Raw genomic sequence first — 144,179 nt, 5'->3', positions numbered from 1 at the left:
TTAAGGTCTTAGAGCAATAAGACATAAGAAAGAACAAAGATTAACCTGCCTTTAAGAGAACAGTGTAAGCCAGGTGGTGGTGGCGCACACCTTTAATCCCAGCACTTGGGAGGCAGGCAGATTTCTGTGAGTTCAAGGCCAGCCTGGGCTACAGAGTGAGTTCTAGGACAGCCAAGGCTACAGAAAGAAATCCTGTCTTGAAAAACCAAAAGGGGGATGGGGGGGGGGACAACAATGTAAAAACCAGCCTTACATGCCTTGCATTTCCTATGTAATCAGCTTCTACAACCTAAGCTAATGTATAACTTTAATTATAAGTTATTTACTCTTCCATGCCCTGGAAGAAAGAAAGAGAGAGAGGGAGGGAGGGAGGGAGGGAGGGAGGGAGGGAGGGAGGAAGGGAGGGAGGGAGGGAGGAAGAGAAAGAGAGAAAGAAAGAGAAAAAACAAAGAGATACAAATAGGACAGGAAGAAGTCAAATTATCACTATTTGTAGGCTACATGATCTGTACTTAAAAGACCCTAATCGCACCAGAAAGCTCTTAGGTAAATGCTTTGAGCAAAAAATACGATAGGAAATCAACATAGAGAAAGTTGTAGCTTTTATTTATATTTTTTCACTTGCATGTATGGGTAGTATATTCATGTGAGTGGGTATGCATGTCCATGCATGTATGTATGGAAACTAGAGGCCAATGCTGGTGTCTTCTTCAATTGCTCTCTACCTCATTTTTTCAGACAGGGTTTCTCATTGAACCTGTAGTTCATCAACCGGCTAGACTGGCTGACCAGTGAGCCCCACAACTGTGTCACCTCTCCTTCCCAGTGCTCATATGACACGCACATGCCACCATATCTATCTTTTCTCATGGGTGCTGGGGACCCCACCTTAGGGCCTTACGTTTTTTTCACAGTAAGCACTGCACCTATTCACTAAGGTATCACCTAAGCTCTTAAAAATCAGTGACTTTTTATATGTCAATAATAAACTTGCTGAGAAATTGGCGTGGGAAAGGGGGTCACATTCACTAACACTTAAAACAAACCTAGGAATAATCTAACCAAAATAGTGAGAAGATTGTTGTGGATATCTCTGTATAAATAAAATGCTGATTGGCCAGTAGCCAGGCAGGAAGTATAGGCAGGACAAGCAGAGAAGAGAATTCTGGAAAGTGGAAGGCTAAGGCAGGGAGACGCTACCAGCCTCTGCCATGAGTACCAATACATAAGATACTGGTAAGCCACGAGCCATGTGGCAAGGTATAGATTTATAGAAATGGGTTAATTTTTTTTTTTTTTTTTTTTGGGGTTTTTGGAGACAGGGTTTCTCTGTGTAGCTTTGCGCCTTTCCTGGGACTCACTTCGTAGCCCAGGCTGGTCTCGAACTCATAGAGATCCGCCTGCCTCTGCCTCCCGAGTGCTGGGATTAAAGGCGTGCGCCACCACCGCCCGGTTAGAAATGGGTTAATTTAAGATATAAGACCTAGATACCTAGAAGCCTGCCACGGCCATACAGTTTATAAATAATATAAGCATCTGTGTGTCAGTGAAAACTTTAGAACACTGAAAAAATTGAAAAAGGAACTAGGTGGAAAGATCTCCTATGTTCATAGCTAGACCAAATCACTATGGTGGAAATGTCTGTATTACTGAAAGCAATTACTGAAAGGTTCAATGCAATCTCCATCAAAATTCCAATGAGAAAAGCTGGGCAGTGGTGGCACACGCCTTTAATCCCAGCACTTGGGAGGCAGAGCCAGGCCTGTGAGTTCAAGGCCAGCCTGGTCTACAGAGTGAGATCCAAGACAGACACCAAAACTACACAGAGAAACTCTGTCTCAAAAAAAAAAAAAAAAAAAATTTTTTTCAATGAGATTCTTCATACAACTAGAGAAAGCAATCCTAAAATTTATGTAAAAGTACAAGTCCTCAAATAACGAATGCAACCTTAAACAGAAAGAACAATGCTGGAGGTATTACAATATCTAATCTCAAATTATATTACAGAGTCACAAGAACAAAAATAGCATGGTACCGGCACACACAACACACAAAAAAACAAAAACAAAAACCAGATGCATAGACCAATGGAATAAATGGATGCAGAAATAAACTACATTGGTATAGCCGCCTAACTGTCGACTACACTGACAAAAACCTACATAGGAAAAAAGCCAACCTCTTCACCAAATGCTGGGGAGACTGAACTCTCACATGCAGAGGGACACGTGGTCCACATTTTTCTCTCCCTGCACAAAATTAAAAACAGAGCAAAGTTCTCAACTTAAGACATAAAACCCTAAAGTGCTGAAAAGAAAACATGGGGAAAATAGTGCAATGTATAGGGAAAGATTTTCTGAACAGGAATCCAATATCACAGAAAATCTGGAAAACTGACAAATGGGGTTATGAGAAATTAAGAGTGTCTGACAACAAAGGAAATAAACACTAGTGTGAAGAGACAACTACAGAATGGGAAGAAGGATTTTACAAAAAAAAAAAAGAAAGAAAATGTATGTATAGACAAGGGATTAATTAATTAAATATGTAAATATAATTAATATATTTCCAAGATATATAAAGAACAACACAAATTAATCATCCCTCTCCTCAAATCATTCAATCACAAACAAGGTAATGAACAGAAAAGAACAAAAACAAAACAGCAATGGGAAGGGCACTTCCCACTAAACTTGTTTTCCCCCAGGACTCACATGGCGAAGAGAATCAGCTCCTGTAAGTTATCCTCTGACCTCCAGATGTGTGCCCACAAACACACAAAATGGATACATGGGAGGGGGGATAGTCACAAAAATACAAATGGCCAATAAAGCTTGAAAAAGTATTCCACAACCTCAGCTTTCAGGGAAACTTGTGCAGCAGCTGTGGAGATCAGTGTGCAGCTTCCTCAAAAGAGGGAAACAGAACCAGGATTAGACCCAGCCACACCACTCCTCGGTATATACCCAAAGGTATATGATAGCCAGGGAATGGAAGCAGCCTAGATATCATTTTGAGTTTGTTTGTTTGTTTGTTTGTTTGTTTGTTACAATTTGTGGGTCTTAAATTACTTAGTTTCCCTTTTTAATCTTAAAGTCCACTACATGCTATCTCTCCAAGTCTACTGTCACCATCCAGTTTCTCTCCTTGTGGGCAGGGCAGCCAGCATCACTAGATTTGTTTGCAAGCTTCCAGAAACCTTTTATATATATGCAATGACTTTAATGTATCAATTCCTGTCGTTTGACATAACATGCACGAATTCTCGCAGCTTGCTTTAAAAAAATCTACCAGTTTTTCTCGGAAACCACTTCATAATATTGTATAAAGAGGTTCTTTTTGCTTAATTAAGAAGTGGACAGTGATCCATTGCATTGGCGTTATTATAATTTATTCAAGCAGTTCCTTATTAATGAACATTTAGGTTTTTTTCTTTTTTCTAATACCAAACCATGGAATTGAATTGAATAGATAAGTTTCTATATGTTCCTTTAGGTGAAATACCAAAGAAAAAGTCCAAATGTGTGCACATTTACAAGTTTGCAATTGCCACTCACAGACACTGAATCAATTTATAACCCTATAGACAATATATGTGAGTGAGTGTCTAGTGCCTGGTGCCTCACACTGACCACCCACACAATGTTAATGAAATATTTTTATCCTTGATAATTGGTGAAAATGGTTTACTAATGTAGTTTTAATTCATCATTGGTGAGGTAAACTATCTTAACTATGATGATCACTTGCATACTACTTTTGTCTTTTTGTGGTCTACATACTTATCTTACATTCCACACAGTCTCATTATTGTTGTTGCTATTTGTTTGTGCTGCTGTTGTTCTGAGATGGGAATCTCAGTGTATTCCAGTTGTCCTGGAATGGTAGGGCCCAGGCGGACCTCAGACTGGTTAAGAGTTGTTTTAATTTTATGTGTTTGCCTACATGTTTATTGTGTGCACCCCATGTCTGCAGTGCTCACGGAGGTCAGAAGAGGCTATTGAATCTCCTAGGACTGGAGTTATAGACAGTTGTGAACAACCATGTACGCACCAGTCAGCTTCTAGCATCCACACTGGGGAGCTCACAAACACCTGTTAACTCCTGTTGTGGAGACTCTGCTGCCCTCTTCTGGCCTTCATAGACACTTTCACACACAGGGCAAACACATTAAAAAGCTGGGTGTGGCAATGTACACCTTTAATTCAAGCACCTGGGAGGCAGAGGCAGGCAAATCTCTTGAGTCCGAGGCCATCTTGACCTACATAGTGAGTTCCAACTGTTTCAAGATGGTCGCTTTCTGGGAGTATACATGGCTTTTCATGAACTTGTCATGTCCTAAATCAATAATTGTTGCATGAATCTTAAAGAGTCTTGTTAATAAAATCAAACCTGATGCCAGTTATTGGGGTGAATGCTGAAAGATCAGAGAAGCAGAACAGGCCACAGCCACCTCACCTCGCCAGTTCCTCAGCTGATCCTGTTTCCTCAGACTGGAAGCTTCTGAGTCCTCATCCAGATGGATCTCAGTTGAGTTGTGCTGTTCAAAGCCTAAAAGCTTAACCAGCCAAATGCTTCTAGTTTCTGGTCTTCACGCCTTATATATCTTTCTGCCATCACTCCCTGGGATTAAAGGCGTGTGTCACCATGCCTGGCTGTTTCCAATGTGGCCTCGAACACACACAGATCCAGAGGGATTTCTACCTCTGGAATGATAGGATTAAAGGCATGTGTTACCACTGCCTAACCTCTATGTTTAATTTTGTGGCTGTTCTGTCTCTGACCCCAGATAAGTTTATTAGGGTGCACAATATTTTGGGGAACACAATACCACCACAATTGATCCCACTGCTGTGCTTTCTTCCTGCCCTCCAAACACATCTGTTCTCTACCTCATTCAAGACTTTCCCTAGTCCCAAGCACAGATCACATGTTCGTCCTACAAAATTTGTAGGTTTTATTGGTTCTTTTTTAAATTTCTGATTATAAAGGCTTACAGTGTGTGTGTGTGTGTGTGTGTGTGTGTGACTGGAGAGACGGCTCAGATTGTTTTTCTAGAGCACCTGGCTTTCTTTCCTGTCAGCGATAGGACAGCTCATAACCATCCGTAACACCAGTCCCAGGGGTTTCAACGCCTTCTTCTGGCCTCTGAGAGCTCCAGATACCCACATGGTGCAATGGTGCAGACACACATGCAAGCAAAGCACCCATACACATAAAATAAAAATCTTTAAAAAAAATAAAAAATAAATTTAGAAAATAAAAGCATATAAAAGATGATAAAATGACACAAAATCACCTATCCCTAAAATTTGCTAACGTTGGATATGTATTCCCAAGTTTATGACTAATATTGATTTATGCCTTGCTCTCTTAAAATTATCCTAATAATTTTTTCAAGTGAGTACAAATGGATTTAAGGCTTTGCTGCCTTTATTATCATATTAAAATTATCAATCTTACCACTCTACCATATAATAGTCATTTTCATGTAAAGGATGAACTTTTCTGCTTACTACTTGAAAGTTCAAAATCTACAGCACCAAATGCAATTAGTTACTTTAGAAAAAAAAATCTTATTTCCAAGGGATGAATTCTTATTCATCAAGAGCATAAACGAGGCTGCCGGGCAGTAGAGGCACACACTTTTAATCCCAGTACTCGGGAGGCAGATCTCTGTGAGTTCAGGCCTGCCTACTCTACGGACTGAGTTCCAGGCCAGCCTAGGCTGTGAAGACAGAGAAAATCAAAACCAAAACCAAAACAAATGAGCACAAATGCCTTAAATTCTTTGGCAGGGGTGGTAAGACAATGAGCAACCAAATTGTGACACAGTGCTATGTGACCAGCAGGTGTGTTTTTCTTGATCTGGTAAGGAGAGGAAGAGACACCTCCAGGCCCCAGCAAGTCGCATGCTGGTGCCCCAGGGCCTGAAACTCAGGGTTTAAACAGGACAAGGGTCATAGGCTACATGGCGGCGGTCCACGGGAAACGCTCTCCGACGCCCAGATCCTTAGTTCTCAGCTTTGTCTCGGCTTCTGCGAACTAGAGGATCGTAGCCACTGGGGAGGGCAACACCTAGTCCTGGAGGACAACCAGGGTGAGGACGGTGGCCGCAAAGCACGCTTTTTAAGTTGAACAAGCACGGAGCCCGCGACTGCCCTCCGCTGCCTGCCGCGCCTGCGCAGAGCCGCCAGCGGCAATGAAAGGCTCCGGGAAAAACCTCCGCACCGACACTCACCCGACCATGAAGTTACACGAGGAGGCTGGGCTACTCCGCTGGGACACCCAAACCCAAGCTTTCCTAAAAAACGAACCCCACCAGAGCTCAGCCTTCGACCTCTCCACATCGCGACAAGAATTCCACTCCTTTTCCGGTCCCTCCTCACAACAAACCCCCAACAGAATGGTTCCGATGCCCACACTCGCCATCTGCTGCCGGTTTTTGAATTTACAATACAGTTAATGTGAATTGTGGCCACTGTTGAATAATTCGAGCTCATCTACCGAATTATGTCAATGAAACAATAAAATCTTCCTTATAGTCTAAAAAGGCCATGAAGATCTTCTATTCCTACTTACCTCCCTACGTTTCACTGTTTGGATTTCATATTTACCAGGTATCTCCCCAGAGACGTGTGAATTCTTGAAAGACCCTACTCTAATACTCGAAATCACTTAAGTATGGACGCACTTCGTCCGAGAGCAGAACTCTCTCTTCCAAGGCACTCAAGTATCACAGACAATAAAAGTCCAAATTAAAGTACATTTTCTGAAACTGATCTAATATTCTGTACAGGATACATCATATGTAGCAGGAAACTTAACACTCAGTGTAGACAAAGATCAGTATATAACGTTTTAATTCTGACTGCACATGTTTGTCAACTTGACACTTTAGTCACCAGGGAATGTGGAGCCTCACTTGAACTGCCTTCATTAGAGTGGATGGTGGGTTTGTAAGTGGGAATATTGATTGATTTATGTGGGAGGGTCCAGCCCTCCGGCAAGTGGTCCTGGGTTGTATCAGAAAGCCGAATAAGCAAGACAGTAAGCAGCTTTAATTTATAGATCCTGCCCTGACTTCCCTCAATAATGGATTAAAATCTCTAAATGCTTTTCTCAAACTGCTTTTTTTTTTTTTTTTTAAGATTTACTTATTTATTATGTATACAGAAGAGGGCACCAGATCTCATTACAGAAGGTTGTGAGCCACCATGTGGGTGCTGGGAATTGAACTCAGGACCTCTGGAAGAGCAGTGGGTGTGTTTTATCATATCAACAGAAAGCAAACAAGGCAGTTTTTTTAAAAGAGCCTTTCCTCATAAAAGCATAGGAAATTTCTAAAATTTGGGGCATCATTCTACATTTTTGACACGCAGTGTCATTCTTTGAATCAGTGAGATTTACTAAGCTCTCATTTACATCTCCTGAGCTAAAATATTAGCCGAGGAAGAGCAGCTGCAGACTTTTCAGCTGCTGTACCATATTCAGAGTTCCTACGTTTGGAGATATATGACCATTTCTCCAAATGAAGGCAGAAAGTTCTATAGAAAAGTTAACATGTCTTATGTTTTTGTTGGATTGACAGATCCAAGGAAAGTCAATGGTGCAAACATGGTTAAAATTCTAAGGACTTTTAGTAAATTGATTGTACTTACATTAAATGTATACTACACAGCTCCACTGCCTTTCCAGTTTCATATCAACAAAGGCAAAAAGGTGATGTGCCTTAAATACTAGTAGGAAGCAAAGAGCTTTCTAGACCCCAGCACATCAACAAAAAGTTTTCTGCAAATTAACCCTGAACGGTGTCAGAAATAAAAGCATGACTGTAATGCAATATGTAGCCACTGTTGCAGAAATTTCCTAGAGTAACTCTGGTTTAACTTATGAACAAGCTGTAAACTAGCTTATACATGTTTTAGAAAACTCAACACCTATTTACATTCATAGTGTTTTCTACAGTTTTTCATCAAAAATGAATGTTTATAATGTCTGTAAAAGTTAGTGTCTATAAAAGTTTTATTCTTTGACTATATCCACTCAGCTGAATGAGTTTTTGTATTTACTCAAAAAGTCTATTACTTGGCAACTCTGAGAAACTCTATCCTGCCAAATTCTATTTAAAACTGAATTTAAAGGGAAACTGAAGAAATGGCTAAGGAGGATCCAAGTTCAGTTTTCAGCATCTACATTGTGACTCACAACCACCTCTAACTCCCTACCTAGAGCATCTAACATCATTTTCAGGCCTCTTTGGGCACCCTAACACAGAGAATACACATTCATTATAATTAGTTCAGTTTAGAAATTTCAATACATTAAATAGGTTTTTTAAGCCGGGCAGTTAGAGTGGCACATGCCTTTAATCCCAGCACTCAGGAGGCATATGCAGATGGGTCTCTGAGCTCAAGGCCAGCCTTGTCTACAGAGCAAGTTCCAAGACAGCCTGAGAAACCTGAGAAACACTGTCTTGAAAAACCAAAGAAAAAGTAGTCAACAAGACAGTCTACAAAGGCAGAAGACATACACATTAATGAAAAAATGCACAATATTTATGTGGGGCCTGAAAGAAATCTTCTAATTTCCTTTTCCAAATCACACTATCTTAATGGGGTGGGGCCCACCCCGTGGGGCCCACCCATATTCCACAAAAACACTTTAATTCCTACTCTAGAGAATGCTGAATCTTTTAAAAGGCTTTTTTCCCCCCACATTTACTGTGTATGTGCAGGCATGCACAAAGCAAGTGTGGGAGGGTTACAGAACAATATTATTTGTTTAACAATATTAATATTCAGAATGATATTATTAAAGTGAAAATAGTATTTCACTTGAAGATTGATCTTAAACACTTTAAGGTATGAAAAGGGGATGAAAGAACAGCTTTCAGAGTTGGTTCTCTCCTTCCACCATTTGGGTCTGAGGATTACTCAGGTCACCAGGATTTGCAGCAAGCACCCTTACTTGCTGAGGCAACTTAAAATAGCCCTGAAGACAATCAATCCACTGCTCACTCTAATCTATGCTTGTGTTTGTGTGTGTGTGTGTGTGTGTGTGTGTGTGTGTGTGTGTGTGTGTGTGTGTGTAATGTGTGGGCTAGAGAGTGTCTTACTCCCTGGGCCAGGAGTTAAAGCAGATTGTGAGCCACCTGGGAACTTGTGAGCTGGGGAGCAAACCTGGGTCCTCTTGAAGAGCTGCAGCAAGTGCTCTTAACCACTGAGGCATCTATCTAGATTTTCAAAAGAGAATCTCTTAAAAACAGTTCTCATTAACCAATTCAGACTGAATGTCCCAAATACTGGAGTTATTTATTTTTGGAAAGCATCATTTTTTAAAAGGATTTCATAACCAAAGTTTATATCTAATTAGCTTTCATGTATGATTTAGCATTCACACCCTAAATTATGCAAGCCCTATCCTAAAATTATTTTCCCACTCAGATAAACACTATGTCACATGTAAAATAAATAATAAACTTTCCATAAAAATATGACAGATGGAAATACAATCATAATACAGGTGTATCTACTAATAATCATGAATAGTTTGTTTTAAAAATTACAGATTTAATGATAAAAAGCATGCAATTTATTAAATAAAACTGGCAAATTCCTTTTGGCTCTCATTTGTATGTCTAAAAATGTATGTATCATAGCCAGCAGAATTTTTCAGTAGAATTTTATTTTGAAAATAATATTTCACTTGAAGATTGATCTAAAACACTTTAAGGTATGAAAATTTTATACAACTTATCTATTACAAATTAATCAGAATTCTTCAATTAGGTACACTGTGTTAGCTCACCTACATAAAAAATATTGCACATAGTTTGTCTCCAGGTGTTACTGATGAGTAAACTATATAGAACTCCAAACTATTTATTCTGTGAAATGGCAACTTTATAAATATTGGAACTAAATGCACTGTAAACAGCCATTTTGGTAAACATGCATTTATTCACAGATTTATTTCCTTTAGATAAATGCATAACTGCTCAAAATTAAGATGCTATGTCGAGGTACAAGCGCACACAAATCTATTTCTGTCTTCATTTCAAGGAAACACTGATCTTGGCAAAAATCCAGCATTATTTTTAAAATGAACTATTGTTGGTAAGAAAGCATAATACTTTAAAACTTCTCTGTGTTCTGCACTTGCACTTCTCTTTTTCAGTTAGAATTGAAAAGCATTGTTTCCAGAGATTCAACTACCGATGCGTAAGTGTATCATCTTAAAAACTCAGACCCTGAGGCAGCCGAGCACTTGTCAAAATGCCTACTACTCATGAAGCCGTGACTCACACTAGACCACTGGTCAGTTTTTGGAAACTGACAAAATCAGACCATTTCAATGTTATGTAATTGACACAATCCTGCATAACATAGTATTCCTCCATTAAGCTGAGGCCATATTATAGTTTAGAAATATAAATATATTGAATCCTAAGTCCTATTTCTATGGTAACCCCAAGGTGTTATGCATGTAAAACAGGAGTGACTATATAGTTCCAGACTTGACTATTAGTGTCAAATATTCATTACAAACAATTCTACTGGTGCAATGGCCTGATTGTTTGCAGCAATTTCATTTTACAGGAGTGAATCACATTTTATACACATAGAGAATATATTACTTGAAACCTAACCCACCCCCCCACCCCCCAGAAGTTTAGGAAGCTGATCAGATGCCTTCAAATGAAAAGTAAGGAGATTTTCTGGCCCTTTCCCACACCCTGAAAATTGGAATTTGACAAAAGTCCATGGGCATAATTTACAAACTTTGACAAACTATTATTAGGTTAAAACCATTTTCTTTGGGGAAGATGTGAGGAACCTTTAAAACCTGTGATACAAAACTTCAGCTGCCTTTTTATAAAAGTACGTTCCTTAGATTAAAATCATAAAATTAAGGTGCAAGAGTTTAACAAAAATGAACTGAAGAGCTTTATTGACATCACAGTACATTCAAGAATAATTTGAAGAACATTACAGCTGAAAGAGAATGGCATATTTATAGTCTTATTATGTACTATGTCTTGAAAAAATGTAATACAAAGAAATCCTATTAACTTGGAGCAGCATTTGGAAAAAGACATCTATTTACACAATTAAAAAAAAATCTGGTTTCACCTCCACAGCCACAATGTGCCTCTATAATGAGACAAGCCCTTAAAACTCATGGAATTTTTAAAAACAGCATCATGGCACTCTTGCCACATCATTCCTCAGCGCTTACGACGGGGAGGGGTTGTTGATCTGGAAAAAAAAAAGGGAAAAGACAAAATTTAAAAATAAAAATGTATTATACTTAAAATCTGCAATATAAATAAATACTGTTATACAGGATTTCTAATGTTAATTAAAAATATTTAACAAATACCAAACTGAGTTTATAAAAGAGAGAGAGAGAGAAAGGACACTTTCAATTTGAATAAATTCAAAAACTTTAAAAACAAATCAGACAAAATACTTTCAAAAGTATACTACCTTGATCGGGACTTAGACTTGTGTTTGCGGCTTGCCTTCTTACCAGACCTTTGAGATTTCTCCATGGAGCGCGACCGACTATGTTTAGGCTTCTTAGCCTTCTTTTCTTTGCTACTTCCAGGGGATTCAGAACTGCTCCTTCCACTAGAATCAGAACCTGAATGCTTTTTACTGTCTTTGGTAGCGTTTTTCTTACTGTCCTGTCTAGAGTCATGTCGTATGACTTTAACAGATATAGAACCACTCCTGCAGAACATTCTCTCACTCTCTCGCTTCCTTTTTAACCGATCATCCTGACTACTGAATTTAAAATCTTTTTCTTCCCTTTTCTGTTTCTCTTTTCTTTTGTCCTGTTCACGGTCCCTTTCTTTATCTTTCTTCCTCCTGTCTTTATCTACACTTCGACTCCTCTCCTTTTTCCTGTCTTGTTCTTTAGCCTCACCTTTATGCTTATGACTGCTCCCACTAAGATTTCCACGTGGATCCTCAATTTTACGCCTATCTCGACTCCTACTGCGACTGGAACGATTGGCTCGTCTATCCCTCGAGCGACTTCTGCTTCTACGTCTGTCTCGGGAAGGACTCCGGTTTCTTCGTCTTTCTCTTTCAAGGCTACTTCTATTAGATCTCCTCCTATCTCTTAGCTTCACCCTAGCCCTACTGCTGCTGTCTATTTTAACCCTGCGAGAGTAGCTCCTGCTCCTGCTCCGTCTAGCTTTCACTGTGGGAGACCTGCTCCTACTGTGTCTCTTTCTCCTTTTAGGAGAAGAGGAGCGGGAGGACGTGCAGCTGCTGCCTGAGCTGGAGCTGCACGAAGAACTGGAGACGGAGCTGCTGCTGCTGCTGCTGCTCCTGCTATTGCTACTGGAGCTGCCGCTGCTGCTGCTCCCTGACCTGCTCCTTCGCTCCTTCTCTTTCCCTGTATGTTCTCTCTTGGGCTCTAAAACTGGTGGAGCTTCATTTGGAGTTCTTTTCTTTTCATTAACCACATCACCGTCTGCTTCACTTGCTTCTAGCAGTGATAAACTATTTTGCTCTCTGTGAATAAATTCATTCATCTCTTTTGTAACCCTTTCTGTTTGTTGCTTTTCTTCTGAAACAGAAAAAGACAAAAAAAGACACAGAAAAGCTAAATTAAGAAATGAAATTTTAACACTATCAAATTATAAAAATAGTTTCATCTTTAATAGAATTAGAGTACAAACCACCTAAGTAATTAAAAGCTTTCTAACAGCTACATTAAAACCGTAAAACCGTAAAAGTAAAGTAGAATTAATTTCCATATTTCACTGAGTCAAAAAGAACCAAGACTTTTTTTCCCTATAGAAAATCTTTGAAGTTTAGCACTGTCTACCAGTGTCAACACTTCAGTTAAGGGCTAGCTACATTTCAAGTACTCAGCAGCCACGTGCAGTCAGCTACCTGCTATTCTAGACAGTCCAGTAAGGGGTACATATGACACAAGAAAAGATTTCCCCTTTGTCCAGTACTAGTAAAGAAGAGATAAGCAGTAGGGTGTGGTGGCACACGCCTTTAATCCAGTGCTTGGGAGGCAGAGGCAGGAGGATCTCTGTGAGAGGTCAGCCTAGTATGCAGTGAGCTCCAGGATAGGGAGGACTACATAAAGAGGCCAGGTCTCAAAAGACCAAAAACCAAAAACCAAAACAAAATAACCAAAAACCCAACATCAAAAGAATAGGAGAGAGAGACAAGCAGTGATTCTGTTAACAATGCTTAGTCATTTCCTAAGAGATATCCAAATAATATTTTTCAAAAATTAAATCCTAATACCCTTTCATTATTCTTAATATTATCACACATACTTAAAAACTGTACTTATGGAAGGAATTTTTTTTAAAAAAATAAAGTATTTCTAATCTTCTATTTTCCCTAAATATCTAGCTGTTGTCTCAGCAGTTTTATGAATACACTCACTCATTACAAAAGTCTACTTTCATTGCAACAATTTTAACATGATAGCCTGGTTAATGATCACGGGGATGAATGGCTCCTACACCAAACTGAAACAAAATAAAAAATACAACATGATCTTAATCTCAGCTGTTATCACATATTACTAACAATCGAGCCTCCAGTTCTATCCTACATATTTCTACAAAACTGTGGTGATACAATATTATGAAACTATCTCTTACATTCTAAGAGACTCGAACTTTTGTTGGACCTCACAGACAAAGTTAGTAACACACCTTGAGGTCATTTAAGACATAAGACTGCTATCCTAATGCGTACTCAGACTGTTTAACCTGCTTTTAAAAGGAAAATGTAACAATCAACTCATTTGTCTTGGATTTCCCATGCAATCAACTTTTACAACCTAAGCCAATGCAAAGCTGTAATCTTAAATTACTACTCTTCCATTCCCCTGACCCAGACTATACACGTGTATTATTTGCTGAATCACCTGCTGAAAGCAGCAAATACAGAGTTGAAAGCAACTTCCTAAAATTGACCACAAAGGTTGCAAACAACTAGTTATGGACATTAGATGATAAAGAGTGATGTCTGTGGGGTTGGGGATTTAGCTCAGTGGTACAACAGTTGCCAAACAAGTGAAAGGCCCCAGGTTTGGTCCTCAGCTGCCGGGGGGGGGGGGGGGGGGGGGGGGGGGGGGGGGGGGGCACACACGACTGGCGATTTTTGTTATCTGGGTCCATTGGGATCAGTTAGAACCAGTGACTTGATCCCTTGTAAAACTCAGTTAAAGATTTCTGCACAGTATCCCATTCTTTTCCGAGTGGCTATTTTATGTGTTGTTCAATAAATACAGAGTAAAGCCCTCTGCTAGGGAAAGAGATACACAGATAATCAGCCACCCAAGGAGAGACACAGGTACAGGGACAGGCAGATTTAGACTCACACAACAGAGACAGAAGACACCGTGAACATGAAGCAAAGAAATCAAATCTGAACTTGCTCTTGTTTAAATAACTCCAAGGGGAAGTGCTTTTATTTGCTTCCTTAACCAGATACTCACTTACTATTGGTGACTCAAAGTAAGTCACTAATGTGCATAACCCACACATAAAAGCACCTATGAAACTATACAAAAGCTACGCAAATCTAAGATTACCTTCCATCTGTTTGTCTTGTAATAGCTGCTGTTCTTTTTCTTTTCTCCAAAAAGCTTCCTGTTTTTGCCGGATTCTGTGCCGTAATTCTTCATCGTCAGTATCGGATGACTCAGAGCCTCGGTCACTCCTTTCATCCTCACTGTCTCCTGATCCATAACCACCCAGTCCACCTGTGTGCATAAAACTCAATCTATCACATGAAAACACTACACTAGCCACTAAAACTTTCAAAGGTCCGAGAAGAAATTTTATTTTGTTTTTCATTGCCTTTTCCTGGAAGAATATGCTTATTCCGGGTGGGGAGAGGCATAAATTCAAAGTTTACATTCTCAGAATCTTCAGACAATGGTGATACTAATATCATATTCTTTGTACTATTTCAAGTGTTTCTCACCACCAAGGAATCATAATATTAGCTTTCTTTTCTTGTCCACACAAATCAACAAAAGCATTTAACATGGCAATAATGAAGCCTTACTGAGGTTTAGCCAATCCAACTACTGTTATAAAGTTGAGGGTCATTCTGAAACTATTTCTAAAAATAATTATTTTATTGTTCAAACTTTCCTGGGTTCAGGTAGGATGCTAAGTAAATTTTCTCCAATCAATTAGAATACTGTAATTCTCACTCGTATAGAAATGATATGACCTGCTCCCCACTCAGAAACAGTATCAAAACTACATGGGCATTCTCTTGTTCCTTACATAAACTACCATGAAATGAAGATTTGGACAAGGCAAATTCAAGCTTTAGAGTCTTAATACCATGCAAATAGCAAATTATGAACACATCACTACTACTGTAAGATAGACCCATTTCCTCTAAGTTGAAACTTGATTTGCTCCAAAACAATTCCTGTAAATCATTAAATCCATTACTCTCTAAGTCAATTCCTCAGTATGTATTCTGTAATTTTGAAAGGGAGTATAGAAACTACCATGGTTAAACCACCACCTATTAAATACAAACTATGTGTATGTAATATATAACACATAAAATTATATATTATATATTACATACACACTGGAGCAATTAATGAGGAAATCCTGTATTCCACTCACCCAAATGAACTACATTAACTACTGCATTTATAATCATTCTACTATGAATGCTTTTGTCAGACAAAGTAGATAAAGCTTTCAGACTGTAGTACGCCTGACATCTAAGTTTCAGAACTAAGTAGGAACAGTGCATTTCCCACAGAACAAGTAGAAAGACAAGGTCAGTGAGTCTCCCTCTAGCCCTCTCACACGCACACAGAGACACTTACCGAGGCCAGTGAGGGAGGCCAGTGCACTGGACTGTGCCAGCTGTTTTGCAGGAGCTTTGTATCACATCAACAACAGGAACAACATGTTAACACAAATAGCCACGATTTCATAGTCATGAGAGTCTACGGTATTGTTAAATCTACTACTATCGCTGCTTTTTGGGGAGAGAAGAAACATTAAAAACATAACATTCATTTTAAACCAGTAGCATGTCTGGCTTTGAAATTACAATTCTGATGTGAGCTGAAATTTGCTTACGATGAGAAAAAAGGTTGGTAAGTATATCTGTATTTCTTTCTACGACAGATGGCACATAATTTATTTTCTGTATGTTTTTCAAGTGTTACTAAAATCATATGGGAAAATGGTTGCCACTTGTGTCATAAGAATTGTAACTGATAAAACTGAAAACTCTGAAGGTTTGATGTAATTCAAAATTCATTTAAAATGTATAGAAGTCATATATACATATCTATCTATCTATATCAATTATGGTATCTATTTTTAAAAAACAAAAAGAGCCTCAGGTGAAATCAACTGAACATGAGGAATTGTCCGTACTGTGTTTTACAGCACTACAGAATGAATGCTAGCTGTGCTTAGGTAGGCCAGACAAAACAAAGTACTTCTAGAGTTCCAACATGGTATCTACAAACTGAATCTTTCCCAAAGAGTTAACGCATGCAAGGAGAGAATATTTAAGTATCTGAAGGAAATCCAGAGGACAACAAAAAAGTCCAAAATAACCAATGAAATCAAAATTCCCCTACAAAACCAAAACTAAGAACACCCACAATGTACCTTTCGTTGCTTTCCGGTGTGCATCTTTGGCTACATAATAAATTTCTTCATCTGTGACGTCCAGAAGAATTTCAGTTAGAAGCATTTTTGTCAGCAACATCTAAAGAATATTTTATATAGTGTTTCCAATTTAATTTTAACACATTTGACTATTTTCACAATAATTAAAATGAAAAGCCTTTTTAATTAAGATATTTTAAGATCAGATCAATCATTACTAAGAATAAACAGAGTATCTTGAAGAACATTAAAACTTGAGAAAGAACTTCAAAGTCATAGGTATCAAAGATTGACTATCCACTTGTGCTTGGTGTACTGGGGCACACCTGTGATCTCAGCAGTAGAGACAAAAGCTGAGACAAAAGGATTGTGAGGCATGGCATGGGCCACACTACAAGACCTTTTTCTAAAGTAATCCTGATAATAAATATAGCTATAAACTTATCTGAATTCTTTTGCTAGAGACAAAAACTTAAAGTGTGTATTAAGGAAAATGTCTGTGGCTAGGAAGATGGCTCAGTGGATAGAGTACTTACTGTGGAAGCATGGGGCTTGAGTTTGGATCCCCAGCATCCACATAAAAAGCCAGGCACAGTAGCATGCACCTGTAATACTGGCTCCAAGAAGTAGAGACAAGAGGGGTCCTGGGGATTCACTGACCAAGAAGTCTAAACTACTGGTGCCAGGTTCAGTGAGAAAACTTGTCTCAAAAATAATTAACTAATAAATAATAAGACAGAGAGCATTAGGGACACATACCATAAACCTCTGGCTTCCACATATGCATGCATGGGCACCTGCATACACACATACACACACACCACTCCCCAAACACATGTGCATACATACACATGCACACACACACACACACAGACACAAATGTCCATAGGAGTTTTAAGTTGAAAGGAGTAGCCTTACAATATTGGTAAGATTTACAATACTAGTTTTTTAAATCCCATTTCAAGGTTAAATTAAAATTCTGTGGGGTAAGGTAAGAAAAAAACAAAAAACAAAACCAAAGAAAAATGGTACTCTACTTGGCCAGATGGAGTCCTTTCATTCTAATATACTCTTAAACTGTAACAATATCCCAACGTATTATAAAATAGAAAGCACAGTATATTTGAGTAAGAGATGGACTGTAGCTATGGTTTGACTATCAACAACTATTTCAAATGCAGACTCTTCAGTCCTCAGACTTTCTGTGCCCATGATCACTCACTTACAGAAATGAAAGTAGACTGAATTACCATGTTCCAGAGATCAGGGGAAAGTCCCAATCTTATCAAGTGATATGATAATACTTCAGAGATAAGAAAAGGCTTTAAGAATTCTCACCCACACACACAATAAGTTTTGACTTTGCTCAATCCCTGTGGTGGTTTAAATGAGAATGGCCCCCATAGATAGGCTCATATATTTGAATGCTTGGTACACAGTCAATGGGACTGTTTGGGAAGGAATATAAGGTGTGGCCTTTCTGGAGGAGGTGTGTCACTGGTGGGATGCATCTTAGAGGTTTCAAAAGTCCCCCGCTATCCCCAGTTAACTCTCTGCCTTGTGCTCATGGATCAAGATGTAAAAACTCAGTTACTGCTCCAGTGCCATGCCTGCCTGCCTGCCACCATACTCCCCGCCATAATGGACTCTAATCCTCTGAAACTGTATGTCCCCAATAAACTCTTTCTTTTTGTTGGCTTGGTCACGGTGTCTTACCACAGCAATAGAAAAGTAACTACGACAATTCCCTATTGCTTCCTAGACCATATATTCTTTTAATCATTCTCACCATTTCCATTAAAAAAAAAAAAAAAAAAAAAAAAAAAAAACTAGAAAAAAAAATCAATAAATGTTCTCAAGCCTCATATATACCAAATTATTTTTAAAATTATTTTATTTGTTATTGTGTGATTGTCTTAGGTGCTATGGGATGGTCTTTCTGTACACTGTGAATATGTGTTGCTCTTATTGGTTGATAAATAAAGCTGCTTTTGTCTATGGCAAGGCAAGATAGAGCCAGGTAGGAAATCCAAGCAGAGATACAGGGAGAAAGAAGAGCAGAGTGGGGAGACACCAGATAGCCACCAAGGAAGCAAGACATGTAAAAATTAAGATAACATGCCACCAACCACGTAGCTAAACATAGGTAAGAATTATGGGTTAAGTGTAAGAGCTAGTGTAAGAGCTAGTTAGCAATAAACCTGAGGAATAGGCCAAACGGTTTGTAATTAATATTAAGCCTCTGAGTGATTATTTTAAAAGCAGCTGTGGGACCGGGCAGGGCAGATAAACCTCCATTTACAGTAAGGTACACGTGCAGAGGTCAGAAGACAATTTTTGGAATCAGTTCTCTTCTTCGACCATGAGTTCTAAGGACTTGCATGACTGCATTTTTATCCACTGAGCCAACTTGTTGACCCCGTTAAGTATTATTTAATTATATTGCCATTATTAATATAGATTTGAAATAGACTTGATAATGGATAACCAATATCAAGGTTAGGGGGCTCTTCCCTGGGGAAGATCATTTTTCCTACTCTCCTCATTTCTTAGCTGCATGTAGTTCTTTGTCTAAGGTTGAGGTCCTTTGAGCTTTCCCATTTCCATGTCACCATGTCTACTGGTGTTATCCTTATTCAGGTCTTGCTTAGCTAGCCATGTTGACGAGACTTCATGGGTACAGCCTGCCTGACATTTCTAGAAAATACACTCTCACAGCAAACTTCCTGTGCTTCTGGCTCTTACAATCATTCTTTCCCCTTTTCCACAATGATTCCTGAGCCATAGGTGCAGGAACTGTGTTGCAGATCTATCAGTTGTGACTAAGCATCACACAACCTGTGTTTCTCTGCATTTTGTTAAGTTTTGGGCTCTATCTGTTGCAAAGAGAAGTTTCTTTGATTAGGGGTGAGAACTACACTTATCTGTGGGTGTACGGATAAATATTTAGAATGCTATTAGGGGTTATGTTGGTTTAGTAAAGTGGCACTTGTAGGTTCCTCCAAGATCCATGACTTCACTAGCCCCAGGTAGATGGCTAGGTTTCAGTACCAGGCATGTTTCCCTCTTGCTGAATGGGCCCGAAGACCAGTGAGGAGTTGGTTGCCACCAAGGTATATATGCCACCACTAAGCATTAGAATTTCTGTGTCTTGTCACTGTTGTCGTGTCATAGCTGGGTACAGCACTGGTGGCTTCCCTCCCTTGGAAGCTTGCATGGCCTTTTAGTACCATGAAAGTTAGTCCTCAGAAAGGAGGCTTTCAAGTCAGATCCAGTGCAGGTCCTCTGAGCATTGTTCAAATTGGTTATCCAATACCACGTGGTTAGCCCTGAGGTCATATACATACAGGTAACACTAATAGGACTAAGCTGTTGTATTATACACTTAGGAATGTATGTGTGTGTGTGTCTGTGTGTGTGTGTGTGTGTGTGTGTGTGTGTGACAACAATTAAGAAAAAAAGGCCATGAATTTGAGAGCAAAGGAAGTATACGTAGGAGGGACTGGAGGAAGGAAAGGGGGAAAGGATATGATTATAATTTCAAAAATACTTAGAAAAAAGACATAGTTAATACTACTTTATAGTCTGTGGTTTTATACTTCATGTATTACACAGATTTTTAGAGGGTAGGAGAGGTACTGGGGAGCATTATCAGCATTCCTTACACATCTATACCTGAATAAACACTTCACAACTGCTTCAGAGTTCTCAGTTTCAACAGCCACTCAACAGTTTAAAACAATTGTAAAGGAACGCTTGTGCATTAAGAAACATTAAGAAACACAGCACTTACCATCTGATACTCCTTCTCTTCTTCTGTCATCTCCGGCTCACTGTGCTCTTCTTGGGGAGCTGGAGATGGACTTCTGGTAACTTTTCCACTACTCACAGCCTCAGTGTTTTCAGCATCTTCATCTTCTTCATCACTATCCTATGGAAACAGCAGGGAGCACAGATTTTTCACCATAATAGAAAGTGAGGAAACAAGTATGAAGAGCAACTGCTTCCTAAATTAGTTTTTACTCTTCTTTTGGTGTTGGCTTCAAAGATGGTAAGCATGTAGTCTATTGCTAACCTTTACCTTCAACCTCTTTAAATTACATCAATTATTCTTATTATATATTTCAGACAATCTTTTCAACTTTTTTTTTCCTTAAGAAATCAGCTTCATTCAGACTCATGACCCAGCTTCATCCCCTGGGAATACTGAGACCACAGTATGTGCCACCGTACCAAGTTCTAATTTGTACTATTTCACTTAGTAATTGAAAGTGTAACCTAGGGAGTAAGATTATAAAAAGGTTAGGTTTGTTGCTATTGTTTTTTTCTAGACAGGGTGTCTCTGCATATCCCTGACTGTAGACCAGGCTGGCCTTGAACTCAGAGATCCGCCTGCCTCTACCAGCTGTGTGCTGGGATTAAAGATGTTTCCCAGCATGCTTAGCCATAAAAAGGTTTATGAAAAGCAGTTACTTTTTCATTTCAACTTTTTTCTCTATTACGAATTTTGATCTATTTTGTAAATAATAAGGAATGCATCATATGCAGAGATGATGAAACAAATGGCTGGTAGAACTTGGGATAAATGGACTACAGTTTAATTTTTACAGTATTATATACTTAACTAATTTTCTATTACTTAACATGATTTAATAATAATAAATCTCTGGCCATAACTAAAAATCTCAGCTTGCTGTGCCTGAAACTAAGTTTTCTCTTTATTACAAAAAAATTTTTTTAACCTTCATTTTTATTCTATGTGTATAGATGTTCTGTCTTATGCATCATATGTCCGTAGAGGCCAGAAGAAGGCATTGGATCTCCTGGGGTTGAAGTTATAGATGGTTAAGCTGTCATGTGAATCCAACTCAGGTTTCCTGGAAGAGCAACCAGTGCTCTTAACCACTAGTCACTACTCCAACCTCCCTAAATTACGTCTTTTTGACTACATACTGGACAGATAGATAAGAAACTAGGTCTGCCGGCGGTGGCGTACACCTTTAATCCCAGCACTCGGGAGGCAGAGCCAGGGGGATCTCTGAGAGTTTGAAGCCAGCCTGGTCCACAGAGCGAGATCCAGGATAGGCACCAAAACTATACAGAGAAACCCTGTCTCGAAAAACCAAAAGAAGCAGATGATCATCTAAATACTACCATGTATAGAATACTGGAACCAGGGAACAAATACATGCAACACAAACCCAACATGTTTAGGAAAATGGAAGAAAACACAATCTCTAAAACAGTGGTTCTGGACCTGTGGATAGCAACCCCGTTAGGGGTCAAGCAGGGGTCACCTAAATCCATTGGAAAACACAGATACTTACATTACGATTCATAACAGTAGCAAAATTACAGTTATGAAGTAGCAACAAAACTAATTTTATGGTTGGAGTCACCCCAACATGAGGAGTTATTAAAGGTCACAGCACTAGAAGGCTGAGAACCTCTACTCTAAACAAAAGCTTACGCTTAAATAATCAAACCAAAACTAACCAACCAACCGAGTACCCTAGAGGTCAATTATTTTTATACAGGGTTAATTTTCTCCCTTTCCTGATGTTTCTTGTTTTCATAACATACAGAACAAAAGCTTTGGCATGAGTCTTTTGAGAAAAATTAATTTTATGTTTATAAGCAAAACAAATGCAGAGCACAATGTACTCCTACTGTACTTAAGTCTTATTTCTGAGGCAGTTATCAGCCTTGAAATGACAGCTCATTTCCTAAGATATACAGTGATCACCGGCTTGGCTATCATACCAGGTAACATCACTACAAAACAGAAAAATTCCTAAACCACTCATGCCACATAACTGATGAATAAATATTAAAAGGATTTAAAGCCTTTTAACTGTCAATGCTTGTATCAAAAAGAATAAAAACTACTAAAGCCTCAGTTAAAAGTATGTATTTAGACCAGGATTGGTGGCACAGTCTTTAATCCCAACATGCACTCGGGAGGTGGAGGCAGAAGGATCTCTGTGAGTTCAGGGCCAGCCTAGTCTACAAAGCAAGTTCCAGTACAGCCAGAGAAATGCTGTCTTGAAAAATTAAAACAAAACCAAACAAAAAAGAAGTATGTATTAAATATCTACCTAAATCATCAGTTAAACATATGCATTAAATAGCTATTGAAAGGTAAATTCATTTCTCTATGCTACTTAACACTGTTTTGTTTTGTATGACCCGTTAGGGAGCTGGCTGCACCTTAATAAAAATATAGAGTTGTAGATTAACATAAAAACTAACCAGAATTATGGAGTATCTTTACAGGATAAACTTTTTTAAACTTATTGCCTCCTCCCTTTTTTCTTCCACCTACCCTCAATAACATATACATAAAAATATAAATCCCACTAGGCATAGTGGCACACACATATAATCCTTGCACTTGGAAAACTGAAGGACAGTGATTTCAACAGCAGCCCGACGAAGTGTTTGAGGCCAGCCTGGGCCAAATAACAAGATCCTATCTCAGTGAAACAAACACAAAACATCAACAACAAACCCCAAACCTCAATATACTTACCCCAAGGACTCTCAAGAAAATAAGTATTTTTCTGTAGGCCTCAAGCCACTTTTCACACAGACAAAATTATCAGTTTCACGTCAAGATCTACTTACAAATTTACTTCTCTGGGGTAAACGAGGGCCATCTCCCCCTTCGGCATCTTCTGTGGCCTTCTTTTCTTTTTTTGACAATTGTGAACGCTGCTGTTCCATTCTTTCTTTCTCTAATTTCTTCTGTTTTTCACGTTCCATTTTCTCAAGGCCTTCACGAATCCAGGCTGGAAGAGTCCTGCGTTTTACTGCATCTATTTCAAACAAGAGAAAAAAATTCACGGTCAGTTAAGTAAAAATCTTTATCATCAAAGTTTTGAGCTTCTATCACTGCCATGAGTAAAAGTCAAAATTCCTTTAGTGTTGTGCTTTAAAAGCCATTCCTTTGAACAGCAGGAGGGCACCAGAGTGCATTGAAGTGTCACCTCATTTAATGCGCACAAAGCCCTGAGATCACTACTATTGCTCAACCTCTTTCCTAGGTGAGGAAACTGAAGTTTAATGAAATAAAATGATGTGCTTGCTCAGGGTTAAAAAGCCAGTGATGTGGGCTAATTCAGACTCAAATTTAAGCTGCTTCCTTAAATATGACAACAGAGCAGAGTCAAACAAAAGCACAGTTCATTTTCTGTCTGCATGTATGACTGCTCGCCAGAAGAGGGCACTAGATCTCATTACAGATGGTTGTGAGCCACCATGCGGTTGCTGGGAATTGAACTCAGGACCTCTGGAAGAGCAGTCAGTGTTCTTAACCGCTGAGCCATCTCTCCAGCCCGCACAGTTCATTTTCATACTAAGAATTCATCTAGGGGCTAGAGAGATGGCTCAGCGGTTAAGAGCACTGGATGCTCTTCCAGAGGTCCTAAGTTCAATTCCCAGCAACCACATGGTGGCTCACAACCATCTATAATGTGATTTGATGCTCTCTGGTGACATGTAGGCATACATGCAGACAGAGCACTCATACATAAAAAAAAAAAAAGAAAGAAAGAAAGAGAGAGAGAGAGAGAGAGAGAGAAAGAAAGAAAGAAAGAAAGATACATAAATAAAATAAATTAAAAAAAAAAAGAATTCATCTAGTTAAAATAAAAAAGCAGTAAGTTAGAATCTTCCTAAGGTGCTAAAAGGTCTATATCCTAGCCCATTAAATGGTAGGTGATTTGAAACTTTCAAGATAAAATGTGGACTAAATATGTAACTTGTCATTACTAGCTTGAATAGCATTTAAAAATTGATTTGTTGCTGTTGTTAAGGTACTCATGGGAAGTAAATAATTAAAGGAAACCAATATGACAGAAGTGTATCCGTAACTAAGACTGGAAGGAGACCCATGGCAGAGAACACTGAACTATCAACACTGAAGATGCTATGGTTATCAAAAAATCTACATTTTATCACAAACTACTATTTCAGGCAAATAATAGGAAAAAAATGCAATACCTTTTACATTTAGATCAGTATCTCTCTCTTTTTGTTTAAGATTCGTGACTATAAAATGATAGGGTTTTAAAATATTATTATTTCTACCACATCAAAGAGATGCTAGAACACCTTAGGAAACCAAAACATGGTTTTTACAGTGATAAGAATATCATGCTAATGTGGTTCATGGAACATATTTAAATAGCTACCAATTTGTGGTGGCTCCTGCTTCACAGGAAGTGCAATTGGTGAACGCTGCCGGTCCCTGAATGATGGTGGCCGCTCTCTTCGATTCTGGGCAGGTGCTGGAGGTCCTGGAGGTCCTGGTTGCCAATAAGGAGGATGAAATCCACCTTGCGGTGGACCAAAAGCAGCCCCATGCTGAAAGAGTATTGCATTTTAATTTTCTTCAATTTAGTACATATACCCTCTGGGACACACGTGTGTTATGAAATGGGACAGTAGAAATCCATGTGTGCAGCAAATCCAATAATTCCATGGTTCTAACATCCAGCAGTATTTCTGTAGCCCAAGAACCTAGGCTTATTTTTCTGAAGAAAGATAAGGATTTTTCTGCCTAAGCAAATACAAATAGCATTCTATAACCCAGCTGATAGTTTATTTAACAACTATAGAAAGGCACATTCACATACATAGTTATATATGTATATGAACCTTTTCATACTAAATTCATTCATAAACCCTCACATTACGGAAGACATCAAAAATTCTCTCTCTCTGTCTCTCTCTCTCTCAAAGCTCTCGCTATATAGCCCTGGCTAGCTTTGAACTTGAACTTGCTGTGTCCAAGGCTAACCTGAAACTAAAGAGCCTCACAGGTGCTGGGGTGACAGGAGGTACCACCACACTTTTTATTTAGACAAAAGCTACATAGAACAATTCTGTTGTTGTCAGTTTTAACTTCCCACTGCTAGTGGGTTCTGAAGTGGTACAGGATTTATTTCTTTACAACCCCCAAAATCATACTGAATTAACTACTATGGTAAATGTTTGTTTTGAAAATCTGCTACTTTTAGAAGGCTTTTATGAGAAAGCTGCCAACAGGCTCTTTCCCTTATTCACATGGGCTTCATCGGACTAAGCTAGGGTGAGAATGGAGCTGCTTGTCATTACATCCCTTCATAACAGAGCAATAACTGTCACAGGTGAATTCCATGTGTGAGTCTAATAATCATCTAATCATGCATTAATGAGAGGACTACCATCTCAAGATGAACATATTATCAAATTCACCTTACAATTAATGCTTAAATATGCAATTTCGAAACATTTTAAATTATGATAGTTTAGTGCATAAAGACAACTATAATTAGTTTTTTCACAATGACATCTAGATATTTTGTTTGTTTTTTTGAGACAAGGTTTCTTTGTGTAGCCCTGGCTATCCTGGAACTAGTTCTGTAGACCAGGCTGGCCTTGAGTCACCTGCCTCTGCCTCCCAAGTGCTGGTATTAAAGGTGTACACCGCCACTTCCTGATGACATCTAGATTTTTAAGGGTAGACCCTAGCAAAGCAGATTAAGAAAATAAAGCCCATAAAATAACACTATTCTCCATAGAGTTCTATGTCCCTAGGAATGAGCTAAATGTCACAAAAAAAGGCATGAATAATTCCAATATGTTGTATAAGAATGAAAAAAAAAAAGAAAACACTGAAAAAAAAACAGTAATAATTCTCCATAGAAGGTATGGCAGTTAGGAATAGTCTACAGTCATTGTGTTTTTGTCTTATTCATAATCTATTATTAACATATAATGTATTCACCTATAACATTTAAACATATCACACTGAAACTGGAAAACAAGACATATTACTCTTTGCACTTATACATTTTTCACTTTATCTTAATTTTTTCCGTTTGTTTGTACCATTTTCCTAGTCAACTAAAAAATCTAATGATTTTAATAAATGTTGATAAATTTTCTGACACTGTTTATGTGCTTATCTGTACAATCCTGAAAATGACACACATCTTAGAAATTCTTGACGAGACATTTCCAAAAAATGAGTTACAGGCATGTCTATGATAGTAAAGTAACAAAATATCTTTCACCTGATAGTCAAACTGGTTCACCGGCCCCACTGCAAAATTATCAGGTGGTCCACCAAAGTTGTGATTGTTCTGGTTAAATATATGCCTGTTGTCAGGGGCAAATTCCCCACTGTCCTGACTGTTGCTGTCTTCAGAAGGAGGAACAATGTCCATTGGGCCTGGTGTTGGTGGCATCCATGGCTGATCTGGAGGGGGGTGTGGGGGCTGCTGATGCATTCCCCATTCTATTCAGGATTTAGGCATAAAGACATTCAACAGGGGTTATAACAAAATCAATACAATTTTTAAGATCTCAAGAAAGCTAGAGAAAGTTAAGACAGACTTTAAAAAGCAACTTATGACATTTTGGCCAAATTCCTTTTGTATTATCTTAAAAATAAGCAATAAATTAAACACTACCTCATACGTAATTCAAATAAGTTAACTCCATTCGTACTCACACACTAAAAAAATTCCCAAAGTTATTATTTTGTTTCGGTATTTTAAGACAAGAATCTTGCTATGCAGACCAAGCTAACCTGGAACTTTCTCCATAGAACTTTTCAACCATGAGCCCCTTCTGCCTCTGCCTCTCCAGTGCTGGGATTACAGGCATTCAAGAGAGACCACACTCAGGTCCAAAAAGTATTTTTAACAAATTTAACAAATTCCAAAGCAACTCTTGGATGAAGTGCTCCGTTACTTTTCAATGGCAACAACATAAAAATATCACTTTAAATTTATATTATTCCTTTTTCATGAATACATCATTTATCCTCACAACAACCCTGTGAGGTAGGGAGAAATTCTAGTATTCTGTTTCAGAAGGGGAAACTGAGGCACGCAGAGGTTAATAAGTTCCTTAGCGTCGTAAAACAAACAAAAAACCCAATAAGGTCAAACTAAATATAGCAGGAATGAAAGGAAAACCAGTGATACCAGGATGAGTAAACTTCAACTTGAGAACTAAAATATTTTCAAAACTGGGAAAATTTATCATTCTAGAAGAAAAAAAATCAACCATTTCACAATATCAAAAATGAGAATATTTGTTTCTCTTTTAAAAATATTGAAAATATATCCTATGTTTTCTATTCTCATCAATAATAACATAAATAATAAATAAAGGGCCAGTAGTTAAGAGCACTGGCTGTTCTTCCAGAGGACCTGGGCTCAATTCCAAGCACCCACACGGTAGCTCATAACTGTCTATAATTCCACTTTCAAGGGATCTAGAACCCTCATACAGACATACTTGCAGGCAAAACACCAATACACATAAAAAAATAAATAAATACATTTTAAAAATTAATAAATAATAGCAAACGGAGGCTATGACTTCCTCAGCAGGATATCCAAGTGTGAAATCTCTATAGATAGTGTGATGTGATTATTAAAAATATTAACGCAATCATAGAAAACTGAATTAGCATTAAGGAATCTAAATTATACTGTGAAGCTTAAAAAATAAATAAAAAACAAAACAGCCAAGAACGTATGGAAAAGCAGCCCTGTCTGAAAAAGGGGAGGAGAAAGGTGGATGGTGACAGGAGAACAGCATGTCTGACAGCTTGTTTGTCATACAGTGGCACAACTTGTCTTTACTTAGAGGCTAGACATGTTTTATTCTGCCAGTGCTGCTTCTGAAAAGGCCAGAGGTTGCAACAGAGAGACAAAGAGTGCTCTCTTTTCCCTAGATGCCAAGTGAGGGTTCCAGTGTTCCCAGCCCCTGTCAGCCTAGGAATGAAGAACCAAGAAAAAAATCAAACTGAGTGCCACAATGCTAGCAGATTGTGTACAAAATAATTTAACCACAAAAATACCAAAATCAAATCGAGACTGCCTATTTTTAAGGAGCATTAATTTCAAGAAGCTATAAAAGTAAACATGAAAAATAATATACTACTAATACTCATTTTATTTTAAGACATCCTAAAATTTGGGAAACATAAATAACAAACCTGGTTGCCACATTCTGTTAAAATTTGAATCCCCTTGAAAATTCCCATGATTATTTGGACCAGACTCCATTGGAGGCATATCCTGTCCATTTGGCATCATTCCTGGTGGTTGCTCTACGATGTTTTGCTGTCCTGAAGCTTCTCTTTGTGCGATCCAAGCTTGGGCCAAAGCAGCCCAGTCAATCTGGCCTGAAGTAAATTAACAGAATTTAGCAATAAGAATACAAGAGCCAAAGCAGCCCAGTCAATCTGGCCTGAAGTAAATTAACAGAATTTAGCAATAAGAATACAAGAGCTAAAAGAATAGCACTTCTCTATAAAACAAGCATCTCAATTATTCCATTATTTTTCTGCTTTCCAAGTATATGAGTAGGTGGTATACATGTATGTCTGTCTACATGTGTATGAGTGTATGTGCATTTGGAGGCCTGATGGTAGTAATCTCTTCCTTTATCTAATCCACACTATTCTTTGAGGAAGGGTCTCTCAATCAAACCCAGAGTTTCCTGATAAGGCTAGTCTCCATAGCTAGTTGCTCAGTGAGCCCTCTGCCTTCTGTGGCTGAATTTCAGGAGGACCATTACTCAACCAGCATTTAACATGGGTTCCAGTTATCTTGCTTGCATGGCAAGAGTTTAAACTCCTGAACCATCTTCTAGCTCCTTCCTTCTCACTTTCTTCTTCCCTCCCTTCTTCCCCTTTCTTTCTTCCTCATCTCTGTTCTTCACCTGCTGTGGAATAATCCTCTTGTACACTGTAAAGATTTGTCACTCAAGTTGGTTTAATAAAATGCTGATTAGCCAGTAGCCAGGAAAGAAGTATAGGCAGAGAGACCAAACTAAGGATGCTGGGATGAAGGAGGACAGAGTTGGGGGAGTTGCCAGCTAGACAGAGAATGAGTTAGACAAACAAAATGGGATAGAGGGAAAAGCCACAAGCTTAGGGGCAGCACATAGAAATGGGTTAAGTTGTAAGAGCTGGGTATCAACAAGCCTGAGCTATTAGCCAATCATTTATAATTTATATTAAATCTCCAAGTCAGTTATTTGGAAGCAGGTGGTCGGGACAGGACCTACACTCACCCTTCCCCTTTTTAATTATCCCTTATTTTGGATATTTAACTATTATACAAAGTTATGCCTACACGATGCTCAGAAAATAATTCATACTCAGACCAAAATCCATACAAGTTTCAAAAAAGGACTCTATAAAAACAACTCTTAGCCAGGTGAAATGGCACACACATCTTTAATCATAGCACTCCAGAGGTAGAGGCAGGAGGATCTCTGTGATTTCAAGACCAGCCTGGTCTACACAGGGAGCTCCAGGAGAGCCAGGATTACATAAAGCCTGTCTCAAAAAAAAAAAAAACAATAACCCATTCTTACTCTATTTTAATATTATCTCATAGAGAATTTATGACCCTCTACCCTAGTTTACAGAGTTTTTAAAAAAGAAACAAAGCCTTTTAAAACCAGTACAAAAATAACCAAACTCAATTATTTCTTCCTTCAGAATGTTCTATTCTTTCTAGGCTGCCATTGAGCCTACATATGATGAATTAGTATAACTTTCTATCCCTCTTCTTTCTCACATTTGTCCTTTTACACTCCTTGCTGTGGACAGAAATACCTCTTCAGCAACTTCAAAATTATCATTCCTACTATCTTTCAGGGTTTTTTTCCTCTCTAAAATCTATACTAAAATTCCAAGACCTATCATTACTAATAACAAAGTAGTTTAGTCAGGTTTCAATAAACATTCTCATACATTTTAATGAAACAGAAGACTGATGTAACCTGGATAGATGGAATTAGATAGAACTTGGCCGAGTATATCTTAAACTTCCCAACTCTATAACTGTGATCTAGCAAATCTAGCAGTTTTACTAAGAAAAGACTTTGACAACACAAGATTATGTTAACTGTTTTAAGCCTGGAAAGGTATAAACAAGAAAAAAATCCAGAAGTCTTGCTGTTGCTATCACTGTTGGTTCACATTAGAATAAAATCCTACATTAAAATGGTATGTAGCTATTAAAAAAAAAAAACAGGCTGGATGTGGTAGACTTGGGAGATGGAGACAGGACGAGTCTGAGGCTAGCCTGGGCTATACAGAACATTCTAGCCCAGTCTGTGCTAATTGTAAGACTGCCTCAAAAAAAGAAAAATAATCTCCCTAAGGACAGTGTAACGTCAAAAATAAATCACATGATGAAACAAAATTGGCCATAACTAAATTAAATGTTAAATGATGCTCCTGATGTTTTAATTTTTACATCTATATTCTTTTTCTTTTCTTTTTTTTTTTGTAAGGGGGAGAGGGAGATGAGGGGGTTAAGACAGGGTCTCACTATGTAGCTAAGGCTTTCCTGGAACTATACAGTCCAGGCTAGTCTCAAACTCTGAGAGAGATCTGCCTGCCTCTGCCTCCTGAGTGCTGAGATTAAAGGTGTGTGCCACCACCGACCAGCATAAGACACTATCAGTTTAAAAATGTAAAACTGTCACAAAATTTTCTATCCTTCAAGAAAGCATTTCCAAAGGGAATACATTCATTACTAAATAGAAGTGATTCAATCTGAATGCTATCATCTATAGCCTACTCATCTCCAGATGTCCACCCCTACCCGATTCCAAATGTAGTATGTTCCTTACTTGGATCCTGCTGGTGCTGAAATGACTGCATCCACTGTTGTTGGTTCAGGGGCCATTGCTGCCAAGGTTGTCCTCCTTGATCCCACATCCTTCACGTTTCTAATTTCAACAAATTAAACACAGTTAAAGCTGGGACTTCTTACATTTTCAAAACTTATATATCAGAAACTGCATGATGATATATTTTACATGATGAAAGAGCTATAATTCATTCAAAATGTTACCAGAGACAACTAGACTTAGGTTGAAATGCAAGAATAGAAAGCTTTAAGTTAATGCTGGTGTCAGAGTTTGGTTAAAAGTACAGTTCTAATCAGCTATGCTATGCTCAAAGAAGGCATACATATAATTATATAATGTGTATATACATAATTTTCCCAATATCTCTAGAGATCCAATTATTTTAATTATAAAAAGTGATTCATTCAATCACCAAACTCCTTTAAAAGAGTAGCAAATAGCTGTAGCAGATGAAGCTTGTTCTTATAATTACAGCCAATAATAATAAACACATAATAGCAAATCTAATATCTGATTAAGAAAACTATAAGTTTATGAGAAATCAGAAATTTAAAGTCTTCCAATGTCATTCATGCAAATATGATTCACAAGATCTAGTGTTATTTATATTCTCCAAAGCACTAAACAGTTTCACCACAAATGTTTAACTGAACTTCTAATACAAAAAAAGCTATAGGCATTAAAGAATGAAATAAATAGTATCAGAAATATTAATCAGACAAAGCTGGAAAGTAAGATAGTTTCTAAGATCTTTTTCTTAACATTTAAACAACATAAAAAAGAAGGTGGTGTACTCTAAGTTATGGATAAGGGGATGGTGGATCCTTATACCACTCACTTTTCTGTAAACAAGTCTGAAAACTCATAAAGCATATAAATACCTCATATATATCTAATATAATACTTTATCAATGTATAAGCCTGTTCAAGAACCAGGAACAAATTGAGCATGGTAGAACACACCGTTAATCCCAGCATTCAGGAGGCAGAGGAAGGATGATCTTTGTGAGTTCTAGGCCAGCCAGAGCCACACAGTGAGTTCCTGTCTCAAACCATGCCCCTGCACCCCACCATACACCACCCTGAAAAACACTAGTAATAAGGGCTTGAAATAGTTCAGCAGTTAAGAGTGCATACTGATTTTGCAGAGGGCCTGTGTTTGGTTCTAGCACCTACATGGAGTGGGCTCACAATCACCTTTTTACTCCAACTCCCGAGGCTCTAACACCTCTGGCCTCCAAGTGCAGCTGTGTGTGTGTGTGTGTGTGTGTGTGTGTGTGTGTGTGTGTGTGTGTGTATGTGTGTGTGCGTGTGCGTGTACCCACAAAAACACACACATATACACACACATACCCATTGACACATACCTAACACATAATTTAAAAAATCTTTAGGGGCTGGAGAGATGGCTCAGCAGCTAAAAGCACTTCTTGCTCTTTCAGAAACCTTGATTCTGATTCCCAGCGCCCACACAGTGGTTCACAACCATCCCTAATTTCAGTTCCAGGATTGAAGCCTTCTTCTGACTTCTGTGGGTACCAGACACACAGATGGTACACATATATACATGCGGGTAAAACATCCATACACATAAAATAAAATAAATACATCTTAAAAAATTAAATAAATCTTTACAAAAAGAACCAGTAAGAAAGGCCACCAAGATGGCTCTGTGGGTAAGGAGATATACTGCCAGGCCTGACCTCCTGAGTTGGATCCCAGGTACCTGCATAGTGGAAGGAATGAACTCCTGCAAACACACACACATGCAGTTTTCCAAAGCTTTCCTCCCCAAGTTTCAAGACTACTACCAGGAATGGTGTCTGACAGATTTAGATTGAGAAAAATAGATGTGAAATACGGGGTGGGAGAGCACAGATGACAATAAAAGTCCAAGTATCAAGAGCCACTAAAATATTTTTTTAATAATTTATTTTAATTTTGGTGTTTTGCCTACATGTATGTCTATGTGAGGGTGCCAGATCCCCTGGAACCCAAGTTACAGACAGCTGTGAGCTGCCATGTAGGTGCTGGGAATTGAATCTGGGTGCTCTGGAAGAGTAGTCAGTGCTCTTAACCTCCAAAGCAGCCATCCAGCCTCCCACTAAAATGTTATAACTAAACCAGAAGAATCCTGATTTAGCTGCTGATGACTACTGAATGAGGTAAAGACGGCCCACCAAATACCTGGGTCTTTTTGGAAGATCCCTTTCAGAGACCCCAACCATGGATGAATATATTCACAGGAAAACTATTTTAAAAAACCTTAGCAAATTTTCAAATTAAATGGACTCTACTGAGCAACTAAAATGAATAGAGCTTTATACACTGACATGTACTGTATACAAACTCAGTGAGAGAAAATTACAGCACAAAAAATACCACTTAAAGCTTCTTGTTTTTTCATATTACAGCATGTATATAAGATTCCTAAATTACAAAACCCCTTAAAGGTCAGGGAAGCAGAAAAAAAGTTATCAGGGAACTTCCACTTTATAACTTTGTATTCTTTGGATTATTTATAGTGTGTATAAATGTATAAATTTTAGAAATGTATAAACTTTAAGAGAAAAGGAATCAAAGAGAAGTGACAAGCACAATCCATAATGACTTGTATAGGAAGTAAAAAAAAAAATCACACAAAAGTCACCTAGACAGAAGACAAACCACCTACCTTTGTTCATTTTCTTACAGATTTAGAGTAAATTTGGAAAACTAATCCTAAGGAGATAACTTGCTGGTCATGAAAACGAAACTTTGATTTCCATTGAAAGTCTATAGAAAGCTAAGTGGTAGTGGCACCTTTAATCCCAGAACTTGGGAGGCAGAGGCAGGTGGATCTATGTCAGTTCGAGGCCAGCCTGGTCTACAGAACTAGTTCCAGGACAGACAGGGTTACACAGAGAAACCCTGTCTCAAGAAACCAAGGGGAGTATGGGGCGGGGGTCTATAGAAAACAGATAAGCAAAAGGAACAGAATTTAGGCATAAACTTGATTAGAAAAAATAGAATGAATTAATCAAGCATTACATACTTCTGTATGTTTAAGCCTAACCTAACCTTTTAATATAGACACAATAATGTGGTGAAGCATTCAAGTAATATTTCCTCTTTTCTCAAGAAAATTCTTGTTTGAACCCAAACAAAATATGAATGTTCAAAACCTTTATTCTATAAGTACTATTTCATACTACCTTTAACTTATAGAGATTTTTAGACAGTGCCAAAATTTAGTTAGCATCACCTTGAACAGTTAACATTTACCAAATCATTACCCACCCCTTATTAAGTACAATACTTAATAAAGGGGTTACTGATTACTTAATAAAAGAGCAAGACTGATTTGATGACAAAGACTTAGAAGCCCTATTCTCTAGTTCCTCATGTTCACCCTAAAATCTTTATACTGAAGAACAAATGCAAAACCTCTAAAACTCCTTACAAGAGTCAAAGTACACAGATTATGGTGCCAAGTGTGGTAGACAGCACAAAGGGGCAAAATCTCTAAGTTTAAGGTCAGCCTGGACATATGTCCATAGCAACTTTCAGGCCAGTTTTGAGACCCTTTCCCACAACCAAACAAAAACCATACATACTTACTTCAGTATCCATGGAGGATTGATTTGGTATCCACAAAGATACCAAAACTTTAAGATGCCCAGGTCCCTTATTGAAAGTGGCATTTTCAATACATAAAACAACAATCTGAGTATTCTTAGCATAGATCCATCTTACCAAGTATTTCTGATCTGCAACTGGCTGTATCTATAAATATATAACCCACCGACAGAAGGGAAGACTGTATTTTTTTAATCCACCTTTTTTTTTTCCTTAAGATAGGCAAAGGCAAGCCAAATACTGCTCAACTATACATATAGACCGACTAAGTTTTAACAACAGACTTCTATCATGAGAAATGCTAGTCATATATTAGGTGGGTAATGATTTGGTAAATGTTAACTGTTCAAAGTGATGCTAACTATATTTTTGCACTGTCTAAAAATCTCTATAAGTTAAAGGTAGTATGAAATAGTACTTAATAGAATAAAGGTTTTGAACATTCATATTTTGTTTGGGTTCAAACAAGAATTTTCTTGAGAAAAGAGAAAATATTACTTGAATGCTTCACCACAGCATTTTGTCTATATTAAAAAGTTAGGTATTTTACTCATTCATGCATACATGTTACCCACTAAATATAAGTTAACCATGAAAAGTACATTTTAATATTGCTATTTATTTCTTTAATATCAGTTTGATTTCTAGTGCCTAGAGAATACAGTTAAGAACTTGTCCAGCATATCCAAGGCCTATATATGATCCTCAGCACCCTCACATCCCTCCAACACAAAGGGAAAAAAATTGAGAGCCATGAGATGGCTCAGTAGGTACAGGCACTTCCTACCCAACCTGGAACCCACATGGTGATAGATGAAAACCAATTCCTGCAAGTAGCCCTCTGACCTCATGGTGCATGTGTCCACACATATATGTATAATCACACAAAAATAAATAAATAAATGTGACAATCTTAATGATTGAATCAACTTATTCAGTCTCCTTTTAGACTTTTTTTCAAAGATCATCAACTTTTCAAGCTTGGAAAAGTCTGATTACTGATGATTCATGCAACAAGACTTTGTTGACAATATTTCCCTTCACAAGCTCAAGTTAATTGTGGTGTATCTGAAAAACAACTTAATTTTAATAACCAAGGGTTGCATCTGATCATCAAAAGTATCACACTGCTGGAAAAACTATCACTGCAGTTATGGACTAACTTGTACTCTTCCCAAAGACAGGCTGAAGTCCTAATCCATGATATCTGTCCTTTTTTGGAAACCAGGGTCTGTGCAGATACAAGAGTCAATTTCAGATGAGGTCATATTTAAGTAGGGTGAGCACTAATCAAATCCCTAGTGAGGGCAGACATAAGCATCCATTCAGAGAATGTCCTGTGCCTACAATGCCAGAGACTGGTTAAGTCTACAAGCTAAGTAACATAAAGACAGGTGCCATCAAAAGTCAGAAGCAAAGAAGGCACCTCTTCAACTCTGCGTTCACACGTCAGAACCATGGAAGAGTGCATTTCAGTTGTTTAAGCTGCCTAGTTTGTAGTCATCTGCTACAGTGACTCCCAAATACTAATACAACCAGAACAATCATCATTTAGTCTTTAAATTACTCTCCATTAGAACTGCAAGTGGAAAACAAACAAAAACCAGAGCTGAAGAGGTGGCTCAACGGTCAAAGAAGTGCTGGCTGCTCTTACAGAGGACCCAAGTTCAATCCCAGCACCATGTGGAACAACTTACACTTCCTGAAATTCCAGATTCAGGGAACCCAACATCTGACCTCCACAGGCACCCACACTCATGCATATAAATAAGCAGGCACAAGCACAAACACACACACACACACACACACACACACACACACACACACACGGCATGTGCACACTTACACACACACATACAAAATCAAATAAATCTTAAAAGGAAAAAAAATAAAACCTTCAATTGTTTGAGCTTCCCAAAATGACTTGTTCCAATGATGACCACTAATATTTACAAAAGTCACTTGCGCCGGCGGTGGTGGCGCACGCCTTTAATCCCAGCACTCGGGAGGCAGAGGCAGGCGGATCTCTGTGAGTTTGAGGCCAGCCTGAGCTACAGAGTTCCAGGAAAGGCGCAAAGCTACACAGAGAAACTCTGTCTCGAAAAACCAAAAAAAAAAAGTCATTTGCAGACTTTGACAAAAAGATGAGAATTAAAATGTGATATTCTATAGCCATTTACAGCTAGCAATCTCGTAATCTTAGCACTAAGGAGGTACAGAAGCAAACGCAAGAAGATTCTGAGTTGTAGGCTATCCTGGGCTATATACATAGTAAGACCCTGTCCTTGCCCTAAACTGAAATGAAGCAAAGCTCTGTAGTAGCACATGTCTGTAATCTCAACATTTGAGAAGCTGAAGCAGGAGGATTGATAAGCATTCCAGGCCAGCCTTAGTGACAGAGTAACAAAGAAACAAAAGACCAATCAATCAAATAAAGAATTGGTAGAGAACAGTAGACCTGAAAGATCTAGCAATGGTCAAAAGTAGAATTTGAGTAACTAAATATAGTACTGACACCCAGACATAAAATAATTTTTCTTTAAAAATAAAAAAGCATATAGTGGCTAGAGAGATGACTCAGCAGCTAAGAGCACTGGCTACTCTTATAGAGGACCAGGGTTCAATTCCCAGCACCTACATGGCAGCTCACAACCATCTGTAACTCAAGTTCCAGAAGATTTGACTCTCTCGTCAGGCTTCCACAGAGACTCTCTCCACACACATACAGAAAAATAAAATCCTTTTTTTTTTTTCCTAGTGTTTTAAAAGAGATTTTCACAACTAAGGATATAAGCCATCAGTTAATAATGTACCAACATTGTTCCATTAATTCTAACAAAAGTTTCATACAAGTGCAAGCTGCAGAGGAAAAATATAACAGGTTGAGGTGGTTATATACTATCTGTTCAATTTTTCTACAGTTAAATTCTAAGGCTTAAGCCGGGTGGTGGTGGCCCATACCTTTCTTTAATCCCAGTACTCTGGAGGCAGAGGCAGGCGGATCTCTGTGAGTTCAAGACTAGCCTGGGCTACAGAGAGAGTTCCAGGAAAGGCGCAAAGCTACACAGAGAAACCCTGTCTCGAACCCCCCTACCCCCCCAAAAAAAATTCTAAGGCTTGGTGTGGTGGTAAATGCCTTTAATTCCAGCATTCCAGAGCAAAGGCACGTAGATATCTCTCTGTGAGTTCCAAGCCAGCCAGGGCCATAAAGTGAGACTCTGTCTCAACCCCTCACCCCTCTTCCCCTCCAAAATTCCTAAAAGATCAAGTTTACATGTTTTAAACAGTGCCTCTCAAGAATGTCCTAGAACTCATTTACTACGTCTCCTTTGGTGCTTTAAAAAAACCACCCCACAAATAAAATGTGGTTTGGTTTTGCCTTGCTGTATTCAAGAAATTTCGGTTTGGTTTTGCCTTGCTGTACTCAAGAAATTTTACATTATTTTGCTTTACTTAGGGTCAAGAGGAGAAAACATTAATACTTCAAGATTTAGAGTGTTAATTTAATCAAGCACAGTCAAAATTTGCTCAGGGCCCAATTTTTTAGATGACGGTATTACCCACAAAAGAACGAAACAGCTGAAATACAGGATGCTACCTGTTTCCTTTTGTGATGCTTAACACATAATACCCATCACTGGGTAAAAACAAACTAAGCAACAAAATCACACTTTAGTAAGACGCAGCCGCCTTCGACTGCGCCTGCGTAGTACGATTCGCCGGGTATAAGTTCCAGGTCCCGGCCCCCGCCTCCTCCGCCCCTCTGCGCTCCTTGCCCCTTAAGTGTTTTCACTGCGCACGCGCAGTGCTTAACGGCCGGTCGGGAGCCCAACAATTAGTCCCTTGCCTTCTCAAAAACTCTTAGTTCGAAGAAGCGATCCTGAGCACTCGCTTTAAACAAAAACACGTATTTTTCGGCGAGAGCGGCGCTCTCTTCTACTAGCTCAGGCGGACGCCGGTGCTTTCGGGAAGGAGGTTCCGGCGGTCGCGCCGAGCAGCGTACGCAGCCTGCTTAGGTCACGCTACCTTCGCCACACAACCCGAGAGGATTTTGATGCTCCGGCAAGTCCTTTTGTGTAAACTGTTCAACGCTTACCCGCTCCGATCCCGGAATACCGCAGTCGCCACCGTTCCTGTAATTCTCCCCAACCCTTTCGATGCTCCTACTTCTTCATGAACAAGACAAGATGGCGCCCGATGGGCGCCACCCGGAAGTGAATAATAACATCCGCTTTCCGTCTGAAGTCATATTTGCCCTCAGCCAGGCTTGTGAGCATGTGATTATACCGGCTTGACGCGCCCGCGCCATTTTTTTTATGGGCAAACCCTCCGCGATTTCTGCGGCTGAATATTCGTATGTTAAGCCTGCGCCGTACCCGACACATTTTCATCTGTACGGCCAGCACAAAGCCGAGAGAGCCCTAGTGATCCGTACAAAAGGCGCCTTGAAGTTCTTAACTTTAGTAAGGAGACCCTCCAAAGGAAAATGTGTTCTCTCCTACGAACATTTATACTCAGGGAAAGATGTTGAATTCGCTTCTCCACTTTCAGACTACGGAGGGGCCCCAGAGTCAAACCCAGTCAACTTGGAACTCATTGTGCCAGATGCACTTCAGACAAGCTGGCATCAGGCTGGAGCGCCGCGGAGTTGTGCAAGCGGGGAGTTTGCCTAGGTCTCTTTGTTAACCTCCTCACATCGCGCCCCCTCGTGGGAACATCCGCTCAGTTCACCTTCGCTCCGCTACTCTTGGGAAAAAGTAACTGGGAAACATAGTTTCTATTGGCCCTCTACACCTCAGCTACAAGGTGGCCTTAAGAAAGGAGGTAAAATGTGTTTAGGCACGAATAACGTTCATATATCTAAAATGTCAATTTCCCAACCCAGAAGTTTCGTTACAAAAGAAACAAGAATGCTTAGAAATAGAGTATTTTTAACCTAAATTTTGGGAAATGCCTTTCTAGAAATTTCAGTGTGACTGAGGAAAGAGTTGTGAAGGAGAATTCTAGGAAGGAGGGTGTGTCTGCAAAGATTGATTAGAGCTGCAGTAATGCGGAGAAGTTGGAATGTTGCATACTGGTCCATGAGGCTAATTAGGTTCTGGGCCTAGCTTTGCCCACTGAATAGCCAGTCCTTGCTAACACCTATGTTGGAGCTAACATCCTGTGACTAACAGATAAAAATCTTTTGGGCTGGGTGGTGGTGGCACACACCTTTAATCCCAGCACTCGGGAGGCAGAGCCAGGCGGATCTCTGAGTTTGAGGCCAACCTGGGCTACCAAAGGCGCAAAGCTACACAGAGAAACCCTGTCTCGAAAAACCAAAAAAAAATCTTTTGGAACCTTTCAACGTAGCTGACTCCTAGCTTCCATCAACCCAAGAACTAAGAATGTTATCAGCTAGTTTCTGCAACTATATAAAAGTGTCTCCCATCTTGTAACTTCCTCCGTGATGTACACACCAATGTATTTTAAGCTTGACTTGGTTTATGATTGTCTTGGTTCTTTAAAAACTATAAAATGTCACAAAACTACTTCCATGTTATACGTGGAATTTGGCATAACCCAAATCTCCATTCCCTGGACCATGGTCATTCAAACATGGCGCCAAAATAAGCTCTCTCTTATTCTCTTTAAGGTAAGAACTGTGTTTTTTGCATCCACAGAATACACTAAGAATCTAAGCCTTTGAATTGGGAGTTGTGTGCAAGAAACATCAAATTGCTGTAAAAGCAAGACTGTAATTGGTTGAATAAAGAAAATATAGGTAGATGTGAGAATAAGGGATGCCCTTTGCAAGAAATTCTGTCCTTCTTGAGCATTTGAAACCCAAGTAACCTGTATTTTAGAATAAAGTCATCCTAGATAAACACCTGCTGGCCTCAAATTTAGCTTTCAATATGTAATATGAGGGACACAGTGAAGAAAACTGCCAACTATCTGGCAATACTCTGATGTGAGTTTATGAGGTTAGTACTAGATTCAAAAGGAAAGCTATAGTTGACTCCTCATTTCCACTTAGCATAACTAAGACTCCTCAGTCTTTAAAAAAAAAAAAAAAAAACACTTTTTTTTTTTTATTTGTTTTTCCACACAGGGTTTCTCTGTGTAGCCCTGGCTGTCCTGGAGCTTACTCTATGTACAAAGCTGGCCTCGAACTCAGAAATCCACCTGCCCCTGCCTTCCAAGTGTTGAGGTTAAAAGCATGCACCACAACCACCCAGTTGTTCCAATTTAATTTTTTTAATTCACTTTATGAAACAAAATTAAGACATACCTACAACATACCAGTAGTTACCTCTGAGTTAGCTCTGTGATATTTTGTATTTTCCAAGTTTATTTACCAAGAAACATTCTATTTATTTGTTTGTTTATTTATTTATTTTGGTTTTGGAGACAGGGTCTCTATATGTGCCCCTGGCTGTCCAGGAACTCACTATATAGACCAGGCTGTCCTCAAATTCACAGAGATTTACCTGCTCCCAACCCCATTGCTGGAATTAAAATCATGTATCACCATGCTCAATCTCACAGAGAAACATTCTAACCAGAGAAATAGATTTTTCTCAGTGAATTCTGATTAGATTAACAAGGCTATTGTAAGTTCCTACTTCCTATGATCATCTTGTAATTATGTGCTATTTCCCTAGTAAAATTGAAGCTAATATTTGGGTGAGAACTTTTGCCCTCCAAGGACCTACCATATAACTTAACTCACAGAAAAATTTACATGGTCAAGTGATAGAATATTTTGACTAGTGACACCAGTCTAGTGTAAGCTAATCATTTTGGATATCCAAATGGAAGGGATTATTAAAGGCCTCCTGATTTTGTTCTTTGATGCCAGGTAAATACTCTGAGCAATCACCACGTCAGAATAGAAATGAATTTCACAGTTCCATCACTCCTTTCCTAACTACTCCCGTCTAGGGTTTCCATGTAACATTACAACCTGAGGGAGAAAACAGACAAATCACTATGTATGTATTTTGATTTTGTTTTGTTTTAATATGAATTATTTTAAGACTGGGTCTCACTATGTAGCCCCAGCTGGACTGAAATTCATAATCCTCTTGTCTCAGCAAGAGTGCTGGGATTACAGACACACATCACCAGACATTTCTCCTCTGTGTGATTTCAAGCACTGTTTCATTGGAATATGCACTGTCTTATTAAAGGTCTGAGCAGCTATCATATACAAGATCTGTAATTTGGTTATTATATACTGTAATTATCAAGTGGCAGCATGTTGTCAGTATAACTGACAATCTACTATTAATAATTAACAGAGAACTTTAAGTTGATTTTGGTTTTTTATGGTGCTAGTGAGATAACATCATTGGTAAAGCAAGAGGACTGTCTTGAGTTTGACTCCCAGAACCTGTGCTTTAAAAAAGATATGTACTGTGCTGTGCATTTTGTAATCTCAGCACTGGGAGTGATAGACAGATCCTGAGTTCCACACCAGTAAGAGAACCTGCCTCAAAAACAAAGGTGGGGTATACCTGAATGCTCAAAAATGTCCTTTCCCTCCAGATACGTATACAACCACACATATCTACAAACAAATGCATACACGTACACAAAAATAAGAGGGGGCTAGAGACATGGCTCAATGGTTAAGAGCACTTGTTCTCTTGCAGAGGACAGGGGGTTCAGTTCTTAGTACACCTCATGGCTGCTCACAACCATCTATAACTCCAGATCCAGGGGCTCTGACATCTTCCATGTTCTATGGGCACCAGGTACATACAAGGTGTGCATGCATACATGCAGGCATTCACACATACACTTAAAAATAAAGAAATCTTTTGTTTTGTCTTTTGAGACAGGGCCTCTCTAAATAGCCCTAACCATTCTGGAACTCACTATGTAAACGAGGCTGGCCTCAAACTCAGATCTACCTGCTTCTATCTCCTGGGTTCTGGGATTAAAGGTGTGCACTATCATGCTTGGCTCTAAGATCTTTTTGAAAAAAGAATAGGTTAAGGCCAGGCAATGGTGGCACATGCCTTTAATCCCAGCACTCAGAAGGCAGAGGCAGGCAGATCTCTGTGAGTTCGAGGCCAGTCTGGGCTACAGAGTGAGTTCCAGGAGAAGCACCAAAGCTGCACAGAGAAACCCTGTCTTGAAAAACAAAAAGGGGCGGGGGCGGGGGGGGGGGGGGCTTGCTTCCAAGCCTGACAACCAGAGTTTCATCCCTGGAACCCATATGGTAGAAAGAGAGAACTGATTTGAAATGTCCTCTGACCTTCATCACTTGCCATGGTATGCATGTGCACATGAACTCACGCACCCCACATACATACACACAAATGAATAAATAAGTGAATAGCCAGGCGGTAGTGGCACATGCCTTTAATCCCAGCACTCGGGAGGCAGAAGCAGGTGGATCTCTGTGAGTTCGAGGCCAGCCTGAATTACAGAGTGAGTTCCAGAAAAGGCTCAAAGCTACACAGAGAAACCCTGTCTCAAAAAACAAACAAACAACAACAACAACAACAAAAAACAAATAAATAAGTGAATAAAAAAATTAAAGAACATTTTTATTAATTGTCCTCTGTTAATAGTAGTTGAAGTAAAAGATTCTAAATGAGGTTATAGTTAACTTACTGCCATGAATTTTGGAAAGAAACTATCCCTAAATAAAATGAAAAAAGGCTGACATGAAAAAGAGAGGTTAAAAACTCTTCCCATTTCTTGAGATTTGTGTCTGTATGGTGCCATTTCTCATATCTTACCCATCTTAAGACTCAATACAAATTTATATTATGCATAGAAAGCAGGGGACAAAGTTCCAATATGTGCTGCAATATGGATGAACCTTGAAAATACGCTAGGTGAGCTAAGCCAGACCAAAATGCTAAGTATTGTATAATTATGTGTTTATAGGGAGTCTAGACAACAGAAGTAAAACAGAGGTTGCCAGGAGTTGCAGGAAACCAAAAATGGGGAGTTATTGTTTAATGTGTACAGTTTCTGTTTGGGATGATAAGACCTGGAATTCTACGACAGTGAAATAAATGTGCATAGCAATGCACATGTACTCAAAGGCACTGACTTACATAGTTATGAGTGGTCAATGATAAATTTTATGTTACTGTATCATCATAATAAGGACTACAATGGAAGAGAAAGCCAATGTACTGTTAACAAGCCATAAACTGCAACTATTTAATAATTAACTGGTCTGATTACGTAAGCTTTGTAAAAGTAGTGATAGTTTCTTGCATAATATAGTAGATCAGGGTACAAAATAGTAATTATGCTGGTGGTATAGCTTAGAAGTTCAGTACTTACCTAGCCCCATATTCAAACCTCAGCACCATAACATAATCATAATAAAAATACTTCAATGATGGTTCATACTGAACCTTTTTCATACCAATATTGGTCAATCAGGCCAGATTGGAAAAAGGAAGGAAAACTTGCCACTTTAAGATCTCATAGCCAGCCGGGCGTGGTGGCGCACGCCTTTAATCCCAGCACTCGGGAGGCAGAGCCAGGTGGATCTTTGTGAGTTCGAGGCCAGCCTGGGCTACCAAGTGAGCTCCAGGAAAGGCGCAAAGCTACACAGAGAAACCCTGTCTCGAGGAAAAAAAAAAAAAAAAGATCTCATAACCTGTGCTAAAATCTGATTCAACCTGATGTTTTTGAGCGAGTTTACCTCATTCATATAACAGTAATACTGTTTCTGAGCTGACCTCATTCATATAGCAGTAATATAATATCCACCAGTATCTGATTCTGTCTAGTACACAGAAGACCACATTCTAAGCTCTTTAAAGTTAAGGAAGAGTTTGTGAAGTGGTTATAGCCATTGCATCACAAATTAAATGATAAAGTCGTTTCTCAAAAAAAAAAATGAGAAATATGCATTAAGTCAGGTGGTGGTGGTACACGCCTTTAATCCCAGTAGGAGTCAGAGGCAGGTGGATCTCTGTGAGTTTGAGGCCAATCTGGTCTACAAAGTGAGTTCCAGGACAGCCAGAGCTAGACAGTGGAACCCTGTCTCGAAAACAAAACAAAACCCTTTGAATTAAAGTAGAAGATGGTTGACAGACATAGAAACTAACAGTATTGTCTAGCAATGTGGTACTTTACATTATGCCACAGTAAAACATTGGATTTAACTGAGATTCACCATAACCTGGGAAACAATGTATATAATGAAATTCCAGCTAATAGAAGAGTTTTAAAAGCAAGACACCAGACAGTAGGTGCTACTGGATGCATTTGACAAAGCAGTATGAAGAAGTAAGAGATAAGTACAGCAGTACATGCTTTGTCTTAGTCACTGTGCTATTGCTGTGAAAAGACACCATAACTGTCTTAGTCAGGGTTTCTAGTGCTGTGAAGAGACACCATGACTGTGGCAACTCTTATAAAGAAAAACATTTAATTGTGGTGGCTCTCTTATAGTTGAATAGTTCAGTCCATTATCATCATGGCGGGAGCAAGGCAGAATGCAGGTAGACATGATGCCTAAAGAAGGAGCTGAGAATTCTTACATCTTGACTCAGAGGCCACAGAAGTGGTCTGAACATGGTGTCACTTGAGCACATATGAGACCTCAAAGCCTGCCTCCACAGTGACACACTGCCTCCACAGTGATACACTTCCTCCAACAGGGCTACACCTCCTAATAGAGCCACTCACTTTGGGGGCCATATTCCTTCAAACTGCCACAATGACCAAGGCAGTTTTATAAAAAGAAAGCATTTAACTGGGGGCTTGCATATAGTTTCAGAGGTTTAGTCCATTACCATCATGGTAGTGGCATGCAGGCAGACACTGAAGCAGTAACTGAGAGCTACATCATGATCCTGTAGGCAGAGAGAGTCTCCAGGCTTAGCATGATCTTTTGAAACTTCAAAGCCCACCCCACGTGACAGACCTCCTCCAACAAGGCCACATTTCATAATCCTTTTAATCCTTTCAAATAGTACCACTCCCTGGAGGGTAATCATTCAAATATATGAGTCTGTTGGGGGCATTCTTATTCACACCACCACATACCTGTAGTCTGATTTGTTCTGGAGGCTGAGGCCCAAAGGTCACTTGAGCCTGGGAGTTAAAGACCAGATTGGGCTACACAATAAAACCTTATATGAGTCTGGGAAGGGAGAAGGTAAGTGTAGAAATCAGAAGAGATTAGATGGTTTGTGAGAATCACAACAGGAGAGAACAGAAGCAACCAATTTTTTTTTGATCTTCTGATCTTGGTAGGGTTGTTTTTGCTTGTTTGTTTGTTTGTTGTTTGTTTTTGAGAGAGGGTAACTCTGTGTGTAGCCCTGGTTGTTCTGTAACTTGCTTTGTAGACCAGGCTGACCTCTTACTCACAGAGATCCACCTGCCTCTTGCCTCCTGAGTGAGTTCTGAGATTGAAGGCATATACCATCATACCTAGCTAAGGTTGGATTTTTTTAACTGCACAGAATAGGAGATAAAGCCTTTTTAAAAAAGATTTTTTTTACAAGTATGAGTGTTTGTTTGCATGCATATATATGGATCATGTTTGTGCCTGATGCAGGTAGAAGCTAGAAGAGGCTGTCAGGTCCTCTAAAGATGAAGTTACAGACAGTTGTGAGCTGCCTCATAGGTGCTAGAATCAAAACTAAGTTCCTCTTCAAAAGCAGCAAGTGCAGAGCTAATACAGTATAAACTACTGTGTAAACAGCTATCATACTATATTGTTTAAAGACAAGAACAAAAGCACATTTTTACCCTTAGTTTTTTTTTCTCTAAGAAAAGAAATTAAGTTTCTAACATTTTTTTCCTTGTTTGGTTTTTTTCATGAGAGGGTTTCTCTGTGTGACTTTGGAGCCTGTCCTAGAACTCACTCTATAGACCAGGCTGGCCTCAAACTCACAGAGATCTGCTTGCCTCTGCCTCCCAAGTGCTGGGATAAAAGATGTGCACCACCACTGCCTGGCTAAGTTTCTAATATTTGTAATCATTGCAAAGATTTCCAAAGTATTTGTGAAGTCCACACCATTGTGATCTTTGTTACAGAATGAGTTCTAATGACCCTCTATATTTAAAACTTTCAAGTTAGAGGTGGGGAGATGGCTCAGCAGTTAAGAATGCTGGCTGATCTTCCAGAGGACCTAGGTTTGATTCCCCAAAACCCACATGACACCTCTCTAACTCCAGGTCCAGGGGATCAGTTGCCCTCTTCTGGCTTCCCTAGGTACTAGGCATTCGTGTGCATAGACACGTAGAGGCAAAACACCCATACACATAAAAAAATTGAAGAAAAAGAAAACAGAAAATTTGACTCAAAGAATGTGCAATTATTGTATTAGTTAGGGATCTCCATAGAAATAGAACTTATAGAATGAATCTCTCTCTTTTTATATATGTATACATTTGTATCTATATAAACATATATGTTTATAGTGTGTATATAATGGGAATTTATTAGAATGACTTACAGGCTGTGATCCACTTTATCCAATAGTGGCTGGCTGGCTATGAATGGAAAGTTCAAGAATCCAGAGGTGGCAGCGGAGGCTTGAGTCCCCGCACTCAGGAGGCAGAGGCAGGCAGATCTCTTTTGAGTTTGAGGACAGCCTGGTTTACAGAGCCAGACCCAGGACAGGCACCAAAAGTACACAGAGAAACCCTGTCTGGAAACACCAAAAGAATCCAGAAGTTTCTCAGTCCACAAAGCTGGATATCTCAGCTGGTCTTCTGTAGATGCTGGAATCCTGAAGAAGTAAGGTCCAATGCCAGTGAAGGAATGGACTTGCTAGCAAGGCAGAAGGCAAAGAGCAAAAACTTCCTTCTTCAATGTCTTTATATAGGCTTCCAGCAGAAGGTGTGGCCCAGATTAAAGGTGTGTCTTCCCACCTCAAAATCTGTATCAAAGGTGTGCATCTTCCAACCTCAGAAGTCTGGACTACAAGTGGATTCACCCAATTCAAACAAAGCAAAAAAATCTCACAGGTGTACCCTCCATTTCTGGATTACAATTCATTCCAGATGTAGTCAACTTGACATCCAAGAATAGCCATCACAATTACATACGAAAAAGAGAAAACTGCTCCTGATCAACAAGGAAATGATCTTTTAAAAAGCTGTGCCACTCATAAGTATGTCTTATTTTGCAGCAGCCACTCAGATGTAGTAGCCAAGGATGTTAACCCCAAATAAACCTTGTGGTGATATTTTGTTTGTACTCCAACGAATAAAGTTTGCCTGAAGATCAGAGTGCAGAGTCAGCCCCTAGATTAAACATGGAGACCAGGCAGTGGTAGCACATACCTTTAATCCTAGCCCCTTTAATCCTAACTCAGATGGATCTCTGTGAGTTCAAAGCTGCCCTGTACTGCTTCAGATTAATCCAGTCTAAAAGAGAAACAAGTGGCACACACCTTTAATCCCAGTACTTGGGAGTCACACACCTTTAATCCCAGTACTTGGGAGTCACACACCTTTAATCCCAGCACTAGGAAGGTTGAGACAGGAAGTGATAAGGCTGGGCAGAGAAAGGAATATAAGGCAGAGGGAGACAGGAGTTTGGTGCCTTTTCAGATGAGGACTCAGAGGCATTCAGTCTGAGGATTTATGGAGACAGGATCTCACCTCCCTTTAGGCCTGAGGATTCGGTAGTGGTGAGAATTTTCTTTAGTGGCTTGTTCCTTTGTTTCCTCTGATCTTTCAGCATTTACCCCAATAGCTGGCTCCGGGTTTTTATCATAAGACCAATGAGGATCCATGCTATAATCCTTCCTGGACTTTATAGTTAGAAAAGTCAGTGAATTACCCCACACCTGTAGTAAAATGGTCCTGGCACTGTCTCCATCCTCCCTCTTCCCAGATGAGCATGCTTACTGGTTACTGTTCCAACACTGTTCCTGAAGTATGTAGGAATTATAACCATTTTGGTTCCTGAGGCTTCAGAGCAGCAGAGACAACACCTAGACCTGACCAAACACACTTCTAGAAAACCGGTTTTAGGAGATAAAACCACCTTTGAAAATGGAGTCATTGTGTAGCCAAGTGTGAAAGCAAAGCTCAGTGCCTGGTAACCAGAAGGGTGTATAGAGGAAGAGGCTTCTAGTAAACTCACATATCCCATTTTCTTTCCTTAAAGTCTACAGGGTCACATGACTACTAGCCAATGGGCTGAGCGACACACTCCAGGTAAAGGACTATTGCTAGAATGAGAATTTTCAACACTCTCTTTCAACACAAAAGGGAGATTGTTTCCTTTGGAGATTGCCTGGATGCAGTGGGTTCTGAGTAAGAAACAGCTTTGGTTGGATTTTTATGGGGGAGGGGAGGAGGGAGGAGGTTTTGAGACCCGGTCTCTCGGTAATAGCCCTGGTTGCACTGGAACTTGATTTGCAGACCAGACTGGTCTAGAACTCACAGAGATCCACCTGCCTCTGCCTCCCAAGTGTGGTGCTAAAAGTCATGTGCCACTAGGCCCTGCTCAATTTTGGTTGTTTTAGGTGACTGGAATTTGGTATTAATGCAATTTAACCCATCTTGCCCTAAGAAATACAGGATTAAGCCAGGCAGTGGTGGCACATACCAGCCTGGTCTACACAGTTAGTCCCAGGACAGCCAGGGCTACATAGAGAAACCCTGTCTTGAAAAACAAAACAAAACAAAACAAAAAACAAAAACAAAAGCGAAAAGGAAAAGAAAAAGGAAGACAGGATTATTTGGGCTGGGGAAATGGTTGCTGTTGGCTATTTACCAGATATGAGTTTAACCAATAGAAAGTCTTTATTAGCTGGCTGGTGACTACCCTGGGTGTTTGAGGTCCCAAAGTAACCCCAAGCCTTTCTCAGGGTGAGTTTTTAAGCACAAAAACTATGTCCTGATTTTTTACATACTTCAATTAATAGTCAGATACAGAACTAGAGAAGCCAAAAAAAAAAAAAAATACAAGATTAGTACATTTAGAGACTTTCTTGGAACTATGGACTTCAATGGATTAAGTCTTTGTTTCAGTTTTTTGGCAGGTGGTGCTGTCTACATGCTGAGTTTTACAGCCTGAATGGTACTTCCCCCATGCAGGACTGGGGCTCTGTTAGAGCTCAGCACTTAAGAGCACTGACTGCTTTTCGAGAGGACCCTGATTCAATTCCCAGCAGTTTCAGGGGATCCAATACCCTCACACAGACACACATGCAGGCAAAACATCAACGCACATAAAATAAAAATAAATCATAAAAAAGAATAAGAGGGTTACTTGCAAACATTTTGGGTATTTCTACTTGGGAGTATTCCATGAATATTTATTAACACACAATCAAAATCACATTTCAGTACAATTAGAATACCACCACAAACAAGTACCTTTAAGATTCATGCTACAATGCCTCCTTAAGATAGGGCTGTCAGCAAGCCTATTGGACATGTTCAAATTAGTGATTGATGTGGGAGGGAGGGCCCAGCCCATTGTGAGTAGTGCCACCCCTGGGCTGGTCTTGTGTGCTATAAGAAAGCCAACTTGCCAGGTGGTGGTGGCAAACGCCTTTAATCCCAGCACTCGGGGAGGCAGAGCCAGGCGTATCTCTGTGAGTTCGAGGCCAACCTGGGCTACAGAGTGAGATCCAGGACAGGCACCAAAGCTACATAGAGAAACCCTGTCTCAAGAAAAGAAAAAGAAAGAAAGAAAGCCAGCTTAACAAGTCATGGAGAGCAAGCTAATAAGCAGCACTCCTCCATGGCCTCTGCATCAACTCCTGCTTCCAAGTTCCTGCCCTATCCTTCCCTAGGAAGTGCAAAATAAACCCGTTCCTCCCCAAGCAGCTTTTGGTCATGGTGTTTCTTCACAGTAACAGAAACTGTAACTAAGACACTGCCACTTGACATATTTTCTCATTACTCCTCACTTCTTGAGAGATTTATTGTGTTCACTGCTATATCTCTAATGCCAGAGAGCAGGTATCAATAAACACTTGTTAAGTGATTGAATACAAATGAAAGTATGTAACTTTCATCATAACCTCAGGAAGCTTCATGACTCCAAAAAAGTTAAAACAAATATGTACACATTTCCTGGTGTACAATCCTCTCTAAATAACTCAAACCATCCTGAGAAATAGCAGACAGATTGAATATTCACCATTGACAGACACTACAAACAGCCCATGTAAGATTTTTTTTTTCTAGACTGAGGATGCAGTTCAGTGGAAGAACTACTAGATACAATCCCCAGCACCAGGTTGGGAGCAGATTTTTTTTTTTTATTTTAAAGTAGTGCATTCCTATAACATAAAGGTTGCTATGAACCAAACGTTTATGTCCCATTCACAAACTCCCCATATGAGAGTTACATGAACTGGGGCCTTGAGAAAAAGATTTGGTTATGAGAGTGAAGTCCTCATAAATATGATTAGGACCTGTAAGAGAGATGTCATAAAGCTCCCTTTTCCTTTTAATCAAGTAAATAAACACTGAGGTGGCATTATCAGAAAATCTGATGTAGACCTCATTTAGACAGTGGCTCTGCTTGTACCTTGATCTTGAGATTCCTGACCTCTAAAAGTGTAGAAGAGAAATTTTTGTTGTTCATGAGCTCCTCAAATTATACTTTGTCCTAGCAAGCCAAGGGGACTAAAATAGATGTAAACACAATGTTTATATAATACTCTGTCAATAACATACAATGCAAAACTCCAGGACCAAACTGTTAACATAAGAATTTAATATTTATTAAATATTTATTATGATGTTTATATATACAGCAATGACAAAATGATGCTCAATAAGTTACACAGATATTTTAAAATACTATAAAAATGGATGACAAGTGATACCATGAATTTATTATTGATACTTGAAAATAGTCATGTATCTTTTAAACACATTTGAATTTTTGATGATTTCTACATTAAGAAAAACATTTTACTACAGAAATCATTTTTCCAATAATGCAATGGATGCTATCTAATAGCTTGATTTTATTGCACATATTTGGTTTAGGTTTATTTGATCAGATGTCATGCAGAAAAATAAACTGAGTATGAAGTTCATGAAAGTAGGCAGGATGTTATTTTTGTACAAAAAAATTCGATGTTTGGTGATATTTCACAGCTAAATCTTCAGGAAATTGTATTCAACTATTGCATAAAATCACTAGTTAATCACACATGCAAGCTAAAAGTTTTTAAATACAGTAATTTAGCTTTGTTGATATATTACTCTGAGCTGATAATAACAATCACTTCCTTGACCACTTAAATAGGTGGTCTTTATATAATTTTTAAAACATTAAACAACATATCTTAAGTATAGATGTATATTTATCTATGTCACATTCCCATAATTGGCACATCATGAAAATTTTATCATTTTACAAACAGAAGAACCAGGGGAGAATTGGGGCCAGAGGTACCCTGTGAACCAGTTTCTAGACAAAAGCCTCCCACTTTTACTTTTCAAATTTACTGTGCCAAACAGTATGTAGTTGTGTTGATCTGTAAACATTCTTGTTTATTTGCACTGTTTCCCGAGGTATGTAGAAACTTATTGTTATTACAGAAGTTTCACAATTTAAAATTCCTGCAAATGTGCTTTGGAAAACTTCAAAATAAAAACATAACTTTAAGTGTAGACTTGAGTGATCTTTCTCTATTACAAAATCTAGATAAGAAATTTCTAGGTATCAAAATCAAACCATTTTCCTCCATTTTTAGATGGCAAGAGAAACACTATAACCTTAGAGCATAAAAAAATACACTTCAGAATCTCCTCAATTAGCACTAAGTTATAAATAAAAGTACTTTATTTGCATGTCACTGCTAGAATAATGTGTAAAGTCACACAGCTTTTAGGTTTTCCTATTTTAAAGTGTGATAAAATACTGTTATATGCTAGGTATGAGTACCTGCCTAGATCTCTCTCTCTCTCTCTCTCTCTCTCTCTCTCTCTCTCTCTCTCTCTCTCTCTCTCTCTGTCTCTCTCTCTCTCTCTCTGTCTCTCTCTCTCTCTCTCTCTTTCTCTCTCTCTCCTGTCTCTTAAGACAGGATTTCTCTTGTCCTGGAACTCGCTTTGTAGACCAGGCTGGCCTTGAACTCAAGAGATCTGCCTGCCTCTGCCTCCTGAGTGCTGGGATTAAAAGTGTGTGTCACTATCACCCAGCTATTTTTTTTTAATTATTCTCTCATCTATTATATCACCATCACAGTATATCCCTCCCCTCCCTGCCATATATTTCTTAAAAGTATCTTTTCTAGGAGAAAAAAGGTAACTATTTACAGTTAGGGGGCATGGGGAAGCAATTGTTATGACCAAGATATCAACTTGAACCAATAAATTATTTTTCTAACTCATTGTTCTGGTGCTAGAATATTCCATGTCAATGATTTTTGATGAAACAGGAAACACTGAAAAGTTCTCTTTAGAGGACACAACTGAGCTCTGCAGATAAAATATATCTCTCCATCTTCAATATGAAAAATCAATAGAATCATCATTGAAATTTCCTCCACAACTTAAAAATAGAATTTATTAATACAATGGTATTTTAAAATTTCTGCATTAGACAAATCACAGTTTCGCCCATCCACATATCAAGAGGCAACACTGATGACTTCAGAATGTCACCATGTCTGGCGAAAGGTCTGCACAATTTACAGCCTCTCTCCCTGACATCTGTCCACAGTATCACACACTAGCACTGATGATTAGGATATTGAACCATTCCCTTACATTTTCATTCAATACCATGTGTCAGTGAACCTCAGTGATTATTTAAATTCTGGGTAGTAATATTTCTCATGCTAAGTTTCACAGTTTAATCATCTGAATTCTAGAAGGGGAAACTATTCTGTGTTACTCCTTAGTCATTTAAAGTACCAACCCTGTGCCCCATTAAAGTAAAAGCCAAGCCCACCCAAATTTTTGATTTGTGTTGCTGGGGATGGAACCAAGGTCTTGCACAGTCTGGTTGAGTGCTCAGCCACAGAACTACACTCCCCGCTACCCACCTGAACTTTTAAATGATGCTTCAGAAGACAACACCCTGTTTAATATTTACCAAAGTATAGAAGTAGAAAATGTATTATATTCCCTTGTTACTGATAAGAATATGATTCTCTACCATTTATAAATATAATTTGTTAATTTATAGTTCAAAGATATCCTTAAACTTTAAATTCTATGTTCCTATATGGATTATCAACTTCTATTTACTAGTTCTGCATGTTATAATTACCTACATTTTTATTTTGGTTTTCGCCAGTCACTTACAAATTATCTTTAAAAGACTGCAAATGATTATGAAATGTTTCAATATTCTGAAATACTCTAAACAATAAGCTAATCAATACACTAGTTGTAAACTCACACTACCAAAATGACAGTGGCTCCTTTTTACATGACTGAATCACATAAAATATGAAAAATAATTATGTTACATTAGGCACTAGTTCAGCCTGTTCTAGCAACATTTCCTGTATAGTAGCACACACACCACTGCAAAGCCCTGAGATGATTTTAAATGGAGTGGTACAAGGATGAACAAATTTTCTTTCAGTTATAAACTCACTTCAATTCTTCACTAGAAAAATAATAAGCACATAAAAAATGTTAAGTACGATTCAAAACAGGGCCAAGATTTTAAAAGGCTACAACAAAAAGTAAGTCAATTATAACACAACACTCACTTGCATGCACTCAGGAAAGCTGTATTACATTTAGGAAACAATGTATTAAAGTATGATTCAATTTACCACCATCTCTGAATGTCTGTAATGATGAGTCATATCATAAAGGTGACTTCTCTACTACTATCAAAAAGAGTATTTTTTGAGAAAGGGATCTCCAAGGACATGACAATTAATATGAAACATATTTTTGCATTTAAGAATATAGATCTGAAAGCATTAACTAATTAATTTGTTTTGTCTTATTTTTTGAGACAGGGTTTCTCTATGTAGGTCTGGTTATACTGCAAGTCACTCTGTAGACCAGGCTGGACTCAAACTCATATATCTACCTGCCTCTGCCACTTGAGTGCTGGGATTGTTAAAGGCGCGTGCCCCAACAGCCTGGTGTATTAATTTTTTTTTTAAAGGATTCACCATATGATGAAAAAGTAAAATAACACTGGAAGGATGCACTATTCCTAAAGACTACAAAGGCACATTACATATTATGGTTACCATTACAGCATTAAAATAAAGATGAGCTAATTAACAGTTAATAGATAATTATAATATTCTTTCATAAAAAAGAAGGTAAGCTTGTGCACTAAGTGCTCTCGACTCTGGAACCACCTGCACGTAAGTGTCGCTGACATGGACCCAGTGGCCTCCCAATTCACTATCAGGTTCTTTCAAACCTAGGAGAACAAAAAAGTACAGTTTTACAGTTAGTGTGTTTATGTCCTCTAAATTGTAAGCAGTGACACATTCTTCATTAAATATATTTAATTCTAACATCATATGAGTTTTTTCTTAGATTATTACCTGAAATGAACTAATGCTTCTGAAGCACCAATATCACTAATAAATCATGCCAATAATTTCTTCCAGTTAATAACAATTTAATTTAAATATCTAGTGAAATATTAGCCTTGTTATATTTAATTTCTCTGAGAAAAGATTCACTTTAATCAAAAAGGATGAAGAAGGAGACGAGAGATGGCACAGAAAGAAAAGGAGCTTGCTGTACCAACCTGGCCACCAGTGCGATCCCCAGAACCCACACACAGGCGGACGGAGAAAGCGGAGTACACAAACTGTTCCCTGACCAAACACATGCACATGTACATACAGTAAATACACAGACACATAAATAATAAATACATTTAAAAAAACTAATACAGGGTTAGGGATTTAGCTCAGTGGTAGAGAGCTTGCCTAGTAAGTGCAAGGCCCTGGGTTCGGTCCTCAGCTCTGAAAAACAAACAAACAAACAAACTAATAAAGGAGCTGAGCGTGGTGGTGCATGCCTCTCTAATATCAGCACGGGGGAGGAAGAAGCAGGTGGAGCTCTGTGAGTCTGAGGCCAGCCTGACCTATTACAGCAAGTTCCAGGTCAGATAGGGTTATGTAGTGAGACCCTTTGTCAAAACAAAAACAACAAAAAACCCAACCCAGCAACAACAATAAGAACTAACAATGGGGGGTGAGAGAGACGGCTCAGCATGGACTGAGCACATATTGCTCTTGCAGAGGATCAGAGTTCGGTTCTCAGCGCTCACGCTGGGCAAATCACAACCACCTCTGTAACTCCAGAGGATTCCAGTGTTCTCTTCTGAACTGCATAGGCAACTGCACTCATAGCTGCACATTCACACACAAGTACACATTAAAAAAATCCAGGGGATGGGGAAGCAAATCTAATGGCCTTTCAGCATAGCTAGCACATTTCCAAGTCCCACTCTTTTCAGGACCTCATAGAGCTTCAGAAGATCGGGTATCACTGCTGAGGAGGTGGCTCAGTGGTCAGAAGCACTATCTACACAAGCCTGGTGATCTGAATTTGACCCCAGAACCAGTGCAAAAAAAGCCAGATATCAGTGTTGTATATCAGTCATCCCAACAGTCCTATGGGGAGATGGGAGGCAGAAACAAGAGGGTCACCCAGAAGTCCCCAGGTCTGGAATACACAGCACAGTGGCAAAATCAAGAGAACAAGGTGGAAGACCAGAACCGACCGCTGGACTTCACTCTGGGACAGCCCACTATGCTATACACACCAGTACACACACACACCAGTACACACACACACACACACACACACACACACACACACACACACTTTTTACAAAACCAAAAACCACTGAAGCAACTTTAAAATATCACTTGTCGCTTCATAATGCCTAACAGGATACTACTTTGGGATTATTATTAAGATTCTTAAAGATTATCTATTCAGATTTAAGATTAATCAAATAAATCCATGTGGAGAATGTGTAAAATATAAATTCTTTCATCTTTGAGACTAAACTACGCTTAGGAGGGCTTACCTGGTACGGGTTTCCTTGCAGTCATGGACTCGGATAGCTCCCTGGAGGGTACTCTCACTTTCACGTACGCAGTGTAATGGCCTCCTCTCATTGAGCCACTGTGTTCCACGATACCATAGAGACCATAGAGAACCTTCTCTCCCACACTTATATTCTTTCAAACAAAGGGAAAAAATAGTAAAATTCAGTGAAAAACTGCTTGAAAAACAAAAATACATCAGAGCAATGTATTCTTCAAACCAGACTGGGATACTCCGTGCTTCTCAAGGAACAGAAAGCTCACTATGGAACAGCATTAGAAAAACAAAACAAAGAGAGGGGACTACCAGACTCAAATTTATCCAGTCTTCTTTAATTACAACTGCATGTATGTACAAAACAATAATGACAAAGAGATAATTATCAAAAGCCAAATTATGGCAAAAATCAAGAAAGATTCCAAAAGGAGAAAAAAGAAATGTATTAAAACAGTATTCAAGGCCTCACTGATTTATTTGTAAACTAATTCATTTTAATTATTGTATTGATTTTTAAAATGAATCAGTATACATTTATGAGACAACAGGAAACATAAACACTAATGTATGAAGGATATATTAAATGACACTGTGGTTGTGTTAAAATGGGAGAGAGAGCTAGGATCACAGCTCAGTGCATGTGACATGTCTTGGGTTCATTTGCCACCTCCACCCACAAAAAAAGGAATCTAAAGAAGAAAATACATGGTGGTTAGCTGGTACAAGCCTGTAGCCCCAGCACATGGAAGGCTGAGGTAGAGGGCTCAGGATGTCAGGACCAGTCTGGGCAAGATCATTTCTCAAAAGATAAGCACAACAAAACAAAACCAGAAAAGGAGCCCAGAGTAATTATTATATTTCAGACATGCATAATGAAGTGATAGCTGATCTGTTCTCCAAAGCAGTAACAGAGGACAGAGTAGAAAAGCATATGGATGAAGAGAAAGGCCAAGACCGGCCACAGACACAAGATTTTAGGAACGGATGGTGGAGGTTCATTGTACTGTTCTGTCTACTATTAAGTATGTTAGAAATTCTTTAGAATGGGTACTTTCAAAAATACTGTGTTCTCAAAAACTAAACACTGAGCTTAGAAAGCCTCATTCTTATTTGCTGTATTATCTATTACTTCTAGAAATACTGAATGTTAGTAACCAACAGAGCTGGTATTCCACATCAAATAAGTTAGAATCACCAGAAAGCTGCAGTCAGTTAGTCAATGTATTGGATTTATTAAGTTCCAACAAGTATCCTGTGACATATCACAAAACCTGGACTTCTGGCCAATAACCATGAATATGACACTCTATTACCCTAAAACTATTTTCCTCAATAAAATGTGAATCAATGTTACCTGCACAAGTCTTACATGTAAGTGCATGAAAACAATTATAAACCTTGTTAGTAAGGTATTAGCAATTTGAACCTATTGTATTCGGCTGACAAGTATCCGAATATCAGTAGTATACATAAAATGGCATAAAAAACAACGCAATAGTGTGTTTATTTGCAAAAGATACAGACAGATGCTAACACTATAGCTCACTGGCTCACTCAGAGGAACAGGAGGGCACAAAGCCATCATAGCATCTGTTAATAATGAACAGGTAGTTTTGATGTTTGGGATCCATGCCTAATGCCTTACTCATCTTTGTTCCAAAGAACAAAAGTCATATTTGATATATTAATATGCCACAACTGCTCATTTAAGAAAAGAAGCTTATTTAAACAAAACAAAAGCATAGTCTAATAAATAATAAAAGTATTCGTTTAAGCATTTCACTTGCTAGTTAATCAAATGTCTTAATATATCATACCTTACAGGAAGCAGCACAGAATGGTGCTAAGTCAAGGGTAAGTGGAAAATCTACGTGTCTGTTCACTTTACGGAGACTCAAGCCAGCCTTAAAAAGACAAAATAATGTTTTCAGTAAAACAAACTTAGTTAAGTTTAAAGTACTATGTTGTCAATTAAAACCAAAAAGAATTCTAGAAATTATTATTCTCATAGATACAAATAAAATACGATAAATAGTATCAAGTTTCACATATTAAAAATTAATTTCATATACTGTTATTAGAAAGGTTATTTGTTCATATGGGATTTTTTTTTTACCATGAATAAGGAAAATAATTACTTCCTTTGTGGTTTTTACAACAATTAATGGAAAAGTAAGTCGAATGTGCTAAAAGCTAATCCTCTGACACATACTGTCACGGAAATAGAGTCAACAGAGTCCAGGGTACCTAACTCAGTGAGTGACTAGTCAAAAATGAACTTGACTGTGGGCAACCTTATCTAGGTCAAGTCAGAAATGGGTACAAACAGATCTTTTTAGGTTCTTTTCGTTTCTAAAATTCAATGAAATTCACTCACTATGAAAGAACTCGAAAACTTGCAATAGTTTTCAATAAAAGTTAACTTCACATTGCAGAAATCAAAAGAACTTTTATGATCTTTAGAAGACTCTACCTCCTTTTCTATTTTTACTTTCCAAAGCTAACCTTGAAAAATGTTTCCATAACTTTGGCTATGGAGAATCATGAGCTTTTTGGTTTATTTTGGTTTTGGTTCTTTTGTTGTTTGAGACAAGTTTTCTCTATGCAGTTCTGGCTGTCCTTGAACTGACAAAGATTTCCCCTGCTTCCCTACCCCTCTCCTAGTGCTGAGACTAAAGGTGTGGGCTTTAGTCACTAACAAATATCTAAGTCTTCCCTTCCCCTCCCTCCCCTTCTCCTCTCCCCTCCCCTTCCTTTATAACCACTTCACCAAATGAGCAATTTTCCTAGTCTTCAATTACTAATTTTATTTTAAAATACAAAACAAACAAAAACCCCCTAACTTAAAAAAAGAAGTTAGTGCTGAGTGGTGGTGACACCCACCTTTAATCCGAGCACTCTGGAGGCAGAGTCAGGTGGATCTCTGTGAGAAAGAGGCCAGCCTGGTCTACAGAGCCAGTTCCAGGACAGCCAGGGCTGTTACACAGAGAAACACTGTCTCAAAAACACACACACAAAACAACAACAATAAAAGAAGATACAGCATTTAGTAGTCTATATTTCTTTCTTCTTCTAGAAAAATTAAAAGCCATTTTAAAAAAAAGTAGTCAGGGCTGATGGCACAGCCTATAATCCAGCTGCCTAGAAGGCAGAGCAAGAAGACTGCAATTTCAAAGCTTTTCCAGACTACCCAGAAAATTCCAGAGTAGCTTGGGCAACTTCCCAAGACTCTACTTTTAATTTAAAAGAAGAAAAGAAAACAGGACAAAAGATGTAGGTCAGTGGCAGAGCATCTGCCTAGCAAACCGAAAATCCTGGGTTCAAACCAAATACCAGGAAGAAAAACAAAGCATCACTAGACAGGACATAAGGTTAAATGATAAATAGTTCAAGAAAAGCCACCTTTCCTTTAACACTAAAAACATCTATGTGTCGTTCACGTCCCTCTGTCCCCCCAGCCTTATAGACCTTCCCTCAAAGCCTTCCTGTGCTGGAACCCTAGTCAACACTGCCCCGCCCAAACACCACCTCAGCCTGGTCGTGACAGTTCAAAAAGCTGAGTGGGCTTTGCCTTTTTGCTCCTTTAATTCCTCTTAACACATGTAGTCTCCATTCAAACACACCTGTGATCACATGCCACTTAGAGACATCACTGAGGTTCCCACCCACTTAAATCTTCCAATATTGTTAATCAAGTTTTTTTCCCCCAGTGCAGGACATCTCACATGACAATTTTTTTAATTCAAGGAAATGCTTTACAATTTCCCAGAGGTCTTATGGCTCTGCAAACATATGAAACTGGCTGTAGTGTTAGTAAACAGACTCTTACCTGGTGGAATCTTTTAAGATGAAGAATTAGGATAGCTGGAACAGCAGATATAAGGAGTTGCTTCCTGGCATTAGTATAAACTCCTCCTGCTTTCTTTTCTGTATAAAACACAACCAATTTACTTGTAAAATTCCATTGACTATATTACTTAGAATGTGATAGACATCTAATAAAAGCTATTTATATAGTATTACACCATATGTTTTGTGGGGTTTTTGTTTGTTTTGACAGTTTCTGTGTAACCCTGGCTGTACTGGAACTGTAGTCACTGAGATTATTCTTTCCATCCATTAATGTGAGTGATGTATTGAAAATCCATTGGTGAGAATTCCCACTTTTCTCTAATCAAGCAAACACGGGATTCATGGCATAAACATATTTAAGAACTTCAAATACATATCTTGGATTTATAAGAAATTGAGGGGATTTGTGAAGGCCAGTAATCTCAAATCCCACTAGTGATGAAGCTGTAAGTTTTAAGACTATTTCAGGAAGGTTTCAAATCCCTCAGATTAGAATATATGAGTTTGTATTTTCAAGACAGAGACATGTCCTCCTTGCTCTTCAGTTACTGCAACATCTGCTGGGAATCTATTTGCCCAGCCAGTGTCCTGAGTGCAGAGACAGGTAAGGAAGACAAGGCCTGTGCCAAGTGGCTCAATGCGTGCAGGTTCTGGAGCGCCCCATCAAGGAACTATAAACTACTCGTCCCCTACAATGCATCACAAGCCAGAAACAAAGCAAGCTAGATGTTTACCTGCAGAACTGGTTTCTTTTTGACACTTCTGCTTCTTTTCAGTACAGTCCTCACAGAGAAGCTTATTGTTGCCCATCAGCAACTCCATGGATGTGAACTGGTAGAGACAGGACTGCACTGAGCATTCTTTAGAAGTAGTTACATAGCTCTGAGAAAGAGTCTGGAAAGCATTTTGGGCACTATGAAACCTCATATGTTTTCCCTCTGAAAAACACAAGTTACTGGAGACACCGAGTGGCTGTTTTTCCCTGTCACCGTCTCTATTTCCAATTACAGCGCTGCCCAGACGAAGTCCAGCAATTGCCTCAGCCACATCTGCATCCCCACTGGGAGTCTCCGCGCTTTGTGGCAGTTCACTTGCCAAGGCGAGGGGGAGGTGCTGCTCCGTGTGCCCCCAGGAATCGCCACTGGATCGGAGCAGCACAGTTCGCTTGGAAGCGCTCTCGGACTCAGAAGCTTCGCTGTCGGCGTCCACACTGCTTTCACAAAGGCTGCCTTCTTTCTCACTGCCGTCGGTGGGGCTCTCGTTCAGTGACGACTCGGTACTCATGACGCTGGCAAACCCGCTCCCATCAAAGTTTTCGTTCTTCTGATGCATAACACCGGTTTTCTCTTCTCCAGATGGTACTTTTCTTAAGGGTTTTCGGTCATGACTTAGTTGATTCTGTAAGTTGACAGTATGTTTCAGAGAAAAGAATTTTGTGACCTTATTGAAAACAAATGCCATGAGTCCCATTTAACTGCCCCAATTACTAAATAAACATTTCTCTGAGATCCATTTCAAAATCTACCTAAACGAGAATCAACAGATGATAGACTAATTTGCTCTAATTTAAATCTAATCTATTACCTGGGAGACCAACAGCAGTGGCTGCCATGTGTGGGGAAGGGAATGGGATTTCTGTAGAACATGGCTATAAGAAAAACTTAGGCCTTTCATATAGGTATAAGACATCTATTTCCATCACTATGTATTTGGTCTAGTAAAGAGCACAAAATAAAAGATAAATAATAGCCGGGTGGTAGTGGCACACACCTTTAATCCCAGCACTTGGGAGGCAAAAAGAAAGGAGGATCTTTGTGAGTTCGAGGCCAGCCTGGTCCACACAGCAAGTTCCAGAACAGTCAGGACTATAGAGAGAGACCTTGTCTCAAAATAACTAAACAATGAACAAAAACAAAACAGCACAAGCTAAAGAAAGTCATTACAAACTCAGATTTTACTAGCCAGTGCTTTAGAAAAGCACATCAGAATGTGCAGTGCCTTCATTGTTTCCATCTACGAAGCTCCAATCACAGCACTTCTATTCTCCATTGTTAGAAAAGGCACATGGTCAAGAGTATCAACCACCCTAGGGATCTTACGAGCAGAAATGAGACAGATTTTATTTGAAAGTTACACCTGTAATCCGAGCACTTGGGAGGCTGAAGCAAATTTCAGGCCAGCCTGAGCTAAATACTGAATTTTAGGCTAGCCAGAATTATAATACAACAAGACTGTCTCAAAAAAACAAAACAAAACAAAAACAAAATCAACCAGCCAACAAAAAAGATGATGAACAGATAACTAGTAAGATAAAATAAAACAAGAGAAAAACCATACATTCTATCTTTTGAAGTTTTGTTCCTATAAGATTTCTAACAGAGTAGCTTCAATTTCATGTCACTTTGACGAGTCAGTACAATTTATTTTACATAAAAGGTATTCTCCTTAAATAAAATACAAATAAGATTGATTTCTTTCTATTTTAATAGAATAGTTAACAACCAGACATGTCTTTAGAAAAACTGAGTATGGACAAGATGTTTGAATAGCTAGCAATATGAAAAGATAGACACCAAAAATTATACATCCCTACTTGAATAAAAACCACCACTTAAAACTCAGTATCTCTCTCTCCTCAGCCCCATAGCCCCCATTTTGTTTTGTTTACAGTTTCAGAGACAAATCTTGCTACTGTAGCTCAGCGCAGGCCAGAATTACTGTGAAGCTCAACTTGGGATCCTCCTGCTTCAGCCTCTGGAGTGCTAGAAATACAGGCATGCACCACCACGTGGACCTAGCTAGAAGTTGTCTTGCTGAAAACTAAATAAACAATCAAAGCTAAAATTTGGCCTCTAGATCTAATTTGTAGTAGAGAAGAAGTAACAGAGAAAGAAAAATCTGTCAGAGCCATGGGAACTCAATGGCAAAATGAATTACTGTTGAATGTGGGAAACCATTAACAAAAGGATCACATTGCTTCAGTAAATAGATTGAAACGAGGGAATCTATAGGTTATAAAAAGATTTAAAAAGTGTGCTCATCAACTGTAACCTGTGAACCCCTTTTTTAGATCATAATCCAGAAGCAGGTTTGATATTACTAATGAGTTACTGACAATTTCAAGTATATGCTGGTACTTTGGTAATGTTTGTAGGGAGTATCTTCATTTTTTATTTCTTTGTTGTTCTGGGTGTTGAACATTTGAGCATCGGGAGTGTTCCACTACAGGACTCTATCCAGGGCCCCTAGAAAGTAACTTTTAGTGATGTACTTAGAGGTACATGATATATTTGGGATTTCCTTCAGAATAACCTGGGTTGGAAAAGAGGAAATGATGGAATACATATGATGGAATACATATGATGGAACATGATCAGCCATGAAATGATCATTGTAAAGCTGAGAAACAGGATGGGGGAAGTTTATTAGATACTGCTGTTTCTACTTGTGAACATGCTTAAGATATTTCAAAACAAAAGTATTAAACACATACCCCCCACCCCCCCACCCCCCCACCCCCACCCCACCCCCACCCCCGCCACAATCTGACTTGCCTTATCTTTAGGTGAGGAATGCATCTTGGCAGCTCTGGGTTGATGGGTATTTTCTACAGCAACGGTGGTATTATTATGATCTCGGTCTGTCTCCTGTAAACTTCGGCATTTATTCATTTTTCCCAAAAGTACAGGTTTTGAAACCTACACCACATGTAACATAAAACATTTTAAGCAAATAAATTCTTTTCAAATTTCCTAATTTAATAGAAACGTAACAGGGTAATTTTCTCTTTTAAGGAATGACTGTTAGATTATTTTATTAGTATGGGTGGTTTTGGCATGTGTGTCTGTGTACCACGTGTATTCATTGCCCACAGAGGCCAGAAGAACACGACGGATGCCCTGCAACTTGAACTGGAGTTGAAGAATGTGGTCATTTGAATGTAATTGGCCCCCATCATCTCAGAGGGAGTGACACTATTAGGAGGTGTGGCTTTACTGGAGTGGGTATGGTCTTGTTGGAGGAAGTGTGTCACTGTGGGAGTGGGTTTTGAGGTTTCCTATGCTCAGGATACTGCCTAGTGTTTCAGTCGACTTCCTGTTGCCTACAAGATGAAGGACTCTCAGCTTCAGCACCACATCAGCCTGTATGCCACCATGCTCCCTGTCATGATGATAATGGGCTGAACCTCTGAAACTGTAAGCCAGACCCAATTAAATGTTTTCTTTGTAAGAGTTGCCATGGTCATGGTGTCTCTTCACAGCAATAGAAATCCTAACTAAGACAAGACAGTTGTAAGCTCACAAGCCATGTGGGTGCTTGGAATTGGACCCAGGTCCTCTGGAAAAGCAGCCAGTACCCTTAACTGCTGAGCCTTTTCTCCAACCCATTTTAAAAAGGTAGTTATCTTAACAACTTCAAAATACAAGTGTTGGGACAATCTTTTTGTACACTGTGTAAAGATGTCTCTGTTTTACCTCACCCACCTAAGGCACCCTCTGGTTGGTTTAAAAAAGAGTTGAACAACCAATAACTAGGCAGGCAGAGGATAGGCGGGATTCCCGGCAGAGATAGGAATTCTGGGAAAGAATCTGAGGCAGGAGATTCGCCAGCCAGACATGGAGGAAGTCGGACATAAAATACTGAGGAGAGGTAACAAGCCACATGGCAGAATGTAGATTAATATATATGGGTTAATTTAAGTTTTAAGAACTAGGTGGAAACAAACCTAAGCTAAGGTCAAGCTTTCATAATTAATAAAAAAAAGAGTCTCCATGTCATTATTCAGGAGCTGGTGGTTCAAAAAAAGTCCGACTATATACAATGCTTAAAGACTGAATTCCAGTAAGAAAATATATATACTTCATACACATGTCCACATACTTGATATCAAACATACTACACAAACCCAGTTCTGTGTAAACCACATGACTCTGAGATATGGATAATAAGCTCAACAGGTGCTTAAATAAATGAATGAATGCACGTTCTTTGCAGGAGTTTCATGATTATTTCTCCTTACCCTTTCTTCTATAATAGGAAGTGAAATATCAATGAAGGGATCCTTCATAGTGGAGATCTTAAAAAGAAAAAGCAGATTGAATTTCAGTTAGAATTTTACCAAACTTCCCAGGTGACTTAAAAATCTCAAGTTAAAGCACAATATGAAGTGTTAAGGAAAAGCAGAAAGCTGGCAGTGGTGGTGCACGCCTTTAATTCCAGCACTTGGGAGGCAGAGGCAGGTGGATCTCTGTGAGTCTGTGAGTTCAAGGCCAGCCTGGTCTACAGAGCAAGTTCCAGGACAGCCAGGGCTGTTATACAAAGAAACGCTGTCTCCAAAACAAAACTGAAGAAAGGAAGAAAGGAAGAAAGAAAGAAAGGGAAGAAGGAAGGGAGGGAGGGAGGGGAGGAAGGAGGGAGGGAGGGAGGGAGGGAGAAAGAAAACGCAGAGATGACAATGTTTGACTGATTTCTTAGAATAATTCTGTTTTAGAAAATATCGTTGCAAGAGAGAAATCAGTGTCTGTGCCCAAAGTTCTATAAATCTTAGTAAAAGTTATAGTCACATTCTATGTTTCAATGTCATAAGCAAGAGGAGATATAATAATCCTGGTTTTATAAACTAGGGAGGGCAGAAAAACTGAACATCCAGACTCTTTACCTATAAAATCTGATAAAAGTTTAACTTATCACACTCAGCCATATTTTTAGAAATATTTCTTTTTGTTTGTTTGTTTTTTGAGACAGGGTTTCTCTGTGTAGCTTTGCGCCTTTCCTGGAACTTGCTTTGTAGACCAGGCTGGCCTCGAACTCACAGAGATCCACCTGCCTCTGCCTCCTGAGTGCTGGGATTAAAGGCATGTGCCACCACTGCCCGGCTAGAAATATTTCTTATCAAGCAGTTGAAAAATCTATAAAAATTCATGCATATTTTATGTTGTTAAGATAGTATTACAATAAGAATTAGTACTTGAGCCGGGCGGTGGTGGCGCACGCCTTTAATCCCAGCACTCGGGAGGCAGAGCCAGGCGGATCTCTGTGAGTTCGAGGCCAGCCTGGGCTACCAAGTGAGTCCCAGGAAAGGCGCAAAGCTACACAGAGAAACCCTGTCTCGAAAAACCAAAAAAAAAAAAAAAAAAAAAAAGAATTAGTACTAAATTCAAAGATTAAGCCAAGAGAACAGACACAAACACATTCCTTCTGGATATCACGTAAGCATACACACACACACAAAGAAAACCCTAAATCAAATGTGATAGTCTTATGTTGCCACATTTTAGAACACTACACTGTGACAGTTACTTGTTTTTCACTTTGACAGTTACTCATTTTCACGGAAATTTCTCTCTCACCTCAGTCTAAACTAGAAGCTATTACATCCGATCATATTCAGATAGGCTTATCTGGCATGGTGGCATATACCTGTAATCTCACCACCTGGGAGGCTGACACAGGAGAACTCCAGTTCAAAGCCAGCCTGTGCTACATATACACAGCAAAACGGGGAGAGCAACCAAGAGAAGTGGACTCAGGATAACTTCAGGTAAGTCAAGAGGAAAAATGAAACCATATAAACAAGCATGTTTACTTAGAAACACTGAAAAATGTGCTCACTTTGTAGAAGTAGAAGGTACATTTTACAAGAATTACTATGTAGCCCCATCACAGTCCTTTGTAATGACTGTTCGAGGCAGCATGTAGAAGAGAACCTCTTTGCTGCCATTATCACGAGCTGTTCTAAGTCAGAAGAGTTGAACAGCGAGCTGACTTCAGTGGACAGGCACTCCACTCAGGGACACGAGCGTTCTGGTCATCGGCATCCATCTGATCGTGACAGGAAAGTTCACTGCGATGACTGTTACCACAACAGTCTTTTCTTCACTAACAGGTTCATGTGCTATCAGCTTTAGCATCTTGGAGCTTGAGCAAGTACTTGAGTCTTTCTAAAGGAAAGGCACTAGCTACTTCTGAGACATCACTAATATCCTTTAAGTGGTTGTATTTGTGTATGAGCAATGTTGGGAATGTGAATTGTTAGTTATTGAAAAGTAATTGTTATTGAAAGTATGCCTATCAACTTATCAATTATCTATTGATAACCACTGTGATACTTGAAAACTAAAACACAATACAACAAAAACAATGTGATTGAGGTACATACATTTGTGTGAATTCTAGGTACATACATTTGCACATTCTTCACACATAACTGTGCTAGTTAATTCACCAATAAAGATCCGATCTATGAAGTTCATCTTCACGCCTTCTTTTCCATAGGCTGTAAAAAGCATCCATTTTTTTTAATTAAAATTTCACAAATATCACTGATCCAACAGTTACATGCCATTATTTGTTTATTCAAATGTCACCTAGATAAAGTATAGCTTCTATATTATATCCAATAATGTATTTATTATGTTAGATCTTTCTCCTTTACAATTTAAAAAAAATTTAAGACTTATTTATTTATTTATTTTATGTATATGAGTGATCTATCTACATGTACACCTGTACACCAAAAGAGGGCATCTGATCTCACTATAGATGGTTGTGAGCCACCATGTGGTTGCTGAGAATTGAACTCAGGACCTCTGGAAGAGCAGCCGGTGCTCTTAACCTCTGAGTCATCTCTCCTACCTCCTTCACAATTTTGTAAGGGAGATATATATGACTATCGAGTACCATGATCTGTAGGAATTAACATCATGTAGGGATCGATCTCATGTCATCAGAGTTGGCAGCACACACCCTTACTTGCTAAGTCATCCTGACAGCCCAAAATAAATTTAACTAATTTATTAGGTAAAATTAATATAGCAATAACTACTAACTCATATCACACCCCAGCTGCTCCCATTAATCTTCTTGATGCATTTGTACCTAATGTAAAGGTAGACAGAATAGGGAAAATAGTTGCTTTTGAGGCTAAAGATTCTAGAACCTGGCTATGAAAAAGGGATATAAAAAACAAGTATGTGAGCCGGGCGTTGGTGGCGCACGCCTTTAATCCCAGCACTCGGGAGGCAGAGGCAGGCGGATCTCTGTGAGTTCGAGGCCAGCCTGGGCTACCAAGTGAGTCCCAGGAAAGGCACAAAGCTACACAGAGAAACCCTGTCTCGAAAAACCAAAAAAAAAAAAAAAAAAAACAAGTATGTGAAGCACACAGTATAAGAAGTGACCCTGGGCAGCTGATAGCTCATGTGAACATATACACCCATGTGCTTGATTACACCGAAAAGTTGAAATGATTCTGTATAAGAAGTACTTACAGATCAAAAGAAATTGTGCTAATGGTTTGCTTTAAAATAACCAGGCATTGGAGGAAACTGACCAAGCAATATGCTATGGATGTAGTTAAGTCTCTCTCTCTCTCTCTCTCTCTCTCTCTCTCTCTCTCTCTCTCTCTCTCTCTCTCTCTCTCTCACACACACACACACACACACACACACACACACACACACACACGAAAATGCATTGTGCTAATCTTTCTGCTCTGACAGATATTTGAAGTTTTTTCAATAAAATCTGAGACAGAAAGTCTATTAACAAAACTGTTCATCTTGCTTTCTATCCTTTGCAAGCCTCTACCTTCAGAAAAAGGTATCCAAAACGCTTAATAACAGAGAAGACATACTTTAATACTCATAGACATTTTACAGTGTTTCATTTAGAAAAATCAAGGGATTAAAAGGAGAGCTGACACAAACCAGGGCTGTTGCTCTCAACACGCACTAGATGGCAGCATCACAACACAGGTAATAAGGCACATATGAGAAACTATGTCCTCCAGCTGCCCCCACTTTCAAGACAGGGTCTCACTATGTAGCTCTAGCTGTCCTGGAACTCACTATGTGGACCAGGCTGGCCTTGAACTCACAGAGATTCACCTGCCTTTGTCTCCCAAGTGCTGGGATTAAAGGTGTGTGCCACTACACCTGGCTGAGAAAGTAAGTCTTTTTTTTTTTATCAGAGCTGAGGACCCACCCAGGGCCTTGCGCCAAGCGCTCTACCACTGAGCTAAATCCCCAACCCAGAGAAAGTGAGTCTTAAACCTGTAACTACAATAGAATGTTAGAGCATTTCTTTATAAATTATGGTCATAAACAGTATAATACTACAAAAATAAAAGTTATAAATAAAACACCATATCTTACAGTGTCCTCTAACAATGATTACTTCATACTAAGAGTATTTCAAGGCAGAATATACACTAAGAGTAGGAATTGGATGTCACAGGCTATAAACTCAAACTGCAGTATCTATACAAGCTATGCTTATATACAATCATTGTATGTATACAATCATTGGCTTGTCTTACATTGACAGACATGTAGCAAAAGGCTGGAGCAGGCAAGATGTACTGCTATTATTAGTCTCTTAAATATACAGTGAATCTGCAACGTCTTTAGAGCATATAGACATTTTGTCTAGATAAAACAAGGTAATGTGACTGCCCTCTGAATTGAACTCGATACCCTCTCCACAGCGGTGGTGAAATGATAATGTAAGTATCAATGTAGGTGAACAATGCAGGCACAGGAAGGCAGTAGACTCAAACGGGGAATACGTTTCTGATGGTAAACTAGACATGGCAGCAAACTGCTTTCTTTAGATAAATGTCTCCCAGCCTAAATCAGAGGAGGCCCTCCTCACAATAAACAGTGGTGAGTGCACACTCACGGCTGCCCCGGGATGCAGAAAGTAGAGCCAGTGTGGGCCCATCCCTTAACAAGTCCCTTACACACTCTCCGTAAGGCAGGGAACACTGCGGAAGAGGGGGCAGGAAGGATGTAAGAGCAGAAGACAGGGTGAAGGGCTACAAAACGCCATTTCCTAGATGTGATACAACTACTGTAATCATCAACTCACATCAATACAGCATCAGGACCACACAGGACCAGCATTATCAATCAATCACGGAACTCAGGAGGCCTTATCCTTTACCTCTGAACTACTGACTAGCACTAGATTCTGGAAAAGGAGGAACCACTGTCTTTGGGGTGGTGAGGAAGAGGAGAGGCAGATGGAGATGATAGGGCAGTAGGCAGTGAGGGTTGTTGTTATGAAAAGTGCACAAATGTGAAGTTGAAAAAAAATTTAGTTAAAAAGAAATCTAAGAAAAAAATAGGTGCTACTCATATAACATGGAAATGTTACTGCACAACCCCCAAAAGAGGGTGCTACTTTCAACAATCTTTGAAGTCTCCCTTAGATAATCCCATGTATGGACATCAGTGTCAATCGACCATGTGATATTAATTTAAGAAAAAAATTATACATACATTATCACATGTTCTTTCTGTCCTAATGCATTCTTTTTTGTGGACAGACTCTGAGTCAGCATTTTCAAATTTTCAAGCATGGTTTCATCAGAAAACTGTTGACAGCCACTTCTTTAGTCACATGACGGCACCCATTAAACACCCTTCTCAAACACAAAGCATCAGAGTAGTACCTCCTTGAGCAACATTTGCATGCCCATCACCTCAGCTGCCTCATCTACCAAGCCAGGTCACAAGTCCTTCACCAGAAGGTGACAGACACCCAGCAAGTTCTGAAGGCTTCTGGTCAAGTTGATCACAACACAAAGCAAGCATGTCCATCCCTATTCCCCAATCACCACCACTTGTCCTTTAGAGAGTAGTCCTTTTTAATTTTTGTTTTACATTTATGTGTTTAATGTACGAGTGTTTGCATATATGTAAGTACATCATATGCATGAAGGTCAGAAGGTGTTGGGTCCCCGGAAACTGGAATTACTGAGGGCTGTGAGCCATCCATGTAGACACTGGGAAGTGAATGCAGGTGTTTCTGCAAGAGAAAAAAGTGCTCTTAACCACTAAGCATCTCCTGACCCTTATTTTGGGGGAAGACAGGGTCTCAACTGTGTAGCCTTGACACTCACAAGAGGCTGGTCTCAAAGAGATCTGTATGCCTCTATGCCCAGCCCTGGAGATTTCTTGTTTCCCTTTAAAAGAGAAAGATATGACGCTTTCTACTGTACCTAAACCTGCCCTGCCCAGTAACACAATAATCAAAGCTATATTCCATCCTGTAGCACAGCATAGGGTTCTAGCCACAATCCACTCTTGAGAAACCATCCGCATGGACAGACTTACAGGATCCCTTACTGCAACATTAAAACACTCTTGCTAGAATGCTGAAGTCTCTTAGAAGTTGGGATGAACTGAATCATTCTGACTTTTATATGCCAACCCACATGGAACAAAATATTAGTTCCCTCAACAGAAAAGATATGCTTTATCTAATTCTTATAACTGAGAGACTCAAGTTAGCAAGTATTCTTAAGAACCTAGTTATGAAGACTGTACAAGGAAAAGGGCTCAAAGGAAAATTAAGGTATTTTGCAATTGACATTTTTTTAAATCAATAAGTAAAACCGGCATCACAATTTCTTCTTAAATACAGTGCTGTCTGACATACTGAGTGATGCAGGACTATTTCCTGTATGATTTGCCTCCTCAGTCACTGCCCACAAGACTCAAGTACAATAGCATCTCTGCAATATACATGCATGTATGCCTTAAACACCACACAATGTCGTACTTGTAAAACCCAATGTAATACTAAAGTAGTGTATTCTAATGTGCATTTACAACCACCCAGACAGGTTTACTCTACAGTTCTGAGAACAGTAAGGCACATATTCATAATGCCCCCAATGGAGAAGTTGTCAGAATATTGCAGGTACAGGCACAAAGTCCAGCTTCATCTCTAACATTGTGGAAAGGGAACAGACATCACTAGGCAGTGCCTATGTTCCTCCTCTTTGCCACTAGGGTGGAGTCCAGGAGATGCATGCTCCTTTAGAGATTTAGTTCACATAATGCTCAACTGCTCCTCTGTAAAGAAACTGTTCTAGGTTATTAGCATATATTCATTTTATAAATAATGTGGTTTCATTGTATTTTCACACATGTGTCTTTCAACATAATTTATCCCCGCAACACTTTTGTGCCCCCCCTACTTCCACTGATCCCCTTCTTCCTCTTCCTTACAGGAGCAAGGGTACAGATTGGTTATTTACATATGCATGGGCATCTTACCAGTGGCTGGACCTCTGAAAAAAAGTCTCCTTCCTCTAGCAACCACAAACAGCATTTACGTACTCGGGGAAGGATGTGTTTTCTGATCCCTCCACTCTGTATAACAGGTTTGTTAAGGTACTGGAAAATCACAGCTGCTCAGAGTTCAGGGGTGCAAGGTAGGCCATGCCCAGGGGAAAGTGTTCTCTAACACTCTACCCTTTCCCTGGATCTTAGATGCTCCCTGAGCCTTGCAGGGAGGAAGGAACCTTTAATATATTACTCTAGAAAGCACTTTAACAGAGTCCACATACCTTTGACTTTTTTTCTAGTTTCATCATCAGCAGTCTTAGGAGTTGGGTTATTAAATGCTTTTAGAATGCTAGCTTGTATCCTCTGTTAAGAAAAGACAAGAGAACCCAGTGATGGTTAATGAAGATCTCATTCTCAATAAAGGGACTTTCAAATAGCAAGGTACACTATGGTTTCTACCCGGAAAATAAAATATTTGAATCTTAAATAGGTTCTTATTGTTAGGCTATGCAGTTTTATTCTGTTTTGAAAGTTTTTTATGAGATTGAGATTTCCCTAACATATACACATTTAGAAACATTAAGTGTATTCTATCTTTCAGTTCTAAGATTCCACAAAAGACCAAACTCTCTGAATGGCTCTGATAGTGCAGGCCTGTTATCTCAGCATTTGGAGGGAGGGGCAGGATTGTGAGATATAGCCAGTCTGGACTACAGAGTAATAGCCTGCTTCTAAAACAAATTCAGAAACAAAACAAAAGAAAAAGGTCTAAAACCTCTCTAATGCCAAATTTTCATAGATGAGTGTCAACTTTGTTTAGGTTCTGAGGATTTAAAGCATTTTTACCAGTTACAACAGCAAGTAACCTAGTTAGTTCAGCATCTCCTTAGGGTTAGCTAGACTAGCTGAGAGGATGACTTCTGGGTTCAGTAAGAGACACTGCCTCAACATACAGCGTGAGGAACTATTAAAGAAAATACCAAAGTCAACTTTGGGCCTCCAAGCAGAAACATACATGCACTCCCACATGGGAACAGACAGACAGACAGACAGACACACACACACACCCTAAAACCCAACACTACTGCCTGAAATAGACTTTAAAAAAGATTTATTATTTATTTAGATGTGCCTGTATGTAAGGTGCATGTGTATTTGCAGGTTTCCAAGGAATCCAGAAGAGAGCATTGGATCCCCTGGGACTGGAGTTATAGCTCCTTGTGAACACCCCAGTATGAGAGCTGGGAACCCAACTTTGGCCCTGCAAGAATAGCCAGTGTTCTTAAATGCTAAGCAGTCTATCCAGACCCTGAAATGGCTTTTACTATAAAAATGACACAGAATTGTCTGGTAAAAAAGCAAATGCCAAAGTATGCGGTATACTTCAATAGAAAATAAAAACACTGCATATCAGAATCTAAGATATTCCCCAATGTTCAGAAGAAATTTCATACCTTAAATATTTCAGTAAATTGAAAACAATAAAAACAAATGGGTTAAGCAGTCAAATTATGAATTTAGAGAAGGGGGTGCCAAGACCAAATAAAAGTAGAAGGGAAAACTTCACAGGAAATGAAAACAGAAACTGGACAGAAATACTACATGAACCCAAAGCTAATTCTTTAGGTATAGGATAAATAAAAGTACTAGCTAATCTTACCATCATAAAAGGAAGCTTAATATCATACTTAAATAAAAGAAGCCAATAAGAAAGTTAAAGAAAATTTAAATAACCCCCAGAGAATACTTTCTAAGATAATTACATTTGAAACTTGGGGAAAAATACAGTAGGTAATTTTCCAAGAAAATGCAATTTTTAAAATTAATTCTAGGAGAAATAGAAAATTATCTACCATGCTAGGAGAAGGGTGGGAGGGAAGGAAAAGAAAGAATAAAAGCCTAAATATTTCACAGATTACCACCAAACCTGCTTTAAGGCATAGTATTTCTTTTAAAAAATGGTTCCAAATTACTTTTATGAAGTATAATAAAGGTCAAAAAACTGACTCGAGAGAGCTGAGGAAGGAACTCACTTGGTAGGTGCTTGTCTGACAAACCCAAGGCCTTACATTCAAGCTGTAGTACTGGGGGCATGAAAAAGGCCAGCTGGCTAACACCGCTGACTCCCAGGCCTCACTCACTCAGCATGGCGCTCTCGCTCTCACGCTCCCTCCTATGGATCTATAATAAACTCATCACACACATGCATGTGCACACACACGCGCATGCACACACACACACTATGACCTAAACATTCATGTTAAAGGAAAAGTAAAAGCCAGGAATGGAGCTGCTTAAACACACGTGATAGAGTGCAGCTAGCTGAGACATTCTGCCTTTAACATAATCTTATTCAACAATGGATTAAAATGATGCATCTTTAAAATAGTAAGTCTAATCTTAGTGAAAGCACTATTAGAAGGGGAGAAAAACCAAAGAAAGCATGAATCTGAAGGTAAAAGGCTGCCCATAAAAGAACTACTTACAGTAAATGTAATTATATAGTCTGCACATACACAAACATGTATAATTGGACCACATGCCTCCTTTAGCATTGCATTCAAGTTAGCAGTAGTATATTCCTCAACCTTACTGTCACAAGAAAAGTCTTTAAGGAAACAATAGGAAAGGTCAATAGTTTTCAGTCATTTCTCCACGATTCTGGTGGCAGACATAATAACTGCAGCCTTTCTTCCGTCAAGAAAGCCAGGGCAGTAACACGTGTGAACAGCACACTCAGCATCTGTTCATTCCCAGGCAAGACAATGCAGCTCCTGTCTACAGACTCACTGTAACCGACCAGGACGGCCGTTCCGCTTGTGAGGCTAAATACGTCCATAGACACGACATTTTAATTTTGTCAAACTGTCTATGGCCCTCAAACAGCAGAATAAGAGCAACACGTACTGTCTGAGTTTTTATGATACTGCACAACAGAGAAAAACAATGCATAGAAAAAAATTAATTAATTTGCAATGGCGTATGACTATCACATAATAAACATACTTCTGCAGTAAAAAAATCTATATAAAGCTGTAAGAAAATGTGATAAAATTTTAGCTCGGGAGAATGTTAATGTCTCCAAAACTTAATTGTAAATTTCTTAATTTATCTTTAAAAAACAGGTATAATATGATGTAGTAGTTACCCGTCAACTTATTCAAATGATAACATTAAAATAGCTACAAATCCCCAGGAAGCCAGAAGGAAGAACCTATCTAACAGGTAACTTCGCTTTCCCTCTCAAGTTCTCACTAGAAGCTGTAATAAACTTGTTCAACAGTACTCACAAAACTCCATCCAGTACAAAGGAAGAAGTCATAACTCAAGAAAGGTGTTAGAAAGTGATACCAATCTTTCTTTCTATTGCTGGTTTTTGAGACAGGATCTCACTATGTAGCCTAGGCTTGTCCAGAACTTACGACCCTCCACCCTCTTGCCCCTAGAGTGCTGGAATTACTAGAATGTGACACCACACCAAGTCATGACAAAAATCTTAACAGAAGGTAATCGGGTTCCAAATCAAAATACACGGAAGAGTATTGAAGAAGGAAGGGAGTATGAAGATCCAAAGGCTGAACCTGGTGAGTGAGTAAGGAAGTCAGCAAAGGGTATGGTTACAGCACACACTGTTTTGTAGAACAGAGAAATCAACTCTTTCTTTGTTGTGCTGAAATAATTTCTAAAAAAAATATATATATATAGCCCTACCTCTCTTCACTAAAATCTGGACATTAATACAATATTACAGTTCAAAGAAAGTGGGCTTTTTTTTTTCCTTTTTGGTTTTTCGAGACAGGGTTTCTCTGTGTAACAGTTCGGGCTGTCCTGGAACTCACTCTGTAGCCCAGGCTGGCCTCCAACTCACAGAGATCCACCTGCCTCTGCCTCCTGAGTGCTGGGATTAAAGGCACGCGCCGCCACTGCCTGGTGAAAGTGGGCTCTTAGGAGTGCTTGCTTAGCTTCTGTAGGGCCCTGGAATGAGTGCAGGAGGGAGAAAGGAGAACTTACCTTGCCCAATAACACCTATTGTAAGCATAGAAGCACTCTGTTGATACTTGACTGCTTTTTTCATATTACTACATAGAGTAGGAAGTGTGCTTGCTTTGAGGAGATGAGAAGTATTTTACTATATTACTATAAGATACTATATTACCTATAATAGACTGGCCCATAGTGTATGTTTAGACAATAATTCTGAAGCTGAAGGTAAGCTTCCAACTGCAATAAACACCTATCAATGACTGCTATAAGCGAGAAAGGGAGAAAATAGAATGTTAGTCTATTTTCTGCTTCTGTGACAAAATACATGAAACTAGCCTCAAGTTCAAGGCCAGCCTGGGCTACAGAGCAAGACTCATCTTTTAAAAGTCAAAGTAGAAAGAGAACAGCATCTTACGAGGGTCCTGGCATTTGACATGGTGGTGGGAGGCATCTTAGGGTGCAACAAGTACAAATGTGCTGGCTTGGATCCCTCCTCGTCTTCATTCTCACACCTTATTGAACTCGAATTACCCCCAAAGATCCCATTTCCAAGTACCATTATCACGTTACTTTAATGATTAGGTTACTAACATGTATACTTTTAGGGAATACATCAGCAGCACAGCAGCACAGCAATGTAGAATATGTGCTGTGTAACTGACATCTTTACTATTTTGTACCCTCTCTGATAAATCGTATACTATCTACATAAGATCCCCCAATAAGATACATTTCACCATCTGTGAAGATGGTAGTGAAGAGAGGTAGGGTTATATTTTTTTTTTTAGAAATTATTTCAGCACAACAAAGAAAGAGTTGATTTCTCTGTTCTACAAAACAGATGCCATAGGAAAGCCAATAAACAACTGAAGCGTGCAGATCACAGTGAGCACCGTGCTGGCTTTCAGCAGGAGAAGAAACACTGCTGTCTTCTGATGGAAGTGAAAAAACTCTAAGAGCCAAAGAAGCTGGAGGGAAGGAGAACAGAGGATAAGGGGCTACTTTCTAGATGGTTGTTTGTTCCTGTATTTATATGCCGGGGCCTCAATATTTAAGACAACCTTTCTACCCTTCTTTTTGTGTCTTCCTTTCTTCCTTCCCTCCCTTCCCTTCCCCTCCCTTCACTTCTTCCTTCTCTCCCTATCTTCCCTTCTACTCCCCCCCCCTTCCTATCTTCCCGAGACAGGATCTCACTACTCAGATCTGCTTGCCTCTGCCTCCCTTGTGCTGGGATTAAAAGCATGCAGCATCACACCTGGCTCTTCTTCTTGAGAGGTATCTCACTATAAACTCCTGGGTCCAAGCAATCCTTCTGACTCAACCTCCTGAGTAGCCTGGACAGTAGCTAGAGACCACAGTGAGTTCTGTCTCTAAGCTATGTTGAGTTGATTTTAGAGCTGAGGGACATTAAGAAAAGGACAAGTGGAGCTACAAAAGTATAAAAGAAATAATCTTACTGAAGAAAGGCAAAAATATAGATTAAAGTGACAGAAATTGTTCCAGGTTAGTATCTTTGCCTTAAAGAGAACACGTGACACACATTAAGAAATCTGACCTTTGTCTCCTCTGTCCTCACCGCATCCAACAAGTGGTGCAAAAGCTCCTGGCTGTCCTGTTGCTGGAAACCTTTAAACCGAGGAGCCCTAGGATGTGAAAACAAAGCAAGAAAGAAAAAAAGGAAGAATCATCCCACAGATCATTAGTAACACATCAGTCTTATGTAAGATCATTCTGAAATAAATTCATGATCAGTTTACTACTTTTCAATTAAACAGACACAATGTTCTTCCTGTTTCAGGGCAAATGAGCCCATTGGGTAGGCACTTACCTTTGATTAGGCATGTCACACACAGTACTGACAGTTTTACACACTTTAACTCCCCCATCCCTAAACAGTCTCACTGAAATGTGCAATGTTCTCAAGTTGTAAATCATCTTTTTGTACACTGTGAAGATGTGTCATTCCGATTGGCTTAATAAAAATGGCCAATAGCTAGGCAGGATTTTCAGGCACACAGAATGCTAGGAAGAAGAAGGAGGGAGTGGCCAGCCAGAGGGAGAGGAAGCAGCCTGGGCACTACAGAGTAAAGGTAATAAAGTCATGAGACAAAAAGTAGACTGATTAACAAAAAAGGTGGGGGGTAATTTAAGTTATAAGAGCTAGTTAATAGCAAGCCTAAGTGATCAGCCAAGGTTCTATAGTTAATAATAAGTCTCCGAGTCATTATTGAGGAGCTAGCAGTCCTGACAAAAAAGGTCAGACTACAGGGACCGGAAGAGATATTAAAATATGCAATGTCATAGAGCCAGCAAGAAAAACAGCACTCAAATCCAAGTTCCTATGATTCCTTTTCACCTCAAGAATAAAAGGATTAAGATACATTCTGTATCTTAATATAAATATCCATTTGCTTTTTATTTTAGAAGAAATGCAGTCACACAGTTACAGACTATATCTTAATATAACTACACATTGATAACTATGTGAATATATTCCTTCTAAGGATTTAATAATTAGATTTCCTGTGTGACTGAATGAGATAGTTAAGTGCTAAACATAGAGACACCAATGGCAAATATTGAGTTGATTTTGGTAACTTTTCAAGTCTGCAGAAGAACAGTGCTGGGAGTATCACAACACCTGATTTCAATGAATTCTGCAGAGCCACAGGAGCAAAGCCAGAGTGGCAGTGGCACAAACACAGTCATGTGCACCAACAGAGAAGAGCAGACAATGCAGACACGAACACACACTTCAGCAGCCGTGTCAAAGGCTTATGTCGGAGAAAAGACAGCCTCTTCAATAAATGGGGCCAAGACAACTTTGTACCCACATGGAGAAGAATGAAACTAGATGCTATCCTTCACTCTATAACAATCAACACAAAATGCATAAAAGACTTTAACGAAACACCTGAAATGAAAAACTACTAAAAGAAAACCAGGGAAATACTTCTAGATACAGGCATAGGCGAAGACTTTCTGAAACAGCGTCTGATAGCTTAGGAAAGAGCAAAACTAGACATCAAAGTTGTACCCATTCAGATAGCTAACATCAAGAAGCCAACAAACAGCTGGGCGGTAGTGGCGCACGCCTTTAATCCCAGCACTCTGGAGGCAGAGGCAGGCGTATCTCTGTGAGTTCGAGGCCCGCCTGGTCTACAAAGCAAGTTCCAGGAAAGGAGCAAAGCTACACAGAGAAACCCTGTCTCAAAACCTCCCCCCCAAAATAAAGAAAAAAAAAAAAAAAAAAAAGAAGTCAACAAACGCTGGCAGAGATGTGGGAAGAAAAACAACCCTCATAAACTGTGGGTGGGAATGTGCAGTGCCAGAGGCACTATGGAGATCAGTGCAGAGGTTCCTCAGAAAACTCAGATTGACCATATGACCCAGCATGTTTGAGACTGAACATTTAGGTCAGCACATAAAAGTTATGCACACTCACGTTCATGCAACACCAGTCACAACAGCCAAGTCATGGTGTTCAGAATTAGTTTAGTTGTTGTGTCCAGCAATACACAAATGGGTAAAGAAAATGTATTCCTATACAAGAGACTTTTATGCAAACACAAAGAAAAACTTGTGTCATGGGCAGATAAATGAATGGAACAGGAGATCAAAATGTTAAGTCAGATAAGCCAGATTCAAAAAGAAAACTTCGTTCTTCTCAGATGTGGAAAACTCAATAAAACAAAGTAAGATATTAAAGTGAAAGGGGACTATTTGGGAAGAAGAAAGGACCAGTGGGGGAGGAGGGGGATGGAAATGTCATCATGAAATCAACTGTTTGTACAATGAATATAAGCAAATACAAAATTCTAAAATCTATAATAAACTCCAATGTTAAGATGAATGTCTTATCTTAAATGAAAGCTAGCCCTAGAATGCAGTCTAATCTAAGGTGAATTCTATGAAAAGAACACAGGAACACAGTACAAAACAAATTTACAATAATTTCACTATGATGTGTGTGTGTGTGTGTGTGTGTGTGTGTGTGTGTGTGTGTGTGTAATCTCATTTTATATAAACAACACTGTTAAAGACTTTGTAAAGATGCATTGCCTTTTTCTACTTGAAAAGACTGAAGAAGAACAAGCTAAATGCCACTAAATACCAATCCAGCTCTTATGACCCAGAATCTAGTACTTTAAATAGCATTCCTCATACTCTCAAAATTAGCATCCACCCTACGGTGCACTGATGTGCCTGCCACAGAGCTAAGTGAACTGGCAGTGAAGTTAACACAGAAGTGGAAGCGCCACTTCAGTGAGCTTTTTGCAGGGCAGCTGCAAATAGCACCATCATGCTAGAGAATGCCTGTGGGGCAGGTCAGAGAAACCCGGGCTAGAAACAAACCCCAGTGTTATCTGAGCCGCCACACTGGCATCACAAGAGGTAGAGATTACATAATAGACCTGTGCTGTCAACATCAAGCAATGTTAGTGAAATCAACTAGGACAGAAGCAGGAATCCTTCAGGTATCTTCCTTAGCAAGGCGGTCTTCGAGCAGACAGATACACAGGGTGGACATCATTTCTGAAGCTGCCTTCCTACATCTCCATCTCAACCATGTACAAACTGTTTATTGCCTTTTGAATAATCACTGAAAAAAATTAAACCTAGGGTTTTTTTTCATTCTTTTAGTGAGAACTGGAAAACATAATCCAATAACTTATAAAATTTTGAAGGAGACTATCTGAGGTATCAATATCAAAAGACCTTCAAACTTACTTTTAAGAAAGTTAACAGATACCAAATATATGAAGACATTCAGCCTATTGAATAAGAGGACATTTATAGGAAATGTGCCTTAGTATATTAACTACCTTCTTTATGACAATATATCTGACAGATACACCTGAAAGGAAGAGAGCTTTATTTGAGCTCAGGGGTCCAGAAGGCGCATTCCATTATGGTGGGAAGGGAATGATGACATCCAGAGCAGGTTGGTTCGTGGCAGTAGAGCTTGTCATGCAGCTTATTCACATCTTGGTGGACCAGGAAGCAGAGAGGATACTGGGCCCGGACACAGGGCCAGGCTATAATCCCCTTGGCCTAACATCCACCAACTCAGCCCCAAAGCAGCACCAGCAGCTGGGGACCAAGTGTTTAGACACATGAACCTCCATAGGACATTTCAATTCAAACCTTATCACATAACAAGAAGGATGCTGTCCAGGAGCAAGGAGTGCTGGAAAGATGGCTCAGTGGTTAAAAACAATCACTGTTCTTACAGAAGAGCAGATTTAAGTTCTCAGTACCCACATCAGGAGGCCCTCCAATTGCCTGTCACTCCAATTCCAGTGCTCCAATGGTCTCACAAGGCACTAGCAAACATGCAGTGCACATAAACACACACACACACACACACACACACACACACACACACACACACATATAAATTTTTACAGTGTTTTTTTTTAAAAAGAAGAGGGCTTTTAAAATCCTCAAGATACGCCGGGCGGTGGTGGCGCACGCCTTTAATCCCAGCACTCGGGAGGCAGAGGCAGGCGGATCCCTGTGAGTTCGAGGCCAGCCTGGGCTACCAAGTGAGTTCCAGGAAAGGCGCAAAGCTACACAGAGAAACCCTGTCTCGAAAAAAAACCAAAAAAAAAAAAAAAAAAAAAAAAAAATCCTCAAGATACAGGGGCTGGGGAAGTGGTTAACAGTTAAGAGCACTGGCTGCTTGTCCAGATGGCCCAGTTCAATTCCCAATACTGAGCTGGATCCCTAGAATCCACATAAAGGTGGAAGTAGAGAACTGACTTCACAAATTTGTCCTCTGAGCATGTGTTACTGTGACACATGATGTATCACCATATAAACACACATACAAGTAATAATAATAATAAATAATAATAATAATAAAGCTGTGATAATAATTATTATTTATAATAATAAAGTAGTAGTAGTAATAGAGAGGGGGGAAAAAAGTCCAAGTGAATTCCACGGATCACAAACCTAAGGTAGGCAAAGCAAAGCACAGCCATGTTGGGCCTGAAAGAGCTCAGCCTTGAGGAGCTAGAGATAAATGTATTTCACAAGGACCCAGATGAAGCTCACTGTTGAAGGATAGGAGACAGTTCCTTAAGCCTTAAGGAAAGCCCCCTGGACAATGTTCCCAAAGGCCACAAAAGAACTAAGACAGCCTGAGTACCTAAAGCTGAGCCTTTACACCACACATCCGAATTATGGCCACAAAGTAACATTAGGAAACTGATCTCCAAGGGTAGCCAGAAGGGTTGTGTGAGAGCAACTTAAGATTTAAAATTAATAAGCAGAGAGTAGAGAAGTATGAGGAAGGAAGTGCGGGAGTGACAGATGAGGCAAGGAGATAAGAAAGAAGTGGGGACAAAAATGAGGAAAAATGAATAAGCAAAAAACTACACCAAGTAAGCCTATGGACCGAGAAATTAAAACATATGAAGTCTAAAGAAAAGACAGCAAGATATGAATTAGCTTCACTTCAAATGCATTTAATAGAACTGCCCAAAATGTTCTACGAATATCCGATAGATGCTCAGCATTAAGAGCACTTGCTGCTCTTGCAAAAGTCCTAAATTTGCTTCTCAGCACTCACATCCCAAGGCTCACAAGCATCTGGAGTTCTGGGGGATTTGATGCCCTCTTCTGGCCTCCAAGGGCACCAAGCACACATGTAGTGCACATACATGCAGGCAAACACTCATACACATATAATAAACATAAAATCTTTTTAAAAAAATCAATAAAATTAGCAGGCTAGGATCACAAGGTATATAAAATATAAGTCAACTTTGTGTTTGTACTTGAACCCTTTCTTCAAGAGGGCTCATAATATATGCAAGTGTTCCAAAATCTGAACAAACCCAAAGTTTAAAACCTTTCTGCCCATAAGTACATCAGGTGAGAGACATTATACCTGTAGTAGTGAATCCTGAAGATGAGGTACATAGAAATCTTAATTTTTATCTGGGAGTACTCAACTATTTTAACATATTATTTATTTTTATAAATCTTTTTTTTTTTTTTTTTTAAGATTTATTTATTTATTTGTTATGTATATAGAAGAGGGCACCAGATCTCATTACAAATGATTATGAGCCACCATGTGGGTGCTGGGAATTGAACTCAGGACCTCTGGAAGAGCAGCCAGTGCTCTTAACCTCTGAGCCATCTCTCCAGTCCCTATAAATCTTAATAAAAGAAGGAAACATAAAAACAAATGAAGCTATTATGGTCAGAATTAAAACAAATTTCTAAAGCATACAATGCCCTAAAACTACTTAACTTTATGAGGCAGTCACATCTCTAAGCTTCTTAGTCTTTTCTGGCCTTCAGGCATTAAAGAAAAAAAAAAAACTGTATGTGCAGAATAAATGAAGCATGGTGATCCCTCTCTATTTAGGGATAGTTTAAGTTTAAACAAAATTTTGAAGTCTGCAGATACTATAAAATGCAAGTTCCTACTTAAAGAACGTTCTTCCTTCACGCCTCAATAACTAGGCTGAACTAGTTTATAAGGTCCATGAGAACAGGACATAATTAATCTCAATGTTTCAGAAAAAGAAATAACTAAATATTTTAACAAAGTTGGGTAATAGCCTCAGGTCATGAGGAATTGTGTCAGGCTGTGTTTGGCAATAGCTCCGAGCTATAAAGAATTGTTTAGCAAACCAGGATTGGTGAGCCACACCTTTAATCCCAGTATTAGGGAGACAGAGGCAGGTAGACCTCTGTTTAGAGGCCAGCCTGGTCTACAGAGCGAGTTCTAGGGCAGCCAGAGGTATAGTGAGACCCTGTCTCAAACAAACAAACAAATAAATAAACAACACACACACACACACACACACACACACACACACACACAATTCACATACCCTAGCTTCTCTAAATGCATACAACCCAAGGAAAGACTGAGGCCCCTCACTATTCCAATAAAGCAGTCTGCTGAGAGGAGTTTATCTGATTCCCTGCCTCATTTTTCTTACACCCGATGCCAAAACCCAGGACCCTTTAAGGATCCTCTGAGCAGGAAGCCCTCCTTCCTCCCTCGAAGGGGTAATTCCTTCCCAAGTACAGACACCTCAGAGCTCACGACAGAGGTTAAACAGCCACCAGTTTCAACCTGGCATCTCTCTCTCTCTCTCTCTCTCTCTCTCTCTCTCTCTCTCTCTCTCTCTCTCTCTCTCTCTCTCTCTCTGGTTTTTTTTTGAGACAGGGTTTCTCTGTGGAGCCCTGGCTGTCCTGGAACTCACAGAGATCCATCTGCCTCTGCCTCCCCAGTGCTGGGATTAAAGACGTACACCACCACCGCTCAGCTCAACCTAGAATCTCTGGTCTCTGTATCCTCTGCGTCTCTGTGGACAGAACCTCTCTTGGGACTTTATTGGTACTCTACATAAACCCTGCCTGATCACAGTCCTCTGCTCTCCTCCAGATCCTTCCCATCCATCTTCTTCTGACCTCTTCCTCCTGGACTCCGATCTCCAGGCTGAGAGGCCTTTCATCCTTTGACCACTGCCATCCACACACCCAAAATCTACAGGACAAGGCAACCGCTGGGGCTGACTCAGCACCCTGACCAGACTCCAGAAGGTCCAGGAGCTTCTCACCCCTCCAGATCACAAAGTACGGAGGTTCCAGGGACCTCCCACATATAATTACCTCTGTGACATCCACTCCCATCACTAGTCTTAAGAATATGGGGATGCCCCCTCAGTTTCATTTTCATCTTTTCTCTAAACCTGGAGGATCCCCCAGGCAGCTAGATAAGGCTCTCAACCAGCTCTGTTTGTCATTTCAAATTTAAACCAAATTTCCAAAATGGGCTCTAAATTATCTATCCCAAAAGACTCTCTCTTGGCTTGTCTCCAAAGTAATCTTAAAAATCTCCATCTCAGAGAGCTCCACCAAACTCATTAAATTCTCCACTCAAATCTGGTTGTGTACTTCCTTGATAATGGCCTTTTGCTGGCCCCAGTTCAGAACTTTCAATTTTGGCATTCTTACAGACCTAGACAACTTTCTCAAATGAAATGGCAAGTGGTCCAAGGTACCCTATGTGGTGGTTTGAATAGGAATGGCCCCCATAGGCTATGTATCTGAATGCTTTGACCTTAGGGAGTAGTGCTACTTGACAGGGACTAGGTAAGGCCTTGTTGGAGGAGGTGTACCCTTGTTGGAGTGTGTCACTGGGGGTAGGCCCTGGGGTTTCAAAAGCCCAAGCTAGGCCCACTGGCTCTCTCTCTCTCTTCCTGCTGCCTACAGATCTAGATGTAGAATTCTAAACTTCTCCAGCACCAGGTCTGCCTTCATGCTGCCATGCTCCCCGTCATGGCAATAACAGATTAAATCTCTGGAACTGTAAGCAAGCCCCAGTTAAATGCTTTCTAAGAGTTGCCATGGTCATGGTGTCTCTTCACAGCAATAGAATGTTGACTATATGCCCAAGGCTTTGTCAACCCTTCACTTCATTCTTCTCTCTGCAATTCCTGTTCTGCCCCCTAGTTCTTCTCTGTCACCAGAAGTCTGGACCCAAATCCAATCCCCACTTCAGTTCCCTGGCCTTTGATCCTGCTGATGAACTTCCTCCCTACAATACCCCCACACATACCCCCTCCAGGAACAATCTCCCTACTGCCCAACCTTCATCCACACCCTCTACACTTCCCCCTCCTTGGACTCCTACCCTGGCCACTAAGTGTCAAAAGTCCAAAGGTCAGGACCTCTGAAAAATCAACCAGGCCACTGTTCCCACCTTCCTGTGGTCTCTAAACCTAACACACTCCTTTCTCCCATCCCCTCTCTACTGATTTATTTTCTGTCTTTGACTTTAAAAATGCTTTCTTTTTTGTTTGTTTGGGTTTTTTTTTTTTTTTTTTTTGAGACAGGGTTTTTCTGTGTAACAGCCCTGGCTGTCCTGGAACACACTTTGTGGACTAGGCTGGCTTCGATCTCACAAAGATCTGCCTGCCTCTGCCTCCTAAAAAGGTGCTTTCTTTACTATCCCTCTACATACATCCTCTCAACCCCTGTGTGCCTTCATCTGGAAGTTCCTGAATATACTACACACCCAGTACTATACACACACTTACCCAGCACTACATACACACTCACCTGGACAGTTTTGCCCTCAGGAATTTCAAGACAGCTGGCCTCACAAAAGGACCTCACCAAACTAGATTTACCCTCTAGTCTCCTTCTCCAGGAGGTAGATGATCTCTTATGCAGCTCTTCCTCACACAGACCAATCTCCAACACTCCATGAGCCTTCTATGCTGACCAGTCCTATGTTAACTTGACACACAAACTACAGTTATCTGAAAGCAGGGAACCTCAGTTGAGAAAATGTCTCCATATGATCCTGCTATAAGGTATTTTCTTAATTACTGATTGATGGAGGAATGCCCAGCCCATTGTGGGCAGGGCCACCCCTGGGCTGGTAATCCTGTGTTCTATAAGAAAGCTGGCTGAGCAAGCCAGTAAATAGTACTCCTCCATGGCTTCTACATCAGCTCTTGTCTCCAGGTTCCTGTCCTGTTTGAGTTCCTGTCCTGACTACCTTCAATGATGAATAGCAATGTGGAAGTCAAATAAACCCTTTCCTCCCAACCTGCTGTTTCGTCATGGTATTTTGTTGCAGCAATAGAGACCTTAACTAAGACACCTTAACTCTCTTGCCTCCTGGACCTATACAGTCTCCAGAGACAAGACCCAGATATGCCAACCATTGACCACCTATCTGGGCCTCTCAGTCTCACTAGAAGGGAGAACTACACCCCAAACCAAGATAGAGGAACTCCTTGTCTACCCATTGCACGAACCAAAGGCAGACTATTTACATTATTAGGCTTTTATAATTTTTTCAAATATGGATTCCCAAACTCTCCCTTGCTGCTCAGCCTCTTAATGAAGCCACTAAGAGACTCCTAGAGGAGCCACTCTTCCCCCCTCAATCCATCCTTTCTCCCGTAAAACCAATAAAATCTACTCTTTCCTTCACCTCTACACTAGCACTTCCAGATCCAAACAAGGACTTCTATCTCTTTTTAAATGCTAACCAAGGACAAGCCTTTGCAACACTCTGCAGACAAGGAAGAACATATATTGTCCCACGGCCTATTCTCCAAACAGCTAGACATGGTCACAAGAGACTGGCCATCCTCCCTCCAGACCATGGCCATGGTGGTACTGCCTGTCCCTGAGGCAAACAAAATCTTACTTCACAGCCCCTACACATGCTCACTACATCCACTCAAGGACTTAATCAGCCACCACACTTTCCTAATCACCCCCAAACCAGGGTACAGCTTTTCCATGCTTACTTATTAGATTCTAACCTTGTATATGAGTCATGCTCACTTCTCAAGCCCAAAACACACATCCCCAGTAACCCTCCATGCCCTCAGAGCTCCTTCACTCTTGCTCTGAGACACATGATTTCTCCTCTAAGCCTTTTGTCCATATTTTCATTACCACCTGTAAAAGGTCCCCAACTTATTTATAAATGATAGTACCCCAAAACAAGCCCCTTACACAGCACAATATGCTATACTTCTAGGGGATCCAACTACATCCACAAGCCCACACATACTAGAAATCAAATCCCTAACCTGGCATACAACTTCCAACAGGCAGAACTAATCGCTTTTACCCTGGCTCTCACACCTGCTTGCAACCTTAGAGTCAATATATTCATTGACGCTAAATATACTTCAACATGTTATTCCAGAGAGAAAGGGGCTTCCTAACCCAAAATGGAACACCGATTATTAAAACTTCAAGGAGTTCCTGTATTAAAAGAGAGTTTTTTTTTTGGTTTTGGTTTTGGTTTTTGTTGTTGTTGTTGTTGTTTTTGTTTTTGAGACAGGGTTTCTCTGCATAGCTTTGCGCCTTTCCTAGAGCTCACTTGGTAGCCCAGGCTGGCCTCGAACTCACAAAGATCCGCCTGGCTCTGCCTTCCGAGTGCTGGGATTAAAGGCGTGGGCCACCACCGCCCGGCAAAAGGGAGTTTTAATACAGGAACTCCTCCAAGCAGTTCTCCCTCCCACCCAGCCATTCTTCAGTGCAGTGGACATGAAAAGGACAAATGATATATCTCTTTTCTCAATAACATGACCGACCTAATGGCCCAACACACTGTCCTGTCACATCCTCCATCTACTCTGACGACAAAAACCTCCATCTCCAGAACCACCTTGTGCACTCAGAACCCTCTTTCTGATGGCTGACATCCTAACTCGCCAATACTCCCTGAGTCACCCTTCTAATCAAACTCTTCTCTCCTTTCTCTGCAGTTAATTACCACTATTCACTGGTGGGCTATTTCTAAAAAGACTTACCACGTTCTGTGAGACCAGCCAAAAGACAAATCCTAATCCCAACCTTTGCTTCCCCAGTTTCCATCTCACCAAATGAGAGTCCAGTTACCTTCCCCAAACTAGCAGTTAGCTTTCACCACATTCTGCTAGTCGGATGACACAAACATTTACTAGTATTCATAGATATCTTTTCAGAATGGGTTGTAGCCTTCCCAGCCACAAATAAGAGGGCCCACACTATAGTTTACACACTACTCTCTGAGATCATCTCTTGCTTGCCCTCCTCCATTCGGTCAGATAATGGCCCCAAGTTCATCTCTTCGACTACCCAACCTGTGTCCAAATCCCCTGGAAATTCTACATCTCTTTCTGGCCCCAATCCTCAGGGGAAGTTGAGAGGATGAATAGGGCCATAAATGACTCCTGGCTTTACCCCCTCAATTTGACTCTACATCTCTAGGTCCCACCAAGCTCAAGATAGCCAGGCTTCCAGTTTCCCAGCTCTCACCATCAGAGAGACAGACTGTGTAGAACCAGAAATAAATTGTACCTGCTTGGCTCCCAAGCTGACTCACCAAGTTCTTCCAACAAAGACTACCAGCTTTTACTGCCCAGAGGTAACTGACCAGCCCTTAACCAACCTAGAAGCAACCTCAATGCGCCGCTTCCATGACTGAGATTGCAGCACCTCGCTAACAGGAAGTAGTCACTACAAAACTACGACTCCTCCCCTTTCTCCTTTTTACCCTTCCAGAATTGGGATATGTTGGGTAATAGTCTCAGATCATGAGGATTTACAACAGGCTGTATTGGGCAATAGCCCCATGACATAAAGAATTGCTTAGCCCTAGACTGACCATTCAGTTCAGATCCACCTCCAGAAACAATATGTCCAGGCAGCAGAAGCAATTCACCCTGCCAAACTGTGATGCGGCAAGACATTACAAAGGCTCCTCCATCTTGTATTCTTGCTGAGGCCATTTCAAGTTTAATGAGAATTTGATCTCCTTGATGGAGAATCCCATGGAAAATTACCCAACTCTATTCTAGGAACCCAAGGTCAAGATGCCCCAGCCAACTTATCTTAACTTCTTGTGCAGAACCCCCTTCAGCTAACCACTTTCTTTAGCTTCTGTTAAAATGCTTGCTTCTATGAAGTACCCACTGCAGCTGCCAAGCAAGCCAGAACATGGTTTGTGCCTTTAAAATCCTATTGGTCTCAATGCATGGGGCTACACTGAGGTACTGAATACATGAGTGTAGTCCTAGCCAGCAGAATAAAGACTTTCAATTGGCTATAAATTGTTTAAGTGGTCATTTCTGGTGGGTTCCCCACAACAAAACCTCAAAAACAGCTGTAACTTCCTAGTAGATATATACATGCATGTATATATGTATGTTTTAAGTTTTTTTCTTTTAAAGATTTAGTTAGTTAGTTAGTTAGTTAGTTATTATGTATGCAGTGTTCTACTTGCATGTGTCCTTGCAGTCCAGAAGAGGGCACCAGATCTCATTATAGGTGGTTGTGAGCCACCATGTGGTTGCTGGGAATTGAACTCAAGGCCTCTGGAACTGGTTAACAGCCAGTGCTCTTAACCACTGAGCCATCTCTCCAGCTCATATTTTAAGTTTTAATTACTGTGCCTAAAAGATCTATGCTTCTAACCTGTAAGCCCCTTGCTCAAGGACATATACTTCCTGAAATGCTGGAAGCTATTGTTTATGGACGATAACAAGCCACATGCTTTTATTCCCCTAAACAAGTTTGCTTGACCCATCTGCCCTGGATGTGCTTGATTATATGCAGGCAGGAAGTACATCAGGATATACACTTGCCCCTGATTGGATGTAGGAGGCAGGCAGGAAGTATGTGAGGATTTATATTTGCTCCTGACTGCACCTGATGGGAAATACAGTAGCTCATGGGTTTGCCTTTATAAGCCTCTGCAAAATGTGACTTGTTGCTATTTTCTGAGAACCTTGGAATGGACCTGGCCAGCATTTAATTAAAGCTTGCTTCAAATTTGGCTCAAGAATTGTGGTAGTGGTCTTACTTCAACTAGTAGGATTAATAGTATATTCCTCAGCCCCTCTAAAGAGTTTAACCTTTATCCCATGGAAAGGGTGGGGCCAGGCCCCTCACTGTTTCAATACAGCATTCAGTCTCAGACAACCTGTTATGACTGAGTCATCTACTTCTCTGCTTTACTTTCTTACAAACATCCAGTTAGGTAAGCCCTTTATGGCATGCGCTTCTTTCCAGGCATACGAAGATTTTGCTTTTAAATATATGCTAATACCTGGAGAAATGCACATAAGTTCTATTTGCCTCAAAGCTCATCTTTAAAACAAAGAAGCTATGAGTCTGAGGATGTAGCCTGGTGGTAGACCTTGCCTGGCACCAACAATGGAAACATATTTGTTATGCTACTTTCTACACGCTACAGTTGGGTGACAGCCGCAAGCCATGAGGAATGCCTTAGCCCCAGTCTGACCATTCAGTTCCACCCGAGAAACATGTCCAGGTAGCACAAGCAACTCACCCTGCCAAAACACAAAAATGGCTGTAACATCCTGGTAGATACAGACATACACAATATTACATCCTGGACTTGAGTCGGGACAGACTTCGTTTAAATTTTAGTTCTGTTGCCCCAAAACTAAGTGTGCTACCTCATTTCTGAGTCTCTGTTCCTAACACATAAACTTCTAACACAATCACTTCTAAAGAGGATGGGGACAATCTGCACAAAGCACACAGATGTGGCTAACAGATGTTGCTTCTTTGTCTTGGCAGTCTTTGGCAGCAACCAAAACAACAGAGCAGAAATAAAACCCTTGTTAGTAGGAATGCATTAGTACTTTGTGACCTCATTGTTCATATCAAGAATGCAGACACACTCACTTCTGGCAAAGTTGATTGAAAAGAACTTTAGGAGAAAGCGGTCCTTTTTCAGCCTCTTTCATGCTGTGAAGAAACAGGAACAAGGCTGAAGTCAATGGTCCAGGGCTTGAAAGTTCCACCACTAATGGATCCTTTGAAAACATGATCAATATTATGTCAGAAATACATAATTTGAAAATAAAATATTATCAAGATTCTTAAAGCTATTCTTTATTTAAGTGATAGTAACAATAATAAGACCTAAATTTAAATAAATGTTACTGTTAACTACAAAACAGGAGTCCTGGACATTTTGCTCAATAAAAGTTCTGACTTTTGTTTTTTTCCAGTATGTGCAAATAAAAATTGCCTCGCCTTTTTTTTTTTTTTTTTTTTTTTTTTGATCCATAATATGTCTGAACCATAGCATACCTTGAAAAGCTACAATTTCTGAAAACCTTATCTGGTAATTTTTACAAGATACTTTAGAATTATGTTTTAAAGCCCTCAGACTACATTCCGATTTGGTGGCTTAGAGAAACAGAAAAGAAACATTTTAGAAACAGGTTATTACGTTTCTGTGGCTGTACGTGTGCTTGTTACTCACCAGCTGTGGAGCTGACGAAAGCGAAATCTTGAGTTTTGTGCCGTCTTCTTTTATCTCGTTCATCAGTTCAAAGAGAATGTGAGTCTGGGCCAAGTTCTAGACAACAGAGCCAAGCCTCGATTCAGTTAGTATGTGGTTCTCATGTGATGATGTGAGTGTTCTCTGTTCAGTTAGTGTGTGGTGTGGTGATATATTGTGTCCCCCAATATATTGTGCATCCTAATAAACTTATCTGCGGTCAGAGGACAGAACAGCCACTAGATAGACACAGAGGTCAGAAAATGGTGGCACTCATACCTTTAATCTTATCACTTGGGAGGCAGAGATCCATGCAGATCTCTGTGAGTTCAAAGCCACATTGGAAATAGCCAGGCATGGTGACTCATGCCTTTAATCCCAGGAAGTGATGGCAGAAAGCAGAAAGGTATATAAGGAGTGAAGACCAGGAATTATAGCCTGGTTAAGCTTTTAGGCTTTTGAGCAGCAGTTCAGCTGAGATCCATTTGGATGAGGACCTAGAGGCTTTCAGTCTGAGGAAACAGGATCAGCTGAGGAACTGGCGAGGTGAGGTGGCTGTGGCTTGTTCTGCTTCTCTGATCTTCCAGCATTCACCCCAATACCTGGCTCCGGGTTTGTTTTTATTAATAAGAACCTTTGAAATTCATGCTACAGTGTGGTTCTCATGTGATGATGTGTGTTCTCTGTTCAGTTAGTGTGTGGTTCCCATGTGATAACATGAATGCTCTATGTTCAGTTAGTGTGTGGCTCTCAAAGCTCCCAATCTCATTCAGCACAGCAAACCATGTCCACTTAAAATCTTTAAGATTTAACTGAACACACTACGTTTTCTGTAGTATGACTAAAGAAGCACTACAAGACAACAGACTTCCAGGTAACACTGCTGAGTACACATATGATAATCACCAACAATAACCCAAACAAAGAGAAACAGAAGGAACTTTCTAGAATAACCTTTAATTAGTGAGTGGACAGTCTACACTCATATTAACCAGTTCAAATAATTTTTCACAGTTTACAAATCATGCTGATGACTTACCTGAATGACTGCATTGAAAAAGCAAGTATTTCCTAGATTTGTAATTCCTTTCACAGATGGCACACAGCTGCCCTTTTTTCCCTTCTTTATTTCACCAGTTTCACGCTTTTCTTCACAAAGTTTTATGAGTCTTGAAAATGCACCTATGAAACATACATAAGTCACAGAAAACTTACATAAGATGTAAAATTAAATATGCCACTTGACAATTTAAATATATCATTTAAAATCAAATAAAACTGAATCTTTGAATTAGTGTTCCTGAAGGAGAAGACCACAAACAAAATATCTTTGGTTTTATATTTTACAGCTATTGAGTTGAATTCACTGTTATACAGATATCTGTACCCTTACATCACATTACAGAATAATTTCCTGATGAATTTAAAAGTTTAAGGGAAATAGGTGAAAACAAACAGAAAAGATCTTCCTTCTAAATACAATTCCCCATAAGAAAGGAAATGGGTGCTTAAAGACAAGCTATTCAAAGCCTCAGATAGGAAAGATGAGAAATGAGCTTATAAAATTGTTGTTGTGCCAAAGAATAAGGAAGGGGTCAAAATGGTAATGGACACTTGGGTCACAGGAGGTGGAGATAGGATGATCAGAAATCCAAGATCACCTTCAGATACAAATAGAGTTTAAGTCAGCCTGGGCTACAAACAAACACTGGCTTCCGGCTGCATGGTATATCAGTCTGAGGTGTGCAATTGGAATATCAAAATAAGGGTAATATAACAGATGGTTACATAATGAATGCATATTGATGATAGATTTTTTTTATGAGATTAAATGGTGAGAGAAATTTTTTCAATTTAAAAACATTTTAATGTGGGGTTGGGGATTTAGCTCAGTGGTAGAGCACTTGCCTAGCAAGCGCAAGGCCCTGGGTTTAGTCCTCAGCTCCAAAAAAAAAAAAAAAAAAAAACAAAAAACATTTTAATGTGTATTGGTATTTTGCCTACATGTATGCCTGCGCACAAAGGCCAAAGAGGGCATTGGATTCCTTGAAGGGAATGGAGTTAGAGATGGCTGTGAGCCACCATGTGGGTCAGGAGTAATCAAACCCAGGTTCTCTGAAAGAGCAGCCAAGTGCTCCTAACTGCTGAGTCATCTCTTCAGCTCCATGAGGGGAAACTTTTCTTTCTTTTTGAGACAGGGTCTCACTAGGTAGTCCTGGCTGTCCTGGAACTCACTATGTAGACCAGGCTAGCTTCAAACTCACAAGATCTGCCTGCCTCTGTGTCCTGAGTGGTGGGACTAAGGAAAGCATCATTACACCATGCTCAGAGGGAAACCTTCTGATGAAAAGATGACAATTAGTAAACAAAAGAAAGGACCAGGTCAGGAAACTACCATCTTACAGTGATGCTCTTCGGTAAAATTGGCAACTTTCTTATGAGTTTGAAAATTTAAAAGCTAAAACAGTTAATGGGATCACACTATACTACAAAAAGGTGGTGGTGCACACCTTTAATCCTAGCACTTGGGAAGCAGAGGCAGGTGAATCTCTGTGAGCTCAAAGCCAGCCTGGTCTACAAAGTTCCAGGACAGCCAGGACTATTACACAGAGAAATCCTGTCTGGGGGGCAGGGGGGGGGAATTAAAATATCTAATAAACCTGAGTGCCATGCTTTGTACTTGACAATCTAGATAACTAGCATAGATCTGAAAATTTCATTTTATTTGTTTCTGAAACAGGGTCTATGTAGCTATGGTTGACCTAGAACTTGCTACGTAGACGAGGTGGTTTTGAACTTGCCTCAGCCTCCCTAATGCTGGAATTAAAGGTATGTAATACCATGCCCAGTTGAAAACTGCATTATTAGTTTGTGTTCAATGACAATGTAAGAATAAAGAATAAATTTCTAACATTTACAAACTGACATGTTGATCAGAACTATGTAATAGATTACTGGGATTCAAAATCATCAAACAGGGGACTGTGAATGTAGCTTACTTCATAGATTGTCTGCCTAGCATACAGGAAGCCCTAGGTTCCTTTCCTATACCACAGAGCACCAGGCTGGTAGCATATGCATGTAATCCCAGCATGTGGAAGGTAGAAGCAGAAAAATCAGAAATTCAAAGTCATCCTCAACTACACAGTGAGTTTGAGACCAACCTGGGATATATAAAACCCTGTCTTAAAAACAAACAAACAAAAACATTTATAGTCATCCCTTGATATATCTACAGTAGACCACGTTTCCAGGACTCCCAGAACACAGATACCCAAGTCCTTCATTTTAGGAATTCATCAGGCATAAAAAGGCTGGATTTCTACTAGGGTTGCTGTCTGAGCTTGTGGATATTCACTGATAATGGATTCCCGTTCTTTTATCACACATATTAATTTTATATAATACATAATCATGGGTTTCATTGTGACATTTTCATGTATCTGTTTTTGTCATATTCCCCCTCCTTTGGTCTCCTCCTATTCTTGCTGAACCCTGTTTCCCAGTTAATCTCATTTCTATGTTCCATGATTGTTTTATTGACAATGGTGTTTTAGTGATCCATTTTTTTAGTGCTTCCTACAAGATCCCAGGTGAGGGACCATTTACAAAAGCATGGCTCCTTACAAGTAGCTAGGCCACCAAAGATAATGTCTGTCAGATGTGATGGCACATGCCTTTAATCCCAGCAGCCTCAGACAGGTTAAGTAATCTGCTCAGGGACATAACAGTAACATTCCAATTATAAATCCATCACTTTACAGCCTAAATCCCCATCAATGACTCACGTTCAATGACAATAACTATAAAAGACAGTTGGCTAAGATTCTTACGGATTTGGGTGTATGCCACTCTGAACAGATGAATTTTCGAAAGATTTTCCTTTCTTTCACATCCATAGTAAGTCTTGTTCTGATATGTAATATCTGAGACAAGGGCTCATGGAGCTTACCTGGGTGTAAACCTCCCCTCCAGTGTTCAGGATGATCAACATGCCAGGTTTTACTAAGTGTTGGGGACTGAACCAGGACTCTTACATCCTTGTCAGCCACTCTATCAACTGAACTACATACCAGCCCTGTTCTTTTAACTTTTCACACAAAAAACAATGGCTGGGAGAAATAAGCTATAGAAAGTAACTACACATAGATTAAATAGTACACAAGTCCACTTGGAATTTCCTAGAATAGTCCTAGAAATAAGTAATATTAAATTTTTTTTGATATATACTTTATCTCTGTACTTCATTCATCCATCATTTTTTAAAACATCTGGGATGACATCCCAAAGTAAACAATGTTCATAAGACCATCTGGACAAAACTGCAGGCAAGAAAAAAAAGCACAAACATATGGAAAAACAGATTTCCCCCCTTCCCTTCAGCAGTAAGGAATGACAAATGTCAAATCTGGAGATAGCCACGCTTCACTGTGCGATGCTCTGCAGCACCACCTGGCTCTCCATGCACAGCCACCAAATATGGACAGAGCGCCAGGAAGAACATGCCCACAGGGCAGCAGCGATAAACACAGTTGATTTCATGGTTAAATGGCCGCTTCACACAAGTGGCAAAGGTCTGCTCACTTTTTTTTTTTTTTTTTTTTTTTTTTTTTTTTTTTTTTTTTGGTTTTTCGAGACTGGGTTTCTCTGTGCAGCTTTGCGCCTTTCCTGGAGCTCACTTGGTAGCCCAGGCTGGCCTCGAACTCACAGAGATCCGCCTGGCTCTGCCTCCCGAGTGCTGGGATTAAAGGCGTGCGCCACCAATGCCCGGCTTTTTTTTTTTTTTTTTTTTTTTTTTGGTCTGCTCACTTTTAACAGTAATCTATGAGAAAATATCCAAGATTAACAACGCTATTAGGCTTATGTATTAAATACATCAGATAATTTAACCAGAAAAACATAGTAGCATTTTCTGAAAGCTACTTTTTTATTTAAAGTAACAGGGAAAGCTTTAGAATACAGAACAATTTAAATCCATTCAGTTTATGGAATGCCTACAGTGTGCCAGCTATTATATGAACCACTATTTATATTTATATAGAATCCTTATGATTTATGACCAGAAAGTATAGAGCTGGTACATAAAGCCTTGAATTTATGTACCAGCAGAACTTCTAGGACCTAAGTATACATTTTTATACATCTATTCACTAATGAACTGTCTGCTGAGAGCTAAGATTCTAGTTTAAAACAGGGGGGTGTCTGAATTAGTCAAATATTTTACACCTAAAGGTATGTGTGTTTCTGCTGTTTATGTGCTGTTGGGGCCTGAACCCCAGGTTTCAACCCCTAGGCAATTCTAGGCAAGCATGCTAGAAAATGAGCCTTACTACAGCCCCTCTACCTCCTTTAGAAACAGAACCAGACACCCTAAAGACTGAACTCCAAGAATTTTTTTTGGAATGTGATATAATGAAAAGGGCAAAGCTGCTACCAAAAAAAATTTTAAAAGAGCATACAAATTTTTTATTTCTGTTCATTTTTTTTTACCTCGTTTCACTGACAACTGAAAAAAATAAATAAATTGGTACCCATTATTAGAAAGAGTAAGTCCAGGATTTCAAGGTTATTTTATTTTAAAAGCATATTCTATCTACAATATCATCATCTATTCCTTCACATTAACAGAATTATGTACAATGAGAATGCAAAGAACAGACTTTGGGCATTCTAGCTTGTCATTTGTTTGCTTGTTTTGGTCACTGTGCTGGGTATTGAACCACTACACTTGTACATGACCCCAAGCCTCCTCTAGCTACATTTCTTATGGCTTATTTTAAAAACTTTTTTTCAAGACATGGTTTCCCTGTGTACTAGCCCTGGCTGTCCTGGAACTAACTGTGGATCAGGCTGGCCTGAATTTACAGATTCACCTGCCTCTGCCTCCTGAGTACAGGGATTAAAGGCGTGTGCTGCCACCACTCAGCAAACAAACCTTCACTTTTTTTTTCCCCTTCAAGACCGGTTTCTATGTGTAGTCCTGGCTATCTTCTTATGGCTCTTGTAATAACTCTGCAGTCTACATACACAAAGAGCAGTTTGAGCAAGCCATGGGGAGCAAGCCAGTAAGCAGCACCCCTCCATGGCCTCTGCATTAGCTCCTGCCTCCAGGATCCTGTCCTCACTACTTTTGATGGTGAACTGTTATATAGAACGGTGAGGGAAATAAACCCTTTCCTCCCCAAGTTGTTTTTAGTCATGGTGTTTCATCACAGCAAGAGTAATCCTAACTAGGACAAATTGGTGCCAGGATCAGGAGGTATGACTGTGACAGACCTAACCATGTTGTTTTGGGGAAGATTGTGGAAGGACTTCAGAAATTTGTACTAGAAAAGCTATTGAGTATTGAGAGCTCAGTGGGCTGATCTGTAGGAGCTTGGGAGATAAAAGCATTGAAAGCAGTGTAGACAATGGAGGCCTGGCTTGTTTCAGGAAGTTTGAGTCCCTTAAAGACTGCCGGGGCTGTTTGCTATTTTAAGTTGAGAATCTGGCTGGCTGAGGCTGAAGGATCATCTGTGACTAACAAGAGACCAGAACCAATGAAGTGAAACTCTTGCTTCGTTGGGAAAATAGATGCTAGTCAGATGGAGCTAAGAAATTATTGTGGTGATTGAAAAGAGACCAGCATCATTAAGGTGAAATTTTCTGTGAAGTGTTTGCTCACAGTCAGCACACAGGCTGTGTTCCAGAAGTGGCCAAGGTTGTACCTTGTGCTAGCAGCCAAACTTGGTAGTGTAAGAGTCTCCCAGGTGGTACTGGTTTTGAAGGTATGAAGGGGTCATGGAGAGCCGCTGAAGCTTGGCACTACAAGAGGCCAGGATAGGCTATGGGTGAAAGTGTAGACTCAGTGTCAGTTCAAGGTCCAAGACTGAAGAGGTCATGCAAAGAAGTTGAGGACTGGCACCATGAAGAGAACCTCTGAGAGGCTGGTAAAAATGGAGCACAGTTGTAGCAGAAGACCCCCAGGATTTTTGAGATGACAGTACCCTGGGATGACTACCAAGAACAGGAGAAGCTGTGGATTAGAGCCAGCTGGAGCTTAGAAAACAAACTGTTCTGCAGAGGGCAGAGCCAGAGAAGTGACCTAAGCCCTTGTGAGGAGTCCAGAAGGTCATGAGTGAATTCTAGACAGTGGATACTGAGTTATTTACAGTTGGAGTTTGGTTTTGTTCGTTCAGATTGTGACTGTGCCCTGGTTCTTCCCTCTTGAAGTAAGAACATATTTAAGTTATTTTTTAATTTATAGGAGTCCACAGTTGGGAGACTCTGGATTTTAAGAGGCTGAATTTTTAAGTGTTGGAAAGTTTAAAGTATGTGGGACTTTTCAAGTACGTAAAATGCTCTATGTTGTAATGTCAACATTAATGTGTGATCTTGGGGATGAAAAAGAAAGGAAACGATGTGGCTTAACAGTAAAGTACCCGTGTGTCAAGTTGACAAGGGGTCAGTTGTGCTGGCTAGTATTTATGTCAACATGACACAAGCTAGAGCCATCTGAGGAAGGAGCTTCAATTGAGAAAATGCCTCCCTCCATAAGACTGGGCTGCAGGCAAGCCTGTAGGGCATTTGCTCAGGGATTGATATGGGAGGACCCTGTCCCTTATGGGAGGGGCCACCCCTGGGCTATTAGTCCTGGGCTTTATAAAGAAAGCCTGCTGAGCAAGGCAGTAAGCAGCACCCCTCCATGGCCTCTGAATCAGCCCCTGCCTCCAGGTTGCTGTCCTCACTACTTCTGATACAGGACTGTGGGTGAAATCAGCCCTTTCCCCTCCAGGTTGCTTCTGGTCATGGTGTTTTATCACAGCAATAGTAACCCCAAGACACTTCCTTAGGTTGACTTGATGCTCAGCACAGAGGGCCTCCACCAACCTGGCACATGCAGGCTCAACAAAATGCCACACAAGCACACAGAGACAGGTGTGGCTGCCTCACAGATTCCAAGTGCAGGATGCGTCTTCAGCACATCTTGTAAAGCAGTATTAACACTCATTACCCGCCAGCAGCTGTACTAGCCTCTGCTCTGGCTTGCAGGTGAAGTCAAACCTTGAATACACCCGAGCCTCTGCCTCACAGGACTCTGCAGTGGCAGGGAATGAGCTAGGGTTCAGTTTGTGAGATGCAAACAAGAGGAGGACTCTCACGGCAGAAGAAACGATTTACCTTTTCAAAAGGTATTAAACCGCTTTCTAGTTTTTACTATAAAGGTCACAGTATTTTAATCCTCAGCTTCAGAACCTAATCAAGCCATTTAATACTGTTTTACTTTAAAATATGTGCATATATATATAATGAGTAGGTGAAGACATAAAAACACTTTCTAAAACAAACATACTTCAGGTCTTTGATACCCCAAGAAATATTAGCATAATGAACTCAACAGTATATACTTTATTTTCTTTAGTCCTAATAAAAATAGCATCCTGCTAGTACTGATATTTTGAGCTAAGTTTCTGTAGAAAGAGCATGGAACTTTCAATCTCCCGTGTAGTTCACAAAAAGCTAACCAATATTCATCAGTATGAATTTCCATTAGGAATTCCTGCGTTTGGTATTTGTATAATACTCTAGTTATCCAAGCCTACTGAAGTAGCATAGCTTAACGAACCTTTCAGAGTACATGAGTCAGTTTAAAAAAAACCCTCAGCAAATTTTAGGTTCAAAGCAAAATGAAGACACACACCCCATCCCCACACATTCAAAACCTCTCCATTATCTACATCCACCACCAGAATGGTTCATTTGTTAGACAAGATAAACCAGCATTGACACTTCATTATCACCCAGCATCCATAGCTTACATGAAGTTTCCTCTTGGTGGTGGATGTCCCTTTCAGCTGGACAAATACATAATGACAGATAGCCACCTTATCACATGGGAAGTTTCATGGCCCTAAAAGCCCTCTGCGCTTTGTTCTCCCTCCCCGCAGGCTCTGCCAACTTTATCCATTCTTCTATTCTTTCCAGGTCTTTGGTCTATTTCTTAACATCTTTCTAGTTGGATCTTGCAAGGATATTTTTTGCCCTTTTTCAATCTTGTGTTATATATGACATTTTCATTATGCATATCACAAGGGTGAGCTCCCCACACACACACACACACACAAATTCTAACATCAGATGTGAAATCTACACAGCTGTAAGCATTCTTCTGGGAACCTGCACTGGACTCATTTCAACTGCTTAATGCAATTACCTAAACCAGTCATGTAGTAGTAATGCTAATTTGCCCATTTCTACAGCTGAAAGAAGTTTTAAGAAAAACTGTTTTCACCACAATTCCTCTACTTTCAAAGTGAATAGTAATTAATTCACCTATTCTCAAAGTGCAATTCCTAGTTAATCATCAGCCTTAGGAACATGTACTTATTTAGTCATATGATAAATGTCACTGATGATAGCTGGAATATCCACTTCTATCTCTCTTATATTATGAGTCAAATAACCTGTCTAAAATACAACAGTGACCATTCACTTCTCGACTGAAAACTTAACAGTGATTCTTCACAGTCCTAAGAACAAATCAAAAGTAAGAAGTCCTTAAACATCTGCTCCTATTTGATCCTCACCTCTCATCATCGTCAGCACCACCAAACCCATCCTTCCTGCTCTTTAGGCACCCTCACCAACAGCCTGTTTCTTCTCTCTCAAACACACATCCTTTCTCCTTTTGCCATATTGTAATTAAATAACTTTCCACTCTTGGCTTAGAAAGCAATTTTAAATCAATATCCTTGGCTCTTTTAGTCGAGGTTAGATACCATCAGCCCACTGTATCATAGCACCACACAGACAAGCAAACAAGAAGTGTGATGTCTCTACAACCCTTGTAATACCAACAGATAGGCAACAACAGTAACTGGCAAGTAGGTTCTTTCCATTCACTGCTTCGCCTTGAGCAGCTAGTGCATCATACATAGCATTTGCATAAAGTAGAAACTCAAACATAACAAAACGTTGGTAAGTAAAATAATTTTGATACTAACAGCCAGGGTTTAGGGAGGATGGAAATAACAAAGGTTTTCTGTTATTCCCTCAGCAACAAATGTTTACATTCCAGTTCGGTTTAATTCAGCAGGTACTACTGCCTAGCCATATCAGAGGCAGACAAAAATGTCAACTGGAATCCACTCCTCAAAGAATATGGATTTAGGAGATCTCTCTCTCTCTCTCTCTCTCTCTCTCTCTCTCTCTCTCTCTCTCTCTCTCTCTCTCTCTCTCTTTCTCTCTAAACACCAAGTGCGGTATGCTTGCTATTACAGTCTAACACGACTACACAGACACTGTATCTCAGAGAAAAGACAAGGGTGGGGAAAATAGACTAAGAACACTGAAGCAGTCATTAGGCTGAGCCTCAATGGGTAAGTAAAGCTGAAGACAGAAACAGACACATTAGTCGGAAGTTCTTCAATATGCCTGAAGACACCTTTCTCCTTGAAAGCCCGGGATCCCTAAGACCAAAAGTCCTTTCATAAGTCTAAGATGCTACTTTCACTCACTTGTCATTGTAAACCTGTGGGGAGTGGAGGAAGCACTGAGCCTGTGAGCTCCTAAGTGAACTTGTGTTGTTGATATGGGCATGGCATGTCAAGGACTCAATGCCTCAGCCCCATGGCAGTGGTAAAGCCTTCCCTTGGTGAGAGTCAAAGGGTTAGCAAAACCTTCTTCAGGGGTTTGTGTGTGAATGTTGATAGTGCGTGCACAAAATGTCCCACCATAGCCCCCAACCCCATGTTTACAGCTTGAAGCCTGCTCCTCTACAGACTGCTTCTCCCATTAGTTAAACCTATGTCCTTGATCCAGCTATATATTATAAACCTGTCTCCTTGAGTCAGCTGTCCATACATAACCCTTCCTCCCTGTTCAACTGGATGCTAGAATGCTTCCTCTCTGTTCAGTAAATACACTGAGCTTCCAGGCTGCTGGGCTTCTCCATCAGAGAGCCTAGACCACCCAGTCCCAGTTTTTCTGTGTGCCCATGTCCTTGTGTGAGCCCTTGCAGAGGCAGTCTAATGACTGGACCTGTGCTGGATGCACTTCCGATACAGGAGCAAATATGACAATACAGCTATTTTTTGCTGGGTGATGGTGGCACATGCCTTTAATCCCAGCACTGGGGAGGCAGAGACAGGTAGATCTCTGTGAGTTTGAGGCCAGCCTGGTCTACAGAGCAAGCTCCAGGACAGCCAAGGCTACATTAGAAACCTTGTCCAACCCACCCCACAAAAGTGTAAACAATACTACTCATTCAATTTTGAAAAGTATTTATCATTCCTAAAAAACAGTATTTATGTTAATTGTCATGGAGTTACTGATATTTCTCAGTGAACATTCAAACTTTTTAGTTTCACTTCTAACAAAGACTGACAGACAAGCCACATAACCAAAGCTCCTTAAGCCTCAAGCATTTTTGAAAAGTGCAAAGAGGCAGTGACATCAAACTTTTGAGACCCAAAGAGGGGAATGGGGAACTAGCCTAGATTTTCTACAAGTAACATTAAAGTGTTAGAAAGGAGGCCCTGCATAACTTGAAGTGTGCTTATGGAGCCGGTACTGGCTTTCTTCTCAGTGATTATTTTTACTTAGTGCAAAATCATAAGAATTTTTTAATATGATTCTTTCCTAAAGAATGACAGGCAACTGAGGAAATCTGGGAGCAGCGGAGAAGGCCCTCCCTAGGGAAGAGCACACCAACTAGTTGTTCAGTGACAAATGGTCAGCCCTGAAAACACAATACAAGTAACACTATATAGACTCAAAAGGTTATAATTGGGAATACATATCTATATACAAATACATATGCATTCAATAACAACTTATGAAAAGTAGCCATGAATTTGAAGGAGAGCAGGGAGGGGTTTGGAGGGAGGAAAAGGGAGAACTGTTGCAATTAATATACAATCTCAAAATTTTTTTTTGTTTTCTTACCCAAGCATTCTTTCCCTCCTACCCAAGCACATATCCCTTTGAATTATGGTATGTGGCATTTTATCTGTATAGAGGCTTCACAATTATTATTTAATAACTTCATGATCAAAGGTACTATTCTTCCAAATTCTTCCTTGATAACAATTCTCATATTTTATTTCCAAAGTATTTTCTTAAAATACATTGAAATGTCATACCAGAGTCTGACAGATTTCTTCCAACATGCCACTGGATCTTATTCAAAACCAAATCTACCTGAGAAATACTGTAGCTGGAACTTTTGGAAACCATGAATTCAAAACTATCTCATTGTGAAAGTATCCTTACTCTCAAACTCGAAGTCCTATTTCCTAGGTGCTACTCAAGGCTCCTCAAACACAACTAAGGATTAGTCTCCCACCACCTGAAGTGATTTCTTTTATCTCCATCTGGCCATGATTCATCCTTTGAGAGATCTGCTAAAAAACCAAGATCATCTATTACAGCTTTCCTTTTCAAATGAACACGCCTGCTTAGAAGTACCTGGAGGGCTCCAAACACCAATTAGAACTCCCAGTAAAGTCTTGTTATCGTCTTCATGTATGAGTGCTTTGCTTCATGTATCTACACATGTGTCCAGTGCCTACAGAGGCCAAAAGAAGGATCAGACCTCCTTGAACTAGAGTAACAAGACAGTTGTGAACTGTCACATAGGTCCTAGGAACCAAACCCAGTTCCTCTGCAGAAGCAATGAGTGAGTGCTGCTGAGCATCCCTCCAGTCCCTCACTGCCCTAAGGATTAGATTCACTACTCATCAGTCTCTAAAGTAGACCAGGAAAAAACAACCTGTGCTAAGGGAAAAAACGAGGCTACAATAAGCACCCGAGGTCACATAGCTAGTGACTGATGACGTCTGAATGTCAGGCCCCTGATTCAAAGCCCATGTTCTGTTATGGTCTGAATACCTCAGTGGGTTGAAGGAGAATGTCACACACAGATATTTGAACACTTGGTCTCCAGTGGTTGGCACCACAGAAGTGATGTAGCTTCACTGGAGGAAGTATGTCAGTGGGAGAGGGCTCTGAGAGTTCACAGCAGGGCCCCACTTCCAGGTCACTCTCTACTTTATGTCTGCAGTTGAAATTGTGACCTCTGGTTCCTGATCTTGCCACTTGCTTTGATGCTTCCTCCCCCGTGATGGACTCTTAATCTTAATCCCTCTGAAACTATAAGCCAAGATCAACTCTTTCTTCCCTAAGTTGCTTTTGGTCATGGCATTAGAAAAGTAGCTAATCCAAATATGAAACTCTCACTGATCTCTCCCATACTTGCACCCCAGTTAGTGTTGCTATTTGGGATGTCCTAGTAACAGAAACTTTAGTAGGGGAAGAAGTAGGTCACTGTGAACATGTCCTTGTGGGCTGTATGTTGACCCGGTCCCTTCCTAATTCACTCCCTCTTTCTTTCTTTCTGCTTCCCAGCCATCATGAGGTGGACAACTCTGCTGTGGCACATACTCATACTACGACGATGTTCTGATTCAAAAAACAAAACACAAAAAAGAGTCAGGTAGCGGTGGCACACACCTTTAATCCCAGCACTTGGGAGGCAGAGGCAGGCAGATCTCTGTGAGTTCAAGACCAGCCTGGTCTACAGAGTGAGTTCCAAGACAGCCAAAGCTACACAGAGAAACCCTGTTTGGGGAGGGGGAAAAAAAACTTACAGTGATGTTTGGACTCAACAGAGGTCCAGATCAATGGAAGAGGCTGATCATAGACAGAAATCTCTGACACCGTAAGACATTAAGCAAAATAAATCCTTCCCATAACTTTTTTTGTCACAGCAATGAAAAACTAAGATACTCCTCCCTAATATTCTTCCTGAAATTAAGTATTCAAGAATTCTGAACAACTGAATGGCTATTACACTGGCTTTATTCTTAGCCTTAGGGAACCTAAGGCAAGAAATGCAGAAACATAGTTCCCCCGTCACTGCTAGCATCAACTGACTGCATGTGTCCTTACCGGCAACAAAGCAAATGCAACGTGCAGTTCTCAAGAGACAGCAGGCAGGCCGAACGCAGTGCTGAAAACGCAAGGTCTTTCACCACAGCTCCCTGGGCTCCTGTCTCAGCAGAAATGGAGCCATGACTGGCATACCTGAGACAAAGCAGGAATCCTACAAATGCTTGCTGAGTAAGTTCAATAGAGAAGTAATAGAATCAACGATTTCCTTTGCTGTCCGGAAGCCCTCCTCCTCTGGCTTCTCCACAACTGCCTCTTTAGAGTAGCAGGTAGCTAACAAAGACAACTACACACTGGAATTCAACTGGAAACGACGGGGTTTTCTTTGTTTTTGTCCTGTACAACAACTAAAGGGTTGAGGATGTAACTTAGTGGTAGAATGTTTTCCTATCCTGCACAAGGCCCTGGGATCAAACCCAGCACTTTCATCATAACTATATTTTTATAAAACCTTTCAGTTGCTGGCAGTTCTTTTCTTCAAAGGCAGCTCAAAGGCAACCAAGGTAGCTCAGGGGGTAAGAGAACATACTGCCAAGCCTGATGACATAAGTCTGGTCCCCAGGACCCACATGGTAAAAAGGAAGAACCAGTTCTCACAGGCAGTCCTCTGAGCTCCCCACAAGTGTCCTGGAATGTGTACTCACACACACTGACTCTCCTCCCTCCATGTGGGTCCCAGGGATTGAACTCAAAAGCATCAGGCTTGGCAGAAAGCATCTTTACCCATTCAGCCATCTCACAGGCCCAAAGAAATGTAAATCCTTGAATATTTAAAAATTGGGGCCAGTAAGCAGACTGGTAGGCAACTTGATCCCTCAACAGAGAAGTCCGGCCTCTATCTGAGTAGCTAGGATCAAAACAGCACTGCAATTATGCAACACACAATATAGATAGCAGTTCCACAAATGTGTGTCAGGAACGAGTCCAGTGTGTTCACAAACATCATTCCCAAATCTTCACCACGTATTACTGTCAAGCTTCACAACACTCCTCAAAACAGAATTCTGATCCCAATTTGATCATAAGGAAACCAAGGAGTAGACGCCCACAGCTGATAGTACAGGAGACTAAATTTAAACTAGGACTCGTATATTTTACAGCTTGTGCTAGCTACAAACTGCTGTTTCTCATATTAGAAATGCACACACCTTACATGACAGTACAATGAGACTGCTGGCCAAGAATGTATGACAGTATTTTCACTCAAATTACAGACTGAGAGAAGTCCAGTGAAATCAAAGATGTGATTTGTTTTGTATTTGAGGTAGGTTCTCAATATATAACGCTGGAGGGCCTGGAACCTCCTATGTAGACCGGGAGAGTCTCAAATGCACAGAGATCTGCAAGTCTCTGCCTCCTGAGTGTGGAGGGTCAAACGTATTCTTTATGAACTCTTTATGCAAATTGTGAACCATATTTTAATCTAAATTGCTTTAGCAAATTGCTTAAGTTACCTGTTTGTGTTTTAGAAACATGTTTCTGGAGAAAATCAACTATCTGAGCCAAAACCTTCTTGTTACACTGTGTCAATAATTTTTCATTACATTCATAACACCTGAAAAATATAAAATGCAAGCCAATGTTATGAAGCACCTTCAGTAATTACATATAAGGTATCCACTTAACAATTCTGTCTTTAAATTGCATAGAAATAGGGAACTCAAAGGAGAAGATGGGCAAATAAACAAGAGACAGTTCACACAGATCCTCACTGTTCAAATTTTGCAGTTTGTCTTAAATGCCATAGAATGTCACAAGGCTTCAGGCACAGCAGTTATATAGCCCAACTTATATGTATACCCAACTCATGTGTATGTATGCGAGTGGGTGTGTTGGTGGAGCTTCTTTGGGGCAGTATCGAGTACACAGGAGGCAGAAGCAGGCAGATCTGGTTGAGTTCCAGAACAGCCAGGGTGAAGAAGAGAGACCCTGTCTCAAAAAATAAGACAAAACAACAACAACAAAAGTAGGGTCTCTCTATAAGGCATTTGCTGTCCTGGAACTTTCAATGTAGACTGGGCTAGACGGCACTCACAGAGATCCACCCGTCTCTGCCTCCCAAATGCTGGGACATCATCATGCCTGGTTTTGTTTTTTGTTTTAAGTCTTATTTATTTTTATTTTATGTGCCTGAGTATTTGTCTGAATATATGTGCACCATGTGCATGCAGTACCCTCAGAGGCCAGAAGAGAGCATCCAATCCCTGGGACTGGAGTTACAGACAGTTGTGGGTACTGGGAATTGAACCTGAGTCCTCTGGAAGAACAGCAGGACTCTGAACCACCTCTCCAGCCCTGTAATATACACTCTTAACCTCTGAACCATTTCTTTGGCCCCAATTTTTGGTCTTTCTGAGACAGAGTCTAGCTATAGAGCGCAGGCTGACCTCGAACTCACAATCACCTGCCTGTTTTCCCCCAGTGCTCTGATTACAGCTGTATAACACCATACTTGGCTCCAATAATATCTTAAAACCATCACTGCGTGGGTTAGAGAATCCCCGAACCATCCGAGTGCTTAAGAAATCTTCCTCCTCTTAGGATACTGGAATTCTGCATTAGTTTGTTACAAAAAATTCAACAAGACAGAGTACAAAGTACACATTTTCTTTATGGTACAAAGAAAATGTGAAAGATAAGTAGGATTTTTTTTTAAATATAAGCTTTACGTCCACGGGTAAAATTACTTTTCTTAAATTATCCCACAGATTGTATACAAGAGAAAAATGTATACATTGATATTACATTTTTATTTTACCTCATAAAGCTCAGTATTTTTAGCAGATAAAGTACTGGCAAAAGTTAACTTACCATATGGTCCACGTACTCAAGCTAATGACAACACAATGGGACTCAGTCCCAGAGCTCTTGAAGTGTCTCAGTGAATGCTGGCTTTCTGAATTTTTACCACATCCCTGAAGATGAACAAAATGTTATTTGTATGATTCACATATAAGTTTCTTTCAAATTGATCAAATCTTAAATTGTACTTAAGCAGGTTGGGTTTTAAGCAAGGGGGAACAGTTTCAAAGAGTAACATAAATTTTTACCAAATTTCATTATCTGTAAAGTAGATAACTTACTGTTCATTAAGTATTTACAGGGGATTGATTTCTCTGTCATTTAGGAATGCATGCCATTTGCTGTCCTGTATATTATATACTATGGGACACTGAGCATCCTGCTAACCCAGGGGTGCCCACCCCAAACATCTATTTCCCAGTCCTCCACCTCAAGCCCACTGAACATGGAAACAGGGCTAATGTGGTGAAATCCCTCGCTAGAGTCTAGGAAAGGGTCGTCTATCTGCAAAAAGAAAATTTTTTTTTTTTTATGCTGTTCCTTCCTTATGAGCTTTGGAGATTGCTGTATGACACATAATGCCTGAAGCATCCCTGGTATCTGAAGCCAGGAAGCTAGAGATGGCACAGTAAAGAAAAAAATAGAAGGCTTGATTTTGAAAGCTTCTTTCTTGTTAATTAATCACTAGCTCTGAAGCGGCTCAATTTCTGTATCTATCTATCTATCTATCTATCTATCTATCTATCTATCTATCTATCTATCTATGAGACAGGATTTCTCAGTGCAGCCCTGGCTGTCCTATAACTCACTCTGTAGACCAGGTGGCTTCAAACTCAGAGATCTGCCTGACTCTGCCTCCTAATCACAGGGATCAAAGGCATGCGCCACAACTTTTATTTCAGCAAAAAATTCCTTTTTTAGGGCTGGTGAGATAGATCAATGAGTAAAGGTACCTGCTGCCCATCTTGACAACCTGAGTTTGATCCCTGGTCATACATGAGGGTAAACAGAGAAATGACTCCAGTACGCCATCCTCTGACACCCACAAATGTGTTGTATGCACACACACACAAAGTAAATTAATGAAAAAAAAAAAAAGGTAAAAAGGAATGGAAAAAGGAATCCAAAAGATTACATCCATTTCCTAAATTTAAGAAAAGAAAGATAAAAACAGGTCTAGATATGAGAACAAGTGCATTAGATTCCTTTTCAAACTATTTATGAACTATACTATTATGATTACCTTCTAAACATAGCATATATTAACTTAATCCTAAACATTCCTAAGTCTAAACATGAAACGAATCTATTTTAAGGCCTATATCACCAGAAGACCAACTCATAGTAGGCATTAAAAAAAAAAAAAAAAAGAAGACAGACATATAAATAATACCTCCTTACCTGAAAACCACACTTGAGGCACAACCAAACATCGGAGGGAAGTACTGGCTGTCCATCACAGAATCTTCTCTCTTTCAAGCACTCTGAACAAACTGACCACAGATTCTCAGCTATTGCCTTCTTCACATGATTCACACTGACAGCATAACTGACGTGCTGGCATGTTAAACCTACTGAATAATATGGGGCAAAATGAAAACATTTTCTCTGCTAGGCGAAAGCACTACCATGAGCAAGAGTACTGGTTAGTTCATTAACTTGATACAAGCTGAAGTCATCTAGCAAGACAGAACCTCAATTGAGATATTGTCTCCATAGATTGGCCAGTAGGCAAGTCTGTAGGCATTTTCTTGATTAATGATTGATGTGAGAAGGCCCAGCCCACATGGGCAGTGCCATCTCTGGGCAAGGTGTCCTGAGCTGTATAAAAAAGCAGGCTGAGCAAGCCACAGGGAACAAGCCAGAATGCAGTGTTCCTCCGTGGTCTCTGCTTCAGTTCCTGCTTCCATGGTCCTGCTCTGACTGTTTGTTTGTTTTTGTTTTTTTAGTTTTTTGAGACAGGGTTTCTCTGTGTAGGTCTGGCTCTCCTGGAGCTTGCGCTGTAGACCAGAATGGCTTCGAACTCAGAGATCCGACTGCTTCAGCCGCCTGAGTCCCGGGATTAAAGGCATGCACCACCACTGCCTGGCTTCAGAATTCTTAATGAACATTCTCACATGACAAATTTTTTGTCTGGTCCCTAAATATCATTTATAAAAGCTTCCACTGTATGTAGAGACAAATGGCTAAAACTAAGCACAAATACAAAATAAAACTAAGCACAAATACAAATAATTATATTCTTCTCCTAAGAGCCCAGTTAATACTTACATGTCCCCAAATATCTGAACACTCAGGTATCTACATCAAAACTACATTTACAAAGCCACAACCATCTACTAATTAACTAGAAAGGTTAGTTGTGCAGCTAGCTATTATTAATTCTATTCAGACATGAATGTCATTCCTCACTAGGTATTTACAATGAAACACATAAAACATTAACTTTCCTAATTTTACATCAAGGGTGAACCATAAAAACAGACATGAAAGGACTAGTTCTGGGAGCCTAAGGAAGCAGTTCAGTTGAATGCTTACCTAGCATGCACAAGGCCCCAGGTTTGCGCCCCACTACCCCACAAGGTATAATGGCACAAGCCTATAATCCAGCACTTGGGAGGAAGAAGCATGAAAATCAGATGTTTGATTTAGCCTCAGCTACACAGTGAGTCTGAGGCTAGCCAGGGCTAGAGACCATGGCTCAAAAAAAAAGAAAGAGGAATTCGAATAGGAAGGACCCATGTCATTAAAGAAAGGAACATTTGGGGAAAGCTGATGAATGACCAGCCAGCCCAGAGCAACAGCTTACAAAATGTCAATACTTTGTATGAACTTTACAATTTAATATTCTAAAGTGAAAACTCATTCTATTCTAGATATCTTCTCCATAATCCATGGGATGGATTCTGACCAGGATAACATATATAATCTGATGCTGCCATTCAGATTTGTATAACTGAAATCATTGGTGACCTTAGAAATAAGTGGATGGACTAAAGATAACATTTTTGGGAAGATGTAAATAATTTTTCATTATATTTTTAAGTAAATCTCCTTCAGGTTTCTGTAAATTATATAATTATCTAAATTTCATATGATAAATAGGTTAAATGAATATTCTTGAATATAAAATTGTAATAGTCCAGTTTCCACAGTTTTTTATATTTAATAAGTAAAAACTAGTAATGTAACTCTGGCTGGCCTCAAACTCAGAGATCTGCCTGCCTTTACCTCCTGAAAATGTTGGGATTAAGGGCATGTACCACCATACTTAGCCTGGTGTGTTATATTTTAAATAAAATAAAAACTCTACATGGAAACCTTCTATTTTGCAAATGGTGATATAAAGCCAAACCTCCTTTCTTTCCTCCAAATTATTAAATAACAAGAATAGAAAACAAAGATTCCAAGTTCATTTTCAGGAAACACAAGTCTAGGTGGGCAGTGGTCATGCACACCTTTAATCCCAGCACCTGAGAGACGGAGGCAAGAGGATCTCTGTGAGTTCGAGGCCAGCGTGGGCTACAAAGTAAGTTCCAGGACAGCTCTAGCCATGAGAAAAGACAAAAAACAATATGACAATTTTAATATACTTCTAACTTAAAACAAAATCCCAATAACACCAACAATGGTTTTGTGAGGGGAACTAGGCAAGCTAGTTCTCAGATTTATGTAGAAAATGGTGAAAATAAAGTACTGAACGTATTGACTGAAGAGCATCTACTGTTCCTTCTTTACCCCAACCTCTCTCTGAGATATCAGACCGCACAACTTACCAGCAATGTCATCTGAAGAATCTTCGTCATGAGGTAGCAACGGTCTTTTATTTCTTTTGCCTTTCTCAGGTAAGTCTTTTGAGGGATCTTTTACCCGCATCTGTTATTTACTGAAAAGTTTAAAGAAAAATAACAATATTTTAATCTTCAAAATTAAACTTTTAGGTATTTAATGCACATTCAAATTTGATTGGTCTATAATTCAACAGAAGAAAAAGAAGGGAAACAAATCAGCTAAAATAAACCTCAAAAACAATGCACAGGACTAAGAGTACAGCTCAATGGTAGAGCATGCATGAAACCCTGGGTTCTCGCCCCAGCACTGCCATACAAAAAAAAAAAAAAAAAAAAAAGGTCAATACACAAACAGCACACTCCAACCACTCTGTTACAGACTGTTTTTACCACCCCACCCCCACCCCACCCCCGCCAAGTGTGTGAAAACCCCTCTGCAGAAATCTAATCCACAGTGTGGTAGTGCTTGGAGATGAGCCCTAACAAGAGTAGGTGAGAGAGCAAACCTGGCATTTATGTGAGGTAACAAGAAGAACGCCAAGACAACTAGACCTTTTTTAAATTGGGGTCTACCTTACCCTTGCTTGTAGCAAGGACAGACAAATCTGCCAGCACCTTGGGCTTGCCAGCCTTCAGTACTAACTAATATTAGCTGTAAAGCCACTCAGTGCACAGTTAAAAAAAAAAATTGCCCAACACTAAGACATGCCCCCTGCATGCATGATGTCTCAGAGGGGAAATTTTCATCAAGGAAATAAGAACTACTTCTTAGAATGGGCTCTTTCCTCACCCTGTCATCGATGCTGACAGTAGCAGCTGGAAGATTCACATTGGACCGGGGAGAGAAACTGTAAACCTAATAGTCAGGAGCCCTAATTGCTGCACTACCTAGTGGACTAGTGACAGAAAAATTAATTCCTGCTTTTAAGCTGCCATCTTTTCTCTCCAAGTTCTCATTATGAAAAATATTTTTAAAATCTACAAAAGTTAAAAGAACCATATAATGAGTACTCACACATTGTCTGGATCACACATATATTACCACTTTGCTGTATTTGTTTTATCTAAATACCAGTAAAGAAACATATAATTTTTGCTGTTTTGGTTTGTTTTTCAAGACAAGGTTTCTCTGTGTAGTTTTGGCTGTCCTAGAACTCAACTCTGTAGACTAGGCTGGCCCTGAACTCACAGAGCTGCCTGCCTCTGCCTCCAGAGTGCTGAGACTAAGGGTGTGCACCTACACACCTGGATAGAAATACACATTTTTTTAAATTTTAAAGTATGAGTAGGTCCATGGGTATGTGCATGTTAATGCAGGTACCGGTGGAGGGCAGAAAGCATCAGATCTCCTGCAAGGAGTTACAGGCAAATGTAAGCTGCCCAGTATGGGTGCTGAGAACCAAGCTCTGGTCTTCCTCAAGAGCAGCACATGCTCTAAGCACTGTGCCATCTCTCCAGCCCAATTATATATATAATATAATATATATATATATATACATATGTATGATTATTTTTTAAAAGTATCTGAAAATAAGTTGTAGGTATAATGAAAATTTATCCCTAAATTACTTAAGCATGGTGCTTTAAAAAAAATCAATTCTCCTACATGACATCACTATCATATATAGGAGAAATTTTCCTAGTATCTTTTATCCTAACATATTCTAATTTCCTTATCTGATCCAAGTGTATTCTATAGGGGTTTTTTGGATGAAGATTTAATCATTATTTATACTTCATCTGTTAGAGTTCTTCATTCTTTTTTAATACTGTTTTCCCCATATGATTTTTTTTTTAAGCATATGTGTGTTGGGGGGTGGTATATGCAGGTGTCCTTGCTAACACATCTCAGCAAATGCTCCGATTCCTACAGCAGAATGGGGTAAGGGGAAAAGCTCTAATACAGAGCTGGTTCTTAAAGCTTTGCCTGAAGCGCATATTGGCTAACTAAAGAAAAGCACATGGTCACATTTAACTTGAGGTAAGTAAACACTACATCACCCATTTAACAAAAGTCAATTCTAGATGACCACAAAGTCGTCACTCTCTCATTTATTCAGAAAGTCTTGAAAGAAAGCACACTGGGCCTAGCCTTATCCACCACACCTCTCTCTCTCAACAACTTCTGTGTACTTTACTTAGCCATTCCAAACCCTTTTCAATCTCCTTAACCTCCAACCCTCCGAACTCCCCACAATGAGATGGCAAATCTGGTCTTTCTATCTCTAAATTTACAAACCTGCATCCATTAACTTTCCATTATCAAAGTTGTGTCTGGAACTCTCCAAGGCTCTCTTGGCCAACAGAAGGATTCAAAGGACTCAGCACATGGTTGTAGGTTGTGCTCTTGCACATTTCATAGTGCATTTGAATGAGTATACAACCTGATTAGAATGGACAAGGACTCTTTTCCATAACTTCCATAAGCTCTCTCCCTCTCAGGTGAGTGAGCACACACTCTCCTCCTCACAAGGAACAAGCAGCTATGAATCTGAGCTCAGGGGAACCCATTAGAGACTTGGAGACCAGGATCTGTATGGTAACCGGTAATTTTGGCATAAAATATAACGCTGGGCATAGAACATTTACTATATCAGAACACTCCCAAACTCCAAGTTTCCAGGTGCCAAACAAGGGCCAAGGCTGCAGGCAGAGCCTACAAATGACAGAAGCCTCAGGCCTGATTGTTAACTCTTTACACAAATATGTTTTGGCTATTTTTTTCCGTGCAGTTTTCTAAACATCAAGTGTTACAGGATTTTTTTAAAAATCTATTTACTTGTGTGTGTGTGTGTGTGTGTGTGTGTGTGTGTGTGTGTGTGTGTGTGTGTGTAAAGATGTGCACGTGTTTCCGTGTTTCGATTTGCATCGGTGAGGATCTCTTTCACCACGTGGGTTCCGGAGAACCATCAGGCTTGGCAGCCAAAGCCTTCACCTGCCGAACCATCAGCTTCAGTTTTTAATTTAAACATTACCTAGCACCTGCATTTTCTCTAACACAGGATGTACTGCTAGCATATTTAATATTTTGCTTTTCAGCTGGCTACAAACATCCCATGTCCAAATACTGTTAAGTTTTGGGCGGCTATTCTCCAGCGTGAGAAAAGGAAACGTAAACATCTTCCTTTAGACACCCGGGCTCAAAACACGCAAGAACCTTCTCCCAACTACTCTGAGATACGTCACTCTCATCATCCTCATTTTACACTTGAAACTGGATGGAGGTAAAAGTGACTTGCAGAAGTCCGGGAGCCAGAAGTGGGCTCCGATAGGATCGACCCCTAATATTCGGTGTTGCCAGAAAGCCGTGGTTAGGCTCCCTTTCTCGGGAGGCCACTGATGCACCCCAAGTTAGCAGAGTGGAATGCAGGGCAAGGAGAGATCGCAAGGGGACAAGAGATCCCGGGTCACCGTGAAGACTGGACTTGGCCTGGTTCCCTCCCCGACCCCGGCTCTTCCCGCAATCGCCAGGACTCGGCCCGGTGGCCGCCCGGCGCCGCTGTAAATGTGGACGCGAGGGCACGTGGGAAACCTCTCTCTCTAGGCTGGTCCACCTACAAGGAGTCCTCGCCGCCTAAGCGAAGACACAAGGGTTGCAGTGACCCCAAAGCCTGGGCCCCGACTCACCCCGCCCGCCGGGCCGCAGCTTCCACACACTGGAGCTTCTGCGCCTGCGCGGCAGGCAACCCGGAGAAGGCGGGGCCTGGCGTTGTGGGGGGGGGGAGAGGGCGGGGTCTGGTGTTCTGGGTGGGCTGGGGGCGGGCCTTTGAGTCTAGGCTCAGATCCTGATTGTCGTTGTTCCTGCAGCGAGGAGGTCAGAGCGCACTGGAGCTGGTGTAGACGCAATGAAGGGGTGATCCTTTGCAGCCGGCTGGTACAAAGCCAGTCACAGGGCCTGAGTTCAGGTGCTGGCGTGGATGAGGGGCTCTGGTCCTTCTGGCCTGTCCCGATTGCTGGGCACTTTTTGAGAAGGCCTCCCGTGTCTCATCACCCTTCTGGGAACTCTGTAGAGTTACATCTGACATTCACTGTATATCAAGGTTTTTTTTTTCATGTGGTTCTCACTTCTGAACTAAACAATACATCACACCTGTAATTCTTCAGAGTCCGAGCATCTGTTACAGTGTTGTACACCTTGCTTTTGAGTAAAAATAGTTGGTTTGAAATTATTTTGTTGCAAGCACTGGTTGATGGGTCCTAGAAGTCTCAGTCTTTCACAAGGGACAGGTTGTAGCCTAATGGCGAGGGTGCTGGGTTTGAAGTTAAAAGATTGTAGTTTAAGCGCCCAAAGCTGACTGTTTGTTACCTTAAAAATTCTAATTCATTTCTATGGGGAAACTTGTCGAAATAGCTAGCTATTCATTTACATTATGTTTATAGGAACCGTGCATTGGACAAATGCCATGGAACACATATATGCAGGTCAACGTACTGGGTATGGGGATACATAATGATCTTTTAGAAGATTTTCTTCCAGGATGAAAGAAATGTTGCATCAATAACAACAGTTTGTGTTGTGATGTAATTTCAAAGTCAAAAATTGTCTGTATAAATATAAAGTTTTGTATGTTAATATTGAATTTGAAATAGAATATGAAAAAGATAGGCAAAAGAGCAAATGTAAAATATTTGCATACTAAATTGCACCAGGAATAGGTCCTTTTTAAAATATCATATTTTAAGACTCAATTTACAGTTAGAAGAAGGGCAGAATTTTAAAATGAAAGTTTAGATTCTCTTCTTAATAAAAAGGTAATAAAATTTAAAAATTCTGCAATTAGTCACTCAATATTAAAATTTCTCTTAGAATTAATGAAGTCCCATGGCTACTGTCTGGTCCCCCAAGAAATTCCTTTTCCAAAGGTTCAGCATTTAGACAAAAGCCACCATTCCCTCAGAGGCTTGAAGAAAGTTCCTGTTTGCTAAAAAAAAAAAAAAAAAAAAAAAAAAAAAAAAAAAAAAAAAAAAAAAAAAAAAAAAGGGAGTCATTCTCATCTCTGGCAAGAGAACAAGTGGCTCTTCACTTAACATTTGACTGAGGGGCCTGTTCACTTGTCAAGGTCAAAGCTAGGCTAGGCTCCCTCAGTGCCTGCTCACGAGCCCCACCCCAGCTCACAAGCCCCCTTTCTCCTATTCTCATTTAACTTTGGAAATCTTTGCCCTGTCACTTTTCCTTGCTTTCCCAGGAGACAGTTTTGGCAGCTTGGAAAAAACAAAAAACCTTTTCACCCCTGGAGTGGCTAGTTTGGTTTCTTTACTGTGCCCATTTTCATTCAACTGCCTTGATATCTAACAGATAGGCTCTTAGTCTGACCAAAATCTCCAGAGACTGCAATCCCCATTCAAAGTTGGCAATGCCTATTAGCAGAAAAGTGAATGGAACTAGAGATCATGTTAAGTCTCAGACTCAAAAAGACAAATATTGCATGTTCTCATTTTGTTGTGGGATATTTACCAGAGAAGACTGCTTGGACATGGGTTTAAGCCAGAACAAAGTCTATTAGTCAGCTGGCGACTACACTGAGTGTTCAGGATCCCAGTGTAGCCCCAAGCCTTTCTCAGGGTGGGATTTTAAGCACAAAAAAACATGTTCTAAGTTTACATATTTCAGTTAACAAGAACAGTTAGCCAGAAGCAGAACTACAGAAGCCAAAACGTAAGGTTAGTACATCTAGAGACTCTCCTGGAATTATGGACTTTGATGGATTCCGCCCTTGTTTTAGTTTGGGCAGGTGGTACTGTCTATGTGCTGAGTTTTATAGCCTGAATGGTAGGTACTTCCACAATGGAGTCAGTTGTGCTAAGGTCTACTAAGACTACTAAGGTCTGGGGCCCTGTTACAATTTCATTTCTGTTACTGTGATAAAATACCTCATCAACAAGCAATTTAGGGGAGAAAAGAAGTCCATCATGTTGGGATGTCTAGGCAGCAGGAACTCAAGACAGCAAGAAATATCCTACTGTAAGAACATCAAATATAAAACTTTTGTATCAAATATCATGAAACTTCTGTTTAGGGCAAGGAATTCAAATCTTTTTACTCTCCCTACTTGTTAGACTTTATTCAAATGTTTTAATTTCCATCAGCACTCAGTAAAACCACTACTTTATTCCAGGAATTTGATGGCCTAGAGCAGTGACTCCATGCTCCTTCATTTTCTGTTTGCCAATTCTTTTCAGCCAAGACTGAGATCAGACCCCAGCCAATGGGGAAAAGACAGTCACCACCTAAGTTTGAATAAAAACCAAGTGCAAGCCAGGCAGTGGTGGCACATGCCTGTTGCTGGAGGGCTTCTCTCCAGGTTCCCCAAGCCCCGCAGTCCCACAATCCATTTATAAAATAATCACTCAGACGCTTATAATACTTATAAACTGTATGGCCATGGCAGGCTTCTTGCTAACTGTTCTTTTATCTTAAATTAACCCATTTCTATAAATCTATACCTTGCCATGTGGCTGGTGGCTTACCGGCATCTTTACATGCTGCTTCTCCTGGCGGTGGCTGCAGTGTCTCCCTCCTCAGCCTTCCGCTTCCCAGAATTCTCCTCTCTCCTTGTCCCACCTACTTCCTGTCTGGCAACCTACTTCCTGCCTGGTCACTGGCCATCAGTGTTTTATTTATATAAAGCAATATCCACAGCACATGCCTTTAATCCTAGCACTCGGGAAGTAGAGCCAGGCGGATCTCTGTGAGTTTGAGGAGGCAGGTCAGCCTGGTCTACAGAGTGAGATCCAGGACAGGCAGCAAAACTACACAGAGAAACCCTGTCTCAAAAACAAAACAAAACAAAACAAAAACCAAAAAAAACCCAAGTGCACTTCCTGTCTGTGTTCAATTTCCCAAGCATGCCCTCTTTATTAAGAGTAAGGTTGGAATGGTGGTCTCTTTCTTTGGGACCCTGAACTTATTTCTAACAATACACCAAGCCACAAGCAGAGAGAAATGAACACATGGGTGCTCACTTGCTTGTGTACAGCTTGATTTTGCCATTTTTAAGTGGACTATTACTGTGAGATAAGCTTCTGTACACTGTGAATATGTATTATTTTCATTGGTAATAAAGCTGTTTAGCCTATGTTGAGGCAGGATAAGGTTAGGTGGAACAATCAAACAGAACTCAAAGGAAGAGAAGAGGAGTCAAGAGAAACTGAAGCCAGCCTCCCAAGAAGCAAGATGCCAGAGGACCAATAAAGCCACAACCATGTGACGATACACAGATTAATGGAATGGATTAATTTAAATGTAAGAGCTAGTTAGCAATAAGCCTGAACAATCAGCCAAGCATTTATGATTTATATAATTCTCTATGTGGTGATTTAGGAAGTGGCTGCCAGGTATTTGGGAACTGGGATCAGGACAGAAAGCTCTGCCTCTACTTACAGAATATTTACTTATTTTATTTATTTTTTTAAAGATTTATTTATTTATTATGTATACAGTGAGTGTTCAGCCTTCAGGCCAGAAGAGGGCACCAGATCTCATTGTAGAAGGCTGTGAGCCATCATGTGGATGCTGGGAATTGGACTCGGGACCTCTGGAAGAACAGCCAGTGCTCTTAACCTCTGAGCCCTCTCTCCAGCCCCAGAATATTTATTTTTATGTATGTGTGTAAGAGTGTGTGCCAAGTGTCTACGTGTATGACTGCAAAGTCAGAAAACGGCATTCAGTTGCAACGTAGATGCTAGGAACTGAACTCTAGTCCTTGTCCCCTGCTCACTCATCTCTTCAGCCCTTCTATTTCTCCATGCTTGAAACAGTCAGGGCCCCCTGCCTAGGGATTGGTGCCACTCACAGTGGTCTTCCTATATCAATTAACCTAATTAGGGTAGTCCCCCAACCCAATGACCTACCTACTGACCAACCCATAAACAATCCAAGACTGAGACTTTTCCCAAATGATTCTAAGTTGTGTTCAGTTGACAATGAAAGCTAACCATCACACATGTTTTCTCTCATACGGGGAACCTACAAAAAAATGTATATTATAGAGGATTGGCAAGATAACCTAGCAGATAAGGGTGCCTGCCACTAAGCATGACAGCCTGGGTCCAACCCCCAGAAGCCATATAAATGTTTAAAGGAGAACTGACTCCATAAAGTTGTCCTTTGACCTCCAACATACATGCTGTGATACATATCTGTTCTTGTCATCACACTACACACACACACACACACACACACACACACACACACGCCAAAATTTAAAAACTTAAACTCTAAATGATTAGGAAAAACCTAGTAGTAGATAATGGCATTGGTGTAGAATCTGCTGTGGTTTATAAATTGTTGAATTATTGGATCTAGGGAGATGGCGCCATTTGGTGGAGCGCTTGCTATTCAGACATTAGGACTTGAGTTCAGAATCTCAGAACTATGTAGGAAGCAGCTGTGCCTATAACTCCAGGGCTCAGGTGGGAGTGCAAAGACAGGCTGATTCCTTAAGCTCAGTAACCAGCCAGCCTAGCCTAACTGTTCATCTTATTTTTTAAATTTATATATTTATTTACTATGTACACAGAGTTCTGCCTGCATGTCTGATCTCATTACAGATTGTTGTGAGCCACCATGTGGATGCTGGGAATTGAACTCAGGACAGCTGGAAGAGCAGCCAGTGCTCTTAACCACTGAGCCATCTCTCCAGCCTTTTTTTTCCCCAGAGCTGAGGACCGAACCCAGGGCCTCACGCTTGCTAGACAAGCACTCTACCACTGAGCTAAATCCCCAACCCCTCATCTTTTTTTAAACAATAATTTTGTATTTATTTAGTTGATGTATATGAGTGTTTGCTCACATGAATGTCTGTGTATCATTTATGTCTGTGTACCACATACTTGCATAGTACACTCAGAGATTAGAAGAGGTCATTAGATCTTCTGGAATTGGAATTTTAGATTGTTAAAAACTATCATATAGATGTTGGGAATTGAACCCAGGTCCTCTGCAAGAGCAACAAGTACCTTAACCACTGAACCATCTCTCCAGCCCCCTCAAATTGATCATCTTCAGGTTCAGTGACAGACCCTGTCTCAAAAAATAAAGGTGGTACAATTGAGAAAAGACACCTAGTATCAGTCTCTGCCCTCCGTACACACATACACACCCACTCTAACAAGTACATACATCACACACACATACAGACAACTGCGCACACACCTAACACACAATAAACAGTACTTCACTACTGAAAATGGGCTGATTTCAGCCAAGCTGTGGAGGTGCACACCTTTAATCACAACACTTGGGAGGCAGAGGCAGGCGGATCTCTGTGAGTTCCAGGCCAGCCTGGTGTACAGAGCGAGATCCAGGACAGTCAAGGCAACATGGAGAAATCCTGTTTCAAAACACCAAAACAAAAACAAAAAAGAAAGAGAATGTGCTGATTTCAAAATGTGTATTTAATGGAATTATGCCTTGGGCATACATTTTAATATCAGTTTGAATTAATATGTTAATTTTTTACTCAATAAATTCCAGTTCAGTGCAGCTTTTATTATGTCTGGACAACTAAAGTGAAGAGAAAGTTAAGGTAATGAGAAGCCTTGTGCAGCAAAAAAGCCTCAGCCCACCCAACCCAAATATGCTGAGTCCTTTTTTTTTTTTTTTTTTTTTTTTGGTTTGTTGAGACAGGGTTTCTCTGTGTAGCTTTGGAACCTGTCCTGGAACTCACTCTGTAGCCCAGGCTGGCCTCGAACTCACAGATATCCACCTGGCTCTGCCTCCCATATGCTCTGAGTTCTAATCCCTGGAACCTCTAATGTGTTACTTTACCTGGTGTCTTAGTCAATGTTCTATTGCTGTGAAGAGACACCAGGACCATGGCAACTCTGAAAAAGGAAAACATTTCATCGGGGCTGGCTTACAGTTTCAGAAGTTTAGTACATTATCGTCATGGCAGGAAGCATGGAGGTGTGCAGGCAGACATGGTGCTGGAGAAGAAGCTGAGAGTTCTACATCAGATCTGCAGGCAGCAGAAAGAGAGAGAGACCCTGGCCTGGTAAGCATGTGAAACCTCAAAGCCCACCCCCATGACATACTTCTTGCAACCAGGCCACCTTCCTAATACCACTCCCTAAGCATTCTGATAGATGAGCCTGTGGGGGCTATTCTTATTCAAACGGCCACACCTGGTAAGAGAGGTTTTGCAGATTTTATCTCATGTTAGATATCTGAAGTGGAGATTCTGACTTGGATTATTTCAAGTGGTCTGAATGTAAAGGTCCTTAGAGGAAGAAGAGAGGAGGGGCAAATGAGAGGTCTTACAGCAGAGGCAAGGGTCAGCCAGAGAGATGTGAAGATGCTAAGATGGCTTTGAAGACAGAGAAAGACCGGGAACCAAAGAAGGAGTCAGCCAGAGAAGACATGAAAAGCAGGTAAAAGTAAATTAAAATAAAATCTTCCCTGGAGTTTTCAAAAAATACACCTATTTTCAGACACATTGATTCCAGTTAAGTATGATAAATTCAAAATTGTAAATAATCCATTTCTGTTGCTTGAAGCTAGTAAATAGGTGGTGATTAGTCAGTGTAGCAATGAAAAGCTAACACTATAAAACTGCCAAAAACCATCCTGAGATAAAGTAAAATATTAACTGTTTGGCAGTACCCCGTTCTGCCGGTGCTGACTGCGGGGCGCTCAAGAGCCTGGACAGCGCCCGTGGTGAGAAGCCAGGAAGGAGCCGAGGAGGAAGTGGTCAGCTGCGCCCGGGGTCCCAGAAAGCCCACGGTGATGTTGGCCAGGCGGGTGCTTGGGACCTCATGCAGGGCGGCGTTAGGATCGGCGGAGGCTGCGCTTGGCGGTGAGCTTGATCCCTGAGGAACAAAAACCACCTGATTTCGGGTGCCAGGGAGGGGATGACATTGAGCGTGCTCTCTTTAGACTTCCAGTTAATAATATAAGTGAAGCCTCCTACTCTTGGCACGTACGTATGTAGTTCCCACATGCGCTTTTTGCTCCTTTTGATCCTCTGGATTCCATGCTCTCCCAGCCTGGAGATGCGCTGATGAACACAGCGATAGAGTAAACATGGCACCAAGGTTATTTATCATGAGAATGAATTGTGCAACTTTGAGTGATGAAGGTCAATTCACCACACAAAGGAGCCAGCAAGAAGGCTCCAAGAGGCTTAAATTACAAACCCACCCTTTTAACTTACCATTGTGACCCACCAGGGGACAGCGCTCATCTCTTCATGAACCAGACCTCCCCCCACACACACCCGGTTAAAACAGGTCCATCTCCCATTAATTTTGCAGATTTGGAAACAGAAGAAGTGAACGTCGCTATTGACCTAGCTGGGTCTAAAGCTCAATCCAGGGCTTCAGTACCTTCCCTGCACCCCTCTATTTTTTTCCACTTTTTAAATTTTATTATTTTGTTATTTTAAACACTGCCTCTTCTTTAACGTCTATTTTCGTCCAAAGAAGCAGCTTTCCCGCCCTAGCAAGCTAGCCTCCCTTGGTCCTTTCTTAACGTCTTTTGTTACTGAAGATGGGCTTTTCTGTGTAAATTGTTTTCTTTCACCTTTCTGTAGCAATACTGGACAACCCAATCTGCCAGGCCTCCTGCAGGGGATACAGTTCCCTAAGGAGTTCACCATCTGCACGTGCATGGGCGAGAGAGACAGATAGATACAAGTACACAGCCCAGTCCAGAGTGACTGAACTGGAAAGAACCTCAGATCTAACTTGAGCGCAGTGCCAGAGGAAGGTGCCTTTGTGCGTTTTTTTGTTTGTTTATTTTGGTTTGTTTTGTGTTGGTTTTTTGAGACAGGGTTTTTCTGTGTAGCTTTGGAGCCTGTTCTGGAACTCTCTCTGTAGACCAGGCTAGTGTAGCATGAATCTTAAAGAGTCTTATTAACAAAAACAAACCCAGAGCCAGGTATTGGGGTGAACGCTGAATGATCAGAGAGACAGAACCAGCCACAGCTTCCTCACCTAGCCAGTTCCTCAGCTGATCCTGTTTCCTCAGAAGCTTCCTCACCTAGCCAGTTCCTCAGCTGATCCTGTTTCCTCAGACTGGATGCCTCTCAGCTGAACTGTGCTGCTCCAAGGCCTAAAAGCTTAACCCGGTTATAGTTCCTGGTCCTCACACCTTAAATACCTTTCTGCTTTCTGACATCACTTCCTGAGATTAAAGGCTTGAGTTGCCATGCCTGGCTCATTCCAATGTGGCTTTATTTTTATTTTTATTTTTATTTTTATTTTGGTTTTTCGAGACAGGGTTTCTCTGCGTAGCTTTGCGCCTTTCCTGGGACTCACTTGGTAGCCCAGGCTGGCCTCCAACTCACAGAGATCTGCCTGCCTCTGCCTCCCGAGTGCTGGGACTAAAGGCATGCGCCACCACCGCCCGGCACCCAATGTGGCTTTAAACTCACAGAGATCCAGATGGATTTCTGCCTCTGGAATGCCAGGATTAAAGGCGTGTGTGCCCCCATTTTTCTGGCCTCTATATCTAGTGGCTGTTCTGTTCTCTGACCCCAGATAAGTTTATTAGGGTGCACAATATTTTGGGGAATACAATACCACCACAGGCTGGCCTCAAACCCACAGAGATCACCTGCTTCTGCCTCCTGCATGCTAGGATTAAAAGCGTGCACCACCACCAACACCACCCGGCACTTTTGTGTATTTTAAAGGTTACACAAATAGTACATGGTTATATTCTCACTAAAGCAAAGCAAAACCAAAGAAAACAAAACAAAACAAAAAATAGCACAGTCACAGATCTCCTTTAAATACACACATCCTACTCCTCAGATGTGTATGAAAATGACTCTTTTAAGCTTTTCTATGGTTTTCCATAGATAAAAGTTTGTATTATATGTGTGTATTGTGTATATACTTCTATATTTTGACTCACATAGATATTTAGCTTTTAAAAACTGCATATATCCCATAGTGGGGATATACTACAGTTTACTAACCAGTCACTTATAAAAAAATTTAGTTCCAGGTTTTTATTATAAAATTATTTGATAATAATTGTATAATCTACTCTGTGTACACAAACAAGTATTTTACTAGAATGGCTACCTGAGTAAAATTGTTAAAGGAAAGTGACAGAAATATTAAATAGATGTGAGAGGAGAGTCAGTGTCCCTTGTAAAAAGGAAGGGAGAGATGTTTCTTTCAGAAGGAGCAGTATGGTATAATTTGTGAAAACAGGAATAACTATTGATTGCACTGTATATACATTAATTTTATTTAAACCTAACAGCGTGCTTTCATTAGTTTTCTCAGTGCTATAACTTAATACCAGACAAAAGCAATTTCAGAAAGGGTTTATTTTTGGCTCATGGCTTCAGAAGGGAGATAGATAGATAGATAGATAGATAGATAGATAGATAGATATTCATATATACTATATAATATATATATATATTCTCCAAAACTTAAGACTCAGTGTCTTTTTTCCTTCAGTGTCAGAACTGATGAATGTGTCTTTGGTTGAACACCAGACCCAGTGGTCAGTTTACAAGTAGAGGATATGGCATACAAAAACACCTATAGCTTGATGCAAATAAATAGTGTGCAGTGTAGGCTCACGCCATGGAGAGACTTGGAAGGTGAGACTAAAGAAAAATATGCTGTTGCTTCAGGCTTTGATCACTGAACAGAAAGACAAGAAAACCTGTCTTTATTACCTACTGCCTCACAAATGAGTATAGCTGAATTATAGGAAGTTAAAAGTCAGTCTGATGATTATAGGGAAAAAATTATCTTTGATCCAGTTTCAAGAGTTGTTTGTTGTGCGTACATTTTCCATGTTGGTAAGCACTGCTAGAATCAAGCTTAACATAATTTATGAAATTACATAGTTCTCCAGTTTCTTACCAAGACACATAGAAAAAATGCAAATTTAGCCTGCTGTCCTTAATTTGAGTAGGTTGATTGTGAACTTTTAAAAATCTAATTCTGAGGGCTGGAGAGACGGCTCAGTGGTTAAGAGCACTTACTGTTCTTCCGGAGATCCTGAGTTCAGTTCCCATCGCCATTGTCAGGCGGCTCACTAGTGCTTCTAACTCTAGCTCCAGGGGACATATACATGTGGTATCTGTACACATATGTTAGACACATACATGGAGAGGGGGGCACACCTTACAGTAAAAAAAAAAAAGTGTTTTAAATCTCATCTTGGGGCTCATAAGATAGCTTAGTGGGTAAAGGTGCTTGCCACCTAAGCCTGGTGACCTAACATGGATCCTGGAACCCATGAAAAGGTGGAAGAACAGACTCCACAAAGTTGTCCTGTCACCCCACACGTGCTCCTATAGACCAGATGTCGAAAAGTAAAGCCATGAGGCAAAAGGGCTATGCATGCTTAAAATGGCATTACAGCTAATTCCCTTCAGAAGTTCTAATGAAAACTTTAATCCCAGCACTCAGGAGGCAGAGGCAGGCAGATCTCTGTGAGTTCAAAGCCATCCTAGTCTACAGAGCGAGTTCCAGGACAGACCTTGTCTCAAAAAACAAAAAAACTATATATATTTTATTATTTTATGTGTATGGATATTTTGTCCATGTTTGTCTCATCTACATGCCTGGTGCCTGAAGAAGGGAAAAAGATGGTCCTGGATCCCTCAGAACTGAAATTACAGGTGGTTGTGAGCCACCATCAAATGTTGGAATCACATTTGATGTGATTCCAACCCGGGTCCTCTGGAAGAGCAGTAAGTGCTCTTAACCACTGAACCATCTCTTTAGTCACCCTTTAGGAGTTCTTAATGACAATGTGTGAGAGAATCCGTTTCTTCAGACCTTGGCCAATATTTGGTATTATCAATAATTTTAAGCTTTACAGGCCTGACACAAAGGTTTTAACACTTGTATTTCATTCCCCCCCCCCTTTTGTTTTGTTTTTGTTTGTTTGTTTGGTTGGTTTTTTTTTGAGACAAGGTTTCTCTATGTAGGTCTGGCTGTCCTGGAACTTGCTTGTGGACGAGACTGGCCTTGAACTCAAGGAGATCCACCTGTCTCCGCTCACCAAGTTCTGGGATTAAAGGTGTGTGCCACCACGCCCAGCAGGGGCTGTTTCTTTACTAAAGATTTATGGCTGTTTCTTTACTAAAGATTTATGTGGGAGGGACCTATCCACCGTGGGCATGCCACCGGGGGCAGGTAATCTCCGGTGTATAAGAAAGCAGGTTGAGCAAGCCACGGAGAACAGGACAATCTGCAGTGCTCCTCCATGGCCTCTGCTTCAGTTCCTGCCTCCAGATGTCCTGAGTCCACGCCCCTCGCTTCCCTCAGTGATGGATTTAGGAGCTATAAGGTGAAGCAAACCCTTTCTTCCCCAAGTTACTTTTGGTCCTGGAGTTTCAGCACAAGAGCAGAAACCCTGTGATATACAAGTTACTATCTTTATTTGCAAAGGGAAATGAAGTTAAATTTTTCTTCATATTGTCACTTGAGTGAGAGTAGAATTAACAAACTATACTCATAACAATGATTAAATGCTTAATATGTCCAAAGCTCTTGCTGGCTAGAGGGTTTTGAGGGACAATGAAGTGTCAGAAGGCCATGAAAGATCCAAGTTCCATTCATGGCTTGGGTTTTTGGGTGATTAGTGCTACCTCAAAGCTGTCTAGACCACCAGAGTCTACCTCATGAAAAGAAAGGTATCATCTCCCACTTTCAGAAGTTCTGTGTACTTATAAGTCAGGAACCAGGAACAGAGTATGTATCCAGAGTTTATTAAAGTAGAAAGGTGAACTCAGTTCCGTCATCTAACTATAACCTACTTATAGCTGTTAATACCAATGTTACTTTAAAGTTATCTAAATTTTTTTTTTTTTATAGGTTTGAAGTCCATATGGGGAAGCAGCCGACATCACTGCTCTGCTCTTTCTAAGGATGTCACTTATAGGGAACTAAAAACCCTATTGAACTCCAAAAACATTATGTTAATTGATGTTAGAGATACATGGGAAATTATTGAGCATGGAAAAATACCTGGATCAATCAACATACCATGTAAGTGATGTGAGTTTTAAACCGATTCGTTTTTATGCTTAATAACTGATTATATCCAAAACTTTTTTTTTTTTTTTTTTTTTTGTTTTTTTTCGAGACAGGGTTTCTCTGCGTAGCTTTGAGCCTTTCCTGGAACTCACTTGGTAGCCCAGGCTGGCCTCGAACTCACAGAGATCCGCCTGCCTCTGCCTCCCGAGTGCTGGGACTAAAGGCGTGCGCCACCACCGCCCGGCTATATATCCAAAACTTAATTGAATGCCTTAACATTTTCTTCCAGTGGACGAGGTAGGTGAAGCTCTACAGATGAACCCAAGGGACTTCAAAGAGAAGTACCATGAAGTGAAGCCATCCAAATCTGACAGTCTTGTGTTTTCTTGTTTTGCTGGAATAAGAAGTAAGAAGGCTGTGGACACAGCGATATCCCTGGGCTTTACCAGGTGTGTGAACGAAGGGAAACTGGATTTAGCACCGTGAACTGCAATTCTCTATAGACAGTGGGGATGCTGGGCTAGAGCTCAGTGGTAGCACATTGCACAGGATGTGCTGGATTCAATCCCCAGCATAACAAAAAGAAAAGTAAACGTCTCTTAGTCTATTTAAGAATCTCTTGGGGGGGGGGGGCTGGAGAGATTGCTCAATGGTTAAGAGCACTGTCTGCAATCCCAGAGGACCCAGGTTTGATTCCTAGCACCCACATCGCACCTCATAGCTGTCTGAAATTCCAGTTCCAAGAGATCTGATGCCCTCTTCTGGCTTCTTTGGGCACCAAGCATGCATGAAGGGTACAGACACATATGCAGTCAAAACACCTATACACATATGTAACAAAAATTCAAAGCCTATCAGAGCTACATTCATAATTTGTCTCAAAAAAAAAAAAAAAGAGTGTCTTGGAGCTGGTGATATAATTCAGTGATAAACCATGTTCCTCACTTGTACAAGGCCCCAGATTTAAGTCCTACAACCACAGCGGTTTAAAAAAAAAATACTGATAATAAAGGCAGTGTAAAGACCAATGGCATGATGTGTCTTTCCAACCTACTCAAAACAAACATTTTTAAAAAGAGGTATAGAATCTAGATAGTATGGTGAGTAGCTGTTGCAAAGTTCCTCTCAGTCTTCTGTTATGAAACCTAACATTATTTTGTACATTTTCAGTGCTCAACATTATGCTGGAGGATGGAAGGAATGGGCAACCTATGAAATTTCAGAGAAAAAACAAGAAAATTGAGTTTTGGAATAAAAGACTCTGTCCTTGTGTTCATACATCCAAGAATAATGGATTAAGCAAAAGAAAACCCCAGTCTTAGCACCAAAGGCTATGCTTGGCAACTGTTTTCCTCATCTGTTAACTGAAGACACTGCTCCCCTGAACATTCTCAGAGTCCATGGAGGACTGAGAGAATATGAATTGCCATTGAAATATACAAATCCTACAGTTAATTTTTAAGTACTTTGATATTCCAAAAGATCAGGTAGCTTATATTATCTAATTATGTGCAATCATGTTATAAGCAGAAACAGTGTATTGACAAGCGGTCCTGATCTTAAACAATAACTAAGCATCAGTCTTAGGTCCATACTTGTAGTTCCAGTACTCAGGTGATTGAGATAGGCAGACTGCTAAGTTTGAGGCCAGCCTGGACTACAGAGACCCTATTTCAAAAGAAAACAAAAGGATCTCAGGTCCAGAGAAGTAAACTCTGGACAGGAAAACACATTCATAGCATCTGAAGACTCGTGGCAAGGTGTGGCCAGAATAGTTAACAGTGTAACTAATTTTAAAAATTAAAGTTAACGTGAGGATAAAAATTGCACGGGTTATGACTATGGAAGGCAAACTAACCTGGAAGAGGTCGGGAAATTTTGTAGGCTAGTAGAGATGTTCTGTGGCATGACAGAAATATCAGGGGTGTGTGTGTCAAAACTCATCAAAGCAAACACAAAGATATGTGTATTTACAAGTAATATACCTCAATTTAAAAACTAATAAAAACAAATAATTATCCAGTTTGACTCCTAAGTGTGTGTGTCTTTCTTTAGAATGTTAAGTTATACACTTGTTAGTGTGCTGGCATAATAGTAGCAAAGTAAACATGTATTTTCTTACCTGCTTCTTTTGACTCATTTTTTTCCCATTTTCATTCATGTAGTCTTTTAGATCATGTAGGACCTACCTAGAAAAGCTCTCTAAAATAAGATGGAAAGCCATTGGAAAATCTAGAAATCCAGATATTTGAACTTCTATTTTCACAATGTCAGTCCCATTTGTTGATTGTTCTTCCTACTAGGACTAGAAATGCTGCAATGTGTGTGTGTGTGTGTGTGTGTGTGTGTGTGTGTGTGTGTGTGTGTGTACACGTGCACACACACACACACACAAACACATACACATTTGCACACATGTATGGAAGGGTTAGTCTATTTAAAGGCATTAAGGAAGCAGCAAGGTATTGCACAAATCCTAAATTGTCTTATAATAAAAAAAAACCGGGAGCCAGAAATTGGGGTAATGGCTGAAAGATCAGAAAGACAAAGCAACAAGCCATTAGAGAAACTTCTCACCACTACCGAATCCTCAGGCTGAATGGAAGGTTAGATCCTAGCTCCATGAATCCTCGGACTGCAAGCCTCTGAGTCCTCAACGGAAAGGCTCTGGGTTCTCAGCAAAAAGGGCTTAGTTCCTGTCTCCTCATGCCATCACTGCCTGGCCTATATGTTTAATCTAGTGGCTGGCTCTGTCCTCTGATCCTCAGGCAAGCTTTATTTGATACACAATATATAACTACAGCAAGGCTTTTGAAGATCTATGTTCTTAAGGAGAAAGTGAGCTGTAGAGGATGAACCTGAATGGGCCCATTAACTAACAGGAACCTGGATTAAAAAGTGCCAGGCTTTTAGTTACAAACTAAAAAGCCACAATTTGAGCAGTCCCCTCAAGAACTGAGTCAACTAAACCCCGAATGCAGGTGTCTTCCTGATCATATGATAGGTGAATATATGGAAATGTGACTGTATCCCAGTAAAATTTCTTATGGACACCAAAGTTTTAATTTTATGTTCATGTGTCACCAAATAGTCTTTCAACTATTTAAAAATATAGCTAGCATTCTTACCTCAAGGTCAGGCCAAAAGAGCAGGTGACAAACCAAATTTAGCCAATAGGACACAGTGTGTGGTTGGCTGAACCAGAGCCAAAGGCTATCCAAAGTTTTCACTTAGAATGATTAGACTTTTATCAAAACTTGTTAGGTACACAGTAAGCAGGGTCTTTTTCATTTCTGTTTTGAGAGAGGGTCTTACTATGTAGCTCTGGCTGGCCTAGAACTCAATATGTAGACCAGGCTCGCCTTAACTTACAGAGATTACCTGCCTCTGCTTCCCAAATGCTGGGATTCAAGTATGTGCCACCAGCAATAAATATGATGTTTTGTTTTGTTTTGTTTTGTTTTGTTTTTCCCCCGAGACAGGGTTTCTCTGTGTAGTTTTGATGCCTGTCCTGGATCTTGCTCTGTAGACTAGGCTGGCCTCAAAATCACAGAGATCTGCCTGGCTTTGCCTCCCGAGTGCTGGGATTAAAGGCATGTGCCACCACCGACTAGCTATATAAATATGATTTTTTTTAACACAGTGATGCTTTTTTTTTTTTTAAAGATTTATTTATTACGTACACAGTGTTCTGCCTGCATATATGCCTGAAGTCCAAAGAAGGGCACCAAATCCCATTATAGATGGTTGTAAGACACCATGTGGTTGCTGGGAATTGAACTCAGGACCTCTGGAAGAGCAGTCAGTGCTCTTAACCTCAGAGCTATCTCTCCAGCCCAAATATGATCTTATGATTGAAAAGTAATAGGAAAAAAAAAGAATTGGCTATGTTGGTATATGTTTGTAATCCCATCACTTGGGAGGTGGAGGCAGGAGGATTAGAAATTAAAGGTCCTTAGCTACACAGTGAGTTCAAGGCAAGCTTGAGCTATCTGAAACTCTGCCTCAGATAAAAAAAAGAAGAGAGTAGAAACAGAACCATACAGGACTTACATATTGAACTTTCAGACACAAGGATTAACATAACTATAACAAAAAAGGAAAGTAACTAAAATATATTCAGTAATTTGATGACAAAAGTAAGGGGAACTATATCAAAACATAAGAAGTATCAAATAGGAATTCTAGAACTTAAAACACAATAACTAAGCCAGGCTCATTGGAGCACATCTACAATCTTAGTCATGCAGGAGGCTGGGGCAGAAGGATTATGAGTTCAAAGCCAACCTAGGCAAATTAATAAGAACCTATCTAAAAATGTAAGGAGGATTAGGGATGTAGCTTAGGGATAGCTCATTTAGCCGGGCACACAAGGCCCTGGTTTGATTTCTGGTAACCAAACATAACAACAAAAGACAACACCCAACAGATATTAAACAGGCTTAACAACAGATTAGACACACATAATAAGATTAATGTCAATGAAAAATTAGAGGTTCCCCTTTAATCCCAGCATGGGGGAGGTAGAGGCAGGTGGATCTCTGAGTTCGAGGCCAGCTTGGTCTACAGAGCGAGTTCCAGGACAGCTAGGACTACACAGAAAAACCCTGTCTCAAAAAAACAAAAAACAAAAAACAAACAAACAAAAACAGAAAAAAAGAGAAAGATAAAGAAAAACTAGAGGTTTTTATATTAAGAGCAAATTATAGAAACATACCATGTAGCTATCATTTATTAGGCATTTTGGTATAGCTATGTAAATAACAAATGCCAATTTCAGAATGGTTTCCATTGAGGAAAGAGAAACATAGGTATTAACAACATTGTTAACATTCTATTTAATGTCTGTTACTTATTACTGCCACCTTTTCTATGTAGGGGATAGGGGCTATTATTGATGGAAGAGTCCAAGGTACATTCAGACAGGAAAAGTGAGAATGGGCTCCTTAAGAGTGTTTCTTGTTCCCAGAAAATATTGTGATGACAGAGAGCCAGGAAGGCATGGGAGTGGGTATCTAAACAGGACTGACAGGGAAAAGGGGAGGATCTAGGGGGCCTATAAAATACCCAGTCCAGAGTTCATTTAGTCAACTCCCAGCACTCAGGTGCCTCCCATACCAAAGCGAGCTGTTTGCTTGCTTGATTAGAGCTCTGGCTTTTGCTTTCTGTCTTTCCTGTCCCACGGAACATGCTCAGCCATTCCCTAGATCAAGAGCACACCCCTTACAGTTCTTGAGGGCTCATCTGGGATTCGAGAAGACCCACACTCAAGGCATGCAGTAGACATGGTACTGGAGAAGGAGCTGAGAGTTCTACATCTGGATCTGCAGGCAGCAGGAAGAGAGAGAGACACTGGACCTGGCTTGGGCTTCTCTAACCTCAAAGCCCACCCCAGTGCCACACTTCCTCCCACATGGCCATATCTCCCAATGCTTTCCAAATAGCGGCACTCTCAGACAACTAAGCATTCAAATACATGAGCCCATGGGGGCCATTCTCTTTCAATCACCACCATCTGGGAAAGAACCATGGGGAAGACCGTGCTTCTGCTCTATCATTTCCTCGCCCCACTCCCAGACATTCTGTAGTTCCACGAGGTTGGTTTTTCAACTGAAGCCTCCCAGGACTAGCTTCTTGTGCCATGTTTGCATGCAGAAGCCAGACCAATGGTTAACATTGGTTAAGGTTAGTGTACTGGTTTTTTGCCAAACTGACAAAAACTTAGACATATCTGGGAAGAGGAGATCTCAACTGAAGAACTGCCTCCATCAGATTGTCCTGTGGGGCATTTTCTTGATTGACATGGGAGGGCCCAGCTCACTGTGGGCTGCATAGTGTAAGAAAGCAGGCTCAGCAAGCCACAGGGAACAAGTCCGTAAATGGGGTTCCTCCAGATTGCTCCAGTTCTTGCCTCCAGATTCCTGCGCCCAGCTCCTGCCCTGATGCCCCTCAGTGATGCACTGTGACACGGAAGTGTGAGCCAAATAAACCCTTCCTTTCCTCTAATTGTTTTTGGTCAGTGGTTTATCACAGCAACAGAGAAGCACACCAGATCAGGTACTTTTTAAAATGAAAAAGGACAGCAATGAAGTTCCCCATGATCCTATGGTATACTTTTCTTACTGTCCTCTTGGTTGGCCCCACCAGGTATGGCCTCTCTCCACTGAGGATCTCTGAGACTGATATGCTTTTGTAACTCTTTCTTGCAGGAAATCAGATGGCAAATCAAATGTGTTGGGAAATGGGAGCACCAGAAGTATCTTAAGTACAGAGCTATGGGGTGTCTGGCCTGAGCCCCTGTAGGCAGCCACTTGGTGACATGGCTCTATGAGCAAGACTAATCATGGAGGAAACTTGGAGATGACAGGGGAATGAGCCATGGATAGGTGCAGATATCTCACTACTTGTTTGGCCTCTCCCTGGGACAGATGAGACCACCACACTGTCCTATAGGCAGATTGGAGATGGCCCCCATCCCCAGTGGCCTAGGGAATATGGGTAGGGAGGTGGCAACCCCAGTCCAAGACTTCTCTATTGTTTCTCCTCATTGAAGATGGGACAGATGTCAAGATTTCTCTCAAGTCTTCACTTGGCTGCCTTCACGGAGCAGAATTAGACACTCAGACAAACACAAACTCCAATTTTCTTAAGAGGCATTTCTCCCATATCCCCTGGGTAATGGGTGGGGGAGGGAGGGACAAAAGCTGCCTCAGGGTCCCTCAATTATACTATCCTTCAACTGGACCAGTTCTGCAAAAAAGAGGGAAAATGGCCCAAGGTTCCTATGTTCAGCTTCAATCTTTGGCAGCATCTGGAATTGGCCCGCTACTGTCAGGCAGAGTCCACCATTTTGACAATCATCTGTAGTTCAGCTCTCCCACCTCAGAAACCAGGGACCCCTACATAACTCAACCCCACCACCTTAGTCCTCTTTACTAATCCCAGCTCCTTCAAACCCATATGTCCCAACTGGCAGCTCTGGCTCCACCTGAACCATCCCACCGTAGCCTGGAGAACCTAGGGAAGTCCAGCCTGAGTGAGGCTTCTGGGCTATTTCCCTAGCAAGGAGATGGTGAGAGAATTAAGACCCATCTACACCCAGCGACTCTTCTGTTAGCAGCAGAGCTTAAAGATATCAAAATGGAATTAGGTAGTTCACAGAGAATCCCAACCAATAGGAACAGGCCTTCCAGAATCTAAATTGTCTTTATGACATGACCTGGAGGGATGTCATGCTCATTTTAGTTTTTGTTTGGGGATAGGGCTTCACAGTGTGGTTGCCAGTGCCTCCTAAGCCATGTGCCACCACACCCAGCTCTTGCTCACTTTAGATAAGACTTTGGTCTCAGTGGAAAAACAGAGGGTAACAGAGAGGGTGGTAGCTGACGATGACGACTACCACCATGGCCCACATCTAAGTTCCCACAGGAGTCTAGGTGGTCCCTTTGAACGGTCTATTCAGGATGTCAGTGACTCCCAGGTAAATGGTAGAGAAAGCACTTTATTTATTTATTGTATTTCAGAGAGCTTAAGGAGAGCAAAGACCAAACCTCTCCATTACTCTCAGTTGATGGCCAAGTTCCAGGGAGAAAGCAACAGTCTTGGGCAATAATTTAGCAGATGCAGGTGCAAGGGCTGAGGCACTCAGGACAGAGGAAAAGGTTCCCCCGTATGAGACTACCTCCTACTTCTATTGAGGACACATCACATTCCATCCAAGATAGAGGAAGCCCAGGAAAACAGCTACAGCCTGGATCACCACAGATGGCAGCCTGCCCCCAATTGTCATTTATGGTTGTCTAAATCAACACAATGGGAAATTCTAAAGCTCCCTTCACCAAATATATCACCAGGGAAGGGAAAACTCCATTCAATTAGTGTGGAAATTTGTTTGTAATTGGCCCCCATAAGCTCATAGGGAGTGGCACTATTGGGAGGATTGACCTTGTTGAAGTAACAGTTGTGACATTGTTGGAGGAAGTGTGTCACTGTGGGGCAGGCTTTGAGGTCTCTTTTACTCAAGTTTTCCTCAGTGTGACACAAAGTCCACTTCCTGTTGCTTTCTGATCAAGATATAGCCAGCACCATGTCTGCCTGCACACTGTCATGCTCCCCATCATGATGATAATGGACTGAACCTCTGAAACTGTAAGTGAGCCACCACAATTAAATGTTTTCCTTTGTAAGAGCTGTCATGGTCATGGTGTCTCTTAACAGCAATAGAAACCCTAAATAAGACTGTCAGCCAGAAAGATATTCTTGGGGACTGAGCTGCTGGAAGTCTTGGCTCACATAGGCCAAAGGTGTGGGCCTGCCAAAAGACTAATTCCCAGATGAATCACTTACCTCTCCCTGGCATGCAAAGGCAAAGAAAACACCCAAAAGAATTAACTACCTACTAGGGGACAAAGCACCATCTCCTACAGCATGAGTGGACACTTTGGATGGGTTGAAAGCATTCCTTGTCAGATGGAAAGGGCACAGAAAGTAGTAACTCTTCTAAATGAAAAAATTCCTAAGTTTGGAGTGCCTACGAGTATACAGAGTTGAAATAGGCCAGATTTCAAGGCCGAAGTTACTCCAGGAGGTTTCCCAGGAATTGGGGATACAACTTAACCTCCACTGTGCCCAGCATCACCAGTCTTCCAGAAAAGTGGAACGAATAAATAGGCTACAAAAAAAATTGCCTTACTAAGCTAATGCAAGGAACTCCTATTTCTTGGATTTAAGTTATTATCCTTAGCTCTTTGGGATTGCTGTTAGCAGTCTTGTACAGGCCTGTCCTTTGAAGTAACTTGCTACATGATCTTCAAACTAACCAGCTTGTAACATATCACCCACCTATCCAAGTTCCAACAAGTTTTTTTTGAACTTTGCTGTGGAATAATGCTTTTCTACACTGGTCTAATAAAACATTGATTAGCCAGTAGCCAGGCAGAAAAGTATAGGTGGGGTAAGCAGACAAGGAGAATTCTGGGAAGAGGAAGGCTGAGTCAGGATGCTAGCCCACCATCCAGGGAACAGCATGTAATGGCACACAGGTAAAGCCACCGAACACGTAGATTAACAGAAATGAACCAAGGTTAAGTGTAAGAGTTAGTCAGTATTGGCCTGAGCTAATGGCTGAGCAGTTTTAATTAATATAAGCCTCTCTGTGTTTACTTGAATGGCTGCAGGTGGGGTGGGACACAGGAAAACTTCTGGCTACAAAACTTAAACAGGGAGGCCTAGATATGAGACACAAGACAGTCCCGGTACTATCCTGGGAACCAAGTTCTGGTAAAGAAAATCAAGGAGATGCCCCCTTTAAGTCTCAATTGAGAAGATTCTTACCCTGTGATCTCCATCTGTTCCATGGAATGAGTCAGCAATACACTAAATGACCACCACCAGTACCCCATACTGTTGGGGAAAATTATTTTATGCTGTGTTACTTTTGTTTATGTTACATTTGTTTAACTCTGTGAAGCTGTGTTACTGTGCCTGTGTAAAACACCTGATGGTCTAATAAAGAGCTGGCCAATAACAAGGCAGGAGAAAGGACAGGTAGAGCTGGCAGGCAGAGAGAAAATATAGAGGGGGAAATCTGGGAGGAGAGATCTAGAAGCCAGAGAAGGAGGACATCAGGGGTCAGCCACCCAACTACACAGCAAGCCACAAAGTAAGAGTTACAGAAGTAAAAGAATGGGAAAAGCCCAGAAGCAAAAGGTAGATGAGATAACTTAAGTTGAGGAAAGCTGGCAAGAAATAAGCCAAGCTAAGGCCAGGCATTTATAAGTAAGAATTTGTCTCTGTGTCATTCATTGGGAACTGGATGGTGGGCCCTGCAAAAAAGAGCATAAACAAACACCACCACATCCCTTTACATGACTGTCTGCACTTGGCCACAATTAAAACAAGAGGAGTCTGATGCTTTCGTTTGCTAAGACAGGGTCTCCCTTCATGGTTCAGGGTGCCCTCGAACTCAAGATCCTTTTTTCCCCAGCTTACCAAGTGTTAAAGGGCCTGCAGTACCACTTCCAGACTGATATTAAAACTGTTATTATCATGGTGTCAGAGGCTTCAAAATGTAAAAAATACAGCATATGATTTAATGCTTTATTTATAAGAGTAGCTGTTTTATCTTGATCATGGGAGATCACCTTTTGAGTAGATCACAAGGGAGCAGAGGTAACCACGGAAAATGTGGCAACAATAGACCAAATTCTGAATTAACCAAATGCCTCAGCTTCCCTTCATTCTCAGCTTCCTCAGCTGACTTCATGATTTCCATGGGGCCTCTTCGATTCTGTGAGAATGTATTCTTTTGCTATTTACTATGTTTGTCATAACACCTAATGGATACAGGTTCAGCATCTAATGAAGTTTTGTATCCTTTAAAAAAAAAGATTTAAGTTTTTATGTATAGTTTTATGACTGTTTTTCCTGCACTTGGTAGTTTACCGAATGCATGCAGTGCCCAAAGATGTCAGAAAAGGGAGTCAAATCTCCTGGAACTGTTGTTACAGATGACTGTGAGCTGCCATGAGGGTGCTGGGAATTGAACCCGGGTTCTCTGCAAGAGCAGCAATGCTCTTAGACCTCTGAGCCATTAACACCAAATACTGTATTACTTCTAAAAATACCCTTAAGTTATTATTTTTATGTATGTGGGTATTTTGCCTGCATGTATGTCCATGCATCACTTGTGGAAGCCAGGAGAGGGCATCAGATCCCCTGGCACTGGAGTCACAGGTGGGCCATGTGGGCGCTCTTAACTGCCGAGTCATGTCTCCAGCCCAAATGAGGTTTTTTTTTTTTTGAGACAGGGTTTCTCTGTGTAGCTCTGGCTGTCCTGGAATTAGCTCTATAGGTCAGGCTGGCCTTGAACTCAGAGATCCACCTGCCTCTGCCTCCCAAGTGCTGAGATTTAAGGTGTACACCACCACTGCCAGGCACAAATGCTGTATTCTTAAAGAAGCCAAGCTTGGTGGCTCAGAACTTTAATCCCAGGATTATAGAGGCAAGGCAAGAACAGTTGAGGCCAGCCTGGGCTGTGTAAGGAGACCCTAAGTCAATCAGTCAATACAAATGAAAAAGCAAACAATTTACATACCTTCCAGCAAAGTAAGTTGTTCCCGGTGTTTGGAAAAAAAAATTCTTTTAAATTACCAAGACCTTTTCAGCACTGTAAGTTGCTTCTGCACTGTAACAGGGCCCTAGACCTTAGCACAGCCATGGTGGAAGGACCATTCAGGCTGTAAAACTCAGCATGCGGACAGAACCGCCAGCCAAATAGGAAACAAAGGCCTAACCTGCCAAAGTCCATATGTAGTTGTGGGAAGTCTTTAAATGTACTAACCTTGCTTTTCAGCTACTGAAATTCTGCTTCTGGCTAACTGCTTGTGTTAACTGAAGTATGTCAACCCAGACCATGTTTTTTGTACTGAAAAGCTCACCCTGAGAAAGGCTCAGGGCTACACTGGGATACCGAGCACCCAGAATAGTCACCAGCCAGCTAATACAGACTTTCTATTGGCTTAAACCCATGTCTGAGCAGTCTCCTCTGGTGAAAATCCCACAACAAGTACCAAGGAATAAAGAGAAAATGAGAGAGATTTCAGTAGGGAGGGAGAAGTGGAAAGAAGAGAACCTTCTAGAAGATGGTATCCTAGTAGAATCTCACTGAGTGTATCTGAGTGCATTCCTAAATTCCTACCTACTTCATATTTTCTTTGAAGATTAAATATGATGACAGTTGCTTATCCTTTATTCTATGCTACTCTTATTTTAACACACAGACTTTCCAAATGTCTTTCTCTGTCTTCTCAAATATATAGGATCCTTTAAATTATGGCAACATTCTAACTAGTAGCAGTGTGACTAAACCAAACAGATGGGCTGTAAAGGAAACTGTTAAAACAGGGAATAAAGAGCAGAGTGGTGGTGCACGCCTTTAATCCCAGCACTGAGAAGGCAGAGGCAGGCAGATCTCTGTGAGTTCCAAGACAGCCAGTGCTACACAGAGAAACTATCTTGAAAAAAAAAAAAAAAAAACCAGAACAAAATGGAACAAAGAACTCTTAAAACAACCAACAAGTCTAATACCCTTAAAGAATGAACTGCATTCTCAAACAAGAGCAAGGCACTACTTAAAAGGCTTGAAATGCCCCTATCTTTGGTAACTACATAAGAGAAAACAAGGGAAATCACAATCTAGTTGGTTCTACACAGCAGTGATACTCGGCCTTGAGGGCAGTCATTCTCTCCTGGAGGATGACACACTTAGCCAAAATCTCCCTAAGTGTGAATTTTAAAGAACAAACAATAAATAATTCTGGGATAACCTAACAAGAAACACTAAACAAATTAACCAAGGTAACAAAAATAACAAAATAACCAACTGCCAAATATAAAAGACAAAATAGTCTTAAAAAATTAGATTATTAGAAGACTATTATCTATATACCTGTATATAACTGAACACTGTACAATGTATTGTCATTTGGAGATACTGTCTCAGGTAGTTCAGGCTGGCCTCAAACTGTTCATATGTAGATCAGGCTAGACTTGAACTTCTGATCCTCCTGACTCCATACCCTAAGTGCTAGTACTAAAGCTGTGGGCCAGCTCAAACTGTACAATTAAATGATAGAAATCCCATCATAGGGGAGAGAGGGAAATGTGAGAGAAAGCAAGACCTTCCATCTTCCATAGTAAGGTAATATTTACAATTGAAAATAAATAAAAAATGAATACAAAGGGGAGAGTAAGCAGAGAGGTAGCATGGTAACATATTTGGAGTTCAGATGAACAGGTTTATGGATTGGAATCTGTATCTAAGCTGTCGCTTACTTCAACTATGACTGAATTCTCATCTTTGGAGTAAAGCTACTCTGAGAACTAGCTCAAACTCAGCCCACAATGTACATTTGACATACAGTAAATGTTCAAATTAACGATAATATATATTAGGAGCTTGCTAATTGGAAATGTTGAAGTAAATAGCAGAGAAATGACTACAAGTTAAAAAGAAAAGCAGGAAATGGGAATGAGAGGTAGGTGGAATGAGAAAGGAGTCTAACATTTTCATTATTATCTGGCAGCAGCACTGTCCAATGCAAGCCACTCTGTGATTTTAAATGTTCCTACATTTAAAAAATTAAAAAGAAACAAGAAAAATTAATTTTAATAATGTTTTATTTAATTCTATGTATCCAAAATATTATCATTTAAAACACATAATGGTTATAAACAAATTGAAATTTTTAACATTCTTTTGTTTTGTAATAAGTACCTGAAATCCAACACGTTTGCACATTTACAGCATATCTGCATTCAGACAAGCCACATGGTAACCATTCATCCCTCAGTGGCTGGTGGCTATGATACTGGACAGTGTGCCTAAGACAGTAATTGATTCTGAAAAACAATACTTGTCATGCAGGTGACAATACAGCAGCAGCCACTATGTGCTTACTAACTGAAGAGACTGCCCCCTTATACAGTAGTCTGGACAAAACAAAAAGAATCTCCACGTGATCTACCTTCATATTCAATTGCCAATGTACAAAAATACAAAGGAGAAAGAAAACACACTAAATGGCCGGGCATTGGTGGCACACGCCTTTAATCCCAGCACTAGGGAGGCAGAGCCAGGCGGATCTCTGTGAGTTCGAGGCCAGCCTGGGCTACCAAGTGAGCTCCAGAGTAGCTCTGCCCAAAGCTACGCAGAGAAATGCTGTCTCGAAAAACCAAAAAAAAAAAAAAAAAAAAAAAACAAAAACACACACTAAATGGCATGCTAAGAATGCCCACAGCAAAATTTAGGCTATGGGAAACTTCATAGATTAACAAATGAAAATCAGGAATTTTTTTTTTTAATAATGTGGAGGAAGAATCCATGAATCTAAAAGTAAATGGATTTATAAATGAATACATAGACTGTTCTGTAACTCCCAGGGAACTGAAAACTTTTTTTTTTTTGAGACAGGGTTTCTCTGTGTAGTTTTGGTGCCTCTCTTGGATCTCGCTCTGTAGACCAGGCTGGCCTCGAACTCACAGAGATCTACCTTGCTTTGCCTCCCAAGTGCTGGGATTAAAGGCGTGCACCTCCACCACTCTGCTAGGAACTGAAATTTTTAATGTAAAATTTGATAATTATTTTCATTACTTTTAAGTAAAGTACAAAAAAGTATAAAAAAAAACCTTTAAAAGTACTTTTATAGTGTTTTAAGGAGCCATTACCTTTCAGGAGCACATACTGAAATATTTACGGATGAAATAATATGTCTGGAATTTTCTTCAAAATAATATGCAAACTGGAGACTGTGGGAGTTGAAAAAAGTTGAAATTGACTATGAATCTGTAACTGCTGAGGCTAGCTCATACACACATGGAGGTTTATTACACTGCTCTGTCTGCTCTTGTAAACTTTTAATTTTCTACAATAAGAGATTGCAAAGAAAACCATGAAGCACAAAGATTAGACTGAAAAAATAAACTGGAAAAAAAAAGCTTGAAGATAGAACTATGGCTAATGACTGTGATGAGCAATCACCAAGCATCCAAGCTAAGCTCAGATTTACTCCATAAGGCCTGCAGAGAGCTTGTTTTCTTTTTCTTATCCTTATACAACCTTAGGAGGTTCCGTATCGGTACCAATGTGTCTCCTTTCCAGCTCATCCCATGTTCTCCGTAAGGAATCAAGACTTTCCTTACAATCTATTCATAAACCATATGAAATCACCCCTTTACAAAGTATAACGGGTGTTAATTTAACATGCAGAAAGATTCTCAGAAAACCTAAGTAAAACTTAACAAGATGAATTCAAGACACTAGTAAATATAGCTGAAGAACTTAACTTTTATTCTTCTAATTTTAACTAGGAAGTTAATGCTTAGTAATTTTTTTCATGATTTATTTTTTAAAAGTGCAAAACTACACATTAATATTCCATTACTCCAAGTTTTATTTGTCATTCTTCCTTCAAGTCTGAAGAAAATGAGTAATTTATGAAGTTCCAGTGATATCAGTCCCATAGATTTAACATTTATTTTGAAGTCTACACTCACAAAAT

At 40.2% G+C, this 144,179-nt stretch overlaps 4 protein-coding genes across 11 annotated transcripts in view; 1 reads left to right on the top strand and 3 right to left on the bottom strand.

The window, feature by feature from the left end:
• Coq3 (coenzyme Q3, methyltransferase) overlaps positions 1-7,105 on the bottom strand; it is a 29,520-nt gene extending 22,415 nt beyond the window's left edge. Inside the window, exon 1 of one of the 3 annotated variants that reach the window (XM_037202471.1) lies at positions 6,242-7,105. In XM_037202471.1, coding sequence (XP_037058366.1) covers positions 6,242-6,503 — 262 coding nt within the window. In that variant the 5' untranslated portion in view covers positions 6,504-7,105. Of the gene's footprint in view, positions 1-4,458; positions 4,483-6,241 lie in introns of those variants that run through there. The other 2 variants (XM_028878000.2, XM_037202472.1) reach the window with 2 other exon arrangements.
• Positions 7,106-10,925: 3,820 nt separating this feature from the next.
• Pnisr (PNN interacting serine and arginine rich protein) lies at positions 10,926-39,163 on the bottom strand. 5 transcript variants are annotated; one of them, XM_028878001.2, is made up of 12 exons: positions 39,054-39,163; positions 31,319-31,417; positions 28,662-28,850; positions 26,722-26,945; positions 24,856-25,027; positions 23,288-23,478; positions 20,454-20,591; positions 16,661-16,760; positions 15,859-15,912; positions 14,587-14,757; positions 11,493-12,585; positions 10,926-11,261 (listed from the first exon to the last, which is right to left on the bottom strand). In XM_028878001.2, the coding sequence occupies exons 2-12, from the start codon at positions 31,404-31,406 to the stop codon at positions 11,231-11,233; spliced, it is 2,451 nt and encodes an 816-aa protein (XP_028733834.1). In that variant the 5' UTR covers positions 31,407-31,417; positions 39,054-39,163; the 3' UTR covers positions 10,926-11,230. The 5 variants fall into 5 exon arrangements, with proteins under 5 accessions (XP_028733834.1, XP_037058365.1, XP_028733835.1 ...); XM_037202470.1 differs by lacking the exon at positions 15,859-15,912; XM_028878002.2 differs by lacking the exon at positions 39,054-39,163 and having other exon boundaries at positions 24,856-24,969; positions 31,319-31,407.
• A 15,711-nt stretch (positions 39,164-54,874) lies between these two features.
• Usp45 (ubiquitin specific peptidase 45) lies at positions 54,875-116,865 on the bottom strand. Of its 2 annotated transcripts, none has more exons than XM_028878005.2 (18): positions 116,788-116,865; positions 113,146-113,255; positions 110,771-110,943; positions 109,379-109,482; positions 108,022-108,122; positions 93,678-93,820; positions 92,621-92,716; positions 92,035-92,165; positions 78,383-78,470; positions 73,125-73,206; positions 67,951-68,042; positions 65,787-65,843; positions 64,321-64,464; positions 61,501-62,164; positions 60,744-60,841; positions 58,732-58,818; positions 56,898-57,051; positions 54,875-55,265 (listed from the first exon to the last, which is right to left on the bottom strand). In XM_028878005.2, the coding sequence occupies exons 2-18, from the start codon at positions 113,243-113,245 to the stop codon at positions 55,135-55,137; spliced, it is 2,445 nt and encodes an 814-aa protein (XP_028733838.1). In that variant the 5' UTR covers positions 113,246-113,255; positions 116,788-116,865; the 3' UTR covers positions 54,875-55,134. The 2 variants fall into 2 exon arrangements, with proteins under 2 accessions (XP_028733838.1, XP_028733839.1); XM_028878006.2 differs by having other exon boundaries at positions 110,771-110,940.
• A 6,277-nt stretch (positions 116,866-123,142) lies between these two features.
• Tstd3 (thiosulfate sulfurtransferase like domain containing 3) lies at positions 123,143-131,148 on the top strand. The gene is made up of 4 exons (XM_037202469.1): positions 123,143-123,956; positions 128,959-129,132; positions 129,410-129,569; positions 130,291-131,148. The coding sequence occupies exons 1-4, from the start codon at positions 123,887-123,889 to the stop codon at positions 130,361-130,363; spliced, it is 477 nt and encodes a 158-aa protein (XP_037058364.1). The 5' UTR covers positions 123,143-123,886; the 3' UTR covers positions 130,364-131,148.
• The last annotated feature ends 13,031 nt before the right edge of the window (positions 131,149-144,179 follow it).

The sequence above is a fragment of the Peromyscus leucopus genome, chromosome 2 (assembly GCF_004664715.2).
Source record: "Peromyscus leucopus breed LL Stock chromosome 2, UCI_PerLeu_2.1, whole genome shotgun sequence".
In the NCBI taxonomy this organism is placed as follows: domain Eukaryota; kingdom Metazoa; phylum Chordata; class Mammalia; order Rodentia; family Cricetidae; genus Peromyscus; species Peromyscus leucopus.
Note: the sequence above shows the minus strand (reverse complement) of the source record. Positions and strands in the feature narration are given on the sequence as shown.

Coding starts and splice junctions, on each gene's coding strand:
- Tstd3 (XM_037202469.1), top strand. CDS start 123,887: ATGTTGGCCAGGCGGGTGCTTGGGACCTCATGCAGGGCGGCGTTAGGA. Junction 123,957..128,958: donor GGCGGAGGCTGCGCTTGGCG/GTGAGCTTGATC, acceptor TTTTTTTTATAG/GTTTGAAGTCCATATGGGGA. Junction 129,133..129,409: donor TGGATCAATCAACATACCAT/GTAAGTGATGTG, acceptor ATTTTCTTCCAG/TGGACGAGGTAGGTGAAGCT.
- Usp45 (XM_028878005.2), bottom strand. CDS start 113,245: ATGCGGGTAAAAGATCCCTCAAAAGACTTACCTGAGAAAGGCAAAAGA. Junction 92,166..92,620: donor TTTCGTCAGCTCCACAGCTG/GTGAGTAACAAG, acceptor ATGTTTTCAAAG/GATCCATTAGTGGTGGAACT. Junction 64,465..65,786: donor TTCCTATTATAGAAGAAAGG/GTAAGGAGAAAT, acceptor CATGTGGTGTAG/GTTTCAAAACCTGTACTTTT.
- Pnisr (XM_028878001.2), bottom strand. CDS start 31,406: ATGTGGGATCAAGGAGGACAACCTTGGCAGCAATGGCCCCTGAACCAA. Junction 25,028..26,721: donor TGAACCAGTTTGACTATCAG/GTGAAAGATATT, acceptor ATACTCTTTCAG/CATGGGGCTGCTTTTGGTCC. Junction 12,586..14,586: donor ACAAGACAAACAGATGGAAG/GTAATCTTAGAT, acceptor TTTCTGTTTCAG/AAGAAAAGCAACAAACAGAA.